This window comes from Urocitellus parryii, chromosome 14, assembly GCF_045843805.1.
Source record: "Urocitellus parryii isolate mUroPar1 chromosome 14, mUroPar1.hap1, whole genome shotgun sequence".
Lineage (NCBI taxonomy): Eukaryota > Metazoa > Chordata > Mammalia > Rodentia > Sciuridae > Urocitellus > Urocitellus parryii.
Window position 1 is genome coordinate 64,331,940 of NC_135544.1, and position 144,179 is coordinate 64,476,118.

Consider the following 144,179-nt stretch of genomic DNA (forward strand, 5'->3'; position numbering starts at 1 on the left):
AGGAAAAGAGTCTCCTGAATATGGGCTCTGGGAAGAGAGTAATGGGAGCAAACCCAAACCCCTTCTAAAGGGTAATAAGGAAAATGATCCTAAAGGAAACAAAAAGGCAAATATGAACAAAGTGGCAGCAGGCTCCATTTGTTGGCCACTTTCTCTGCACCAGCCATCAGGTGAGAACTACACACACTATGTTCTCATTTACTGTTCAACTCATGCTTGTGAGAGAGGTTTCATAAATGCATTCTGTCAGTTTAGCTCCAAAATTGCTTTGGTCCCAACTGGTCTGTCTGTTACAGCCCACGTGCTTCCTCTCTTTGCTTTGTCCCCAACTCTACAAAACTGCCTCCTCATTAACTTGTTGGAATTTAAACACCTTGGAAAGCAGGGCCTTATCTTAACTCCTTCTGATCCTTAGAGGTATGGGAATTACATTTAGGATTGTTACTCCATAGTAGAAAATTTCTCAACTTTCTATTTCGCTCTGTACTCTTGAAACCTGGATTATATTTGGCACTGATAAACAACCATAGGTGAAGTGAACATCAACCTATTGGCTCTAAAACAAATTTTTCTTAAGTGAAATTTAAGCGGAATTTTTGAGCACTTAAATAAACTTCAATCAGAATCAACAAGGACCAAATAATATTAAAATGAACTCGAAAATGTATAGATTAACAGCAAAAGTTTACTTTTGGAAAGGGTAAAGATGGTTCTTTAGTGAAATTTAATCCGTATTATAATTTGAATTCTGAGACTGATTAAGACTCTGTGATGGTTAATTTTATATGTTAACTCGTCTGGGCTACGATGCCCAGATACTTGGCCAACTTTTATTCTGGGTGTGTCTGTGCTGGTGTTATGGGGTGAGATTTACTTTTGAATCGGGGGCTTTTAGTTAAATAGATTCCATTCTCTAATGTGGAGCGAGACCTCACCTCGTCAACTGAATGCAACTGAATGGGACAAAAAGCCCACCTCTCCCAGACAAGAGGGAACTGTCCAGTGAACTACCTTTGGATTTCATCTACAACATTGATTCTTCCTGGCTCCACAGCACACTGCCTTGGGACTCAAACTGGGACACTTTCCTGGATCTCTAGCTCCTCCCAGCCAACCCTGCCCAATCCTGTGAGCCAATAGCTGACAGGCAAGTGCAGGGAAGAAGCAGAGGCCCTGCAGGGGGTGAGTGTGCTACTGGATGCCAGTCCCTGGTCAAAGCGCAGGACAGGCTTCTGAGTTTACAGGCAGGAAGGGATGATTAGTGTTGGTGGAGCCCCAGGAACCCCGCGCTCTGAGGAATTCTGAGCGCTTGGGTCATAATCGACCCCGGCAACGCCGGAGGACGTTCGGGGCAGAGAAGTGGATGGTGATGGACGCGCTTCTCAGAGCTGGTCCGATGGATCACTGAAGTGGCCACGATGTGGTCCTGGTTTGGAGGCCTGGGCTCAGGCTTGGGCCACTTCTTGGGTCAGGTGGGGAGCAGCTTGGCTTTCCTCACCGGCCAGAGCTCCACCTTCAACAGGGAAATGCTTCTGGATGACTTAGGAGACCCAGAAGCAGCTTTACATCATTGTTCGAGAAAGGAAATGGAAACTACTGATTCCACACTAAGATGTGAGAATGAAGGACCGAAAAAGTGCTGTACTGACCTGGAAGAAAAGCATGAAGCATCAGAGCTACAAATAAACCATCAGTCTGTAAGTTCCCAGAATCAACTGCCACAGAAAGAGGTAGAGATCAGCCATCCTAAAGCAGGACAGATTGTACTGCAAGATCAAATGTTCCAACTACAGGCAGCTGCTCAATCAGTACGCTCGGGAGCTTGTGGTGTACCAACAACAACTGCACCGGCTCCGTTCGGTTCCCTGGTCGGTAGTCATTTTTCAGCCTTTCGTGATGATGACACGGACTTTAGTGACATAATTTTATCACAACAAGAAACAAACGGATTACCAACTGAAGTTGCAAAACATGAATCTGAAGTTGGCCACTCGAGGCAGATTGCTGAGGCTCAGGGAACGCACCATTCTGACTCAAGTGAAATCTGCAAAGTACTAAATACTATCAAGACTCTTCAACCAAACCAAAGTCCAGACATATATGATCATCAGCATGAAATTTCAGTTTGGGAGCAGAGTTCTACTGTGGCAGAAAAGGGAAGAACCCTTCCTCAGCATTCAGCAGTGGAAGAAGTGTTCAGGCTTCAACGAGCCCTGGCTGATGCGGAGAAGGAAATCGTGAGACTAAATGGTTTAAACCAGGATAACCGTCTTGCTGAAGACAATCTGAAACTTAAAATGCATGTTGAAGCTCTAGAAAAAGAGAAGTCATCATTGAGTCAAGAAAAAGAGGAACTTCAGATGTCACTGTCAAAACTGAGCCGTGACTATCAAGTCATGAAAAACAGAGCTTCAACGGACATGAATTTGAATGTACAATTACTAGACTTAAAACTTCACTTGAAGGCAAAGGAGGAAGAACTGAATCAGACTATCAATGAAAAGAAAATGCTGATGGCTGAGTTAGAAGAACTGGATCATCGGAATCGGGAAGCTACAGAGCACATGATTTTGATACAAGATGAGCTATCAAAACAACAAAATGAAGGAGACCTTGTCATCAAGAAGTTGGAACAAGATCTAGATGATGAAAAAAAGAGAGTTCATCAACTTGAGGATGAGCAAATGAACATATCCCAAGAGCTGCATGTGCAGAAGGAGAAGTTAACTGAGAATGCACGGAGCCTCAGTGATTTGCATTTAACCAAGCAGAAGCTTGAAGGAAAAGTAGAAGATTTAGTAGATCAGCTAAATCAGTCACAAAAAAATAGTTCAAACATCCAGCAGGAAAACCTTGGGCTTAAGGATCACATTAGACAACTTGAAGAGGAGCTGTCTGGGTTTAAGAGTAAGTATCGAACCTCTCTGAATGAAGACTCTAACAGTCATTGTAAGGATGACATGCCTAAAGAACGAGAAGCTGAAGCTAGCAACCTAAGTCAAAATCTTTCTGAAGAGGAACAGCTCAATGAAAACTTAACGAAAGTTGCTGTTGAACTCAAGACGGAAAATGAAATGTTGATTTTAGCACGTGACGATGTAAGGCGTAAGTTGGAAGAATCTATTGCTGCTTACAATCAAATCTCTCAAGAAAAAGACACTATCACGGAGACTCTCAAAAGAGACAAAGAAGAGACTGAAGCCAAACTGCACCAGGCAGAAAAAAGACTGTTGGAAGAAGCAAATAATCACAGGCAGACTATTCAGGAACTCTCCAATGCACATGATTGGAATACCTCGGCCTTAAAGCTGAAACACGAATGTGCAGTTCAACTCAATCAAGAGAAGGACTTTGAAATAGCAGGACTCAAAAAGAATATTGAGCAAATGACTGCTGATGAAAAAGAAACTGAGGAAATTTTGGCATCTTATATAGAAGAAGAGGAGCGATTGACACAAGTCATAAATGAGAAAGAAGTTTTTATTGAAAAACTCGAAGAAAAAATTTCACAACTACAAAAGGATTTACATAAGTGTTCTCAGGCCTTAAGAGAAAATGAAACTTTAAGGCAATCCGTTGAAAGAAAGGACAAAAGTCTTACCTACATGAGAGCAGAAAACAACTATCTGCGAGTAGAACTGGAAATACTTACGGAACAGCACAATCAAGCTGCACCAGTGGCTGAGCCTGAAGCTCTTGATGCTATCACAGAACTAGAATTGGAGGTATCTCAACTGAACATAGTCAAAAATCATCTGGAAGATGAAATTCAAGACCATCTGAATATAATTGAAAATCAAAACCAGCATAAAATGCAACTACTTCAGTCTTTACAGGAGCAGAAGGAGGAAATGCATGAATTTAAGTACAAGTATGAGCAGATGAATGCTGCGCATAGCCAGTTAATTTTAGAAAGAGAGGAGGAAATTAAGAACTTGCAGAAAACTATTGAAGAACTAAAAGCCCAGTTGCCTGGAGAGAGAGGAGACGCTCAAACACTGAATTCTGATATTTTTCAAGAGACCAAAGTAAAAATCCTAAGAGAAAACGAGGTTCAACACTTCCAAGAAGAAGAGAAAGCTCTGCATTCTGCTGAACTAGCCAAAGAAAAACAGTCAATAGCTGAATGGAAGAACAAGGCCGAAAAGCTAGAAGGAGAAGTAACATCACTGCAGGAACGTTTGGATCAAGCGAATGCTCTGTGGGATTCTGCTTCCAGGCTGAGAGAAGACTTAGATCTCAAGGAAGAGCAGATGGCAGAACTGAAAAAACAAAACGAGCTCCGAAAAGAAATGCTGGACCACGCACAACAGAAATTGTCGACTTTGGTCAACAGCGCAGAAGGAAAAGTGGACAAAGTCCTCATGCGAAACCTTCTAATCGCTCATTTCCAGATAACAAAAGGCAAACGTCGTCGTGAAGTATTGCAGTTGATGGGGAGCATCCTGGACGTTCCAAAGGACGAAATGGAGCACTTGTTGAATAAAGATTATGGTGGTGTCAGAAAGTGGATGAGGAGTTGCCTTGGAGGGGCTTCAACAAGTGTCCCCAGCACACCTCCGAAACCAAATCAACAACCCCAACCCGTGCTTCAGAGTTCTTTTTCAGAACCCCTTTACCAGGAAATGTTAAAGATGGAGCCAAATTAAGAGCTGGCAGAAGCACCAACGGGAATCCACTCTTGGTCCCACGTTCTGCAGCGGTGCCTCTTAGTAACCTCGCTGGAGTTGGACTTGGTGGACCTGGGCGTCCTCTTTTCACACCCATTGCAGATTTCATGCCCACCTTTACACCGTCGCCAGTGTCCCTGCACAACAGGGCCAGAGCTGTACTCCAGGATCTTCTAAATATTTAGCATTATTCTAAAGAAGCCATAACCCTTTTTGATGTTTTACAGCATGGCCTTTTGAAAAAGCACGCATGTGCTTGTAGACAAAAAGAGAAAGCAAAACAGCTGGTATATGTAAGTGTATAGCTACTAGGTATTTTATTTTATTTCTTTAGTTGTTGTTGTTGTTGTGATTTTTTGCTATAGTACTTTTTAAAAAATTTGTTTTGTTTTTTGTAGCACTTTTTGTTTATAGAATTTTGTTCCAATGTAGCAGATAATCATCACCAGTTATCAATTCTGATGTACTTTTGTGAGCCACTGTACAGAGCAGCCTTCTTGAACCACTAGTTCCAACCTCACTTAATGGCATTAAGATAAAAACGATACATGCAATCACAGGAAACGAGAGAAATCCAACCCATAAGAAGGATGTCTCAGATTTAGAGTACATGAAAACCAAATATAATGTTGCAAAACGTTGAGAATATTTAGTTTATCCAAGATAACATTGTACAACTACCAAGCGAAAATTCCAATGGGGAGGACCTAAACAGGAAGCTTAGTGGATAAATTCTAAGATGCTTTGAATCCAAATTCTATGACCCCTATCCATTTTGCTGATTTCCATTTCTCTACGAAAGTCACTTCACATTAATTCAGTTTTCCAGATGATAAATATGTCCAGAAGGAAGAGTATTTTTATGAGGCAACCCCGAAGTGGGATCACATGATCCATTGCCAATGGAAAAGTTAATTAGTAAGAATGTATCATTAAATATCTGGACTGCTTATCTACCTACTATTGGGGGCTCTACAATCGTTCTTATAAACACATTTTATAAAACATTTGATCAAAACAAGTTGGGGAGAGAAATAAGCTGACAACAGTTTTTGGAAGATGAAAAGCTTTACAACAGGAGTAGTTATAACCTTTTGATAAATTAAGGTAAAAGATGAATCAAAAGTTTCTAGCTTAAGTAGGTGAAATCCGAGAAGCGAAAAAGCAGATTGCATAGCACATACTTCTCTGACACCCGTAGTTTCTAAAACCATTCAGAACGTTTTTATTAAAATTAATTTAAACAAAATTTAATATGTTTTTAAATATAAATTATACTATCATTTAATATAAATTAATCTAATTTAAATCAATCTAATTTAAATTAATTTTATTAGTAGTATTATTTAAATTTCTTTTATTAATACGATGGTTTGATTTAAATTTATTTTATTAATTGATATTGTTTATTAACTTATGTTAAATTATAGTATGATTTATATTTAAAAATTCATTAAATTTTATTTAAATTAATACAATTTAACAAAGTAAATTTAACATAATATAGATTGAATTATTTAATATTGACTATATGATTTAATATAAATGTCAATAAAGTTAATTTTAATAAAAATGCTCTTAGTTGTTTTGGAAATTACAGGTGGCAGTGAAGTATTAGCAATGTTATCTTCTTTTTTCTCCTCTTTGATTTTACCTAACTTAAGCTAGAACCTTTTGGTTTATCTTTTGCTTTACTTTACAAAAATAAAAAAAAAGGAAGAAAAACACCTAGTAGCTACACACATATCAGCTTTTCCTTTCTTATTTCTAAATTTCACCTTAACATTTACATTATTTTACCAAAATTAAGATGCCATCAGTTGTTAGGCATGAACAAAATCACTGAAACAACAACTGGAGGACGCATCCCAAAGGCACATTGGCCAAGTATTCAAAACATATAAATGTCTGAGAACCGATGAGCTCTGATAGTAAAGTTTCCCACCTATGAAAAGTTTCCCAATGCTATGGAAAATGATGACATTTCTCTTTTTGTGTTTTTTAAGCTGAGAACCAACCTAAGGTATGTTATCAGAAATTGTATGTAACTCAAGTCTTTAAATTTCTTATTTTTCCTGTACTGCAGACAAAGAGGCTCACAATTCCTTGAGCTCTACTAGCATTTCAGTGACAGGAAAAAATTCAATGATGCATAGTTGTTTATTTGCATTCAATGTCTATCAATCTTACATACTTTGGGAAGGGTCACAAGCCACGGCCCTTATGCCTCCTGCTCTATTTCAAAGCCTCCAGCATCAGTTGCAACAATTCTAGGAAACACTGGGAATACTCTATGGTACAAAATGCACAATTACTTTTATTTGAAAGCATCTCTAAGACATGAGTCATTAGGTGACTTTCTTGTTCTAAGTAAATTTACTGAATTATTATTAAGTGATAACACGGTAAGCCAAAATGAAAAATGAAAGCATATGCTTCAAATCAGAGCAAGGAAGAAATAAGAAGGTATGATGTGTGGTAAAAATACACGAACATGCAAATATTATCCAGCCTTCTTACGTCAAATGTCCTCTCTTTTATTTATTTATTTTTTGGAGGTTACATTCTTGCATGATATGCATGGAACAACTTTTGGGGGGATACGATCAGAAATTCAGCACTAAAATCTGCCTTCCTGTAACATCACACGGCTTACTCCCGAGAAGAATATCAAAGTATATATTTGGCTTCGACTTGCCAAATTACTTGGAATCTTATTCCAGTAGACTTCACACGGTTGGGAAAAGCAGAGTTCAGATTTGTCATGAGAGATTTTTATATATTCTGCTCACTCCATTGTGTCTAGGTGAGCCTTTGGGTTTCAATGCCTGGAAACACACTTCTTATATTTCAGAATTGAAGAGCTCTTGGAAACGGCGACCTCACTGCATTCTTGAGAAAAATATGTTATACAGGTACTCAGAAAATTACAAAGATTAATCTAGATCCAAGGTTTTTTTAAGACAAGGGGTTTAATGGAGAACACAGCAAGATAGCCTTAGAAATTTCATACTCCCTGCATTCTTAGGAAAAGCTGCTATATTGTAAAGAATAACACCAAACAGAAAAGTTCCTAAGAAAATATTGTGCTTTCAGTTTCCTTGTCTCATAAATTTTATTAAAGTTTCATTAAAGACCCTGTATTTGCTAGCCTTTTTATTAAATACTTTTTTGAGATATTCTATTAATGTCTATGACTGGATTTTACTTGGTCTCACATGAATGTCGCTCCCTGTGACAAAGGGTACATGGGAGGCAGGCAGGATCAGCCTGTCCTCTCCGAGGCACCAGCTGTCCGAACCAGGCTCTGACAGAGGTAGTGAAGGGCACTAGCGTCTCCTGGACTGAGCGAGAGGGTAAGTATCTGAGTGATATTAATTGTGTATAAATGCCACATTTTTTTTTTTATGCATTCATCTACTAAGTTGTTTCCACAATTTAGCTAATGTGAATTTTGCTGCTATAAACATTGATGCGGCTGTGTCCCTGTAGTATGCAGTTTTTAAGTCCTTTGGGTATAGACCAAAAAGAGGGATAGCTAGGTCAAATGGTGGTTCTATTCCCAAATTTCCAAGGAATTGCCGCCAAACTGCTTTCCATATTGGCTGCACCAATCTACAGTCCCACCGACAGTGTAGGAGTGTACATTTTTCCTGAAATCCTCACCAACACTTACTGTTGTTGTCTTCATCATAGCTGCCATTTTCAAAAATCGCTGACATTCTAACTGGAGGGAGGTGCAATTAAACCCCTATCTCTCACCATGCACAAAACTCCACTCAAATGAATCAAGGACCTAGGAATAAAACCAGAGACCTTGCATGTAACAGAAGAAAAAGTAGGCCCTAATTCCAATCATATGGGATTAGTCCCAAAATTCCTTAATGAGACTCCTATAGCACAAGAATTAAAACCAAGTATCAATAAATGAGATAGATTCAAACTAAAAAAGTTTCTTCTCCACAAAACAAACAATCTGGGAGGTGAATAGGGATCCTACATCTTGGGAGAAAAGTTTTGCCCCATCACACATCAGATAGAGCACTAATCTCTAGGGTATAGAAAGAACTCACAAATCTAAATACACACACACACACACACACACACACACACACAAATAAATAAATAAATGAATGAATGAATGAACGAACGAATAAATAAATAAATAAAATAAAATAAAATAACCCATTCAATAAATGGGCCTCGGACCTGAACAGACACTTCTCCCAAGATGATATAAAATTAATCAACAAATTTATGCAAATATGCTCATCATCACTAGCACTTAGAGAAGTGAAAATCAAAACTACACTAAGATTTGAGGTTCAATCTTAAAGGCTGAAAATGAGCATGTTTCACCTCTCTTTCTCCTTCTACCACCAAATCCTCATAGAAGTTAGAAAAGGACATTTGAAATGCTCAGTGATCCAAAATAAGAATGAGAATTTCAAGGACTGAACACAAAAATAGATTATGAAAGAGTAGATCAAGTTGAAAAGACAAAAGCAAACATAGAACGTGCAAGGAAACAGTTCACTTGCAGAAGCTGAGAGGTAACAGGCTGCTTCATGCTTTCAGTATTACATACCAGGGATCACAGAGCACAGGACAACAATAAGATAGTTATCTGGGGTACCACACCGTGGGGTACATAGAGCAAAAACATGGGAAACCCTGCAGAATAAAAGGCATCAACTGAACATCCCTCTCTCAGAACCCAAACAAGGAACCGCCAACAAGCAGGGGGGAGGGATAGAGAAGAGCTGTGTAATGCACTTAAGAAGCCTGACTGAGGAGCTATACCAAGAAGTTGTACCATGCACACAAAACTACATATCATGTTCAAACACACAGGCTACAGCCACCAAAATTTACCATGCCCTAGACCACAATGAAAACGCCAGCCAATTCCGTAAAGGTGTTATCACACAGGCTGCAATTCCTTGTGCATCTAAAATTAGAAGAATTTTGACTCCTCAAAAAAAAAAAAAAAAAAATTCCATATACAATGAAATTAGGGCCATAGAAACAATTCCAAATAATTGTTAGATTAAAGCAAAAATCAAGATGGAATTAAATTAAAATACTATAATGGCAGAAGCAACAGGGATTTTAGATATATGTATTTGAAAAGAGATTGAAATCAAACGGCATATGCTTTTAACATAAAAACATAAGAAAATACCTGGATACTGGATAAAATAATGTAAATGTTAAGGCAAAATTTAGAAAAAAACAGGAAAAGCTGATGTGTGTAGCTACTGGGTGTTTTGTCTTCCCATTTTTATCTTGGTAAATTAAGATAAAAGATAAACAAAAGTTTCTAGCTTAAGTTAGGCAAAATGAGAGAGCAGACAAAAGTAGAATATATAGCTAATATTTCTCTGATACCTGTAGTTTCTAAAACCACTAAGTGGATTTTTATTAAAATTAATCTTATTAATATTTTTATTATATAGTTCATATTAAATGATTTAATCTATATTAAATGTTATTTAAATTGACTTTGTTAAATTGTATTAATTTAAATGAAATTTAATGAATTTTTAGTATACCGATTTTAAGTCCTTTAGTTATAAACCAATGAGTGGGACAGCTGGGTCAAATGGTGCTTCCGATCCCAGTTTTCCGAGGAATTTTCATACTGCTTTTCAGACTGGCTGCATCAATTTGCAGTGCCACCAGCAATGTATACGTGTACCTTTTTCCCCCCACATCCTCGCCAACATTTACTGTTGCTTATATTCTTGATGATTGCCATTCTGATTGAAGTGAGATGAAATCTTAGAGTAGTTTTGATTTGCATCTCTCTCATTACTAGTGAAGTTGAACATTTTTTCATATATTTATTGACTGATTGTATTGCTTCTTCTGTGAAGTGTCTGTTCAATACCTTGCCCTTTACATTAAAATATATATATATATATATATATATATATATATATATATATATATATATTGTTTATTGCTGGCAAAAATAGAGTATCATTGAATAGTTCCAAAGTTTAGAGACTTCTAAAAAAGTGGCTTTTATAGACTTTCATGAGTTGAAAACTAGTTGTATTTCTAATAGGGTGGAGCTCAGTAATCACTATGTTGCCATCAAGAAAGCCCGGCAGATGTTTGCCCAGTGGAATGAAAGAAAAAAAAAAAAAAAAAAAAAAACCCAGAATTGAGAACATCATCCAGGCAAATCAGTAGGCAACTGATTCTAGTTCGAGGCAGACAATTAATCTGTTGACGAATCTACTTTCACAGTTTGTACATAACATTTATGGACTATTATTTTAAATTCTATTTTAAAAATATTTATTATTTAGCCTTTAGTGGACACAACATCTTTATTTTATTTTATTTTATTTTTTTTATGTAGTGCTGAGGATCAAACCCCATGCCTCACGCATGCTAGGTGAACGAGCTACTACTTGAGCCATAGACCCAACACTCTCTTAAAGAAATTCTTATTTCCACCTTGCTTCTTTATGATAATGAGAATTCAAATTTATGGGTAATATATCATTCACTGAACAACTTCTCAGTCCAAATCAATCCTTCTACTACTGTATTGTCACTGGAGTGTTATGTTAATGTTCCTACAAACGTGTGCGGAACATTTCATTGATTATGCCAATTCTTAAAGATACAAATGTGCCGAGCCCTAATATCCAGAGTACACAAAGAACTCAAAAAGTAAACATTAAGAAAACAAACAACCCAATCAACAAATGGGCCAAGGACCTGAACAGACACTTCTCAGAGAAGGATACACAATTAATCAAAAAATACACGGAAAAAAATGCTCACCATCTCTAGCAATCAGAGAAATGCAAATTAAAACCACTCTAAGATACCAAATCAGTCCAGTAAGAATGGCAGCCATTAGGAAGTCAAACAACAACAAGTGCTGGCAAGGATGTGGGGGGAAAAGGTACACTTGTACATTGCTGGTGCGACTGCAAATTGGTGCAGCCAATTTGGAAAGCATTATGGAGGTTCCTGGGAAAGCTGGGAATGGAACCACCATTCGACCCAGCTATTCCCCTTCTCGGACTATTCCCAAAGACCTAAAAAGAGCATGCTATAGGGATACAGCTACATCAAGGTTCACAGCAGCACAATTCACAATAGCTAGAATGTGGAACCAACCTAGATGCCAGTCAATAGATGAATGGATAAGAAAATGTGGCATTTGTACACAATGGAATATTACTCAGCACTAAAAAATAACAAAACCATGGCATTTGCAGGGAAATGGATGGCATTAGAGGAGATTATGCTAAGTGAAGTTAGCCAATCCCTAGGAAAGAAATGCTGAATGTCTTCTTTCATATAAGGAGGGGGACTCAAAACAGAGCAGGCTGGAAGAGCATGAAAAGAAGACTACCAATTAGAAGGGACAAGAGGTGGGAGGGAATGGGAGAGAGAAGGGGAATTTCATGGAAATGGAAGGATACCCTCATTGTTACACACAATTACATAGAAGAGGATGTGAGGGGAAAGGGGGGAAAAAAGGAGAGAAATGAATTACAGTAGCTGGGGTAGAGAGAGATTATGGGAGGGGAGGGGACAGAAGGGGGGATAGGGAGGGAATAGGAAAGGCAGCAGAATATAACAGACACTAGTATGGCAGTATGTATAAACCTGCACGTACAGCCAATGTGATCCTGCAAACTGTACACGTGGTAAAAATAAGAATTCATACCCCACTTGAATCAAATGTATGAAATATGATATGTCAAGATCATTGTAATTTTTTCTTAAGCAACCAATAAAAATTTAAAAAAAGAAACGAGACAAGGCCCATATTAAAGAGATTTAAAAATTCTACTGAAATCTATAAGAAAATGTTTGAATGAATCATGAGGTATTAAAAGAAGTACAAACTTAATATCTTGCATAGAATTTATCACCCTATGTTTATAGACTCAAAAAGCTTTCCTTACTTTAACCTTCAACTGTGTTTTAACAAAGCCACATTATTCAGGGCTCTCTACTTCTGGCTTTATTCTTTCTTACTTAGTCTTTTCCCCCCTATGAGATCCTCACCACCACAGTCGTCAATGGCTGACCTTGCATTATATTTCAAGGATCACTCTATGTAACATCTTCTCCATTGACTGACTGTATTCAATTGCACTTCATAGCAGGAAATGTATATAACACAGCTTTATGTTGTTCACAATATCTACCACAATACCTTGTACTTTTTGGGCACTGAATATATGTATAAGGATACACTTATGATTACTGGATCCTTTTTGTCACGTGTGCTCGCGAATGAGCCAGGGTTTTCCCTCCATATCCCCCATAGTTTCCAGGAATATTCCAAACATATTGAGAAGAAGAGAAATGCTTTTATTTGGACGGTCAGTTTCGAATACACTAGGTAGGTATCTCTCTCAGATAGAAATACAAAATGACAAACAGCTGTGGTCAGAGTGAACCATGCTAGAAGACCGAATCTGAGTGATCAGAAATGCCTTTCAGCAGGAGGAGCAACAACCACTGGAACCAGATTCAAGCCAAATGGGATAGGTCTTACACTGAAAAAGGATCATTATTTGTGATTTAAAACAATAAACAAACACAGAACACCTAAAGAGAAGGAGGCACCCTGCTATAATTTGGATCTGGAATGTTGCCCAAAGGTCATGTGTTGAAAGCTTGGACCCCAATCCACCAGCATTCAGAACGGACTCTACAGAAAGGTGAATTGAATCCTGAGCTCTAACCTCGTCTGTGGATCAATCCACTGATGGGTTCATGATTGGACAGGACTATCGGGAGTTGGTCAAAACTGTGGGCGGTAGGGCCTAGTTGGAGGGTAGGCCACTGGAGTTGATTCCCTGGAAGGGTACATCATATTCCTCAGTCCTCTCTTCCCCTCACCATTTCCCTGATCTCCATGAGTTGAGAAGCTCTGTTTTGAAGCCAGGCTCTCTGCCATGGTAATCTGCCTCACTTCAGGCCACAGCAATGGAGCCTGAAATTGAACCAAAATAAATATTTACTCATTTAATTTTCTCAGGTATGTTGTCAAAGTGATGAAAAAGTCTTCTCACACACACACACACACACACACACACACACACACACAGGAGGAATGGTCTAAAGGGAGAAAAGGACACTTGGTATTGTTGATGCCTTCTTCAACAGTAGACACAGCTGGGGTACAGCATGGATTCTCACTTCAGCAGATGCTAAAAGGGGCTTAAATTTTTATTTTAGTCTTTTATGAGGAGACATTGACTAACACAGGCCTGACTTCTCTCTCAGATTTGGAGATGAATAAGAAGGACCAAGAAGATTTCCTTTTCTAGCACAGGACACAAATGCAGTCACTAGTTTCTGATAGCAATCTGAGTAATTATGTCTACTTGCTCTATCTTGAAGGCAAGAGACATTATGAGGTGATTCATATGATCCTCAGAATCTATTTAACCATTAATTTTCCAAAAATTCTTCCTTTTTTTAAATTTTATTTCTGCCACCTTGGGGTTTTGTTTCCTGAACAGACATATAGAAAGAACAGCTCAAGGAAAAGAGTCTCCTGAATATGGGCTCTGGGAAGAGAGTAATGGGAGCAAACCCAAACCCCTTCTAAAGGGTAATAAGGAAAATGATCCTAAAGGAAACAAAAAGGCAAATATGAACAAAGTGGCAGCAGGCTCCATTTGTTGGCCACTTTCTCTGCACCAGCCATCAGGTGAGAACTACACACACTATGTTCTCATTTACTGTTCAACTCATGCTTGTGAGAGAGGTTTCATAAATGCATTCTGTCAGTTTAGCTCCAAAATTGCTTTGGTCCCAACTGGTCTGTCTGTTACAGCCCACGTGCTTCCTCTCTTTGCTTTGTCCCCAACTCTACAAAACTGCCTCCTCATTAACTTGTTGGAATTTAAACACCTTGGAAAGCAGGGCCTTATCTTAACTCCTTCTGATCCTTAGAGGTATGGGAATTACATTTAGGATTGTTACTCCATAGTAGAAAATTTCTCAACTTTCTATTTCGCTCTGTACTCTTGAAACCTGGATTATATTTGGCACTGATAAACAACCATAGGTGAAGTGAACATCAACCTATTGGCTCTAAAACAAATTTTTCTTAAGTGAAATTTAAGCGGAATTTTTGAGCACTTAAATAAACTTCAATCAGAATCAACAAGGACCAAATAATATTAAAATGAACTCGAAAATGTATAGATTAACAGCAAAAGTTTACTTTTGGAAAGGGTAAAGATGGTTCTTTAGTGAAATTTAATCCGTATTATAATTTGAATTCTGAGACTGATTAAGACTCTGTGATGGTTAATTTTATATGTTAACTCGTCTGGGCTACGATGCCCAGATACTTGGCCAACTTTTATTCTGGGTGTGTCTGTGCTGGTGTTATGGGGTGAGATTTACTTTTGAATCGGGGGCTTTTAGTTAAATAGATTCCATTCTCTAATGTGGAGCGAGACCTCACCTCGTCAACTGAATGCAACTGAATGGGACAAAAAGCCCACCTCTCCCAGACAAGAGGGAACTGTCCAGTGAACTACCTTTGGATTTCATCTACAACATTGATTCTTCCTGGCTCCACAGCACACTGCCTTGGGACTCAAACTGGGACACTTTCCTGGATCTCTAGCTCCTCCCAGCCAACCCTGCCCAATCCTGTGAGCCAATAGCTGACAGGCAAGTGCAGGGAAGAAGCAGAGGCCCTGCAGGGGGTGAGTGTGCTACTGGATGCCAGTCCCTGGTCAAAGCGCAGGACAGGCTTCTGAGTTTACAGGCAGGAAGGGATGATTAGTGTTGGTGGAGCCCCAGGAACCCCGCGCTCTGAGGAATTCTGAGCGCTTGGGTCATAATCGACCCCGGCAACGCCGGAGGACGTTCGGGGCAGAGAAGTGGATGGTGATGGACGCGCTTCTCAGAGCTGGTCCGATGGATCACTGAAGTGGCCACGATGTGGTCCTGGTTTGGAGGCCTGGGCTCAGGCTTGGGCCACTTCTTGGGTCAGGTGGGGAGCAGCTTGGCTTTCCTCACCGGCCAGAGCTCCACCTTCAACAGGGAAATGCTTCTGGATGACTTAGGAGACCCAGAAGCAGCTTTACATCATTGTTCGAGAAAGGAAATGGAAACTACTGATTCCACACTAAGATGTGAGAATGAAGGACCGAAAAAGTGCTGTACTGACCTGGAAGAAAAGCATGAAGCATCAGAGCTACAAATAAACCATCAGTCTGTAAGTTCCCAGAATCAACTGCCACAGAAAGAGGTAGAGATCAGCCATCCTAAAGCAGGACAGATTGTACTGCAAGATCAAATGTTCCAACTACAGGCAGCTGCTCAATCAGTACGCTCGGGAGCTTGTGGTGTACCAACAACAACTGCACCGGCTCCGTTCGGTTCCCTGGTCGGTAGTCATTTTTCAGCCTTTCGTGATGATGACACGGACTTTAGTGACATAATTTTATCACAACAAGAAACAAACGGATTACCAACTGAAGTTGCAAAACATGAATCTGAAGTTGGCCACTCGAGGCAGATTGCTGAGGCTCAGGGAACGCACCATTCTGACTCAAGTGAAATCTGCAAAGTACTAAATACTATCAAGACTCTTCAACCAAACCAAAGTCCAGACATATATGATCATCAGCATGAAATTTCAGTTTGGGAGCAGAGTTCTACTGTGGCAGAAAAGGGAAGAACCCTTCCTCAGCATTCAGCAGTGGAAGAAGTGTTCAGGCTTCAACGAGCCCTGGCTGATGCGGAGAAGGAAATCGTGAGACTAAATGGTTTAAACCAGGATAACCGTCTTGCTGAAGACAATCTGAAACTTAAAATGCATGTTGAAGCTCTAGAAAAAGAGAAGTCATCATTGAGTCAAGAAAAAGAGGAACTTCAGATGTCACTGTCAAAACTGAGCCGTGACTATCAAGTCATGAAAAACAGAGCTTCAACGGACATGAATTTGAATGTACAATTACTAGACTTAAAACTTCACTTGAAGGCAAAGGAGGAAGAACTGAATCAGACTATCAATGAAAAGAAAATGCTGATGGCTGAGTTAGAAGAACTGGATCATCGGAATCGGGAAGCTACAGAGCACATGATTTTGATACAAGATGAGCTATCAAAACAACAAAATGAAGGAGACCTTGTCATCAAGAAGTTGGAACAAGATCTAGATGATGAAAAAAAGAGAGTTCATCAACTTGAGGATGAGCAAATGAACATATCCCAAGAGCTGCATGTGCAGAAGGAGAAGTTAACTGAGAATGCACGGAGCCTCAGTGATTTGCATTTAACCAAGCAGAAGCTTGAAGGAAAAGTAGAAGATTTAGTAGATCAGCTAAATCAGTCACAAAAAAATAGTTCAAACATCCAGCAGGAAAACCTTGGGCTTAAGGATCACATTAGACAACTTGAAGAGGAGCTGTCTGGGTTTAAGAGTAAGTATCGAACCTCTCTGAATGAAGACTCTAACAGTCATTGTAAGGATGACATGCCTAAAGAACGAGAAGCTGAAGCTAGCAACCTAAGTCAAAATCTTTCTGAAGAGGAACAGCTCAATGAAAACTTAACGAAAGTTGCTGTTGAACTCAAGACGGAAAATGAAATGTTGATTTTAGCACGTGACGATGTAAGGCGTAAGTTGGAAGAATCTATTGCTGCTTACAATCAAATCTCTCAAGAAAAAGACACTATCACGGAGACTCTCAAAAGAGACAAAGAAGAGACTGAAGCCAAACTGCACCAGGCAGAAAAAAGACTGTTGGAAGAAGCAAATAATCACAGGCAGACTATTCAGGAACTCTCCAATGCACATGATTGGAATACCTCGGCCTTAAAGCTGAAACACGAATGTGCAGTTCAACTCAATCAAGAGAAGGACTTTGAAATAGCAGGACTCAAAAAGAATATTGAGCAAATGACTGCTGATGAAAAAGAAACTGAGGAAATTTTGGCATCTTATATAGAAGAAGAGGAGCGATTGACACAAGTCATAAATGAGAAAGAAGTTTTTATTGAAAAACTCGAAGAAAAAATTTCACAACTACAAAAGGATTTACATAAGTGTTCTCAGGCCTTAAGAGAAAATGAAACTTTAAGGCAATCCGTTGAAAGAAAGGACAAAAGTCTTACCTACATGAGAGCAGAAAACAACTATCTGCGAGTAGAACTGGAAATACTTACGGAACAGCACAATCAAGCTGCACCAGTGGCTGAGCCTGAAGCTCTTGATGCTATCACAGAACTAGAATTGGAGGTATCTCAACTGAACATAGTCAAAAATCATCTGGAAGATGAAATTCAAGACCATCTGAATATAATTGAAAATCAAAACCAGCATAAAATGCAACTACTTCAGTCTTTACAGGAGCAGAAGGAGGAAATGCATGAATTTAAGTACAAGTATGAGCAGATGAATGCTGCGCATAGCCAGTTAATTTTAGAAAGAGAGGAGGAAATTAAGAACTTGCAGAAAACTATTGAAGAACTAAAAGCCCAGTTGCCTGGAGAGAGAGGAGACGCTCAAACACTGAATTCTGATATTTTTCAAGAGACCAAAGTAAAAATCCTAAGAGAAAACGAGGTTCAACACTTCCAAGAAGAAGAGAAAGCTCTGCATTCTGCTGAACTAGCCAAAGAAAAACAGTCAATAGCTGAATGGAAGAACAAGGCCGAAAAGCTAGAAGGAGAAGTAACATCACTGCAGGAACGTTTGGATCAAGCGAATGCTCTGTGGGATTCTGCTTCCAGGCTGAGAGAAGACTTAGATCTCAAGGAAGAGCAGATGGCAGAACTGAAAGAACAAAACGAGCTCCGAAAAGAAATGCTGGACCACGCACAACAGAAATTGTCGACTTTGGTCAACAGCGCAGAAGGAAAAGTGGACAAAGTCCTCATGCGAAACCTTCTAATCGCTCATTTCCAGATAACAAAAGGCAAACGTCGTCGTGAAGTATTGCAGTTGATGGGGAGCATCCTGGACGTTCCAAAGGACGAAATGGAGCACTTGTTGAATAAAGATTATGGTGGTGTCAGAAAGTGGATGAGGAGTTGCCTTGGAGGGGCTTCAACAAGTGTCCCCAGCACACCTCCGAAAAGAAATCAACAACCCCAACCCGTGCTTCATAGTTCTTTTTCAGAACCCCTTTACCAGGAAATGTTAAAGATGGAGCCAAATTAAGAGCTGGCAGAAGCACCAACGGGAATCCACTCTTGGTCCCACGTTCTGCAGCGGTGCCTCTTAGTAACCTCGCTGGAGTTGGACTTGGTGGACCTGGGCGTCCTCTTTTCACACCCATTGCAGATTTCATGCCCACCTTTACACCGTCGCCAGTGTCCCTGCACAACAGGGCCAGAGCTGTACTCCAGGATCTTCTAAATATTTAGCATTATTCTAAAGAAGCCATAACCCTTTTTGATGTTTTACAGCATGGCCTTTTGAAAAAGCACGCATGTGCTTGTAGACAAAAAGAGAAAGCAAAACAGCTGGTATATGTAAGTGTATAGCTACTAGGTATTTTATTTTATTTCTTTAGTTGTTGTTGTTGTTGTGATTTTTTGCTATAGTACTTTTTAAAAAATTTGTTTTGTTTTTTGTAGCACTTTTTGTTTATAGAATTTTGTTCCAATGTAGCAGATAATCATCACCAGTTATCAATTCTGATGTACTTTTGTGAGCCACTGTACAGAGCAGCCTTCTTGAACCACTAGTTCCAACCTCACTTAATGGCATTAAGATAAAAACGATACATGCAATCACAGGAAACGAGAGAAATCCAACCCATAAGAAGGATGTCTCAGATTTAGAGTACATGAAAACCAAATATAATGTTGCAAAACGTTGAGAATATTTAGTTTATCCAAGATAACATTGTACAACTACCAAGCGAAAATTCCAATGGGGAGGACCTAAACAGGAAGCTTAGTGGATAAATTCTAAGATGCTTTGAATCCAAATTCTATGACCCCTATCCATTTTGCTGATTTCCATTTCTCTACGAAAGTCACTTCACATTAATTCAGTTTTCCAGATGATAAATATGTCCAGAAGGAAGAGTATTTTTATGAGGCAACCCCGAAGTGGGATCACATGATCCATTGCCAATGGAAAAGTTAATTAGTAAGAATGTATCATTAAATATCTGGACTGCTTATCTACCTACTATTGGGGGCTCTACAATCGTTCTTATAAACACATTTTATAAAACATTTGATCAAAACAAGTTGGGGAGAGAAATAAGCTGACAACAGTTTTTGGAAGATGAAAAGCTTTACAACAGGAGTAGTTATAACCTTTTGATAAATTAAGGTAAAAGATGAATCAAAAGTTTCTAGCTTAAGTAGGTGAAATCCGAGAAGCGAAAAAGCAGATTGCATAGCACATACTTCTCTGACACCCGTAGTTTCTAAAACCATTCAGAACGTTTTTATTAAAATTAATTTAAACAAAATTTAATATGTTTTTAAATATAAATTATACTATCATTTAATATAAATTAATCTAATTTAAATCAATCTAATTTAAATTAATTTTATTAGTAGTATTATTTAAATTTCTTTTATTAATACGATGGTTTGATTTAAATTTATTTTATTAATTGATATTGTTTATTAACTTATGTTAAATTATAGTATGATTTATATTTAAAAATTCATTAAATTTTATTTAAATTAATACAATTTAACAAAGTAAATTTAACATAATATAGATTGAATTATTTAATATTGACTATATGATTTAATATAAATGTCAATAAAGTTAATTTTAATAAAAATGCTCTTAGTTGTTTTGGAAATTACAGGTGGCAGTGAAGTATTAGCAATGTTATCTTCTTTTTTCTCCTCTTTGATTTTACCTAACTTAAGCTAGAACCTTTTGGTTTATCTTTTGCTTTACTTTACAAAAATAAAAAAAAGGAAGAAAAACACCTAGTAGCTACACACATATCAGCTTTTCCTTTCTTATTTCTAAATTTCACCTTAACATTTACATTATTTTACCAAAATTAAGATGCCATCAGTTGTTAGGCATGAACAAAATCACTGAAACAACAACTGGAGGACGCATCCCAAAGGCACATTGGCCAAGTATTCAAAACATATAAATGTCTGAGAACCGATGAGCTCTGATAGTAAAGTTTCCCACCTATGAAAAGTTTCCCAATGCTATGGAAAATGATGACATTTCTCTTTTTGTGTTTTTTAAGCTGAGAACCAACCTAAGGTATGTTATCAGAAATTGTATGTAACTCAAGTCTTTAAATTTCTTATTTTTCCTGTACTGCAGACAAAGAGGCTCACAATTCCTTGAGCTCTACTAGCATTTCAGTGACAGGAAAAAATTCAATGATGCATAGTTGTTTATTTGCATTCAATGTCTATCAATCTTACATACTTTGGGAAGGGTCACAAGCCACGGCCCTTATGCCTCCTGCTCTATTTCAAAGCCTCCAGCATCAGTTGCAACAATTCTAGGAAACACTGGGAATACTCTATGGTACAAAATGCACAATTACTTTTATTTGAAAGCATCTCTAAGACATGAGTCATTAGGTGACTTTCTTGTTCTAAGTAAATTTACTGAATTATTATTAAGTGATAACACGGTAAGCCAAAATGAAAAATGAAAGCATATGCTTCAAATCAGAGCAAGGAAGAAATAAGAAGGTATGATGTGTGGTAAAAATACATGAACATGCAAATATTATCCAGCCTTCTTACGTCAAATGTCCTCTCTTTTATTTATTTATTTTTTGGAGGTTACATTCTTGCATGATATGCATGGAACAACTTTTGGGGGGATACGATCAGAAATTCAGCACTAAAATCTGCCTTCCTGTAACATCACACGGCTTACTCCCGAGAAGAATATCAAAGTATATATTTGGCTTCGACTTGCCAAATTACTTGGAATCTTATTCCAGTAGACTTCACACGGTTGGGAAAAGCAGAGTTCAGATTTGTCATGAGAGATTTTTATATATTCTGCTCACTCCATTGTGTCTAGGTGAGCCTTTGGGTTTCAATGCCTGGAAACACACTTCTTATATTTCAGAATTGAAGAGCTCTTGGAAACGGCGACCTCACTGCATTCTTGAGAAAAATATGTTATACAGGTACTCAGAAAATTACAAAGATTAATCTAGATCCAAGGTTTTTTTAAGACAAGGGGTTTAATGGAGAACACAGCAAGATAGCCTTAGAAATTTCATACTCCCTGCATTCTTAGGAAAAGCTGCTATATTGTAAAGAATAACACCAAACGGAAAAGTTCCTAAGAAAATATTGTGCTTTCAGTTTCCTTGTCTCATAAATTTTATTAAAGTTTCATTAAAGACCCTGTATTTGCTAGCCTTTTTATTAAATACTTTTTTGAGATATTCTATTAATGTCTATGACTGGATTTTACTTGGTCTCACATGAATGTCGCTCCCTGTGACAAAGGGTACATGGGAGGCAGGCAGGATCAGCCTGTCCTCTCCGAGGCACCAGCTGTCCGAACCAGGCTCTGACAGAGGTAGTGAAGGGCACTAGAGTCTCCTGGACTGAGCGAGAGGGTAAGTATCTGAGTGATATTAATTGTGTATAAATGCCACATTTTTTTTTTATGCATTCATCTACTAAGTTGTTTCCACAATTTAGCTAATGTGAATTTTGCTGCTATAAACATTGATGCGGCTGTGTCCCTGTAGTATGCAGTTTTTAAGTCCTTTGGGTATAGACCAAAAAGAGGGATAGCTAGGTCAAATGGTGGTTCTATTCCCAAATTTCCAAGGAATTGCCGCCAAACTGCTTTCCATATTGGCTGCACCAATCTACAGTCCCACCGACAGTGTAGGAGTGTACATTTTTCCTGAAATCCTCACCAACACTTACTGTTGTTGTCTTCATCATAGCTGCCATTTTCAAAAATCGCTGACATTCTAACTGGAGGGAGGTGCAATTAAACCCCTATCTCTCACCATGCACAAAACTCCACTCAAATGAATCAAGGACCTAGGAATAAAACCAGAGACCTTGCATGTAACAGAAGAAAAAGCAGGCCCTAATTCCAATCATATGGGATTAGTCCCAAAATTCCTTAATGAGACTCCTATAGCACAAGAATTAAAACCAAGTATCAATAAATGAGATAGATTCAAACTAAAAAAGTTTCTTCTCCACAAAACAAACAATCTGGGAGGTGAATAGGGATCCTACATCTTGGGAGAAAAGTTTTGCCCCATCACACATCAGATAGAGCACTAATCTCTAGGGTATAGAAAGAACTCACAAATCTAAATACACACACACACACACACACACACACACACACACACACACACACACAAATAAATAAATAAATGAATGAATGAACGAACGAACGAATAAATAAATAAATAAAATAAAATAAAATAACCCATTCAATAAATGGGCCACGGACCTGAACAGACACTTCTCCCAAGATGATATAAAATTAATCAACAAATTTATGCAAATATGCTCATCATCACTAGCACTTAGAGAAGTGAAAATCAAAACTACACTAAGATTTGAGGTTCAATCTTAAAGGCTGAAAATGAGCATGTTTCACCTCTCTTTCTCCTTCTACCACCAAATCCTCATAGAAGTTAGAAAAGGACATTTGAAATGCTCAGTGATCCAAAATAAGAATGAGAATTTCAAGGACTGAACACAAAAATAGATTATGAAAGAGTAGATCAAGTTGAAAAGACAAAAGCAAACATAGAACGTGCAAGGAAACAGTTCACTTGCAGAAGCTGAGAGGTAACAGGCTGCTTCATGCTTTCAGTATTACATACCAGGGATCACAGAGCACAGGACAACAATAAGATAGTTATCTGGGGTACCACACCGTGGGGTACATAGAGCAAAAACATGGGAAACCCTGCAGAATAAAAGGCATCAACTGAACATCCCTCTCTCAGAACCCAAACAAGGAACCACCAACAAGCAGGGGGGAGGGATAGAGAAGAGCTGTGTAATGCACTTAAGAAGCCTGACTGAGGAGCTATACCAAGAAGTTGTACCATGCACACAAAACTACATATCATGTTCAAACACACAGGCTACAGCCACCAAAATTTACCATGCCCTAGACCACAATGAAAACGCCAGCCAATTCCGTAAAGGTGTTATCACACAGGCTGCAATTCCTTGTGCATCTAAAATTAGAAGAATTTTGACTCCTCAAAAAAAAAAAAAAAAATTCCATATACAATGAAATTAGGGCCATAGAAACAATTCCAAATAATTGTTAGATTAAAGCAAAAATCAAGATGGAATTAAATTAAAATACTATAATGGCAGAAGCAACAGGGATTTTAGATATATGTATTTGAAAAGAGATTGAAATCAAACGGCATATGCTTTTAACATAAAAACATAAGAAAATACCTGGATACTGGATAAAATAATGTAAATGTTAAGGCAAAATTTAGAAAAAAACAAAGGAAAAGCTGATGTGTGTAGCTACTGGGTGTTTTGTCTTCCCATTTTTATCTTGGTAAATTAAGATAAAAGATAAACAAAAGTTTCTAGCTTAAGTTAGGCAAAATGAGAGAGCAGACAAAAGTAGAATATATAGCTAATATTTCTCTGATACCTGTAGTTTCTAAAACCACTAAGTGGATTTTTATTAAAATTAATCTTATTAATATTTTTATTATATAGTTCATATTAAATGATTTAATCTATATTAAATGTTATTTAAATTGACTTTGTTAAATTGTATTAATTTAAATGAAATTTAATGAATTTTTAGTATACCGATTTTAAGTCCTTTAGTTATAAACCAATGAGTGGGACAGCTGGGTCAAATGGTGCTTCCGATCCCAGTTTTCCGAGGAATTTTCATACTGCTTTTCAGACTGGCTGCATCAATTTGCAGTGCCACCAGCAATGTATACGTGTACCTTTTTCCTCCACATCCTCGCCAACATTTATTGTTACTTATATTCTTGATGATTGCCATTCTGATTGAAGTGAGATGAAATCTTAGAGTAGTTTTGATTTGCATCTCTCTCATTACTAGTGAAGTTGAACATTTTTTCATATATGTATTGATTGATTGTATTGCTTCTTCTGTGAAGTGTCTGTTCAATACCTTGCCCTTTACATTAAAATAAATAATATATATATATATATATATATATATATATATATATATATATATATATATATATATTGTTTATTGCTGGCAAAAATAGAGTATCATTGAATAGTTCCAAAGTTTAGAGACTTCTAAAAAAGTGGCTTTTATAGACTTTCATGAGTTGAAAACTAGTTGTATTTCTAATAGGGTGGAGCTCAGTAATCACTATGTTGCCATCAAGAAAGCCCGGCAGATGTTTGCCCAGTGGAATGAAAGAAAAAAAAAAAAAAAAACCAGAATTGAGAACATCATCCAGGCAAATCAGTAGGCAACTGATTCTAGTTCGAGGTAGACAATTAATCTGTTGAAGAATTTTCAACTATTGTGATAAAATAAATAAAAAATAAAACACTCATATTCTCTTATAAAGGCTGAAAAAAATCTTCTGTGGAATTATATTTGGAAGCTCTCCTCCCTGCCCAGCAAAAATCCTCTGTGGTCACATCCTCACAATTCAATAAAAAAGGAAAAAATTCAACAACAAACGAGAGAATAAATGTACTTCTAACAGACAACAAACATTGCTTGATCCAAAGTAGCAAAGGCTTTCTTTAACTATTTAAAAGGCTTTCTAATTCTCCCTTGGAAAGCCAACTCTCCCTGAGCTCTCATTTAACTAGCAGTTCTATTTCAGAAAAAAATACAAGGAACACTCCAAAATAAAATAAATAAGACTTTTTTTTTTTTTGCCTAAAACAATAAAGTCAAGTTTAGTTGGTTTATGTTTACAAACTATGACTATTTTAACTAGCAAAGAATTCAAGACCACATTGTTTTATCTGTCATTATCTTTATAAAAGGTCAACCACAGATTATATCCTAACTTTTACTGGCAGTGATCTCTGAACACTCCATGGTAAGATACACAATGAATCTATGAGAACAAACTCTGTGGAGCAATAAATCACTACAATTACTTTTATGGCTCAACCCTCAGAGGGCTCCCACATTGTTCATTTAATTATGCTGTTGCCCATCATCTTTATCAGGTTTCAAAGTCCTCTGGAATATAATAAAAAGGAATACTAAGGAGAGTGAAAAAAAATGTAGTACTACATGTGGCAAAGCAAAAATGTGAAATATATGCCTTAAAAGTTAAAGTAAATAGTACTTGACAGTAGGTTGAGTCATTTTCAAGGTATAAGATAACTCTAAAATTTTTTTTTGGGGGGGGCATGTACAAAGGATTAAACTCAGGGCACATGACCACTGAGCCACCTCCTCAGCCCTGTTTTGTATTTTATTTAGAGACCGGGTCTCAATGAGATGCTTAGGGCCTCGCTTTTGCTGAAGCTGGATTTGGATTTGCAGTCCTCCTGCCTCAGCTTCCCAACCTGCTGGGATTACGGGCATGCACCACTGCATCTGGCTTGAAATAGTTCTAAATTTTGACAACTGTAAGAACAGAGAGCCTCAGGGGAGTTGTTTCTCTTCTCTAGGATTTTCTTTCCTCACTTGAAAATGGGTTAAATGAGCATTTCAAGAGTAAGAATCAGGGGGCTAGGATTGCAGCTCAGTGGTAGAGCGCTTGCCTAGCATGTGTGAGGCACTGGGTTCAAAGTTCAGCACCACATAACAAAGTAGCAAATATTTACAACTAAGAAGAATATGTGTGTGTATATGTGTGTGTATTCTTCTTTATATGTATATGTGTGTGTGTATATACACACACACACACACATATGAGGAGTAAGCATCAGCGGCCAATCCCCTCTCCTAATCTTTCTTGCCCTGTCCACAGTATTTCACCCAGTGAGCAAATTCCTCCTGGCAAACACTGTTTTTTATTTTGTTTTATTTTTTCACCTGGTTTCCACCACCCACACTCGTTCTTCACTTGTTCGTCTCCTTCACTGGTTGCTCTTCTCTCCAACCTCTACTCTTTTGGTGGTCCCATCCAGTGTTACAACTTTAATATCCACCAGTAATTTCCTGCTCTCAGGGCCTCTGGGCTGGTTAATAGATCCCTTCAATGAAACACATGAAACACACCAACTATCTAGTCTCTATCTCTCACCCCAAACCCTAGATTGTTTTAAAAATAAAAACAAAATGAAACAAACAAACAAAAAGACGAGAGAGTTGGAATATGTGATCATGTTCTGGCCATTCTTTTGATATAATGCTGATTTGATCACATTCAATTCTTTGATTTAAAAGCTGGACATATGGAAAAAATTGCTGCTTTACCAAATCAGATTTCATTTTTCAAATACAGTGTGGAAGCAGTCATAATATTTTCACTCAAATTTTGGATTTAGAAAGCAAAAAAATTATTCAGTAACTTGAGTTGAGCTGTCCAGTTTGGTTCTTTATTGTTGTATTGTTCTCCTTTCAGCTAGGTAATCAGTCAGTAGGACCGAGTTTTATCAATTAACATTGTTAAATTATCTGTTAGATTATCATTAAGTTATTAGTTCCTTTCCAATATGTATACGGTTTCCATATTGTTAAATCCTGCTTCAGATTAAGGCTAGTAATAGTTGCTGTCACTGTTAATACAACATAATATGGGTGATGGTGACTAAAATAAAATTACTGTCACTACTAATCATCACACAAAAACAAACTTAAGTTTAACCTGCCAGCAACCCAGGAGGCTGAGCCAGGAGGATCACAAGTATCTGCCATTTAGTAAGACCCTGCCTCATCATAAATAATAATAACAATAATAAAAGGGCTAGGAGTGTAGTTCAAGGACAAGGTGCTGCTGGATTCAATCTCTAGTATGAAGAAAGAATAAAATTAACCTGGTCAATATGTTGCATATAAATTGTTCAATACTGGATAGATCCCCAAAATAGCAGGTGGCAACATATCATTAAGTCACTTTCCAGAAAGACCTACAGAACAGGTTACCAATGTGCCCAAATCAATGCTTGCATCAATGCTGAGGCCCTGATTAATTCTTGTGACTCAGAGCTTTCCAGATCTCTTTAGGAAAGTGTCCTCTGTTCTCCACAGTTAGCTGTGGCAGTGCTTTCCTTCCTGGGAAGCATGTAGCTTAGAGGCTCTTACAGTCAAATTAGAATCCACTACTGCAGGGGATGAGGGTGCACAGCTGGGGTCCCAGCTATTCCTTGTCCTTTCAGACTTACTGGTAAGGTCTATTTCCTCTTCAAGTCATTGATGCTTCTCTCTTATGACTTCTGTTATTTTGCTAGGAATGAAAGTTTACATTAAAGAGCAGTTCGGATGAACAGTATGCCCAGCAAACTTCTCATTCTTGTGCGTTTCACTGTCAAACATTAAACTATAAGGAGTTAACTCATGATATAAAATAATACATGTGAGTGTAACAATGTTCATTGTACTCAATTTGCAAACTATTAAAGGGTGAGTAACTACATCTCTTACTGGTCCAACAGCTCATCTGTGTTTCTATGACCCAAAGCCTCTGTCTGGACCTGAACAAATAGAAGTTACTCTCTACTCATTGCAATAAAGCAGCCAGAGTTGCTATAGCCACATCCTTTCTCTCTTTAGCAATTGTTTTGAATTCCAAAACTCTTTTGCCTCAAGAAATCAAAAGACACCAGGTGCAGTGGCACACTCTTATAATTCCAGTTACTCTGGAAGCTGAGGCAGGAGGATGGCAAGTTCAAGGTCAGCCTGAGCAATTGTGCAAGACCCTGTCTTAACATAAAATTTTTGAAAAGGGGCTTGGGGTAGCTCAGTGGTAAAGCAGTAGCCTGGCATGCAAGGTTCTGGGTTCAATCTCCAATACCACAAAAATATGGAAAATAAAAAGTCGAAGGTTGAATGTTTAAGAATCTCTCTATAAATCTCCTTTGCCTTTTTTATTTTTTTCAACATGCTAATGACTATGTGACATCTAGATAGCGTGCGCTGTGTGTGTTTGTGTTTTTAAAAGCATTCTTCTATGAGTGTGTATTACTTTGAAAATGAGAAAAAAATACTTTATAAAACTTATACATAAAAATGAGACTTCTTCACCACCATCATAACATCTACCAAGTATTAAATAGTTATCAGGTATCATTCGACTTGCCTCTATCATCAGGAATCTTTCTATTTATATCCATTTATTTGTTTGCAGTGCTGGGGGTGGAATGCAGGGCCTCACACATGCTAGGCAGTTGTTCTACCGCTAAGCTATTGCACCAACCCCACCATGCACCTTAAAACAAACATTGCCAGGGAACCATCCTCTCCACTTTAGAGAAAATAAACTGAGATCCTGAGAGATTAAATAAATTTTCAAAAGAACACAGGAAAAGAAAAAGTGGTAAAAGTGAGATTCAAATACAAATTTCCTTCTCCAAAGATTGTTCTCTTTCTATCAGGCTTCTGAGGGCAGGCTGAGTTTTAGAATATCCACATAGTTTCCACTCCCATGACACATTTTAAAGAAAACTGAGGAAGGAAAATAATAATTAGTCATATGAAGGATGAAAAAAATAGCATGGAACACATCTAAAGGTTCTTGGGACTGACATGTGATGAGAAACTTGACTAGAGAAAACGAAGTCCTATAGGATTTAACTCAGGCAAACCATCGGCTCTATTATTAAATTACTTGGTGTTTCACAGCAAAAGAATGAAGATGAAGCTTATTTTTAAAAATACATTTTCCTACATGAACCAGGCTAGCCTATTACTACAGATGGATGTGGTAATTTCCAAAGAAGATTCCTCTGACAGCTCCAGAATCAGATCATTTCTGGAAAAGTTCAAGTGTATCCCTCCAATTGTAGGGGACTGAGTGGAGAAACTTATTTGTCATTGATTTGTGAAGTACTGAGTAAATTTCAGCTTCAAGCTATTATTCTTTCTAAGGTAGTCTCGTCTACATCAGTGGTTTGAAACTTCCCAGATACAAAGCAGAGTAGTTTTGCAACTGTGCTTTCTTATTCTGTATTATTTTAATATAACTAAGGCACTGTATCTATAACAATAGTTTTTAAAAGATGTAGATTTATATTTCTTTGTATATTAATTTGGGTCTTTCAGGGTTTAAATTCAATGCAGCCAAAGTAATTGGAAGACAGTAGTCAAGCCGGTTGCAATAGTGCACTCCTGTAATTCCAGATACTCCAGAGGCTGAGGAAAGAGCAAGGCCACCCTCAGCAATTTAGCAAGACCCTGTCTCAAAATAAAAACTAAAACGACTGGGGATGTAGCTCAGTTGTAAATTACCCCTGAATTAGAGGAAGAAGGAGGAGGAGGAGAAGGAGGAGGAGGAGAAGGAGGAGGAGGAAGAGGAGGAAGAGAAAAAGGAGGAGGAGGAGGAGGAGAAGGAGGAGGATGTATATTAATCTGGGTCTTTCAAGGTTTAAATTCAATGCAGCCAAAGTAATTGGAAACAGTAGCCAAGCCAGTTGCAAACCATCAGCTCTATTATTAAATATTACTACTAAAGGTAGGAAGATTTGACAGTGGTTATTGAAAAAATATAGTAGTATAGATATGGTAGTATAGCTCTAATATCATCAGTAGTATACAATTTTTAGTCTTCAGAACAAAAGATGTATTCATTCAGAATACAAAGTCACTCAGTGAATAGATTCTTATTGAGTGCTTATTACACACCAGCAGCACCAGAGTCACAGGCATGTACCCTGTTGTCTTGAAATTCTTAGTTATTTTTGAGGAAGGGCACCATATTTTAATTTTGTTGGGAATATAGCACTGAACAATAGCATCATAGTTCCCTCCCTCAGATGATTTATAGAGAGAAAAAAGAATAAAATATTAATTATATGATTAATCAATAAAATGTTATAAACAGTATGATAAGAAAAGTATGGAGTAACTATTGATAGCATTCAGCAGATCTTTTGTGCTGTTCAGAAACGAAGTGAAATAAAATCTACCACTAAAATAATAATGGACATATATTATTTTCCCCCATTCCTTCAAAGTCATGATGAGAGTTGAAACCCAGCAATTTTGTGGTTCCTCTCTTCAATTTTGCTGACCTTTATCTTGCAACAGTTAATATGCTTAAGGGAAATCTAGGACATCACAAGCCAGAACCATATCTGTGGCTTTTTCTGCCCTTGCCTCTGCAGTTCTTATTCATAGTGCTTGAACTTGTGGTAAAATAAGGTTGTAATCTGGGGTTAAAATGTTGGTAATGTTCAAAAGATGAGTCAAGAAAGAGAACTATTATTAGCCCTTGTCATGTGAAGTCAAAAAATACCTTATCCTGCCATAGCTCAGGGGAAATTCTGAGCCTATCTACACTCAGCACTTTAAGCAGTCAGATTTGTGATGGCATGTTCAGTCTTTTCAAGTTGTTAAGAAAAAAGAGAGAGTCTCAACTTGACATAGGCTATGAATGTTTGCTGTAGGAATAAACAAGGAAGGGAGCACTGGAAATCTCAAAACCCTTTGCCTCCTGGGGTGCTGGAGCAGCACCGGTACCCCCATGTACAGGATGATGTTCTCATGATTCAACTTCTCTTTGCCTCCCTTTTTAGAGGAACTTAACATTATGATTGTGATGGCAACTCAAAATAAAAAATAAAAAGGAGCCCGGTGCGTTGGTGCATGCCTATAATCCCAGGGGCTCCAGAGCCTGAGGCAGGAGGATGGTAAGTTCAAAGTCAGCCTCAGCAATGTAGCAAGGTCCTAAGCTACTTAATGAAACCTTTCTCAAAGTAAAATATAAAAATGGCTGGGGATGTGGCTCAGTGGTTAAGCACCCCTGGGTTTTATCCCTTGTACCAAGAACAGGGCAGGGGACTAGGGTTATAAATCAATGGCACAGTGCCCATGTTCAAGCCCCCATACCACAAAAAAGCAAACATGGCAAGCCATTGAGTAAGTAGATACAAAATGTAGGATTTAAACTAAAGGCTTAAATTTAACAGTGACATAATTACTTAGCCCAAGTTTTCTTTTCTTCATCTATAAAATGTTTTAAACTAGGTTTAAAAGTTCCTTTCAGCTCAATGAGTCTTTATCTTATTATATACAGAACATAGCAGCCTTAATTCTAGTACAAGATTTGCTTCCAAACAGAATCCATTGACAAAGTGTCTAGCAGTCAACTTCAGTCCCCTAATTATCTTTGTGAACTTTTGTCATTTCCGGGTGGGATCTCCAAATGTATTCCCAGAAGTAGAATCAGTAAATGCCTCATATTCTAGACAAGAAGATGTCAGAAGGGTACAGAAAACAAATACTGGAAATTGGGCACCTGAACTCCACAAGGCTATCTGCAGACCTAACCACAGATTTGCATGTCCTCTCACACCACACTGACATCACTTCCTCATCTGGTTACCACACTGGGAAGCATGATTAGTGTGGGATTAAGCCAACTCTGTGTTTGATAAGGAACTACTCCATTGTCTCCAGAGGTAGAATTTTCACCAGAGAGAAGACCCCAAAAGGTGAAGTCTTTTGTCCTAATAGCCTTCATAAAATCTGAAGTATGTAAGTAAATGAAGCACATGTTATTTCAGTGGAAATAAAATGAAATATCACTTATATACTTCTGAGCAAAAACTAAAGATATGTTGAGAGTTTTTTCTTTTTAATTTTTTTTTTGGGGGGGGAGCTGTTTTTCCCTCCTCCCAACTTTTGTATCAGGTATTGAACTCAGGGGGCACTTAACTACTGAGCCACAACCACAGCCTCAGCCCTTTTTATTTTTCATTTTGAGACAGAATTTTGCTAAGTTGCTCAGTGCCTAGCTGAGTTGTTGAGGCTGGCTTTGAACTTGCCATCCTCCTGCCTCAGCCTCCAGAGTTGCTGGGATTACAGGTGTGTGCTACCACCCCTGGTGGCTTCTCTCTCATTTTTAAAGGCAATATTATATAAGTAGATCTATACATAATAAGATTGTTGAGGCAATATGAGTCACTGGATTTGCCTAATATTTTTTTTTTAACTCAAAGCACATTGTTTCACCAAAAAAAAAAAGGAGATTTTGTTGTTTTTGGAGTGTCCGGAGCCTGTGTTCCTTCCCCACCTCACTTGGTGTGTGAATCTTCACTCTCCTCTCAGGGCCTGTTTTATTTCTTCCAAACAAGATCATCATCAAAGTTTAGGAGACAAACTTCCTGGGAAACAGCCTGTAGTTTCAACCACACAGATGGCATTTCCACCCTGACCATAACTTTATCAGTTAAACTAAAATATGGTGACACTTCTATTTAGATAAAAGTTCCAGGGTTTTGTCTCAAATGTCAACAAATCCAGCATCAAGTTAGAATGATATCCTGTCCTCAGATTTTTGTCTCTCTTAGATAAACTATGACTCTTTAGCTTGTCTCCGGGGCATCAGATTTAAACAGAGTTGACACACAAAAAAATGTGGAGTAAGTGGAAGAACATACTTTTCATTCATTCAGATCCTCCAGCTTTAAGGAAAACGGTACACCACCCATTCCTTTTCTCTGCTGCCTGCTTCTCTACCACTACCAGATTCGCTCCATGATATTATCTCCTCAGTTTCTCTCCAAATCCTGCATGCAGCCCTGCTATGTGGAGGTGGGGCATGTAGTATTGTGTGAATGTGGAACGTTGGTCTCCTACGTAAGTACAGGGTCATGATAGGAGCAAGTAAAATGTCTGACTCCTGTTGCACATATCCAGACACCTTCTGTGTGTCCTCAGGTAACAGTGTCCTGGGTAGAAATGAATGCACTTGGGAACCATCATGAGCTCCTAATGATGGAGCCTGCTGATTGAGAATCGCATGTTATCCCCTTGAGATGGGTACAATCTTGGCAAGACCCAAAATCTGGAAATGATTTGAAATATAAAGGGGTGTTTTCTACCTTTACAGTTACACAAATTTCATAGTTTTGAATTATTAACTCCTAAAGGAAAATCAGGTGAGACACTCTAAAGTCAAACATACAGGATGAGAAGTTCTCTTCAAGAGCCTTAGGAAATGTCAAAGTCAAGATTTACGTATTAACGGTTCTATCTCATGCTGTAAAATTAAGTTTTAAGGTCTGCGTTTTAGAAGATAATTTGAGTCTTAAGTTTTAAGTACACACTAATGGTTTAATTTATGGCTAATAAAGGTGACTTTATTTCTAATGTTTTGCATGCTTGTTTTTCAAAAGTTAAAACATTCCCATGATTCAAAACTCAACAAAGAAGATAAAAGTGAGATCTTCCCCACAACTTATACCCATCCACCTAATTCTCAGCATCAACCAGTGCTGTCACAGCCCTACCTACTGTCTCCTGGTCTTTAATGCAAATCAATTCATATATTGTTTCCTTCCTCCCATTGGAACAAAGGTATACCTTATCAAAACTGTTCTGTCTCTGGCTTTTTCCCTTAAGAAAACTGAAAGAAGCTGAGTGCAAGGATGCACACTTGTAATTCCAGCTACTCCAGAGGCTAAGGTGAAATAACTGCAAATCAAGCCACTGAGACAACTTAGTGAGACCCTGTCTCAAAATAAAAGTTTTAAAAAACTTGGAATACAGCTCAGAAGAATAACCACTTCTGGGTTCAATACCCAATACCAAAACCAAACAAACAAACAAAAAACACAATGGACCCTAGAGCCAATAATGGACAAAATAAAGCATTCCATATTTACTCCTAATGCTTACTGAACTTATTTCCAAAACATTTCCATGTATGTTAAGTAAGTTATTAGACATGATGTTAACAAAATAAATCACTCTAATGGAAACAGCCTATAAATCATAATCTACTAAATTTAACCATCTTTTGTGTTTTATTTGGTCCTAGCTGATATATTCTCTAGACCTCTATTATATTATATATCTGTAAGAACATAACGAAAAATGTGCTTGAAAATGTTGATAAGAATTCTAACCAGGCCCGATGATGGACATTTCTAATCCCAACAAGTCTGAAGGCTAAGGCAGGAGAATTCAAAGTTTAAGGCCCCCACAGAAACTCAATGAGAAACTATCTTTTTCTCTCTTTTGTTGTTGTTGTTATCTTCCAGGAATTGAATAGAGCACCTCTTAACCACTGACCAACTTCCCCAACCTTTTTTTTTTTTTTTTTTTAAGAAAGGGCCTCCCTAAATTGCTGAAGCTGGCTTTGAACTTTCAATCCTCCTGCCTCAGCCTCCCAAGCCACTGGGATTACAGGCATGCACTAGCTCGCCCAGCCCCTTGAGATGCTATCTTAATGTAAAATTGAAAAAATAGGACTGAGAGCCTATATTCACTGATAGAGTACTTGCCCAGCATGCTCTAAGGCAATGGATATGATCCTCAATTCCCCAGATGGGGTGGGGGTGTGGAGAGGGCTTTGGACTGAAAATAGGCCAAATAATCTGCCAAAACATGCTTCTATTAACTCCAACCGGGGGAACAGGGGGTCAAATTGGACTAATAGGGAAAAATAAACATAAAATACAAACTTCAAAAAGTACAAAAATAAAATTTAAATAATTATGAGGACCGAGAAAAAAAGGGGGGGAAGCTTAGAAAAACCTTCAAGGGCATGGATTTGGCAATGCTTTAATTGTAAAATATGATTAATGAATATGACAGAATTTGGAGAACTTAAAAGTACAAATTGTTTACAGTCTTAGTCCAGGCATAACTGCTGGCTAAATCTGTAACTGTTGAAAATTTCTCCACTGTTTTCTTACTTAATCTTCAGCCAAGTATCCATTTCCTTTTGCTCTTAAAGCCAGATTGATGACATTTTAATTTTTACGTTATCTCTTTTTTCCTCGTACCTACAGTTTTAGGAACAGATGCATTTAGCCAATAAATTTAAATTGAAAGCATTCCAGGGGCAAAAAGCAATAAACCAAGAAGAAAGAGTCTCCATGTTACTTCAATCTGTACAGTTTAAGTATTTGAAATATTGTTGCTCGCCTATACATCTACTTATTTATTCTGCTTCTCTAATACTACAGTGGATGCTCCATGAGAATAGAGTTCTTGTTTACTTTGCCCATCATCTTAGCCCGCTATACCTTTCAGAGCACTGAACATAAAGTAAGTATTCCTTACATATTAATTTGAGGTGGTGCACACCTGTAATTCCAGATACTAAGGCAGGAAGATAGTAAATTCAAGGTCAGCCTTATCAATTTAGCAGTGTTGGGGATGTAGCTCAGTGGTAGAGTGCCTCTAGGTTCAATCCTCAGTACTGAGGGAAAAAATTTGTGTGTATGAATACACATGTAAATATGATAGTGTATATATAAATATGAATACGTATATATTCAATGAACAAATCCAGAAATGAAATATCTCATTGAAGAACCTAAATTCTAACTTAAAATTCTTCTCTGCTGTGGTTTACAATTATTTTCTCTTATCTAACTTCCATTTGAGGAAAAAACATAAGTTATCATTAAAAAAATATCAATAATTTCGTAAAATTTTGATGACTGACTGACAATCTACTTTGAAGAATGGGCCAGGCACAGTAGCACACGCTGAAGGTTGCAATTTATCAAGACTGTACAAATATTTAAAATAAAAAATAAAAGGGGGCCAGGCACAGTGGTTCACACCTGTAATCCCAGTGGCTCTGGAGGCTGAGACAGGAGGTTCCTAAGTTCAAAGCCAGCCTCAGCAACCACAAGGTGCTAAGCAACTCAGTGAGACCTTGTCTCTAAATAAAATACAAAATAGTGCTGGGGATGTGGCTCAGTGGTCAAGTGCCCCTGAGTTTAATCCCCAGTACCATAAATAAATAAATAGGCCTGATGTTGTAGCTCAGTGGTAGAGCAACCCTGGTAGAGTTCCACAGTACTGGGGACAATAAAAAGAAATGGGTAGGTGAATGTTTAGTTTTAGTTTAGTGCTAGTAACTCAACATAGAAATCTTTCATGACCATATCTTTTGGGAAGACAATATAGGTTTCTATGGGTGGGAGTCCTTTGTTTTATATAGGTAAACAGACACACACACACACATACACACTCATTTGTGGCAGCACTTAAGATCAAACCCAAGACCTTGCATTTCTTTTTTTTTTTTAATAATGTTATTTTATTTTTTATACCTTTATTTTATTTGTTTATATTTATGTGGTGCTGGGGTCAAACCTAGTGCCTCATGTATGCTAGGCAAGCACTCTACCACTCAGCTACAGTCCCAACCCAGGACCTTGCATTTCTTGACAAACACTCTACCACTTAGCTACATCCCCAGCCCTTTTCTTTAATTTATTTCCATCCCCATATGTTTAAAAAGGATTTAAGTCAGTATTCACGGTACATTTGTTTTAATTATAGCTATTAAATTCTCACAATACCTAACTGTTTTCTGGGCACTTAACAAATATTTAATACATCAGTGACATCAAAGTGCTTATTTGCTTATTTGAAAAAAATGTGTAACTTATTTAATGAGGCATGGAAAAAATAATGAAATCAGCTTCTAGGTTTTAGCTTTTTCCTCTAGTGCTCATAGAGGCTTTATATTTTTCAAACTTTCATATACATAAGTCACTCATCAATCACCATCAGCTTTTCATGGGGTTCTCTTCTGCCCACTTAGTCCTTCCATCAGGTACTATAAAAGGTAAGATTGTCCTTCCAAAATGTTGCATTATTTCTAAAGTTCTGAAAGAGAGAATGCATTTTGGGAAGCACAGAATGTCCAACTAGGGAGTGACTTGGTCATTTTGGACTAACGAAATATCTCATATCTATGATTTGAGGTTACATTGTTTGTAGAAAGGAAACTTCAAGGACATTTCATGAAACTTCTGTTGTCAATATCGCATTTTTCCTGAGCCTTTATTATGCTTAGAAATTTATGAATATTATATTTATAATTAAGCTAGATGGAAATCAATGCGATCTTTAGATACATAAATCAGTCTTTAGATGAAAGTCTAAAAAAATGATGTTATGGAACATTAGAGAGGAATAATTTTAAAACAGAACACTCATATGGCAGTCATAAAAGAGAACCAGGGAATTTTTCTGTTCAGAACCTGTATTTTAAAGATGTAGACATCCAGGGTATCAAAACAAACCATTTGTGTTATGTCTCCTGTGTCTATTCAAAATGGGAAGTTCAAGGAAATTTGCCAGGTATTTTAAATAAACACTGCTGGTTAATGTCCTCATACCACAACAAGCAAACGCTCAGGAGACTCTATTCCTGGTACGTTAAAAAAAAAAAAAAGAAAAGAAAAGAAAAGAAAAAAAATGCTTTTTATATCCAAAAAGGTAAACTCTCTTACATAAATTATCAATTTTCTCATTAAAATAGCTGAGTTAACAAAAGAACAAGCACTCAAAATTTACAATAACAAAGAAATTATTTCTTTGTGCTAATGCACCATAAAGTTACATAATATTTTAAAAGTAAAATAAGACATAGAAAGTATCAAACAATGGTGCAGCCTGCTCCTACAATTCTGCTGTAGAATGTGAACAGGAAGACACAGTATCTGATCCTCAATGAATGTCAAGCACCAATGTGCTACTGACAACATTATTGTTGTTATTGTTGTCATTATTGTTTTCAGTACTAAGGATTGAATCAGGGCTGCTTTACCACTGAGCTGTATTCCTAAGCCTTTTTATTTTTTTATATCGAGATAGGATCTAAGTTGCTGAGACTGGCCTTGAACTTGTGATCCTCCTGCCTCAGCCTCCTGAGTCTCTGGGATTAAAGACCTGTGCCACTTCAGCTAGTCATGAATATTATTTTATTATACATGATAGCAGCTACACGGAAATCATTCCCACTTTACAAATCAAGAAACTGAGATTGAGGCACTCAATCACAAAGCCAGTAAGATGTGATCTATAAGATTTGAGCCTATTGCTGTCTAAAACCACTATGTTCTTATCTTCTAGGGAGTACGAGGTTAATTACTAGGCTACCAATAGACCTTAAACACAATTTGATTATTGTATCTTTTAGAACTAGTTTTCATAAGTAGTCCCTTTAAATCTCATCTAAAATTCGAGTAGTCTTATTTATTTACCTTTTTTTTTTTTTTTTTTTTTGAAGTGGATGTCTAACCAAGTTGTTCAGGCTGGAACAATTAGAACTTGGGATCCTTCTTTCTCAGCCTGCAGAGTGGCTGGGATTAGAGTAGTGTGCCACTGCCCGGATGCAATTTACAGACTTCATCCTTTTGAAGCAGTACTCTGTGATAACTGAAAGAATCTGTTGACCTAAGGTCCTAAAAGGATTGCTAAATTTAAAAGTGAACCCAAACCGGGTGTGGTGGTGCACGCCAGCGATCCCAACTATTCAACAGGAGTATCACAAATTCAAGGCTGGCCTCAGCAATTTAACAAAACCCTGTCTCAAAATAAAAAGTAAGAAAAAGGACTGAGGATGTAGCTCAGAGCATACTGGGCTCAATCTCCACTACAGCAAAATTAAATAATTAATTATTATTATTTTAAATAGCCAGGAACAGTGGTACATGCCTGTACCATTGTACATGTATAGGTACATGCCTGTACCTGTAATCTCAATGACTCTGCAGGCTGAGGCAGGAGGATTGCAAGTTCAGGCCAGCCTTTGCAACTTAGTGAGATCCTGTCTCAAAATAAAAAAGAAAAAGGGCCAGGGATTTAGCCCAGTGGTAAAATACCCCTGGGTCAAATCCCCAGTATAAATAAATAAATAAATAAATAAATGTGAACTCAGATAATGTTTTTTCTAAATAATTTCATGGAGCTTCCAGAGTTTAGATTTTAACATTGAGCAAATGATTAGCTTTTCAAAAACAACAAAATAATGAAGAAAGGACAGATGAAGAATGTATACACATACACACCCTCACACACACCCTGAAAGGAATCTTTTCCTTTGGACAATAATGGAACGTTCTTTGTTGGTTGCTAATTTCGTAGCATTGTTTTCCTTAAAAGGTACAATTTAAGGCTATTTGGGGCATAATATAACATTTTGATAGATATGTAGTTATATAGCCAAGAGTATAAAGTTGTACATCGTGTCTAACAAGAATGTTGCTTTCAAACATAAATACCCTGAGGGAAAATGGCTATTAATCAGAGATCAATTTTGCCACTTTTGATTGTATAAGTCAGAAAGAAGCCCCTTCACAAGAAGCAATTCTCCAGCCAGAGAACTGTGTCCCCAAATTTAAGCAAGGACTCTCTTAGTGTAGTCCTTCAATTAGTTGATTTGCTTGTTAGATAGACAGCTTGGTTTCTCCAAAGCCCTGTGAATCAGGGGATTGAGCTCAAATATCTGACAAGTTCCTTCAGTCATTCTGATATGCAAGATAATTCCAAACGTATTGTAGTCCAGGCTGACCAAATCCCCTTCTCTTACTAGCTCCTATATTTTCTGGGGTCTGCCTCTCCAACTTGCTGCAGACTGACTCAATGTTAACAACCTAAAAGTGTAGTTTCGAATTACAATGTTAAGTGGAGGCTTTCAAATTACTGTAGGCTGCTGTTATTACCATTGGAATGTTTGAATCCAGGGAACAAGTTAATCCCAACCCCAGACAACTGAGTGAAACTCCTATGATCACCATCCACCAACACTGTTTCTGGGACCTGAAATAAATCCTGCCCTGTTGGGCTCCTGAGACTACCAAGATTCTCAGTCCTGTCTGCCCCAAACTGAAGTTGCTGGGCTCCAACACTCTGCTTCTGCCTGTGACTGTGAATCATCAAAAACTGACCTCATGATACCACTTCTGCCCATTAACCTCACTGCATGGCCCATTCCACTGATCCCTCACTGACAGATTCTTCCGGCCACCTTCCCACCTTCCCTGCCATGTTTCTCCCTTAGTAACCTATTTCACCACAGACAAGCTGGAGCGGAGGCAACTCATCCTATTACACCACATTCTGCAGTCTACAGATCATATCAACCTTCCCTTTCTCAATCCTTGGAGTACTATGGCTTGTTAATATTTTCCTCCTCAAATACGTCTTGACAAGTGAATGCCTTCTTTGGAGGGGTGGATAGGGTCACCGGTTAGGTACTGAGAATTGAATCCATAGGCAATCGACCACTGAGCTACAATCCCAGCCTTTTCATTTTTTATTTTGGGACAGGGTCTCCCTAAATGGCCAGGCTGGCCTTGAACTTCCATTCTCCTGCCTTAGCCTCTTAAATTGCTGGGATGACAAGCATGTGCCACCATACTCAGCTGAATGTCTTCTTTCACATGAATTATGCATTTATTTATTCATTCAATAAAATTTGAATAATTAATATGTGCTACATGAAGGGAATAACAGATAAACGATATACTAGGAAGGGAGACAAATTGTAAGCAAATGACCATGTTGTACTATAAATATTAGCATAAACTGAGCGTGGTGATGCACACTTGTAATTCCAGAAACTGAGGAGGCTGAGGTAGGAGGATGGCAAGTTCAAAGCCAGCCTCAGCAACTCAGTGAAGCCCTAAGCAACTTGTCTCAAAATAAAATATAAAAAGGGCTGGGAAATGTGGTGCAGTGGTTAAGTACCCCTGGTTCAACCCCTGGTACCAAACAACAACAACAAAAACCACCATCTAAAACCAAAGGTTAATGTTTCCCCCATACTGCTTCTCCCATCCTCCATATCCCTCATCATCATCAGCCATGAGGTCCCCAGAAAATTATGGGACAAGAACAGAAAATTCAAAATTTTTATAGATGTTCAAGGACACAATCACAACAATTTACTTAATGATCACTTTTTTGTTGTTGTTTTTAATTTTTTGGTACTAGGGAATGAATTCCTGTCCTTGAACATGTTAGGCAAACACTCTTTATTTTGTTTTGAAGTTGGGATGGGGGGATCCCACTAATTTGCCTGGACTGGCCTTAAATATACAATCTCAGTTTTCTGAGTAGTTGAGTCTGTCTACAGGTGTGTACTCCAGGTGCACCTCAGTTTAATAATTTTAATGTGGTTTATTTTTTATTCTAGAATCAGGAAATAGTTTATTCCATAAGATAGAATAAATGTTCTGATGAATGAAAGAGACTGATTTTCTTGACAGGAAGGACTAAAGAAGCTGGGCACAGTGGTGTATACCTGTAATCTGAGATGGTAGACCTGAGGTGATATACTTGAGGCAGGAACATCTCAAGTTCAAGGCCAGCTTGAATAATTTAGGGAGACACAGTCTTAAAATAAAAATAAAGTAAAAAGACCTGGGACTGAAAAGGTCATCATTACCCCAGGTACATGTATGATTGCACAAATGTTGTGACTATATATGATATACAACCAGAGAAATGAAAAGTTGTGCTCCATTTGTGTACAATGAATGGAAGTGCATTCTACTGTCATGTATAACTAACTATAACAAAAAGAAAAGAAAAAAGAACTGGGCTATAGTTCAGTGATAAAGAATTCCAGGTTCAATCCTCAGTACCCCCACCAAAAAAAAAAAAAAAAAAGAGGGGATACTGAAGAAAACTGAAATACATTTTTTAAAAGCAGATCAGACATTTCAGTTACTTTCTTTTTTTGCGGGGGGAGGGGAGGGGGGATACCGGGGATAGAACTCAGAGACACTTGACCACTGAGTCAAATCCCCAGCCCCATTTTGTATTTTATTTAGAGGTAGGGTCTCACTGAGTTGCTCAGTGCCTCAACATTGCTGAGGCTGGCTTTGAACTCACGATCCTCCCGACTCAGCATCCGGAGCCACTGGGATTATAAGTGTGCTCCACCACACCTAGCAAAGTTACTTTCTTTGTAAAATGAGGACAAGGAGACAGAACAATAAGAAAATAGTTGATTATTAACTTCAGGCTACCTTTTTTGTATAAGGATTACAGCTGAGGGAACTTCATTATGCCAATTGAATACTGAGCTCTTTGGAAAATTTAGTTGTTATCTCTTTAATCCCGATTTCTTGGAAGGTCAGATAAACAGCTTATTCAGTTTAATGACAGGGAACTTTAGTACAAGTAACTCCATTTTTATTTTTAGCTCATTCTGTTGGAGACTAGTGCATAAACTTAGTCCAAAACAATGTCCTTGCTGAACATGGTGGCTTACACCTGTAATCCCAGTAACTCCAAAGGCTGAGGATCCCAAGTTCAAGGACAGCCTCAGCAGCTTAGTGAGTCCCTAAGCAACTTAGTGAGACCCTGTGTCAAAATAAAAAATAAAAAGAGCTGGGAGAGCAGCTGAGGGGTAGAACATTTACTAGCACAGGTGAAGCCCTTGTTTGATCATAAACACTGAAAAAGCAAAACAAAACAATGACCTCCTTGAATTTTTATTTAACAAAAGGGAGAAACAGAATCAAGTAAGAAACAAGTAAGTGAAGAAACAAGTAAGTGAATCAGGGCATCATTCAACCACAGGAAAACAGAGGCAAACTGAAAATCATAGTCTCCCCACAACTGTTTTGAGGGGACTGTCTCTGATCAATTCCTAGCAGTTATTGTAACCCCGGAAAGCAATGTTATCTCATTTTCCAATTTTGTTAACAAGAACCTGAGTATACTAATATTTGTGAGCAATTTCTTAACGTTTAAAACATTGGGTGGCCAGTCAAGGATGACTGATATATATTAAATACATCACTAAGCCACAGGTCATTAGGGAGCAATACAGACATAACAGAGTATCATTGCACAGATTACACATGAAATACAAAAGGAAAAGGCACTGAAATGGAGAAGTCTGGTGTATACCACCTTAATTCCTGGGTCTACCTTCATGCTGAAACTTCTCTGTTTCTTGCTGTCTGCTTCTAGCTTTCTAATCACTGCTTCCCAACCCCAGTTACACCATGATCAGATCTGACTTGCACTATAATCATAACACCCAGCTACATGCCCCACCCTCCACTCCCTGTGTCCTACCTCTTTCTACCCATCCATCCTTTGTGGCCACATCTTTTTCTAAAATACAATCTACCTAATGACCTCTTCATGTAAATCAAATGACCTCCACAGCCTGTCTCCCCTCTGCTTTCTACAATATTCTCTATGCATGGCTCAAAACTGCTTGCTGTTCCCCAGACACACCATATAATTATATTCCCCTGCACAAGTTGTCCCTTCTGCACACGATGACTTTCCTTCCCTTATTAATCTAGCAAAATACTAGTCAGCATTCAAAGCCACAGGAAAAAATCCACTTCCATGGGTATGTAACAGGGTTCACTTGATACTCTGCAACTTACATGTTTTTTTTTTTCTTTTTCCCAACCTTCTCCTCCCTGATCTTCTTTTCTCTGAACTTCTTTCTGATCTTCTTTTCCCTGATATTCTCCTTCCTGATCTTTCCATCCTAATCTCATTTTCTCTGAGTCACCTCTTTAAAAACCCTCTGTTCCTAATGATGGGCAGAATCACAGCCCTTGGGACAGGAGTCCCCTGTGTTTCTCCCTTGCTAGCAAAGCAATAAACCTTCTTTCTCCTTTTTCTCAAAACCGAATCCTCCTCATTGGATTGGCATGGGGACAACTACTGAGCTTTCAGCAACAGGTATTACCTGTCTCTCTCAAGAGAATGTGCTCACACTTATGTGTTTATGGTGCTATGGTTTCTGTTTTGTTTTGTTTTTTTTTTATTTTGTTTTGGTTTTTTTGTTTTGGTTAGGTTTGCTTTGGTTTTTTCCCTTGCTCCCTTCAAATTTTGTATTCTTTGAAAGCAGTGCTTGGGAAGCTAAAAGTAAAGATTCCATGAGTCAACTTTTACTTTTCATTGCTTCATTCCACCTGTTCCTACTTCAATACTTTATTTAAAACAGTTTAACTATTAAAAAAATAAGTTCAAAGAAATGGGTAGGCTGTGACAGGTAACTAAGCACTAGAAGAAAATTAATAGAAAACAAATTGACATAGTGCTGTAGAGAACAACTCACTTCAAAATAAAATTAGAGGAGGAGAAAATCAACCACAGAGCCAAGGCCTTCAAAGCAGGGCAGAGCATTTTGCTTCTGGGACGTGTGAAGAGCTTAGCTTCCCCTTCAAATGTCTGTACTCTCAAGATCCCTTTCTGTTTCTTGAGAAATTCTAAACACATTACCATGGCCTTTTCAATGCAAGGATCTGTTTCCTGTAACTCTGAGCCTCCTTTCAATTAAGATCAAATGGAATTCAACATGAAGCAGAGCCACTGACTCTTTCTCCAGTTCATGTTAATTATAACTCTGGTGCATGCCTTGCAGCTTGTTCTCAGCCTATCTGATTTTGTGAACAGACAGAGCAAAGCTTCAAGGAGGCTGAGCATTCTGCCTCTATTATTATAATGTTTGCCTGGAATAATACATTGGCATTTTTTCTTCCCAGAAAATCTTCTCATATACGTTTATTACATTAAAAACATTAATCTTCACTAGAAGCTAACCATAAAATTATCTCTATTCAATTCCTGCTATATTCTTTAGGGAATTAAAGGAAACTCAGATATTTTGTTCTTACATACTAATGTGAATTTGCTACCTCTAAATATAACATTCAAATAATCTACTGCTTTGTGAAAAGAGGGCAACCGTTTCTGAACTAAAATCTTTAAACAATATGTGGTACCCTATGTGAAGCCTTGGAGGTGGGAACAGTCCACAACAGTCAACATACCAACTATTTCCTTAGAGTTTGCAAAGAGGTGGTCGATTTGTAGTTAGCTTTGCCAAATAAAATAGAGGAAAACAAATTTGTCTTATATTTTTATTCTCTAGGCCTGCTTACAGACTGATTTAATTTAGAACACATACAGCTAAAGAAGAATCCACCTATCAAATTTTTGAAAAATAAAAATGTCTGACAACATTGAGCTCACATTCTTGCATTCTATCAGCTGGAGCTTAGTGTGTATGGCCCTTCTTTATTTTTTATTTATTTTAGGGCAAAGACTTTTTATTTCAATTTGAGTATTTACAGCAATATATAGAACAAGAAAAAAAATAAGACTTCAGAGAAAAACAGATCATCATTATGAGGGTAATACCCATGTTCTGATTTGTTTTAAGAAAAAAAATGCTGTGGCGCTCAGTGGCGCACACCTGTAATCCCAGCAGTTTAGGAGGCTGAGGCAGGAGGATTGAAAGTTCAAAGCCAGTGTCAGCAACTTAGCAAGGCCCTGAGCAACTCAGTGAGACCCTGTCTCTAAATAAAATACACAAGGGCTGGGGATGTGGGATGTGGCTCAGTGGTCAAGTACCCCTAGGTTCAATCCCGAGGGGGGAGTGCCCTTTTTAAATGCCACTGTGTAGACTATGCTATTTCTGTCTTGTATCCAGACCTCACCTATGATACAACAAATTGTAACCCTGTGTAAGAAACCTGAATTTAAGACCTAAATCTTAATTCCAATTCCCAACCAAAATGTTTTTTTCTTTATACAGTTTAAGACAGCATTTTTACACATGAAAAGGAACACCTACTAAATATTAAAAAGTTAATTCAGGAAAACTGAAAATGATTTTACAAAAGACACTGAGGTTGGCAAAGCCACAGCCGTTTTCATTTCGGATCAAACACTGGAATGTCCACAGAACTACTGTGTGGGAACTACTGTCCTGTAGCAAGGCCATTTTGTCTTGTCTCGTGCCCCTTTTTAAAATCACCATTTGTTCCTCAGTTTATCTACTACCTGTCCTCTTGATTCCTGGGTCCTATAGGCCTGAGTGTTCCTCCCTGGCCTAATCCAAACTCTATTTACACACTGTGTGATCACATACACCCACCAACTGTAGCAGTCTCACCTTAACTATGCCCACATTCCAGTTGAAAAGTAGGTAACTTCATTAGAATAATACATTTGTACTGACTATACGTTATCAGACCCCATTATATATGCCTTAAAAATACAACTTACTTTTCAAACATCCTATGATTCTTGGGGACGTTTTATTTTGCTTTGTTTTCAATGGCATAGTATTTGCACAGCTTCCCACATACTTTATTTAACTGATTAATTAATTAATGTTTCGGTGCTAGGGATCCAACCTAGGGCCACGCTCACCAGGTAAGCACTCTACCAATGAGTTACTCTTCCAGCCCACTATCTGATTTAGCTTCAGCCCTCAGCCTATCAGGTTAGAGAACATGCCATAGTGGAAAAAGCATAGTGGATTTTAACTGACAAGGATGAATATTTTAGTCCCTGCTCTATAACTAAGATAACTGCATGACTTTGGAAAGCCATTTAATCTCTCAGCATCTCAGTTTTCCTGTATGAAAAATACAGAGTTTGGACAAAACAGCTTGACTCTCAGTCTCTACTGCTGTTAACAATGGATGATACTATGAAGTTAGCTCATAATCAAGATCTTCTCAAACTTGAGAATCAGAACATCAACTCCTGAGGTAAACAGTTAAGTAAATTTCCTGTATTACTGTAAAGTTTTATGACATTGGAAAACATTCATCTATTGTCAGACTTGCATAGCATCACTGCAGATTGCTAGGAGACAGTAAATGTTTTTACAAGCAGAAAGCCTTCACTTTTTCCTACTGCTATCTATATATTAAAAAAAAAAAAAAAAGAAGAAGAAAAAGGTTTACACAACTACTGGTCTAAAACATCCCTTTTGTTTACTCAGAGCAATTGATAGACTTTTTATTCTAATTTTATTTTGGTACTAGGATTAAACCCAGGGTGCTTTACCACTGGGTTACATCCCCAGCTCTTTCTATTTTTTATTTTGAGACAGTGTATTGATAAGTACCTTAGAACCTTGATAAATTGCTGAGTCTGGCCTCCAACTGGCAATTCTCCTGCCTCAACCTCCCAAGTCCCTGGGATTACAGGTGTGTGCTGCTGCTGCTGCATCGTGTATTTTTATTTTTTTGGTACTGGACATTGAACCCATAGGCACTTTACAATTGAACTACATCCTCAGTTCTTTTTATTTTTAAATTTTGAGCCAGGCTTGATAAATTGCTGGGGCTAGCCTCAAATTTAAGATCCTCCTGCCTCAGCCTCTTATGTCCCCGAAATTACAGGCAAACCTATCACACCTGAGTTCTTAAAGATGTAAACTAAAGAAAAAGAAAGGCTGCTTTGGGGCTGGAGTCATGGCTCAGTGTTAAAGTGCTTGCCTAGCATATGTGAGGCACTGGGTTCGGCCCTCAGCAACACATAAAAATAAATAAATAAAAGTATGTGTCCACCTACAACTAAAAAGATATTTAAAAAAAGAAAAGAAAGGCTGGCTTTTATCCTCTAAACTTCAGCAGCTCCAGGAAGGAGACAGAAGTACTGTGTAGACAAATTTCAAAGTGAAAGAATGTCACTGAAGAACTATTACCAGCAGTGGTCTAGTTGATTCAAATTATCAAAGGGTGGGTTTTAAAAAGCAGGGAAGTGAGCCTGTCGAGGTGGTACATGCCAGTAATCCCAGTGGCTCGGGAGGCTGAGGCAGGAGGATCGTGAGTTCAAAGCCAGTCTCAGCAAAAGCAAGGCCCTAAGCAACTCATTGAGACCCTGTCTGTAAATAAAATACAAAATGGGGCTGGAAATGTGGCTCAGTGGTTGAGTGCCCCTGGTTTCAATCCCCAGTACCAAAAAAAAAAGAATCAAGGAGGTGAAATTTCCAGATTGTGGAGACAAGATCATGCTTGAATACACCCAGTCTCTATCACAAGATTAAGCACCTACCTCATAAAAACTTCCCTTAATGTTAATTAACATAGTAAACACTTTCTCTATACACACACTTATCTCCCCCAACTGCTTTTTTTTTTGGGGGGGGGGGTCCTGTAATCACAGATCATTGATTCTCAGAAAGACCAACATCAATCCTATCTTCATTCCCACAATTAACTTCCAAACCAAAATTGTTTCAGTTTGGAAACTGAAGAATGAGCCAGACAAAATTATCATAGACAGAGAACTTGTTAGTCATAGAAACAGGGAAGTAATTCTGAAGTTTGTTAAATTGCTATGATTAAAAAAGTTATTAGTCCATTGTTATATTTGGTAATTATTTAAAATTAAAATGAAACAAAGCAATCGAAGTGAGAAAGCAGAAGATAAAAATTTACCAAAATATTCAAAAATTTGCAATAACTCTACTTATTCTGTTTTTTTTTTAAAAAAGTAATAAACATAAGCTATCCCAATTATTAGTTTTTTAAAGTGGATCCCATATGCAACCGTATATATATTATCCATATCTTTAGAAAGTTGGGTAGATAAGTAAAATTTTTGTTACAATATTATTTTAAAACTAATAGAGAAAATGCATGAATTATCATATACTACTACCAGCAATATAAAATTATTAAAAAATAAAGGAATGTTTTAAATTTAACTTCCCTCTATCCCACCTCCCTCGATAAGTGTTAAGCACTCCAAGAAGAATTATAGCAAGGAAAATATTTAATTTGTCAATAGATAAAGATGCTGTCAATATACGCATTTCATGACCAACATATAAATCCATCAATAAATGGTAAAATTTTATATATTTTATACACACACATCATATATTTTATTATATATATAATAAAATATAGAGGGTGCATTCTGAAGTGGCATGTTTGGGCTTCATTCTTACCCTATAATTCTTGTTGAATGGTGCAATGGGGTGAAATCATCCTGGAAATTTGCATTGGTGGAGTTAGAAGAATCGACATCTTTCCCAGATGAGTAACAAATACCATGTGTGTAAATATAGTTATTAATTGGTAATATAGAAATATATATATCTCCATCCCAGACACTAAATAATAAAGGCTAGAAATAATGTTGGAGCAGGTTAGGGCAACTCAATTAAAAGGACAATTTATCAAGAATGCTGGAAGTTCTACATACCAGCCTGGCACTTGCAGTTCCACCTACGCAGGAGGCTGAGGTAGAGGATAACTGGAGTCCAGGTGTTAGAGCCCACCCAGGGCAACATGTAATGCCGTGTGACCCCATCTCCAAAAAAATGGCTACAAAGTAGTATGCTTTACAATCAATATCAACTTTTCAATGAACAAATATTAAAACATTTTAACTGAAGAGTTAAGTCAGCATTAGAGTCTATGACAAAGACATTAATTTGTTTATTTAAAAAAAAATGCTAACAGCCAGTGAAAATGCAACATTGAAGGTTAAAGATATCTATGGAACAATTCAACTTCAATTTTTTGAATTCATAAAATAAATATTATCACAGGTTTCTAAAAACATCAGTGACTGAATTTCAGAAAAAACAAATCACTAGCCAGGCATGGTGGTGGCATGCCTATAACCTAGTGTCTCAGGAGGCTGAGGCAGAAGATCCCAAGTTCAAAGCTAGTCTCAGCAACTTAAAGCGACCTGTCTCAAAATTAAAAATAAGAAGGGCTGGTGATATGGCTCAGTGGTGGAGCACCTCTTGGGTTCAATCTCTGGTATCAATAAATAAATAAAAAAAAAAATCACTGCCCAAAATTCTTTCTACACCTCAGTTCCTCAGTTCTCTTGACACTGGCATCATGTTGTATAGTGCTTTTTCTCTGAAGCAGATAGGCACCAGACTTTAAAAAACAAAAAACAAAAAAACAGTACTATTGATTGAGTTATGTTCTCAGCCCTTTATTTTCAATTTTGAGACAGGTCTCCCTAAGTTGCCCAGGTTGGCTGCAAACTTTTTTGCCTCAACCTCCTGAGTAGCTGAATTACAGGCATCCACCACTTTGCCCAGCAACATTTAACATTTTTATCATTTAACTTCTGTACTTGACAACTCCTATAACTGGTACCTCAATATATTTATATATACTAAGTTAATCAAAAGCCAACATTAAATAGCAAACTTACGAGCCAATTCCAGGGGCACATTAAAAATCAGTGTTTGTCATCATGAATTATGCAAATCCACTCACCAATACACATATATGTAAATATAAATTTGATGAAAAAATATTAGTGTTCATGAAAAAATGCAATGTAACTATTATACTAATAATTCTTGTTTAAAAAAAAAACCCTACAGATGAAGGTGTATTTTTAGTTAACATTTAATCAAAATTGTGTTTTCTGAAAAATATTTAAGTACATATTAAAATACATGTCTTCTTTTAAATCAGATATTCTTAACAGGGGTATGCATTAGAGACCCCGATATAAATGTTTAAAACACATATTTAAACTAAACACTTAGATTTGAATTCTCCTATACTCAACCTTAATTTGCACACTGATTAAAAAAAAAAAAAAAAAAAAAAGAATCTATTTTGACTACAGGCCAAAGGCTGCAATTACTATTTATTTCTGCTCTAAGTTTGCTCCACTAGACCCAGATCCTGTCAGTCACAGACCTATTTTTAGTTCAAGGGCCTTCCAAGTAGGAACAAGCTGAAGCTCTCCCCCATCTTCCCATTAAAAAACCTGCAGCTTAGAGTCCATTTACTCATAAGTAAAAAATAGCTACCTTAATTATTTCTATATTTCATCTCTTATTAACAAATGAAAGTTGATATGCAAACATTAAATCAGAAGAACACATTTTAGGTTCAATATAAAATCCAAGATTCATTTTACAGCATTAATGATTTTATTTTATTATGGTAATCATTATATTATGACTTTATGCAGAAACTAATAATGGCATCCACTGAAAAATCCTTTTGAATTCCTAATTGGGTCAAATTATTTAAAAATTAACTATGCCTATTATAGTAAAAAGTAAGGGGAAATCTCCCACAAAACACAGTAAGAGTGTTTTATAATAACAATAATAATAATAATAATAATAATAATAATAATAATAAAAAGTGCTAAGAAATTGGCTAGTGTATTAATTAAGCTCCCAAGAATAAAGTATCTCAAAATTGTTATGCCAGGTAAAAGCTACTGAGATATTATATGAGAGTATAGAACAATCATCATTAGCTATGAGAAATGTTTCTGCTGTTGTTAAAAAGGATATATAACACTTGGCTTAATTTGTCTTCAAAATTTTACTTTTGTGAATTTAATACATAAAAAACTAAGATCAATTACTAACTACTCAACACAGGTTTTTTTGTGTTACACACATAATTCATTAAACAAATGCAAATGATAGTCACAAGGAAAAGAGCTTCTTACCTTTCGAATAACTTGTTGCTGCTGTGCATGCTTTGCTCTTAATTCAGACACCTCCTTCCAAAGGGACTCATTCTCACTATTATAATTAAAAAATAAATAAATAAATAAGATTTAGTCAGAAAACCAAACCCCAGTATCTTAATTAAGAATACTAGAGAATTAAAAAAACACAAACCTAGAGAACTTAACTATGTTTGTTTTCACTATGATATGTATTTTTATGAGACTAGAAAGCTGGTTCAATAATACAGGAATGACAACTATCTCAACACAACTCCAGAATCATTCCTTTTTTTTTTTTTTTTTTTTTTTTTGAATCATTCCTTCTTAAATGTATTATCTGCTATTCATGGCAAAATATACAAAAAAAAAAAAAAAACACTTAAAACACACTTCTATATCCATATAGTAGCAAGCAATTTACTCCTTTTGATAATGTGGTTCACTACTTTTTTTAATGTTCATCACTTAAGTGAGGTTAGACTTTGTGAATCACCTTAGGAAAAAAAAGTGACATTTACTGAACAATTGATGTGCTTCAGGCACTATGCTAAACGTTTCAATTAAGCATTTAAATTTCTCTAAAATCAGCCAAGTAAGGAAGAATTGTCTTGAAAGATTAGGACATTGAGGTACAGAGAATTTGTGGGAACCTGCCCAGTGTCACACAGATAATTCTATAACTGTTAAAGCCAAACTAAAGTGAGACTCTCAAACTACCTTGATAACTGTCTCAAACAAGCATATGCAAGCCACTGTTTTATTTTGTTAAAGATGGAATATTCAACAATGTCAAACCAATAACTTGCCCAATACTAAGATTTTTTTCCTTTGCTGTTTCTTAATTGAAACTGCACTGTCATTAGCAGAGTGAAAATGGTGAGAAGATATAAAAGATAATCTACCAATTAAATAATTTTCAACTTTTGTTAATCTCCACAAAAGCTATTTTTCTCAGTCTGAATTATTACAAAAAGAAATGTGGATTTAAATACAGAGGTATATGAAAAGGAGATTTTCTTTAATACTTACTTACTGAATAACTGCTATATTTTTTCAGACACACCTTTAAAGATGCTATTATCTGCCTACTAAAGGAGATCATTGCCTCTAACACTTAAAGGATGATCTGGGGAGCTAAACTGAGATTCAAAGAATTAGGTCAAAGTATAGCCAACAGACACATCCTCAGTGATTAAATAAAATATGCAAAATGGAGAAATTTATATTTATTCAAAAAAAGAACCAAAGCCCAAGGTTACTTTAAAATATAGTTAGGAATATGCAAATCAGTCCATATCTGAAATGGGTAAAGAATACATCAAGGAACTACTCTCAAGCCCTTGGAAACTATTAAAGGGAAAAATCTCAGCTGCTTCCTAAGAGTAGTAAAATACCTCTCTCTCTCTCTCTCTCTCCCCCCTCTCCCCCCCTCTATTTTTTATATATATATATATATATATATATATATATATATATATATATATATATATAAACTTATTACTTTGGTAAGTTAGGAAAACCTATCAAGTAATGTCATAAAACAAAACAAAGCATCTTTTTGAAGAAAAAGGTTTAAATAACATTCTCCCACACCTATGCAGAACAAATATCAAGTAGGGCAAATCTCTTGGGTTCTTTTATTCCCAACTTTTTGTGTCCTGTTTTTTCCTAATAGAACTCATGGAAGAATTTTAAAGGAGGAGAAGGGGAAAAAAAAAAAAAAAGGATGAGTAATATATAAGATTTTTTGTATGTGCCCTCTTTTGTTTGTGAACACCTAAGTAGAAATGTATTTCCTACACTAAAGACTTATTGTTTCTTCAGTAATATTTGTTTATCAAATTGTTTTGATGTTCTTAGGTTCATACGTGATCCTGACCATCACAATTAAAACATATTATTAAAGTTAAGTCTATGACTACAAATCAAAAGTAATAAGAACCAATGCACCAGACAACTCCAACACCCAACACATTAGTATTATATTTGGAAGAATGGCTTACCTTTTTAATTCTGAAAGTCCGGACTCAATTGTTTCCTGTTTTACTTGAACCTTCTGAGCACTACTTATAATTTTTGTTAAATCTTCCTGGCGAATTTTATTTTCTTCTGAAGACGAAACCTTCCAAAAAGCAAATTTAGAAAATCAAAAATACACGGCACACCCATGATTATAATTCAAAGCTTCCCTATTATAAGAATTTTTTGTGATCTACTCAAAGGGAGATTTTGTTCTAAAAGCCCAGGGTGGAATTCTAGGAAAAGAATACACTTCACAGCTCATCCAGAGAGAAAGCAAGAAATAATCAGAAAACAAAACAAAAAAAAAATTTCTTTAAGTTTCCATGAGCAGTAACATCTTAGGGTTTTTTTCTTTTTCTTCTGCCAAATTCCCTGTAAATTTCTCAAGCCTTTTTATTACCACATTCCACTTTTAATTAAATTTATACAGTAATGGCTACATGGCAGGTCATTTTCTTTCATGGTTTACAGCCCTTTTATGGATTTAGTAAAAATATCTTATTTCAGCAAAAGATATTCATTCAAAAATGTAACAATTAATGCCTATCATGTACAAAGGACTTATTCTGTACAATGGATATATATCAGTAAACAACAAAAAAAGTCCTACAGTGAGGACTTTTTTTCAGTCAACACAGGAATGAACCTTCCTATTATAATAATGACTCTTCATCCTCAATCAGAATGTTGTAAGCATTTTCCTTTCATCAAGAAAATGAAGAATGAGCTCTCACTACAGATGAACACAGGGAAAGGTGGAGGATAGAAAATTTAATTAAAGTTTTATTGGTCTGATTCATTCTAACAAAGAACACCTGTGTATTTTCTGTACATTCTGCATTACAATAGCTAAAACTGCTCATTGGTCAATCATACATGTCAAAATCTTGGCTAAATAATGTTAACAACAACTCACCTTCCTTTTAATGTTCTCCAACAAGTCATCCTGGCCTTGTTTGAAGTAAGGATGCTGAAATTCAACAGGACCATCTCTTTCCTGCTTTACTATTCCAGAGTCAGTATGTACTACTTTACGGAAACCATCTGAAAAAGATTGAAAATTTACTCAGACTGGAATTAGACAACAGTCAAAAAGGCACACTGCTTGTGTGGAATTTTCCTTTATCAGCTTAATGAGAAAAAAATGGTTTAATCAGTAATTGGTTAGCAGAACAAATAAACTGCTGTCCATACTTACACATATTTAGTTGCCTTACAAAGCTTGCCATGTTATTGTGCTTGAAGTATTTTGGAAGAATTTCTTTTGCAAATCTTTGTTCATCCAAGACCAGAAAACTTTGGCCATTCTAAAGAAAACCAGAAAAGGTCAATTAGTTAAGGTTCTCTGGCACACTCATATATATGAATCCCAAACCTGTCCTGACCAGTCCTTCCATGATACCTTCAAATCAAAATTCTATTCCTGATAATGGCAACAACAACAAATTGCAAGTAAGTGCCAAACTGCAATTAAATTTTTTGATATCTACCTGACACCAAATACTGCATTGTATCATTAGCATTTCCTTTAAATAAGAAAAATAGACCATTTCTGCTATCTGTATAACAATAAAATAAATAAGATAAATTAAAAGGAAACACATTTTATCAGTATCTGTAGTAGACACTATACTAAGATGCACTGATTACAAATCAACTGCAAAACTCTAAGCTATATGTTTACTACATTAACACTGAAAGTTAACAGTGGCCAGGTGAGGGGGCCCAAGCCTGTAATCCCAAGATTTTCTCTGTGTAACAAAACAAGCAGCTATAGGCAACATATAAATAGACTGATCACGGCTATGTTCCGATTAAATTCATAAAACAGATGACTGGCATTTGGGCTGTAGTTTATCAATCCTTGCTCAGAGTTCTAAATGTCAGATTTCCAGTAAGTTCCACCAGTCCAACACAAATGACTTCTCTTCCATTCAGTGAAATATGGCCACACTTTCCCCAACAAGGCCAGGATCCTAGCTTTGAGGGAAGTGTCCCTACTATGGCATTATCATAGCTATACCAACACTGCCTGTTCCTACTAACTACTCCTATATTCTTTAGAGTTTTCTTTACTCCAATTCCTATGAAATAGTAATTCTATTAAACTTTCCCTATTGAAAATATTCTGTGGATGTTGTCTTTTGATTGGATCATAACTGACAGACTGTTAACCTGTTTGCTCTCCTTTATGGTACTTATCACTGCTCAGTTATTCATATTGGCTTATTTTATCTATCAGTACCTTCTACTAGAATGTAAACTCCACGAACAAAAGCACTTTGGTTCACTACTGAATAAATTCCTAGTACCTAGCATACTGGGCATTAACAGGTCCACAACAAATATTTATGATTAACTTACTAAATGAATCTTTAGTTCAATAAACTCAATCATATCTGTCGAATCTCAACTCTTGGATAATATCAAATAAAGATGAAAGTTTCTTATTTGAATTTGCATTGTCTTCCTCACACAAAGCCCTCATTCACTCCTATCATTCTGTGTCTCTACTTTGGTATTCCTTCAGTCTCTACTCTAAAATTAATAAATTACATCTTTGAGTACAAAAATTCTACCTTATTGCCATAAACCCATGAGGCTCAAGCAATTCAACAGTGAATTCTCCCTTCTCCCTAAACATTTTACAAGGGTCAGAAAGCCATTACTGAGTGGGACAAGAGATTGGTACCTTCTCCTCCATCCTTACCCATAAATGTTGGCAAACTTTCCAAAAGTAGTCAGTAGCCATTGCTAATGCCTAAATTAAACTTTTGGCACTCTTAGTGTAGAATGCTCAAAATGTTCTTACAAATAATCTAATACTTTAGGATCACTGAAAACAATTTCCAGAATATAAATGTGCAACTTTAACAAGTCTGTAACTTCTCAATGTTCACCAATTATTTCTTAAGTCTTTAACTCCTCTTTTACATATACAAATAAAAATAATTTGCAAATGAGTCTTCCAACTTTTTTGCAGGCCCATCTAACTTGGATTTTACCCTTACTTTGCCATGTTTGTGTTTCACTCTAGAACATCGAAACAATGCAATGGTTGCCAGGATATTCAAATTCCTTCAAAACAGCTAGAAAACACTACAGTTTTCTGGTTTGCTCCCTCCAACTCCTATTTCTTTATTCATCTGTGCTGATTTGAGAATACTAGAGAATTGCCAAAAGGCACAAAAAAGTGGAACAAATGGGTATGAGGCCTCTAGTGAAATCGTGCATCCTTCTCAAGCAATTTGAGAAACAGAGACAAAGGTAAGAACACTGACCTTATAGTAATTTCCTTCTTTTATGGTACTTTATAATAATTATCAACAGTCAATAGCAGTAAAAGCTGTTCTTCACTATCAATGACAAGAACTTTCATTTAACCTCCATAACCTCTTGTCTCTGTATATCAGGTTTCCCCAGTTTCTTCCTAGCTAAACATGTGTCCTTCTCTTTAGGATATATTACATTTAAAAACATGCTTTAGGTTGTCTGAAAATACTATCTCTTTTCTTGACTGTGGAAATAAATTGTTTACCTGAACAAAGAACTATTATATGAAATTTTGAAGTTATGGGAAATGTTTAAAAAAAAAAAGACAACTTTTTGTTTGGGGAGAGAATAAAGGAAAAACTGAAATATGTATAGTGTGTTTTTCTTAAAGACCTTGGATCTAAAGACTTATTAAAAATTTTGAGTCAGTAACAAATTTAGTATAATTTTGATCATTCACAATATTATTTCTGTTTAATGAAGAGAGGATTATTTCACTTAATTTTGTCAAATTTCAAGAAAAACTAAAGTTACGTAAGTCTTTAGAACTGTTAAGCCAAACTTTCCAAACTGCAGCTGGTGAGTTTTCTGTCCTTGCCTTACACTCAAGTTAGAGATTATTTTCCGCCACTGGGGGAAAAAAATGCCTAAAAGATTGCTTGGTTCCCAAAACATCTGCTTCTTCGAAAAGGCCTTAATACGATTTTCAATCAGATACTATAAATGCTAAATTACCTCAACAGAAGTGCAGTACAAGTATGGGAAAATAAATAAATAAAACAAACAACTATAAATAGCAACTTTTGAAAGATGTGGGTAACTTATTTTGGTTTTTCAACTAACATCACTGTTTAAAAGTTTTACCTTTCAGTGTCAGCACTGCTTTTAGAAAATATGTGTGACAGCATGATTGAAGATAGGCAGGTGCACTAAGCTACTAGGTTAGTACTAGATAACATTTATCCAGATTTATCCACTAACTTGTGAAGGATATCATTTTTTTTTAAACAGAGAGAGGGGAGAGAGAGAATTTTAATATTTATTTTTTAGTTATCAGCGGACACAACATCTTTGTTTGTACGTGGTGCTAAGGATCCAACCCGGGCCGCACACATGCCAGGTGAGCGCACTACCACTTGAGCCACATCCCCAGCCCCATGGACATCATTTTCGTACACAATTAAACATGGAACCAGGCATGATGGAGCACACCTGTAATCCCAGCGGCGCAGGAGGCTGAGGCAGGAGGATCTTGAGTTCAAAGCCAGCCTCAGCAACAGTGAGCCACTAGGCAACTCAGTGAGACCTTGTCTTTAAATAAATTACAAAATAGGACTGGGGATGTGCTTCAGCAGTTGAGTGCTTCTGGGTTCAATACTCGGTACCAAAGAAATAAAATAAAAATTAAATATGGTGCTAATCTCTATATTAACTTTAGTACAGTTGGTGGAGCTCAGAAATCTATGTTAGAAGATTGACCTTGGGGATCAGAAATCCATGTTAAGAGGCTGATCTCCAATCTTGACTAGCTGTGTAACTATAGCTGAGTAATTCAACCTGTCTAAGCCTAGAATCCTCAATTATGGTGGGTGAGATGGAGTTAAACTAGATGATCTCTAAAATTCTTTTCAAATGTTCTTTATCATTTCTACCACTAGCACAGGGATTTCACTCATTCATCAAACACTAAACACTTATTGTAACTCTGGCACAGACACAGACCTGAGTTCATTTTCATTTTCCTACTGGTATATTAGAAAAATGAGTAGTTAAAATATACACTAAAAAAAAATAAAATAAAATTTAAAAAAATAAAATAAAATAAAATAAAATATACACTAATCTGGGCACAGTGTCCCACGCCTGTAATCCCAGTGACTCAGGAGGCTGAGGGAGGAGGGCTGCAAATTCAAAGCCAGCTTCAGCAACTTTTGAGACCCAGTCTCAAAATAAAAAATAAAAAGGGCTGGGGATATGGCTTAGCAATTAAATGCCTGTGGGTTCAATCCCCTGCGCAGGAAAAAAAAAAAAGCTGACTTAATAATTTAATAATGGAATAAAAAATTACTGTCTTATTTCTTTGCCTTAAAATTCATGAAATTAAGTATTTGTGGATGAGTATGAAACTCTGCAATTGATACTGCAGGTGTGCGTGTGGTCAGGTCGCTAACCCCGCGCCCAAGAGCCCGGCCTGGGTCTCCGGGTTCCGATCCCTACCCGAGCCGGATGGAGGATGAGTGTGCAATAACGCGGCTCCCGCGCCCGAGGTCCGTCGTCTGCCCAGGCTGCGCGGGGCCGGTTCCGAACGCGACCCGGCCGACCGTTACGGGCCGCCCCGCCCCCACCCCGGCGCAAGGCGAGCGGCGCCGCAGGGCCCCAGCTCCCCTCGTGAGCCATACCAGGGGTCCTCTAGAGGCTGCGCGCAGAGGCCGCGCGCGGTGCCGCACAGCCGCCGCGCGCCTGGCAGGGAGCGTGGAGCCGCCGCGGCGTCCGGAGGCGGCGGTGCTGCCGGAGGCGGCGGTGCTGCCGGAGGCGGCGGTGCTGCCGGAGGCGGCGGTGCTGCCGGAGGCGGCGGTGCTGCCGGAGGCGGCGGTGCTGCCGGAGGCGGCGGTGCTGCCGGAGGCGGCGGTGCTGCCGGAGGCGGCGGTGCTGCCGGAGGCGGCGGTGCTGCCGGAGGCGGCGGTGCTGCCGGAGGCGGCGGTGCTGCCGGAGGCGGCGGTGCTGCCGGAGGCGGCGGTGCTGCCGGAGGCGGCGGTGCTGCCGGAGGCGGCGGTGCTGCCGGAGGCGGCGGTGCTGCCGGAGGCGGCGGTGCTGCCGGAGGCGGCGGTGCTGCCGGAGGCGGCGGTGCTGCCGGAGGCGGCGGTGCTGCCGGAGGCGGCGGTGCTGCCGGAGGCGGCGGTGCTGCCGGAGGCGGCGGTGCTGCCGGAGGCGGCGGCAGCAGCTGCTCCCAGAGAACGCCCACCACGCAGGCGCAGCAGCCCTCGGCCCCGCCCCCCAGCCAGCCCGGCCGGCGCTAGCAGTAACAGGTGTCAGACATTATCAAAAACTCCATACCTGAAAATATTCCCAACTAAGTGATCATCTACCTCAAGAAAAACCCCAAATGCCTCATGAATTGATTCCAATAATCCAAGTGCCTACTAAAGTAAATGTGGTGTCGATGTTCATAATCCTCCTGTCTAGAATCTGTGTGTTTGGAACTAGAAAGGGTCTCGGGCCATGGAGGCGACCCATCCGTCCATGCATCTTATCACAGAGAAACTTAGAGCAGACTGGATAAGAGGCTGGAGTGGGGTCATCCTTGTTTGGAAGCAGAGTCATGATCAAATACTCTAGGCACCCAGACACCATTCTGCGGGCCACTGTTTGGGGAAATTCGGTAACTCACCCTTAGCTCCTCATCAAGTTACTCAACACCGTCTATTAGCACTTCCATCATCATAATTACAAAATACCCGACTACACACATGGCCGTCTCCAAAGAACACTTTGCCATTTTCTATTTAATGTTTGAAAAAGCCACTGATGAGCAACAGCCGGCGTTGGAACCTCTGCCTACTCCCCCGACAGCTCTCCTCAGAAAAGATGCCAGAGGCAAAGCGAGGGCTGTGTGCGTGTGGTCAGGTCGCTAACCCCGCGCCCAAGAGCCCGGCCCGGGTCTCCGGGTCCCGATCCTTACCCGAGCCGGATGGAGGATGAGTGGGCAATAACGCGGCTCCCGCGCCCGAGGTCCGTCGTCTGCCCAGGCTGCGCGGGGCCGGTTCCGAACGCGACCCGGCCGACCGTTACGGGCCGCCCCGCCCCCACCGCGGCGCGCGCCGAGCGGCGCGGCCGGGCCCCAGCTCCCCTCGTGAGCCATACCAGGGGTCCTCTAGAGGCTGCGCGCAGAGGCCGCGCGCGGTGTCGCACAGCCGCCGCGCGCCTGGCAGGGAGCGGCGAGCCGCGGTGGTGCTGGTGCTGCCTGAGGCGGCGGCGGCGGCGGCAGCACCTGCTCCCCGAGAACGCCCACCACGCAGGCGCAGCAGCTCTCGGGCCCCGCCCCCCAGCCAGCCCTGCGGGGCGCTCAGCTAGGCTGGGAGGCCCGGCGACCGCGCGTGATAGACAAATCTCTGTGCTCCGCCCATGCGCGCTGGTCTCGCGCCGGTCCTCCTCGGAGCCAGTCCTAGGCCCCGGCCGCGCCACAGAGAAAAGTGATTGGATGCTGCCGGCGTGATGGGCGGGAGTTAAAGGGGACGCTGCCTTCTCATTTGCCTTTTATACGGGAGGTTTCGCTGTAGCGGACCTCCAGTTAGGAGAAGGCACTTAGTTGCTGATTAGTATCTCTCCAAGTCGCTGAAGCCTTTGGGGGCTCAGTTTCCTCATCTGATACGGGGGATAATACCAGTGGCTATGACACAAAGGTGAGTGCCTTGTGATCATGTGGGCTTAGAAAAAGCATGTAGTCGGTATGAGCTATGGTGGCCAAGGTCAGCCAAGCCAAGCCAAACCTGCAGGACAGGTGATGGGAAGGAGCAGTGAGCCTGGGGCAAAGCCCGGAGGCTACTCATTAAGACATCACTCAGGTGGGCCTTCCCTTCCCCCACCTCAGAGGGCCAGTGCCCCAACCCTGCACAACCACTTTGTGCTTGTCACGGAATGCCACCCCCTCCACCAGCAACAGCACAAGCAACTCCAAAACCAGTCTCTTCCCCTCCGTCTGGTCTCTCCCCTCGCACATCTGAACCCAAAGGGCGCATTCAAACTTCCCCCAGCCTCCAGGCCCAGGTTCTGTCAGACTTTCTATCAGAGGCGAGGGAGGGAGTGAGTGGGGAGGCCTACCTGCCTGCACATGACCTGAACATCAGAGGGGATATTTATCCTCTGGCCTGTGCCTCTGGCTTCCTCTAGTGTTCATTATTTGTTACTTCTGTGATCTGTAATACAAGAAGAAAAAGACCACCGCTAAGAGAAATGTCTACTAGAAACCTGAACCTGATTTTCAAAGATCCCAAATGGCATTTAATGTGATTAATTTCCTAGTTTCCACTTTCTCTAGGCCCCTAGTGTCATTTAATATGATTAATTTCTTAATTTCCATTAGAATTTCTCATTATTAGAAAAACTATGTTATTGAATGTATTTTAAGAGTGTTGCATTTCCTAAGATCAGATTTTCTTCCCTTCCTTAATGTTATTTTTTTAAATAAAAAATAATGAAACTGACTAAATACTGTTCACTTCAGGTACGACTATACACAATGGCCTATTATGTATATTTATAATAAGCTCATAACATTTTTTAAAAGGAAACTGTGATATATACTTACAATGTAATATCATTCTACAATAAAACTGGAATGAAATACTAAAAAAAGATAAAATAGGAACACATAGCAAGTGCTTCTCTTGAAGGTATAATTTTACAAAAAAGTATACAGATGTTAAAGGCATATGATTTCTCCTATTTATTTAAATGATTCACTAGGATATTGGAAGTTCAGAATATTTCTATATTATGGTTGTTATATCATTAAATACATTTAAAAATTATTCTCTTAAATTAAAAACACATGGTCCCTTCTGAGATGTTAGGAAACAAGTACAGCACATTATAATATTTAATGTTTTATTTACATTAATAACTATGTTATAGAAATCAATAAAATGTCTGAAATTCTGTTTTTATAGGCATGGATCCATTGAGTATTAAAAACAGGCAAAATAAACTTCAAAGATGCTTTAGAAATGACAAGACCAGTCCTCCCCAAGCCTGCCAACATCAAGAAAAAATACTAAGGGAAACAGAGAAACTGGCACAAAATGAAGGCGACTCAAGAAACAAAATTACTATAGGTAGTGTGATATTCTGACTTGGATCTTAGAATACAATAAGATATATTGAAGTTAGAAAACATAAAATGTGAATGAAGCTGTAGTTTATTTAATAGTAGTGAACAAATGTTGGTCTTTTGGTATTAACAAATATATCTTGGCACCGTAAAAAATAGCATAAGGGGAAACAGGATGGAGAATATTTAGGAACACTTTGTGTTATCTTTGGAACTTTAACAAATAAAATTTTATTCCAAAATAAATTTATATTAAAAATTTCAAGTTTAATTAAATTGATCAATTTAATTAAAGAGATTTATGGTAAATTAATTTTTTAATTTAATAGCACTCATGTTTAATGCTTTAATTCAATTTTACTTTATGTAGATTTTTAAATTAGTTCTATAGCAGAGCTTAAAAACTCATGGGATGGGGCTGGGGATGTAGCTCAGTAGTAGAATACTTCCCCAGCAGGCATGATGTGTGAAGACCTGGGTGAAGCTGGGAGCACCAAAAAGAAAAAATGTGGGATAAATGTAAATTTGGCATCTCTAGGTTTTGGAATTGACTCTTTTCAATATTATTTAAAAAGTATTTTTTTTTTTTTTGGTAATCAAAGCAACACATATCTTTTGTTAGAACAAAAAATAATAAGAAAGGTGATTAATGAAAATTAAGAGCCCTGTAACTGCTTTCCCCATCTCCACCACATCACTCATCAAAAGACATTGATATATATATATATATATATATATATATATATATATATATATATATATATAAATTATTTGTATGTGGCACTCATAATGCACCAGACCACATTATAAGTGACTTACATATATTGACTTATTTAATGTTCCTAATAAACATGAAGAGGCCACACAAAATGAACATGTACCGCTATTATTCTCATTTTATAGATGAAGTAAATGATGCACAGTGGTTTGTCTTAGCTGTCACACAACCAGCATACTACTAAGGTATCTTCAAAATATTCTTATCTTTTGTATTCCTAGATTTACCAATTGTGAAGGCTCTTTATTGGCTTCTTGCAATGATAGATGAAGATTTAGCTCATTTTTACCAAGCTCTCCTATATCCTGATCTTGCAATTTGTTTTAATAAGAAAATCTGTCTTCTATAGAATCCCTTTAGTTCCTGCCATTTTAAGTTTTATGCTACCTCGACCTCTCGTTTTTCCAACTGTGGAGAGTGCCTTTTCTCTTTCCACTCTGTGCTACAGGAGCAGCCTCCCTGCTTATCTGGTCAGTTCTACTTTCCCTTCTTTCCTTTCTACCTCCAGACAACAAAGCCACATCCCCAGTTCTCTTGACCTTTCACTTTTAATGAGGTTCACATCACTGCATTCTACTCTATAGCCACAAGACTTTCATACTTTCTCTGTAAGTTGATTCTAAAGTACAAAATTCAACAGAGTGTTAACACTATTATGATCCTGTAAGTATTGTTGAAATATAATGTTAGGAATGCATTATATTTGTATTTCCAGGCTAGTCTCAGCAATTTAGCAAGGCCCAAAGCAACATAGCAAGAACTTGTTTCAAAGTTAAAATAATAATATAGGACTGGGAATGCTGTTCAGTGGTAAAAGTGTCCCTGGGTTTAATCCCCAGTGAGGGGCAGGTGTAGGGGGAAGCTATTCATCTAATGGTCAGAAAGTGAAAGAGAAAGGGGAAGAACAATGTCCCACAGTGTCCTTCAAGGTCCTTCAAGGGCAAGTCCCCAAAGGCCAGAAAATCTCACACTAGATCCCACTTCTTAAAGTTTGTACCACCTCCCAATAGTGACAAGTTGCAGATCAAGCCTTTAATGCATGTGCCATTAGGCGACATCCCAGATCCAAATTATAGTTCTATTACAATATTCTGCTGAAGGATGATCCAGATCTGAATATGGGCAGAAGGGAAAGGAGAATGAGGGAGGATTTTTGATTGTCTGAAAAGACGTACGAAAATTGAAGGAAGGAGGCAGCTGGCGCCCCGGGCCTGGGGCCGCCGCAGCGAGCGGGGTTTGCAGCGAGGGCGGGAGCGGGAGAGCCGGCGCGCGAGGGAGGGAGGCCGCCCCCTGCGCCCCTCCTCCTCGCCCTCCTCGGCGGCCGCCGGTCCCTCCTCCCGCCGCCTCCCTCCTCCCTCCTCCCTCCCTCTCTAAGACATCCCCGCACGGCCGGGCCGCCGCGGCCACCTTCCCTGCCCAAGCTGCAGGGCTCCGGGCGGCAGTGCCAGGGGAGCCCGCGCCCCGTCAGCCTCGCGCCCCGGCCCCCGCCCTCCCCGGCCTCTTCCCCGCTCGCCCCCCACCGCCCCCGACCGCCGGAGCCCGCAGCCGGGAGCACTACCGCCCTCGCCGCCGAGGTTCCTGCCTAAAGATCAGCTGGGTGCCCCCTTCTGCCCGCTACCCCCTCCAACGCCACCCCATCACCATGCACTCCTTGGACGAGCCGCTTGACCTGAAGCTGAGCATCACCAAGCTCCGAGCGGCGAGAGAGAAGCGGGAGAGGGTGCTGGGTGTGGTCCGGCACCGCACTCTGCACAGGGAGCTGGGCCTGGTGGATGATAGCCCCACACCTGGCTCCCCAGGCTCCCCACCCTCAGGCTTCCTGCTGAACCCCAAGTTTCCTGAGAAGGTGGATGGACGCTTTTCTGCAGCCCCTCTGGTGGACCTCAGCTTGTCACCACCGTCTGGACTGGACTCCCCCAATGGCAGCAGCTCACTCTACCCCGAGCGCCAGGGCAATGGGGACCTGCCTCCAGTGCCCACTGCCCCGGTACTGAATTTAGGCTACCCTAATCCAGCAGGACCTCATTTTAACTTGATTACATTTGTGAAGATCCCATTTCCAAAGAAGGTCACAAGCACAGGACTTCCAGCCTCTGCGATATTTGGACAGTGTCCCCAGCTCCTTCCAGTTCTTCCTACCCCTGGGCTCTGGGGGGGCCCTGCATCTGCCTGCTTCCTCCTTCCTCACACCCTCCAAGGACAAGTGCCTCTCGCCAGAGCTGCCCCTGCCCAAGCAGCTGGTGTGTCGCTGGGCGAAGTGTAACCAGCTCTTCGAGCTCCTGCAAGACCTGGTGGACCATGTCATGCCTATCACGTCAAGCCTGAGAAGGATGCAGGGTACTGCTGCCACTGGGAGGGCTGTGCCCGCCATGGCCGTGGCTTCAACGCCAGGTACAAGATGCTCATCCACATCCGCACGCACACCAAAGAGAAGCCGCACCGCTGCCCCACCTGCAATAAGAGCTTTTCCCGCCTGGAGAACCTAAAGATCCACAACGGGTCCCACACAGGTGAGAAGCCCTATGTCTGTCCCTATGAGGGCTGCAACAAGCGCTACTCCAACTCGAGTGACCGCTTCAAGCACACTCGCACCCACTACGTGGACAAACCCTACTACTGCAAGATGCTTGGCTGCCACAAGCGCTACACAGACCCCAGCTCTCTGCGCAAGCACATCAAAGCCCATGGCCACTTCGTGTCTCACGAGCAGCAGGAGCTCCTGCAGCTACGCCCACCCCCAAACCACCACTGCCCACCCCTGACAGCAGCCCCTATGTTAGTGGGGCTCAGATCATCATTCCCAACCCTGCTGCCCTCTTCGGAGGCCCCAGCCTGCCTGGCCTGCCCCTGTCCCTGCCCCTGGCCCCTGGCCCCCTCGACCTCAGTGCCCTGGCCTGTGGCAATGGCGGGGGTGGTGGGGGTATTGGCCCTGGGCTGCCAGATCCTGTTCTGCCCCTCAATCTGGCCAAGAACCCACTGCTGCCCTCTCCTTTTGGGGCTGGTGGACTGTGTCTGCCTGTGGTCTCCCTCCTCACTGGCTCCGCTGGCGGCAAGGCAGAGGGGGAGAAAGGGCGTGGGTCAGTGCCCAGTAGGGCCCTGGGCACAGAGGGCTGCAAGACTCCTCTCGAAAGGACGGAGAGCAGCCGCTCCCGGCCAAGCCCCGATGGACTCCCTCTGCTTCCAGGCACTGTGCTGGACCTGTCCACAGGCGTCAACTCAGCAGCCAGCAGCCCAGAGGCACTAACTCCTGGCTGGGTGGTCATCCCACCAGGCTCTATGCTACTCAAACCAGCTGTAGTGAACTGAGCCTGCTTACCTACCTACCAGCTATGACAGCTCAGCCAGCAGCTCTGGGCCCCACCCTGACGAACAGAAACTCTTTTTTTTTTTTTTTTTAAAGAGAGAGGAGAGGGAGAGAGAGAGAGAGAGAGAGAATTTATTTATTTATTTATTTATTTAGTTTAGTTCTCGGCGGACACAACATCTTTGTTGGTATGTGGTGCTGAGGATCGAACCCGGGCCGCACGCATGCCAGGCGAGCGCGCTACCGCTTGTGCCACATCCCCAGCCCCAAACAGAAACTCTTCTGCGAAATAGCAATAATGTCCTACTGCCCTGGGGCCTGGTGGTCTGTGCTCCCTGGGAATCTGCAGTCCCAGATGCAGTCCTTGGGCAGCAAGGATGGTGCTAGAAGGTCATTGTTGCCTTCCTAGGTCCCAAGTGAGGACTTGGCCCTGACCATGCTCTTGGGTGCTGAGGCCTTGCTCACCCTCAGGCCCCTGCCCCACAGCTTCTGAGCCCTCTGCCCATTCTTCACCGGACCCTTAGTCCTTGGTTTCCCACCCTGGTGCCTCCTTCATCCCAGGGCCAACTTGAGCAGGTTGTCTTCCCTCACTTGCCCACTTGCCAGCCACAGAGGCCAGCAGCGACTGCTTCCCGTGTCCCAACACTGGGAGCAGGCAAAGTAGTATCTGCCCTCCTGTTGGTCCAGACCACCCCCAACTTTATGTGATGTGCTGTGAGGAGCCCCCACCGGGCCATAGCACCCATGCAGGCTCACCCTAGACCCCTTTCCCTCTGGCCTACCCCCTGGAGGGAGAGAAGATAAGATGCAGACCCTGGCTAAGCCACAGGAAGAAGCCATGCTGTTCCCCACCCACCCCTATGACAAGGTGCCTTCCTGCTCGCTAGAGAAGGGAGGCCTGCTTGGTCAGCTGCCATCATCCCTCATTCAGCCTGAATCAGACTGCACTGCCAGAGGGCCAGCAACATTTCCAGGTGAAGGGCCAGCTGACCACTCACTTGCCCCTATACCCTGGAAGGATCTGACTCAGGCATCCTGAGCGTATGGGAAACATGGAGCCAGGGAGGGAAGGTGTCAGATGGACAGCCCTGGTGCTAGGACTTAATCCAGGCCCAACAGGCAGGGCCAGGCCAGGCTCCATCTTGGTCATCCCAGCTGGGACTGGCCTCATGGAGAGGCCTACAGGGCACTGGTACTGAGGCAAGAGGCAGCTTCTGGTCTTAAGGCACCAAGACAGCATGCAGGGGGGGAAGTGGAGGGAGCTTTCTGGCCATTGACTGAGGCCTGGGTCTGTGGGAGACTGGGCAGCCAAGCATGGCTACGGGCAGGCCCAGCCCCTCTGCCTGGGAAGAGCTGGCTGGAGGAAGGAGCTGGACTTGGGATGTTGTTGCCTCTGGCTTTTTCTCAGTTGAGCCTGATCCTAAGAGACTCCCACTCAGCCAACTCCCCTAGGGTCTAACTACTATGCAGGGGCCAGAGTATGTCAAGGATATAGGTTATTGATCCCACTGCCCAATCTCCAGAAGTTAGGCTATCCCAGCATGTCCCACTCAACCAACCCTGGGCCTTTTGTTCCCTTCCTGCCAGCAGCTGGGAGCTCTGGCTTCTAGAGCACCTTTGTCACTAGGCTGCAAAATAGCCAACCCCCTCCAATTCCCCACCCACAGAACAAAAGAGCCACCAGATGGCAGTGGGGTCCTCCATAGCCCTGTGGTTCCTCCGAGCAGTTCTGATCCCACTCTTTCCTGGACTGCCCTTCTGTCCTAGAAGGGTCACCCTGACCTGGCAGTCCCTGCTGCTGGTCTTAGAACCCCAGTCCTGACAGGGCCTGGCCAGGCTGGCTCTGCCCCTTGATGGGGCTGTGAGCAAGGTAGAAAGGAGCTGGTCTTTTTTCTTTGGGTCCACCCTGGACCCAAGCACCCCCCTCATCCCTGTTAGGGCCCTAGGCCTTCAGTCCTTAGCTTGGGGGATATATGGTTTGACTCAAGCCCAGGAGCAGAGGAATAGGGCACTGGAAGGTGACATTAGCTCAGCATGTGATTTGGTGATAGACCAGGCTTGGAAGGGCCAGTATACTTTTCGTTGTTGTTGGTTTATTGTTGCACATTCCAGGATATCAGTATTTTAACAGGTTCTAAGTGCCTTTCTATTGTAGCTTATGTTTTTCCTTCTCTTGGCTCCATTGCTGTTAGCATAGAGTTTAAAAAAGAGATAAGCTAATGACTATAACAATATATTCCTCCATGTGAGAGGAAGTTTATAAAGAAACAATAAAAGTGAGTTGCAAAGATGAAAAAAAAAAAAAAAAGAAAATTGAAGGAAGGAAGGTTTTGTTCCCAACCTCGAGTGCGGGACCTTAAATGTCAGGCTGAAAAGGTGTGGACATTACTCTGTAGTCAACAAGGAGCAGCTAAAGCAATGAAAACTATTTTTTTTTCTGATTTATTTAGAAAGGATTATACTTGTAAGAAATTTATTAAAGCTAAATGTACAAACAAACAAAGACATATATATATGTCTTTGTATATATATATATATATATATATATATATATATATATATATATCCCTAGAATGTGTGTGTGTGTGTGTGTGTGTGTGTGTGTGTTTCCATAGAGTAAATAAGAGTAAAATAGCTTGTGGTAATGAAGGCAGTATCTAAGACAATCTCAAAACTGGTATATTCCACAGATACAGCAAAATTATCCAGACCATACTGTCTAAGGGGAAAAAAAAGAGGAATAAAATTAACATTCTTGACTTCTTACCTGGCGTAAATTATTCTGGATACATTTAAAGCTTACCCTAAAGTTGTATTATGTTTCCAAATAGTTTATTGCTTTAATCTTAAAACTTTTGTTTTGTATTTTAATGTCAAACATGATTAGTTACTTTCCTAATTTGTATATAACACAAATTCCTACCAAACCCTGTAACTCAGTATTCACTGATTTGGACTTTTAGTTTACATTAGTCAAACATGTTTTTGGAATGACTGTAAAGATCAGCTTAAAGACCCAGAGTCCAAATAGAGTGGAACAAATGAGAATCATGCAATGGACTGAATGAAATTCAAAATCCTCGTTTCTCTTAGTAGCTCTTTACAGCATCTTTATGTTGTGACTATTTCTTACGTGAACATTTTCTGGTGAGTTGTGAGAAAAAAAGATGCTACTAGTAAAGAAAAGAAGAGAGTTGTAAATTCTGGGACACAAATATAATTTGTCTTCAGTTCTGATGAAATTTAAAGTATTCAGGGTGTTCTAGTGATCATTGGTTCTAACACTAAGTTAGTAACTAAATTTGTGATTGCCAAACAAATGTCAGAAAGAGCTTTTTGTTACTTGCAAGATAGTATCATTAATTTTTTGCTTTTTTTTTTTTTTTGGTACTATGGATTGAACCCAGGAGTGCCTAACCACTTAGCTACATCCCCAGCCCTTTTTTGTATTTAATTTAGAGACAGGTTCTCCCCAAGTTGCTTAGGACCTTGCTAAGTTGCTGAGGCTGGCTTTTGAACTTGCAATCCTCTTGCCTCAGCCTCCCAAGCTACTGGGATTACAGGTGTGGGCCACCACACCTGGTTCAATAATCTTAAGGAGAGGCCATCTGAAAGTTAATTATATCTAAGAAAAAAGTAAAAAAGGACATTAAAACTACAACAATAACAAGGCAACTGATTCTGTTAAAATGAAAGGATACTTACTTTATTACTGTCTCTATTCAGTCCATATAGACCAAATTAACCCTTGATATTTTAAATGATTTCCATAGGTGGATAAGTTAGTCTTAACTGGAATGATCGTTTTATGCAAATTTAGTGCTGGTAGAACTAAATTTTTCTGATAAATCTATAGATAAACAAATGCATGGCATTTTTGATTATACTGTAGAAGTACCTGCACATTTTGCTGAGCTGCATGAGCTGATCCCTTGTTGTACATCACTGTCAATGGAGAGAGGGGAAAGAAAATGTCAAGGAGGCAGAAATTGGTCTTGAAACTTTAAAACTGTAAGTGGAAAAGGGCACTGGATTTTGATACATTATGTGTAGTTTACAGACATAATTTTTTAAAAAGTAGATATTAGCTTTCAAAAATAAATGATGAAACCAAAACACGCAATCTTAAAGTTATATTTTTTTCTCTTAAATCCTGTGTGGAGTATATTTGCTAATGATTGGAGGAAGGCATCTTATGACATTATTAGAACAGTTTATTTTTGTATTTTATTTACGTATTTATTCTTTTATTCCTACTCCTCCCTTCCATTTTCACAAAACCAATAACTAATGTGTTTCATGTATGTCCTATGCTTTATACATTTAAAATATTTTATACATCTTTTACTATTAAAACAGAATTCCAAATCCAAACCAAGCTAAAAATCTACTTACACTTTTCAATGATTTTTTTTTTTTTTTTTGTACCAGGAACTAAATCCAGAGATGCTTAACCACTGATATTATTCTTGATCTTATAAAAAATAAAAACATTTTCCCTTATTTGGTGTGTATCTGCATGTTCTGTTTTTGCTGTTGTTGTTTACAGTTTTTAATGAAAAAAATGTGGAAAGTATTAATTAGGATAATGAGTCAGAGAAAAATAAATGACATATTATCCCACTGCTTAAAGATGGCCAGTTATCATATTGGCTAATACTTTGAAAACTTTTAAAAGTGATTGTTTAAAAATAAAGTTGAGTTCTTATGTACAAACAGTTTGTGGTTTTTCTCCATGAACATTATAAGAGAAGCATTTCATTTAAGCTCTTTTAAATGTAATTTTCCTCATGGTTATATTTTCTTAAAGCAAAAGGATACAGATTAAACTCATAAAAAGAAGAGAATGCAGAGGCCAGAGTCTGGGAGAGACCAGGTGCAAGCATCCAGTTGACCCTACCCAGTGGAGTTGTATCACCAACACTTAATATTCCCAGCAATGTGAAACACTATAAACACAATATTGCCAACCAAGAAAAATCAAACAAGCTTCAGGTGCAGAGTTTCTAATGGGATTCAGCCATGGAGTCACAGAGTGCCTTGTAACTTACTTAGGTATTGAGATCCCAGGGTTCCTTAGAGTCAAACTGGTAACACAAGGCCCAATTCATCTACCTAAATCCCATGTTAGCATTAACCATCTGCGGCTCCAGGTCAACAAAGACACTCGAATCAGTCCAGATAGTGTAAGACATGAAGGATCATTTCCCAGAAAGTCAGTGTCAATCTTTTCTTTGGAATGTATAGATTTAAACCAAGTTAACCCTTTTCTGACATTGGATTCCATACTTTTATTAGTTATTTAATATACCACTATATAAATCTATCACAATTTAACCATCCTCTAAATGTTTGATTTTTGTTGTTCCATTTTTGTTATTATAAGCAATATTGTACAAACTTTTTTGCACACAATATTGATCTTATATTTTATATATTTCTTATAATAAATTTTTGTATGTGAAAATATTTTTTTAAATACTTTGCCAAGTTATTTTCAGAAAATCTCTGCCAATTATCATTTTTGAGAAGTTTAGTTTGAGAGTCCATTTTATTGAGTTCTTGAAAATATTATTTTTATTGCTTATTTGGTGAGTTAAAATAAAGTAGCATCGCATTTTTACTTTAGAAAACTCTGTTTCAAAGTTTAAATGAGTGTGTATTTATTTATTAAGTCTAACCTTTAATCAACACTTAGTAAGTAAATTCAAGTGTGTTGGACGTGCTTTGCCTCAACCTATGATTCATGATTCTTTTTCTTGTTGCTAAGATCCATACCTCAGAACTATACTGATTTAATTAAATTTTGTGCTGTGTCAACTATATCACATATATTTGCTGGAACTCTCCCTGAAATCTTGAAGTTTGAAAAACATTACTCATTCATTTACCCTCAATTTTGGGGTTTTTGACCCCAGAAAACTTCACTACTTCTCAGCAAATGGAATAGTGTTTTGTTTTGTTTTTTTCCCATGGGCAACAGCCATTTACTCTGGTCAAATTACCTTAGGAGATAGAGGATGCTTGGATGTTAAAGTGGAAAATAAGGAAATGTATCAGCAAAGCAGCTGCCAGTGACTGTAGCACAAGAAGAGGGAATCACAGACAGGTCCAAAGGAAGAGGCAAGAATTCCCTGAAGCTTTGGAGCCCTCTGTGAGGAAGTGGTAGGGGAAGGAACATAGAACCACAAATGGTTTATGACCCAGAGAGGAAGGAAAGGGAACCAAGGAGAATTACCCACACAAACCACAAGAGAGTTCTGTAAACGAGAAATTACTATGAAAATTCAAAAGAATGAAATACAATTGTCTCTATTGATTAAGAGGGTTTTAGATAAACTGGGGTAATCTAAACCTTTAATACAGACCAAACTCTATGGCAGTCCTTCAGTGAGTTATATGATTATTGTAGTCAATTAGATGTGAGATGAAAAGTAAGATGATTTCAATTCCTAGTAGAGTCACATTTGGGATAATAGTATGAAATGAGACTTAAAAGTCAATAATGATCATAGTGTATTTTCACGCATTATGCTCCTGAGAAGAAGGTAGAAGGGCTCAAGTTCCCTTGTCCCTGCACAGCACAAGCAAGAAGGCATAGAAACTCAATCAGCACCGCAAAGCATCTAAAGACAAATGCCTTAGAAGGGGTGCTAGCGATAACTCTTGGCTGCCTAACGGAGAAGCTTAATTGCAAGGATCAGATATGTGATTTCCCCTAAGGAGAGGCTGAGGGGACCCCATGTTGTCACTGGGTAATCGGCCTACCCTGGCTGCATCTCACCTAAAGGTCATTTTCCTGCACGAGAAGCTTTCTTCATTATCTTGCATTGTTGTCCTAAATAAGAGAGAAAGGCAATAGAAGGATGTGTGTGTGTAAAATATACATATATATACCTCTCAATTTTTTGTCCCTTACAAAACCTAGCCTGAAAGATACTGTGCAAGTAAGCAGAACTGGAAGAATTTTTCGAGTTCTTAACATGATATTTTTAGCACTTCTAATGATTAAGGAAGAATTTTGCCGTTACCTTGAAAATCAGCTTATTGCTTCCGATTTACAACCAGGCAGAGGGTTAAAGGGAAACAGCTGCATAGTCCTTTGATGCCACAGGGAAAATACTCTCATGTCCTTCTCCCCAATAAGAAAGAAATATTTTTTAATTTTACCTTTTATGGCCATTAGTTCTCCCACTATTTTAGGCCAAAGGCTGTTGTTGGTTAGCTGTGATTTTATTTATGCACATAATTAATCATGTCTCTCTAGCAGATGGTTATTTTGGATAATGATTCATAGCAAACCTTTTTAACAATCATATTATGAGATTGCGGATGGGGTGGTCAGTACTACCACAGAATTCTGGAAGTTAGTTTAAACAACTATTTTCATTAACTAGAACAGGACATCTTGGACAGGAGGTTTTTTTGTTTGTTTGTTTCTTAATCTACATTCTGAGGTTCACATAATTTTTAATCAGAGACAGTCTTAAGACATTCTATTATTAGCCTCCCAACAACTCTTTAGTAAGAATTGTGCAGTGGCCTTACTATAGTGTGTACCAAACAAGGGTGGCTCACTCTAAGTTTGCATAATGCCAGTATTAGGAGCACCCAAATTTGTTGTAAAAATACTAATATCTACTAGTGTTTTAATAGATCCTTTTACTAAAAAGTGGAAGGCACAGTACCAAAAGCAACACATTTTCCTCATGGTAGATTTGATTAATTTCAGATCATCAAATACTTAGTATCACAGAATGTGGGCCTTGCAGTTTAGTGATTTTCAAACTTTAGTATACCTAAGGATTATTTGGGGGCAGGTATTGTTAAAAATGTGTTATTTCTGGTCCTTTCCCTTATAGATAATAATTTATCCAGCCTGGAAAGGGACCAGTAGCCTGCATTTTTACCAAATATTCCAAGCAATTCTGCTGCAGACAGTTCTCAGTCATCATTTAATGAATGTTTAAGGAAGAACACAGACTTTGGGATTATTTTGACTAGCTGCTGTCCCAATTGCCAACTAGGTGATCACATGTAAGTTCCTAGTTCTTACACTCATTAGATCTGTTTCCCTGTTAGTAAAATTTCTACCTCATAGAATTATTGAGAGTTTGGGTAACAAGATATATAAAATTACTTAGCAAAGGGCTTTATCTGAGTGGAAATTCAGTGTCTTTGTTAATATTATTAAACAAATCTGCCAACTTTACTATTTTTGTGTAATTTGATTGGAAAATGTTCAAACTGAGAGTCTGGGGCCAATTGAGGAGTCTAGGAGGAGCTGACTTATGATGAAAAAAGAAATAATTCAGCATTTACAACTGCATGAAGTTAAAAGGATTCAAGTGGTCATGGGAAGAGACATAGCTGAAGGGCATGAGGAAGGCTCAACTGACCAAAGTGTAGTAAGATGATTAGAGTGTTTGATGTGATTTGACAAAGGAAGAGGAAATTGCAACAGCCTTTCTAATAAGCAGCGGGCAGGATTCCAGGTCACCCTAATATGTTGGAAGGAACATTGATTTTAAAAAACTGATAAAATACCGTTTCAATAAGAGCAAAGAATTGTTCTCTTTTCCTGTGTTGATATTTTAAAAAAGAATAAGAAAAACGTACTCAGATACTTTTTCTCCAAAGAGCAAGGAAACAAAAAATTGAGTATTTTGTAAAGAATAGAGACCATCAGATTAATGGTCCAGATCCTGAGGTTACTATTATTTTTTAAATGTTATGCATTTTTACTGAAAATGACAAAATGTATTTTTTGCATTTTAGTGGTCTTATGAAGTCATAGTAAACCAACAATTATTATTTCATTGTACTATTTTAATATTATCTTATACTAAAAATTTCTATTAAGTGTTTAAATGAGAAGTTTCTAAACAATGTAAAGAACTGTTATTTTTATAAAATCTTATGTAATGTTGGGCATAAAAGATGATAAAGATAAATGAAAAATCATTAAAAGTAAATTTACTGGAAAATAAGTTATTTTTATGCATTGCTTATTCAAAACCTGGACTTCAAAGTCAAGAATCAGATTGTACTTTAGTTGAAGAAAGGAAACCCATATGACTTCATCCAGACCAACCTTATATTCATCGTGTGTGTGTGTGTGTGTGTGTGTGTGTGTGTGTGTGTGTATGTGTTGAGGAAGCGGGGAAAGACTGAGAGAAGGAAGAGCAGCAAGTCTTAGTTGTGAGAATGGGAATCATATAGGTAAATACAGAATAAAGATGAAATCAAGTAAGGATTTGAAACAAAGTTAGTTATTTCCCTGGCACATTACAATGCTTTATAAATATTTATGAAATACATATATTGGCTACTAATAAGAAGAATATACATCTTTTGTGTTCATATAAAGCTAATATCTTCTAGTAAATATATAGAAAATAGTTCGGGGCTGGGATGGAGGGTATTTTCAGAGCCAGCTTTACCTGTTTTGGCAAATAAACCAGATATTTCATGCCACATGTTAGAGTCCTGGAAGGCGACTATCTCAGAATTTCTCCCACACTGAATGGTCAGGGTGACTAAAATCTACACCAGTGGAAGGATAAGTTTTTATATAATATTGGCGAATAAACTATATCTATTTTAGAGGGCCATTTAAAAATGTCATTATGTTAGCTGAAAAATATGACACTTTATTATATTAGCACCCATCAGTTCTTAATATTAATTTGTTTGTGATTAAGAATTTCCAGAGGCTGAGGCATGAGGATCACAAGTTCGACAAAGCCAGTTTCAGCAATGGTGAGGTGCTAAGCAGCTCAGTAAGAACTTGTCTCCAAATAAAATACAAAACAGGGCTGGGTATGTCACTCAGTGGCTGAGTGCCCCTGAATTCAATCCCCAGTGCCAAAAAAAAAAAAAAAAGAAAAAAAAAAAGAAAAGAAAAGAATTTCAGACAATCAATGATTCTGGGGTTAAGTGAATAGTTACTCAAATAAAGAAAAGATGTAAGAAATAAAGGTGAGGGTAAAAGGCAAGGAGTTGGGGTTGTGCCTCAGTGGTAGAGTGTATGCCTAGCTTGCGTGAGGCACTAGGTTCAATTCTCAGTACCACATATAAATAAATGAATGAAATAAAAGTATATCAGCATATAAATTTTTTGTAAAATGTTACATTGTTATTTAAAAAAGCAAAACTTGCTTATGTCTAAATTACCAACATTTCTCTATGTTATTAATTATATGAATTTTTCCTAGACAGTCATATCATGCAAAATAAACCAGACTCAGAAAGTCAAGGTTCATATGTTTTCTTTCATATATGGAAGCTAAAGAGGAAAGAAAGGGGGAGGAAGAAAGAAAGAAGGAAAGGAAAGAAAGAAAAAAGAGGGAATTTCTGAAAATAGAAGAGAGACCAGCAGAGGAATGGGATCAGAGGGAGGCAAGAGGGGATGGGGAGACGGTGAGCTCCTCCCATAGGACAAAGCCACACTTGGGCTCACCACATCTCGCCCGAGTTTCACGTCCAAGGCCACGGACTTCTATCGCCTGCTCTTCAAACCCAGCACTGACAGACAAGGGGATGAGAGCGGTACTGAGAAACGGTGGGAAGAGAAGGTGTTTTGTTTTCCCAAAGGAGAAAACAAACCCACATTTTAATCAAAATAACCTATGGAGAAGCCAGCGAAGACTTCTTCGCCCGGCCTGTCTCAGGACTTTTGAATCACTTCCTCCTTTTCTGATGTGTCTGAGTTTGAGATTACAAAGTTGCTGAGAAAGTCTTGCCTCTCCGGCAGCTTCCTGCGAGGGAGAGCGGGCGCTGACCCTACCCGGCGCCGCCACCTCGGGCGGGAACCGGAGGGCGCCGCGGCGCGAGGAGGGACTGGGATGGGTTCCGCGGGGACAGAGCGCGAGCGCTGCCCAGCCGCCTCTCCTGCTTACCCCAGGGTGCTGATGAAGCCGTTGACAGAGCCCTCCGCGTACAGGGACACGATGTCCCCTATGTAGACATGCTGCTTCAAGTTCCAAAGTGAACCTCCCTCCTCTTCCCTGCGCGGCTCTCTTCAAAGGAGCTGCAGCGGCAGAGGCAGAATGGAGCGCAGGACCGCTGCAGCGGCGCAGGGCACAGTCCCGGCGACCGAGAGTAGGGGTTCAGCCTGCTTCCGCACCGCAGGATCCGGGCAGGAGCGAAGGCGCCCAGTGGACACCCCGCGACGTGCGCAGCCCCGACGCCCCGAGAAGCTGCAGCAGCCGCCTCCTCGGCAGGTTTCCCGTTCCTTCAGAAGTTTTCTCTCCAACACCTTTGCTCCTCCTCCTCCCTCCTCCGCTCCCTTCTTCTAGTCCCCTCCCCGCTCGGCGTCCCGCCGCAGCCGTCACCGTCACCGCAGCCCCGCGGGAGCTGGAGGTTGCAGAGCCCCTCGGTCCCCTCAGGGGAATTTTTGGACCAGGTGCCGGTGCCCATCCGGTCAGGCGGAGGAGAGGATCCCAGGGGAGGCGGGGGCATCCAGTCAGGCAACGGCGACCGGGGGCGGAGCTGGACAGGGGCGGGGCGACTCTGAGGAGGCCGGGCCACCGGGGAAGCCGAGGAGGTGGACGCAGCAGCGGGCGCGGGGAGGAGCACTGGGCGGTGCTGGAAGAGCTGCAGGGGGCCGGAGCCTCCGGGGGGACGCTGCCTATTCCAACTGGAGAGGAAGGACCTGGGGCGCTACAGTCCCTGCCTGGGAAAGCGAATGAGCCTGAAAGGGACTAAAAGGGTGCGAATTGGTGAAGGGGAGGGTGCATGCATGACCCATGCTCAGTGGAGTGAACCAGCGAGACTCCTGAACATGAAAACGTGGAGTAGGGGGGTGGATGGGGTGGATGGGATTGAGTAACTCGCTGATCAAGGGAGAGGAAGAAGTTGAAGTGAAGGAAAACATAAAAATAAAAAAATAAATACATAATAAAGAAAAGGAGGGAGGAGGGAGTAAAAATCTAGCTTGGCATATGTAATTTTGTTGTTTTGTTTTTCTCAAGTATATAGCCTTAGTGAAACTTGACCCAGGAGCAGATGTCTAGGTGAGTGGGAGCTTCCCTGGAGCTTTCATCACTTGGCCGAGCCTGCAATTTTTGTAGCCAGCCCCTGACGATGAGGGCACTGTGGACCTGTGCCTTCTCTTAACTTCTGTTAAACCTCCAAGGCTGGGCCTCCTGTGCTTCCTTAACTTCAAGCCAAGGCTAACCATGTACCTCCTGGAGCCCATTGTCACTGTCTCATTGACAGCCCTTACTTGTTTACATTTAAAGTTGATGACTTTTGAAGCTCCAGCTGTTGCACACAAACTGGAGGCAGCACACGTTTGAACTCCTTCTCTGTTGCTTTTGAAGTCTTCACCTTAGAACATCGTTTTAAAAGTCTTTCACCCTACCCTTCTAGAAGACCTGAAGAAGGCAAACTCTAGCAGTAATGACAGTCGACACTCAATTAAAAAAAAAAAATAACTGCTACTTAAGTAATCCCACAGCACAACGTTTGCAGAAAGGCAGAGGAACTCTGGGAATGCAGAGGGATATGTGCCAAATTATGCAACTAGCCAAAAATGTACCTTACAGTTCAATGGTGTCACTCATGTCTTACAGCTCAAAGATGATTTGGGTTGAAATTTATAGTCGTACAATAGACTGTAAGAGAAAAATCAGCTTAATATTCAAATGTTTGTATTTAGAAAGCCTTCAGGAAAGAAAAGAATAGACTCTGGATCCAGGAAATGCCAGTACAAAGTCTGTGTGTGTTGAGATAAACTGGACCTAGTCATTGACTTACCATACAGCTGAGAGATCTCTTTACTTCTGTGTTCTGGAAAAGATAACTTAGCTACTTAGAAATGCCTATTAATGATAGAAGCCCTCTTCTGCCTACACATGTGACATTACTGTTGACATTACTGCAAGAAACTGGCCATAATTATTAAAAAGCTTGAGATGGAACAAGATGATGACTACAGAAATGGAAGTTTCTTTTTTGGGGGTAGGGGGGTACTAGGGATTGAACTCAGAGCACTCCACCACTGAGCCCCCTCCCCAGCCCTATTTTGCATTTTGTTTGGAGACAGGGTCTCAATGAGTTGCTTGGGGCCTCAATTTTGCTGAGGCTGGCTTTGAACTTGTGACCCTCCTGCCTCAGCCTCCTGAGCCACTGGGATTACAGGCGTGAGCCAAGGTGCCCAGAGGAAGTTTCTTTTTATCCAAGTGATCTATGCATTACATTCCATGGTTCTTCGTATTGCACAGTCCTGTGCTATACATCTAATGGATGCTCAACAATTACTGGTCAAAGTCATGAATGTTCTTTGTTACCTCAAGGCACAGAGTTACTGTGGACAACACATAATAATGTTTATGCTCATGAATAATGTTTATGCTCATGAACAGATAAAAGTATCAAGTCATGTACCCAAGTTCTAGCTCTTGGTAAGCATGTCTCCTGGGCCCAAAACAGGGTCCTCTAAAAATTAAAGCCCAGCACTGGTGTCCTGTTGCCTGGCCTAAGAATACATTCATTTTAATGTACCTTTCAACACTTCTCACTTTGCTTTCTGCTTATTTTTGTACATATTGAATCTTACCAAACTAAAAGTATTCTAAGAATGAAATCAGCGTCTAATTCATGTTTTATCCCTTGTGGGACCTGGAAGTGCCCATTGAAAGTTTCAATAAATATTGGATAGGTAAATTAAATAATAACTAATATAGAATGTTTTAATGTTAAAATATTTATATTACCTCTGATAATGACAGTAGTAGATGTTGTGAATATTAGTTTAACCAAATAGAGTCTCATGGGCTGAGAGCAGGTGTCATTTCAGCAAATGCTCTGGTCATCATGCCCTATATGAAGAGACAATAAATAGAGCAGAGTGTAATATTTGAAGTGTTTATTCCCAGAGGATTTACTATATTAAAAGGTTTCCAGTAAAAAAGTTCTTCCATCAGAGATGTTTTCAGGGTAATTTATAATCAGTGTTTACTTGAATGTTCTTAGATCAATACTAGAAGTGAAAGGGTTTGCAAGCTATTATCTGTCAAATGAGTGTTTCATGAATTGCTTTCCTCTCTTCCCTTCCTTGTAATGAATATAATTTTTTAAATGTAGTGGTTTATTAAGCAGTCTCCTTCATGAAATACAAATAAAATACAATTTTTTAAGTCAAAAAAAAAAAGAGGGGATGGGGATAAATTCCTGGGAAATGAAACTGATCAAATTGTTTTATGTGCATGCGGGAATATGTCACAATGAATCTATTATGTTTAATTATAATATACAAACAAAAAAGTAAAAAAGAAGCATTTGGAATCTCTTATGTTTTTTTTTTTTCCTTTTCCTTCCCTCCTATCTTCCTTTCTTTGTTTTCTTTTCCCTTTTGCATTTATTGAGAGTAGAATCTTACAATTAAAAATCTCATTAAGGGGTGAAATTAAAATGCCCACTGGCCCGATTTAGCATCTGTTGATGTGATAGGTCAAAATAATTTTGAGAACTTTGGCAGACCTCACTGGGGATGACTCATGATGGGACAGCTGCCAGTTCACCTTTGGACAAAAGGATTAGCATAAGCATGACCTGAGAGGTTGTGCAAGCCCCACCCAGAATCCAGCAGGCCTGGCTGCCCTTGCATTACATGGCAAGTACACTTGTCTAGGAACTAGGGAACAGCCCATTAAACGAGTTATAGAGAAAAGAGAGCTTTCAAAAGAAAATATCTCTAGCTCTGAGCCTAGTGCAGTAATTCCTGGGAATTAAAATAAAGAAAAGCGAGTCCTAAAAATGGGTTCATTAACAACTGCTAACACATATTACACACTTGCACTATTTCAAGTTCTTCTCTAAAAATTTACATGTCAAGATATATTTATTTCTTACAAAAGCCCTTTGAGGCAGGTGTTGATATTATTTCCATTTTATAAATGAGAGGCTCATCAGTATTAACAGTGGTACACCAATATTAACAACGGTGATCTTTCTTGTTCCTTTCTGGTGGTTCTCTGGGTGTTCTCCAGGGCACATACTTAGGAGTGAAATTGCTGAGACTGGACACAGGGAATCCACATCTTTTTTTTTTTTAAAAAATGTTCTAATTAGTTATACATGACAGTAGAAGCATTTTGACACATCAGATATAAATGGAGTATAACTTCTCATTCTTCTGGTTGTACATGTTGTACAATCACATCAGCCATGTAATCATATATGTACATAGGGTAATAATTCATTCTATTATCTGATTGTCTGATTTGTTCTATTTTTTATCCTTCCTACTACCACAAACCCCTCATCTCCCTTCACTTTCCTTTGTCTAATCCAAAGTACCTCTATTCATCCACCCCACACCCCATACCTTATTGTGAATTAGCATCTGCATGTCAGAGAAAATATTTGGCCTTTGGTTCTTTGGGATTGACTTATTTTGATTAGCATGATATCCTTTAGATCCACCCATTTACCACCAAATGTCATAATTTCATTCTTCTTTAAGGCTGAATAATATTCTATCATTTATATATACCACGTTTTATTTATCCATTCATCTGTTGAAGGGCACCTAAGTTGGTTCCATAGTTTGACTATTGTGAAGTGAGCTGCTATAAACATTGATGTGTCTGTGTCACTGAAGTATGCTGATTTTAAGTCCTTTGATATAAACCAAGGAGTGGTATATAAACCAAGCTGGGTCAAATGGTGGTTCCATTCCAAGTTTTCTGAGGAATCTCCAAACTGCTTTCCATAATGGTTGCACCAATTTGCAGTCCTACCAGAATTGTATGAGTGTACCTTTTCCCCTAAACCTTGGCAACATTTATTGTTGCTTGTATTCTAATAATTGACATTCTGACTGGAGTTAGATGAAATCTTAGAGTAGTTTTGATTTGCATTTCTCTAATTGCTAGATATGCTGAATATTTTTTCATGTATTTGTTGCTCAATTGTATTTCTTGTTCTGTAAAGCGTCTGTTCAGTTCCTTAGCCCATTTATTTATTGGGTTTTTTTTGGGGGGGTTTGGTGTTGATTTTTTTTTTTTTTTTAGTTCTTCATATATCCTGAAGACTAATGCTCTATCTGAAGTGCATGTGGTAAAGATTTTCTCTCATTCTGTAGGTTCTCTCTTCACATTTTTGGTTGTTTCCTTTAATGTAAAGAAGCTTTTTAGTTTGAGTCCATCCCATTTATTCATTCTTGATTTTACTTCTTGCCCTGTAGGAGTCTTGTTAAGGAAGTCAGCTCCTAAGACAACAATGGTGAAGATTTGGGCCTACTTTTTCTTTTATTAGGCACAGGGTCTCTTTTTTAATGTCTACATCTTTGGTCCACTTTGAGTTGAGTTTTGTGCAGGGTGAGAGATAGGGGTTTAATTTCATTTTGTAACACACGAATTTCCAGTTTTCGCAGCACCACTTATTAAAGAGGTTATCTTTTCTCCAATGAATATTTTTGACACCTTTGTCTAATATAAGATAACTGTATTTATGTGGGTTTGTCTCTGTATCTTCTATTCTGTACCATTGGTCTACATCTCTGTTTTGGTGCCAATATCATGTCATTTTTGTTACTGTGGCTCTGAAGTAGGATTTAATGTCTGGTATTGTGATGCCTCCTCCTTCACTATTCTTGCTAAGGATTACTTTGTTTATTCTGGGTCTCTTATTTTTCCAAATGAATTTCATGATTGCTTTTTCTAATTCTATGAAGAATGTCATTGGGATTTAAATAGGAATTGTATTAAATCTGTATAGCACTTTTTTTTTTTTTTTTTTTGGTTTTTAACTTGACTTGTTTTCTCCTCTGATTGACTTTCCTTTAGTGTAGTTCCCTCCTTTGCTGATTTTCATTTCCTCCTTATGGAATATTTTGCTGAGAATGCTCTGTAGTACAGGCTTTCTGTAAAATCTTTTAAACTTTAGTTTATTATGAAAGGCTTTTATTTTGTCATCAAACCTGAAGCTTAATTTTGATGGATATAAGATTCCCGTTTAGCATCCATTTTCTTCCAGTGCTTGGTATATGTTGTTCCAGAATCTCCTAGCCTTGAGGGTCTGGGTTGAAATATCTACTGAGATCTGAATTTCTCTCCCTGATATGTGATCTGACTCTTCTCTCTTGTGACCTTTACAATTCTATTCTTATTCTGTATGCTAGGCATTTTCATTATAATGTGCCTTGGTGTAGATCTGTTGTAATTTTAAACAATTAAGCCTGTAAGCCTCTTGTATTTGATTTTCCAATTCACTCTTCATGTTTGGGAAATTTTCTGATATTATTTCATTGAAGAGATTGTCCATTCATTTCGTTTGAAACTCTGTGCCTTCCTCTATCCCAATAAATCTTAGATTTGGTCTTTTGATGCTATCCCATAATTCTTGGATGTTCTGTTCATGATTTCTTACCATCCTCACTATGTGGTCAACTTTATTTTCAGGATTGTATACTTTGTCCTCATTATCTGACATTCTGTTTTCCAAGTGATCTAGTCTGCTGGTGATGTATAGCACTTTTGATAGTACAGCCATTTTGACAATATTAATTCTGTCTATCCAAGAGTATGGGAGATCTTTCCATTTTCTAAGGTCTTTTTTCTTCTATGTCTTCCTTTATTGTTCTGTAGTTTTCATTGTAGAGGTCTTTCACCTCTTTTGTTGGATTGATTCCCAAATATTTTATTTTACTTTTTGAGGCTATTATGAATGGGGTAGTTTTCTTAATTTCTCTTTCACTGGATTCATCGCTGATGTATAGGAATAAATTTAATTTATGGGTGTTGATTTTGTATCCTGCTACTTTTGTGAATTCATTTATTAATTCTAGAAGTTTTCTGGTGGAATATTTTGGTTTTCTAAATGTAGAATTATATTGTTGGCAAATTGTGATAGTTCGAGTTCTTCTTTTCCTATTTGTATCCCTATAATTTCTTTAGTCTATCTAATTGCTCTGGTTGAGTTTTCAGGACTATGTTGAATAAAAGTGGTGATAGAAGACATCCTTGTTTTGTTCCAGTTTTTAGAGAGAATGCTTTCAGTTTTTCTCCATTTAGAATGATGTTGGACTTGGGTTTAGCATAGATAGCTTTTACAATGTTGAGGTATATTCCTACTATCCCTAGTTTTTCTAGTGTTTTGAACATGAAGGAGTGCTGTATTTTGTCAAATATTTTTTTCTGCATCTATTGAGCTGATTATATGATTCTTGTCTTTAAGGTTATTGATGTGATGAATTATGTTTGTTGATTTCTGTATGTTGAACAAACCTTGCATCCCTGGGATGAACTCCATTGATCATGGTGCACTATGTTTTTAATATGTTTTGTCAGAATCCTATTGAGAATTTTTGTACCTATGTTTATCAGGGATATTGATCTGAAGTTTTCTTTCCTTGATGTGTCTTTTTCTGGTTTTGGTACCAGGGTGATACTAGTCTCATAGAATGAGTTTGGAGGGATTCCCACTTTTTCTATTTCATGGAATAATTTGAAGAGTATTAGTGTAATTTTTTTTTTGAAATTCTAATAGAACTCAGCTGAGAATTCATCTGGTCCTGGGCTTTTCTTGGTTCATAGGCTTTTGATGGCATCTTCCATTTCTTGCTGAAAATTGATTTGTTTAAATTGTGTATGTCCTCCTGATTCAATTTGGGTAGGTCATATATCTCTAGAAATTTGTTGATGTCGTTAAGATTTTCTGTTTTGTTGAAGTATAAATTTTCAAAATAGTTTCTAATTATCTTATGCATTTCAGTAGTGTCTGTTATGATATTTCCTTTTTTCATCATAAATTTTAGTAATTTGAGTTTTCTCCCTCTTTCTTTTTTTTAGCATGGCTAAGGATTTATCAATTTTGTTTATTTTTTAAAGAAACAAAATTTTTAATTGATTTTTAAAATTGTATCTTTTGTTTCAATTTCATTGATTTCAATTATTTCCTGTTTCTACTGCTTTTGATATTGATTTGTTCTTCTTTTTCTAAGGCTTTGAGATGTAATATTAGGTCATTTATTCATTGACTTTCTATTCTTTAATAAATGAGCTCAATGCAATGAACTTTCCTCTTAGCACTGCCTTCCTACACAGAGACTTTGGTATGTTGTATTGGTGTATAACTGAGTTACAGCACCTCGGGTAACACCTGAAAACACGTTGTTACAGTAGGTATTGTATGCTGAGCATTATTCTAATGGGAGAACTTCAGAAGATCTATAAAATGTCAAGAAATCTGGTAAATATTAGTAAAATAATACTTTCATTGCTTGATTTCCCTTGGTCAGACATGCAGAGAACAGATAATAAACAGACACACAAATGCATGTTCTGTGGTGATAATCAAACAGGAAGAAATAAGATTCAGTGCAAGAAAGCATGAAAAAAGCTTCAAACAACTCCAATGAGGTCATGAAATGATGAAAAACAAATGCCATGGAGCCCAAGGACAGCAGCCTAAATACTGCGAATTTGTTTAAGCCTGGTGGCTCAAGACTCACATCACAAAGCAGCTTTTCTTTGTTCAGAAAGAGAAGAAACACTAGTCCCATCATATTCTTTTGCCACATACCTTGGTAAGGCTCTCACCAGCAGTATTTCAACACATTAAAAAATGTTTAGAATGAGGTGCAGGAAGTTCTGTTTTTTTTTTATTTTATTAAATTATTTGTTCATTTTATTTTCACATGAACAAAGTCCCAATTTGAATAATTGTATTTTTGAGATGCAGGCATGATGTTATGACAAAGACACCAAAACATAGTGGCTCAAATGGAATAGATACCCAGTATAACACACCTGGGGGAGATGGCTGAGCCCTTCAAGACCCCAGTTTCTAAATCTATTGTTACTCAGCTATTCCCTAGATGGACTTCAATGGCCAGGAGGACATTGGCTAACAGCCATCTTTCCTTCTAGGCTGTGATATATGGGAAAATGAAGGTATTCTTTTCTTTTCTTTTTCCTTTTAAGTGGGAAGGTTGAACTGACACATGTTGCTCCTACTCAAATATTGTTAGCAAGGAACCCATCACATGACCACACAGCACTGCTAGAAATGATGGGAAATGTGACTCTGGTTGGCTACATCTGGAGGACAAGAATGTTCCTTAAAGAAAGAAAGAAAGAAAGAGAGAAAGGAAAGTAGGGGGCGAAAATCTCTGCTCCAGCACATATACCCATTTCTGAAATGAAGTTTCAATTTTTAATGCAGAATATGCTTTTATGATAGACCGGGCTAAAGGCAAAAGAAAGAGGCCATTTGGGAGAGGAAGTTAGGTAACTTGCCCTGTAGCATGAGCATCACAAGTGGAAGGTAATACAGTTCTGTTGCTGATGTCATCTGGGTTTAGAGTGTTTTTGAGTCCCCTTCAGGATGCAGTATCCATTTCCACTAGAAGAGAAGAGTAGAGCTGGATAAATATCTGCAGAATCTCACAAGGAAATAAGTTTAATTTTATTTTCTTCAGATTTCTGTGACAAGATGATAATTATGCAAACATATGTTATTTTTAACACTCTCTACTGTGTTCAGACTCCCACACATTAAACTGCAGTCCTTTTTGAGAAGATGACAGGGAATAAATCCAATTTATTGGCAGAACTCTGTGTTATCAACATTTGCTTATGGGGATACCCCCAGCACTACTGACTTTGGATCAGAAGGCTAGAAGCTATATACCAAATTTGGCACTAACATGGGTGCTCCCTGAATAACTGGCTCCAAACTTCCCATGTTATTTCTGTCTCGGTTTAGCTAATAATATATAGGAGAAAAATTGGTAAATTAAATAAATTTAGGTTATCAGAAGTCCTGATAAAAGTTAGTAATTTATGAGCATTTTAATCACTTTTTGGTATCAACTCTGCTGTGATAAAAGCTAAAAACTTTTTACTCTCACAGAATCCCTTGCTCAAATTCCTAAGAAGACTCCTACAGAGTCACACTGTTTACCTTTGAAAGATCATAGCCTGACTTTGCCTATGGAGCTTTGTTTAGAGTTCTGAAAATTTTTGCAGCTGGGGTGAACCTATACCTTGCTGGGGAGAATCAACATGAAGCAATTGATCACTCATCCAAAAATAAGAATTCTAACAGAAAGGGTGGTAACTGTTGAAAAAGCATGCTGACATCAAATAAAAAATGTGTAGGAACAATAATTCTGTCGACATGAAATAGTTTTTAAAATAAATTCTTTTGTGTTTGGGAATCATTTTTTCTTTGCTTTTTTTAATCAAGCATATGAATTTTGTTTTCTGAGTAAAGAAGAGCCTTATTTCTAAGGAGCTGTTTTCTTGTTGTTTGTCCCCTATATGAAATCATCTTGTCAAATAACATGGACTGCTACAATAAAATTTACATATGGGGTTTTTCAGTTTAAGATCAAAGTTCCATGACTGAAAGTTAGACATCATAGTTCTTTTTTTTTCCTATTCATATTTTATTGATAAATGCCAATTGTATATATTTATAGTATGCAATGTGATGTTTTAAAAATGTAAATACATGGTGAAATGGTTAAATTCAGCTAATCAATATATGTACCACCTTACATACTTATCAGATATTTTTGTAATGAGCAAACTTAAAATTTCTTTAGTAAATTTCAAGAATACAATACATTATTATTAACTATTGTCATCATGCTCTACAATAGGTCTCTTGCATTTATTTCTTTTATATAAATAAAATTTTGTGTCACTTGATCAGCATCCAGATCCCGCCACCCCCACCAGAGCCCCTAATATCCACCATTCTACTCTCTTCTTGTATGAGTTTAACTTTTTTACATTGTATATACACATAGTGAAATCATGTAATGTTTGTCTCTTTGTACTTGGCTTATTTAATTTAACACACAATGTTCTCTAGGGTTATCAAAAGACAGATTTTTTTTTCTTTTCTAAGGCTAAATAGTATTGTATTTTGTATGTATCCCACATTTTCTTTGTTTATTTACTTAATGATGGCCATGTAGATTGTGAATAATGTTGCAACAAATTTGAGAGTGCAGATTTCTCTTTGATATATTGATTTTATTTTCTTTGGATGCCAAAGAAAGAAAATGGACAACATACACAAAATTTAGTGTGAAGTTGATTTAAGAACTACCTGAGAAAGAAATTAAGAAAACAATCCCATTTATAATAGCTAAGAAAAATAATAAAGTATGTAAGAGTATACTTAACCAAGAAAGTGAAAGAAATATAGTAAAATTGATGGGTCATATGGTACTTCTACTTTCACACTATTGTCTCTATCATGTCTGAATTAATTTACATTCCATCCAACAGTGTGCAAGTGTCCTCTTTTCTCCCCATCCTCACCGACACTTGTTATCTTATTTTTTTTATGCTAACCATTCTTATTGGAGTGAGATGATATCTCATTGTGTTTTTACTTTTCCTTTCCCCAGTGGTTATAAGGTTTTAGAGCAACAGTTCCTAAATAAACTTCACATTAAATTTTGTATATGTTGCCCATTTTCTTTCTTCTGCATGTGGATATCCAAACTCCATAAAAAAACTATTAGAACTAATAAATGAATTCAGTAAAGTTGCAGAATACAAATCCAACATACAAGTATTGGTATTTCTATACTTTAACAATGAACTACCTGAGAAAGAAATCAATAAAATAATCCCATTTACAATAGCTGTGAAAAATAATAAGTACTTAAGAGTATATTTAACTAAGAAAGTGAAAGAAATATATACTGAAAACTATAGAACATAGATGGAAGAAATTTAAGAAGGTACAATATTATCTTGTGTTTTGAATTAGATGAATTTGTATGGTTAAAATGTCCATACTACTCAAAGTGATATACAGACTTCATAACAATCACTGTTAAAAATTCAATGACATCACAGAACAAAATAGCCCAAATTATATATCTATATAGATATCTATCTATATCTATATAGATCTCTCTCTCTCTCTCTCTCTCTCTCTCTATATATATATATATATATATATATATATATATATCCACAAAAGTCATAGAAGAGCCAAAGCGGTTATGAACAAAAAGAATAAAACTAGAGGTATCATGCCATGAGACTTCAAAATGTACTATAAAGCTATAGTAATCAAGACCACATGGTGCTAATATTAAGAAAAAAAAAAGGGCTGTCACAGTGGTGCACATCTGTAATCCCAGCAGCTTGGAAGGCTGAGACAGGAAGATTGAGAGTTCAAAGCCAGCCTCAGCAACCATGAGGTGCTAAGTAACTCAGTGAGACCCAGTCTCCAATAAAATACAAAAATTGGGCTGTAGATGTGGCTCAGTGGTTAAATGCCCCTGAGTTCAAACCTTGGTAACATCCCCCACAAAAAAAGAATACCCAAACTAGTGGAACAGAATAGAGAATTCCAAAATAAAAACATGCATTTATGGTTACCGATTTTTTGACTGAGATGCCAAGAAGAGACACTTCAAGAAATACTAATAATTAGAAATTAAACATCTTATATTAATAAAAATTTTCTAGTGATTAAATAAAAGAATAGTTTAAAAAACAGTGATTTTTCTAAAATTTAATTTTTTAAAAATACACTTTTTTAGAGAGAGGGAGAGAGAGAGAGAGAGAGAGAGAGAGAGAGAGAGAATTTTTTTAAATATTTTTTTTTAGTTTTAAGTGGACACAACATCTTTATTTTATTTTTATGTGGTGCTGAGCATCAAACCCAGCACCCTGTGCATGCCAAGCAAGTGCGCTAACGCTTGAGCCACATCCCCAGCCCCTACACTAGATATTTGATGCTTCAAAATTAACTTTTGAGAAAAATATTTTATTGATTGGTTATGTTAATACCTACTTGAATCTGATATCAAAATTACTATTTTGACTTGTACATTTTCAATCATCAGAAAAAGTTGAAACTTATAACTAAGGAGATAGAACTTTGTCTCTCAACAACCAGAGAGAAAATTCAATAAAATGAAAAGTGAAACTGTTAGTTTCTTGAAGAATGATTCATCTGCTTTGTGTTTGAAGACATTCAAGCTTTTGAAATAGTTAATTAGCTAATTGGTTTTGCTATTTCTTTTGCACTGAAATTTGACATTTTTTTACAGTCAAATCTATTACTTGTTTATGAAATTCAACCAATGTATTTAAAATTAAACGTCCTTCCTTATTAAGAGATAGTAAAAGAAATATATTTTCTTATAGTATTTTATTTTTACATTACTTTTTTATCTCATGAAATATATTTTGATATATGGAATGATAAAATGATATTTCCCCCAAATAACTAAATGTCCCAGAGCTAATTATTGCAAGTTCTCTTTTTTCCTTTTTGATTTTATTCAGGGTAATATGTAAGACATTATTAAAACCAATATATAAAATCAAAATTTTTAGTACATATTGTGCTTTATTGATACATCTATACTTAAACAACATTAAACTCTTTAAATTACAGTATGTTTTACTATAAAGAGCTACTTTCATCTTATAACTCTTTAATGAGGAAATTTATGGAGTAAAACTGCAGGTACATGAACATATACATGCATAGAAACACAGACACATACACACATACACACACAACACAGACACACTCTACTGGAAAATTACATTGCTATTCTAACATATGTACCTACTCAGGCCCACAGGCTGGGGCATACTATCCTCCTTAGTCTCTGCTTTATCCTATCTATTTACTTGGTCCCAGAAAGTTCAGTATCTGAAATACTCAGTCTGTCTTGACCATCCTTTATTACAAACTCCTTTGGGGCCTGAAAAATCATACTACTTTGAACTTATTGAGATTTGCAGTCCACTCCTCATCCTGAGAACACACAGAAGTTCTGCTTATTCTAGGGTCTAAAAGAGTTGTGAGTGTTGGGCAGTCGTGAATACGGACTCATGGTGAAAAGTTCGACTCTATCTAGAACTGATGACACATTCTACTAGCTTTATTGACTACTGCTTGAATTTCCTTGTCCTATGCCCACTGTCACATGTTTCCCCCCTGCTCTCAAATGATTTGTACTACACAAGGTAGACCATGAAGTGGAACCATTCTGATGCCACTCCCTACTATTGATCCTCCAAAAGTTTATCAGCCTGAAATTTGAAATAAACCTCTTTTCAATATTGCCTTCCTGCTAAAATAATATTTAATATTGACTTCTAAACTTTTTTCGGGGAGATAAAATTGATTATGCTGAATTCCTTTTAGATATCAAATACTATTTTACTATATGAAAAAGAAGGATATAATATTTCTTTGAATTAGTATTATATCTATGTGGTCCAAAAAAGAGTGGCAGAAAACAGGCTGTGTAGATATTTTCTGTAATTTACATCAGATAAGACACTTTATACAAGTCTAGTGTGCAAAAGGCAATTAATAACAATTGGACTTTTTAACATGGAAAACTAAAGACAACAAATGAGATAATAAAATATTCATTATCTATTAAACATAACCTTTAATAAAGTCAAAAGCCAAAAGTGTTAAAAAACCAAATTAGTTTTAAAAATTTTATTGCAAAAAAGTTATAGTTGTATGTATTTAGGGGGTACAGCATGAAATAAATGCTTCTAAGAATTAACTATCTTCAACTGAAGAAATACACAAGACCAAATGATCAATAATAACTATGCAGTAGTTTCATTAATCTTATTCAACTCTTCTGAATTCATATAACAGGAACTTTTCAGAATAAAAACAATTTTTTAGTGACTGAACAGCCTAATCAAGCTTTAACAAATGCTCTTGCCATTTGGAGGACAAAATCCAGAAGCCCTTTAGGACCAATTAGGGATGTCAACCCTTGATCCTCTCTAATGAGACATTTGTAAGTCCTATACCCATTTAACTTCCAAAAATTGAAAGCTACAGAGATCTGTTGAAATTCATCCTTACATATGCAATAATATTTTCTATTTCATCTTTAAAACATTAAGAAAAGTACTTGGCATTAATAATTCAGTATCAATGTAAGTTAACAGGAAAATTTGTGAAAGAGCCCAAAACAGCTGTATATCTAGTCATCTCTTGGTCAACATTTTGTTTTGATTTTCTATCTGGGCTACTGAGACTCACTTCTTTAAGCCTAGGCATCAAATTGTTTAATGTCACATAAAACTACTATATGCTTTATTTTTGCAATATCTTCAATCTGAAATGAAAGGGTATATACACCCATTGTATCTAAACCAATTAAAATTTTGACATTTCAAAGTCACTGAGATTAAATTTCAAATATTCTTACCACAAAATGATAAATATTTGAAATTATTAATATGTTAATTAGCTTGATTGAATTATTCTACATTGTATTCATAAATCAAAACTTCATGCTGTATCCCCTTAATACATACAACTATAACTTTTTTGCATTAAAATATTTTAAACTTGAATTATTGTAATTACCTTCTTGGAAATATGTAATACCCTATACATCGACCAGAAGTCTCTCAGAAATATTTGAATTGGTGTAATACTCCAGAATGACCTTTCTTTTCTTAGAAGCTCCTCAACTTTGAGCTTTCTGTCAACCGTGTGTCCCTGAAGCACTGAGTTCGGTAGCCTAATCTCGAATCTTCCTAGGGCTCCCTGAGTTAAGGCCCCAGAATTCCATTACCAGGAAAGATATTAGCTGCAGTGGGTGCACACTCGCAATTGAAAACGACACATGAATATCAGTCTTAGCTGCTGCTTTGAATCTCATGTGAAGGGTGAGAGAATCGCAGCCTGGAAAACACCAACTACCCATTTTGACCTCATCTTGCCTCTTTCCTAAGGATCCAGCTACAATTTTTCTGCTGTGACAGTGTGGCGATTCATTTACACATACTGCAAAATGAAGGAACCGATTCTGGTAGCTTGTGTGCTATAGTTCTTTTGAACTTCTATGCCAATCTTGAATAGCTGCTATTAGTATTTTGAACATCTTTATTGAAACATGAATTTTCAATGTTTCAATAGCTTCTCTGCTGATAATTTGATTTTTTGACTTTTATTTCCTGAGATGACACTTAGATGTTTTGTTGGGTCTTGTGGCTTCATCAATATTCTTCTAGAAGAGCTTTTGCACTGTTTTGGATTTAGAAATATCGTGCATGCTTCTATTTTATTTTATAGGACTTGGTTTAAGATGCTTAAAATAATGCCTTAATGACAAATACTATTTAGTAATTTGGAATGATTACGTCTTCTTCTAGATATAAGGTTGAAAGGCAAAGATAAATGAATGAAAATTTTGCTCATGTTTAAAATTTTTTCTCTGATAAAGAAGAGTGACAGTATGTTGAGTAGGAGGATTATACTGGACTGTTTGTGCAGAACCAATATTTCAGCAAGAAGTAGCACTTTAAGGTAATGACTGCCAGTCTAAAAGAAGGCCCACTGAGAAAATTTGGATTTGATGATATGACATAAATGTGCCAAGTCAGTGGATAACACAACTAACTACACACACAAAGCCAGAATGTTGAAGCAGGCATTATCACAGTTGGTAAAATTGCCATAGACAAAATAATTAGAAGGGATTATGGGCAGTCCAGAGAAATAAAATTAAAATGAAAGGACTATAAACATTAGACTTTAATCTTGTGGTTCTGAGTAGAAGCCAAAACACTAATCAGGCAAAATTGTGGAACTGTTGTGGGCAAAAATAATTTTTCTAAAATGTGTTTTCCTTAGTACAAGTCCTAGAATAATAGATTTTTCTTTCAATTGGAAACAGGCTGACCAATGGGGAACTTGAACTTGAAAAAAAGGATACATACTATATAACACATGAACACTAAACATAATGCATATATGAAATGAAAGTTAACTTTGGGCAACACTGGAATTCTATTGAAGGTAATGGGAGAGATTTTTATAGATTATATTTCAAAAGACTATGGGTGGGAATGGAAGTAGAAGGCTGATCTACCTAGTTTTTAATTTTATTTACCTTTGAAGAAAAGGTCTTTCAAATATTAAGAAATCAGATTTAAGATTTTTTAAAGTACTTTTAACTTAAATCTAGAAATATCTGCGATTGCAGAAAAATTATATTTTCTTTTTGTGGAGTATTTTTATCCTAAGAAATTTCACAAAACCTTTGACCCCAAAAGTGTAATGATTTCATCTGTGGTTGTTTTCTTCATTGTGTCTTTGCATTTTCTTAAGTGTGAAACACATTCTAAGGTCAAGAGACACTGTGTACAATAGGAAACTTGGTGAGAATGAGCAGTTAGGATTTTAGAGACGTTTGTTCAAATCTGGATATCTCCATTAACCATCTGTGTGATCTAAGTCTTTGACTTCTGGCATCTCCACTTGTTTCTTGGAGTGATGGATTGGATCTCTAAGGTGACTTTTGGCTTGGTAGTTTTGTTTAACTCTCTCCTGAGCTAAAATTGCTGACTTTTCAACATAAGTATAAAGTTCTTATTGCATAATAAAAACATTTTCAGTTATTTGGGAACTAATAACAGAAAACCTTTGAATATGTTGTTGCATCTTGCAAATTTGGGAGAACTTTTAATGAAGCTTGATTACCTGCCTTTATCTCTGTTCCCCTTAATTGGTTTTGATAGAAATGAAGAAATGTTTATACATTTGTTCATTTCCATTTTCTTCTTTGGGTCAGGTAAGAAAAACAATAAATTATGCATGATGTAGCAGTTAAAAAACAGATGTCTCTTACTTTCCAAAAGATCAGGATTATTAGGTTTTCTATCATTTGTCATCTCCAGATATGTTATAAGGAAGTCTGGGTAAACAGTGTCTGAAATATTTGGGTTAGATAGAGAATTGAAGAAGATGTGGAGTTCTAATGAATCAGAAACCCAAATTCCAATACAAGACATGGGCCCTTGAATTCCTTTTGGTTGAGGAAAGATTTTCTTACTATTAGTTTCAAGTCAATTGTTAAGTATAGTAAGTTTGCAGAACTTAAAAGTTTACAACTTTGCTTTGAAATAAATCAGAAATGAGGTACAGGAAATTAAAAATTTGATTTTGATGTCTATAGGAAATAGGTCTGATTCTAAGAGCCAAATGGGACTCAACGGGAAAAATTAAAGTATATATCTTTCTCTTGATTTATAGATTACTAACACTTCAATGGTTGGCCATTGCTAGGAAAAGACTAAGCAATGAAAAAATTTTGCCTTCATGAATTTTGCAACTGATATTCTAATTGATCAAATTTCTCATTAATATAAAAAACCTGCTTAGAGAAAATGAAGTCTGAACAAAGTCTTACAAAATAGCCAAGAAAGTGCTATTGAGAATAAAAAACAAGACAAAAGCCCATTAAAATGTGAAACCTCAAAATAAAGCAAGCCACATTGGAAAAGAAAATGTTTCCAAACCACAAATAAGGTGCTCAAGAGAAATGTCACAGAAGTCCAGTGGTAATGATGAAACAAAATATGACTGGTATTTTTTTTCTGCACATTTTGTCAGTTAAATATAAAGATAATGACCCATGTGGCTGTTAGCATATTCTTATACGTAATTTTCAGAGTGTTTTAAAACTGCCAGCTTGCTTTATAGCTATGAAAATTATGATTTAGAGAAAGTCCAGTTTTGAATAGTAAGACAAGATGAATACTTTGAAGTAAAATGTTCTTGGAACCTTTGATTTTGACTATTTTCTTTTTAGTATATCTTGGAGTTATTCCAGGTGTCTTAAAACAAATGACTTTTCAAGAGTCATCTTTTTCTGAGAGGATGAATACAAAGCCACACGTTTTATCTTCTATGTACTATACTATCACCTCAGTGTCTATGAACCAGGACACAAGATTGAGGCATTACAACAAAGGAAAAACAACAGATAAATATTTCTTGTGAATACAGATGCAAAAATTCTCAAAAAAATGATAGCAAACTGGCTCCATCAATCTAAAGTATTTGACTTATACATAATGACCACATAGGAGAATAGGATTTCACCCAGAAATGCAAGTTTGGCTTAACATACAAAAATCAGTCAGCATAATATATATGTCAATATGACACAGGACAAAAAAAAAAAACATGATCATCTCAAAATACAGAGAAAGTATTCAACAATATCCAATACCTTTTATAATAAAAACTCAACAAACTAGAAATTGAAGATGACTTTCTTACACTGATAAAGTACATCTATGCAAACACCACAGTTAATATCATACTTAATTATAAAAGATGGAATGCTTTCTTACAAAGATTGGGAATGAGATAAGAATTTCTACTTTCACCACTTCTATTAAACAGTAAACTAGAGATTACAACAGTTAGGCAAGAAAAAGAAGTTAAAGTTGTCCAAATTGGAAAGGAAGAAATAAGACTATTTCTATTTGCAAACAACATGTGTAATGTGTAAGAGAACCCATAGGAATACACACACATGTTTGTGTTTCATAAATTTTGCAACTGATATTCTAATTGATCAAATTTCTCAATAATTAAAGAGAATGTTTAGAGAAAATGAAAGTAGAACAAAGTCTTACAAAATAGCAAAGAAGGTGCTATTGAGAATAAAAAACAAGACAAAAGCTCATTAAAATGTGAAACCTCAAAAGAAGGTATACACACACACACACACACACACACAGTTATTAGAGGTAATAAATGAGATCAGCAAGTTGCAAAATACAAAAGTAATATATAAAGATAAATTATATTTCTATAAAATATTAATGATGAATCAAAAAATAAAATTTTATAAAAAGAAATTTAATTTATAATAGCATCAAGTAGAATAATGTACCGAGGAACAAGTTTAACAAAAGAAATGTAACACTTGTGAACTAGAAACTACAAAACATCATTGAAGGAAATTAAATAAGACAACTAAATGAAAAGACCTTCCAAGTTTATAGCTCAGAAGACTTTATATTGTTCAAATGTCATTATGCTCAAATTGATCTTTTGAGTCAATGTTATATCCCCATCAAAACCCGGATTATTTTTTTCCAGAAATTGACAGGTTAACCTAAAATTCATATGGAAAGGCAAGGCACCCAGAATAGCCAAAAGAATCTTGAAAAAGAGGAACAAAGTTGGAGGGCTCACACTTTCAATTTCATGACTTACTACAAAAGCTACAGTAGTACAAATGATGTGGTATTGCCATAAGGACAGACATACTGATTAAGAGAATATATTGGAGAGTTTAGAGATAAACTCTTACTTTTATAGTTAGATGCTTTTGGCCAAGGTGCTGAGAACTCAGTGGGAATAACAGTCTTTTAAATGTATTATACAGGTACAATTGAATATCTACATGCCAAAGAGCACATTTTCATTTAAGTCATATATAAAAATTAACCCCAAATACTTCACAAGCCCAAGTGAGAAGCTAAATTACAAAACACTTAGAAAAAAATAGAGGCATAAATATTTGTGACTTTGGATTAGGCAAGGTCACAATGACATCAAAAGTGCGAACAACAACAAAATAGATAAATTGAGCATCATCTATAAATAATATCCAAACTATCTTATGACTCAACAAAACATATTACATAACTCACTTAAAAATGGGAAAATGATGTTCTCTGTAACTATGAAAAACAAATGTCCAATAAGCACATGAGAAAATGCTCAACATCATTAGTCATCAGTTAATTACAAATGAAAACTAGAAGAAGGTATCACTTTGCATTCATAAGGATGGCTATAATTATATAATTATTATGTTTTATGAAACATGGATATGTATTCATATATGTGTGTGTTCACTTAATTTGACTAATTGAATAGCTATAGTACCAATGTATTTTATATTATCTGTTCTCTTTCTTATTTCAATACCATTAGACTTAAATTTCACTTTATCTAATATTAATTAACTATTAATATCTAATATTAAGTGTCTAAACTTGTTTACATTTTTGCACATAACTGTTCTGTCATTTTCAATTTGTTTTGTTACTGTAATAGGTGTAGCTTTTGGAAACAACCAAAAGCTGCTTTAGAAAAACAGTTTAATTATTTGCATTTTGACAAGAGAAAGTAATTTTATATTTATTGAAATAACTGGAAATTTTGCTTATATTTCTTTTGGCTCATTTTATTTTATTTTATTGTTTCTTTTTCCTGATTGAATCAAGTTTTAGTTTATTTCCTTTCTTTCTTGCACATTTAGAAGTTTTTCTGTCATTAATTTTGGTCATGATTTAGTAATGCATTCACTTATTACCAAATTAAAGGCTGATAATTTGCCACCCATTGAGGATACATGCAAAACAAGAGAATTAAGGTGATTCTGTCATAAATCTTATATTGTAGAAGGTGTTGATGAAAATCAACCAACCAACAAATAAGCAATTATTCAGTAAACAAGAAAATATTAGGCAATTACTATGTAGAGAATTCAAATAGAAAGGTATAATAGCAAGTGACTAAGAGGCTTCCTAGAAGTAGCTAAGTTTACACATGCACACACATATACACATACACACATACGTGCACACAGATTCTCTTTTTCTTTCTCCCTTTAACATAATGTATGGGACTTGCACTGGGAAAAAAAAGAACATGTGTGTTTCAGTAAGACTAGATGGTTTTCCTTCAGTAAAACTGAATGTTTTTCCATTGTGACATTTCACTCATTGTGTTGATTGAAAATGGAAAAATATGACAGTAGGAGCATTTTGTGGTAATATATTCATCTCATGTCAAATTAATCAATGAAATATGTGAAGATTATATTGTAATAATTTCATCATTTAGTTGGGGTTGAGAAGTTTTTAAAGAAAACTGTTAACAAGCTGATTTTTGTCATGATTTCAGAAAGTTGATCCTATAGTTTCTATTAAAAACACTGCACTTTTTAAGACAGAATGAAGTACAGTAATATCAAAGTAAATGTATTAATTTATATATTCAAAAGGTATCTATTCAACTCTACAAAACATAACAAACTTAGACAATTAATGAAAACTTTCATTTCATCACATGTAAACCTTAAAGTTTTTCCTATGTGTTTGAAACTATTTATTTCCTAGTTATTAATAATTAATAATTTATTTTTTTGTGGAAAATTTATTTTCTTAATAACTGGGACAATTTGAAGCATGAAATCACTTAAGTAATTAAAGTTGTCTTAAATGTTCACTTGTCCACTGCTATCTTCAACACATTTTTGTGTGTCTGTGTAGCTCTAAGACAGATCCAGATTTGGTTTTACTCATGATACTACATGATAATTGGTTCAATGTTATTTAAAACTGTATGAGATACTAAGCGCTTAGTAGGGTTTTGATTAGTAACTGGCAAATTTCAAAAGCCCTGGATATTTGGTTTGAATAAAAAGTTGATTAGTTTGGATGACTATTTATATTTTTACCAAAACCTCTGAGGGCATTTTTTCAGGCCTACTTTGCCTGAATATTTCATTCTTCATACATCTCTCAAGAAGCCGAGTTTCATGTTTTGGACTGCAGTTTTCAGCCAAATATTCTGGAAGCCTGACTTTCCAAAGACTGATAGATCATATGACCTTATATAAAATCCATCATTTTCACCTATTTTATAAAATCCATCTTTCTTTTTCTATTATTAGACTCATGGGCTTTTAGAACCATATGGAAAATTTCAAAATCATCTAGCCACTCTAGTTACATATGTTAGGAGAACAAGTTCTTTAAGCCCATGGTTATATAAGCTCAGTTGTTAAGTGGCAATACCAGTAGTTCCAAAAAGACTATAGTGAGGAACAAACCTAATAATGTCATAAAAATATCTGTCCACTCATGAAACACACACACTCACACACATGCATACTCTCTCACAATTCTTTTCTTTCTGCCCTATTTTCTTATAGAGTGAGTGAGTGGTTAGCAGATGGACTAAATTCTGTTTCATGAGTCCTCATTTGATCACAACTTCTTAAACCAACTTCCTATTTTCCCTGACTTAAATAATTTCCTTCTTTTCCATATATATATATGTATATATACATTATATTATATACATATGTATATATATGTATGTATGTATACATATATATATACACACACACACACACACACACGTGTGTGTGTGTGTCTGTGTGTGTATCCCTCCTCTTGGCTTGTCAATCTTTACTTTTCCAGTCATGTGGTTTTTTACCATACATTATTTTCTTGGACTAATAACTAGAATTTCAAACATGCTATTAATATGCTATACTACTTTCCTTGATAATCCGGGATTTGGAAATGAGGCATCACTCAAAAAATTCTATGTGTTTGCTATCCTGTTTGAAACTATTTATTTCCTGGTTATTAACAATTAATAATTCATTTTTGTGGAAAATTTATTTTCTTAATCACTGGGACTTTTTGAAATTCTCTTAATGTAAGAATATTCAGAGGTGAAACTATTAATTATGAGAGATGTAACCTAGTCAGTCCATCTATTTTGAATGACTGGGTGGTAAATGTAGGCAGGTGGGGTGCAGCTGGAGAAGGTGTGTCACTGGGAACATGGGAACATGTGTGGGAAGGGGGTTGTTCTTTCTGCATGCCCTTTTACTCTTTGTTTCCTGACCCCACCATGAGCTGAGCAAATTTCCTTTTCTGGGTCCTTCCACCATGTTGATCTGCCTTTTCTTGAGCCCATAGCAATGGAGTCTCCTGTCTATGAAGAATCCTGAAACTGTGAGCCCCAAATAAAATTTCCCTCTTCTAAGTTGTTCTTGTTGGATATTTTAGTCACAGTGATGAAAAGCTGACTAAACAATTCATCACAAATAGAGAGTATTGTAAATATAAAGATATTCCTTTATGTTCAAAGATGTTCTATATAGGAATTATATATAAGAATTTTTTTGGGGGGGATACCAGGGATTGAACTCAGGGGTGCTTCCACTGAGCTACATCCACAGCCCTTTTCATTTTACTTTGAGATAGGGTCTCTCTAAGTTGATTAGGGCCTTGCTAAGTTGCTGAGGCTGGCTTTGGACTCTCAATCCTCTTGCTTCAGTTTCCCAGGTCATTGGGATTACAGGCATGTGCCATTGCATTTGGCTGTTGTAAGGATTTTTGATATGAAAAAAAAATTTTCTTTGAGTAGAGTTCCTGATTGTAGAATATTTTCTATATATCAACCTCTGCAAATAAACCTTCTGTAATATTCTTTCCTTAATCCTAATAAATATCTAATGCTAATACAATATATATTTCCTCTATCTGTAACATCCTGAGTCCCAATTTTCAGTAGGAAGTTTTTCTCTTCTCTTTTAGGTTCATCTCAAATATTTGTTTTTCATAGTGAGACCTTCTATAATATCTCATCTAACAGAATCTCCCAGGGTTTCTATAGAGCATCATTCCCTTTCACTTCCTGCTAGCTAACTTATCAATACATAAGATTACCCTTTTTAATTTTTTTTTTTTTTTACTGTTTTCCTCCCCTGGTAACTTTAACTTAAGCCCCATGTCTGTTTAGTTCATTGCAGAATTTCTAGCACTAGAATGATTCCTAGCACAGATTGATGGGTGTTGCATAGTTATCAAATGATTTAACATTACTTCCAATGAAACAAATCTAATAAGGTTGATGAACTTAACTCAATTTGCAGAACTGGTGAGGGCAAAATTGGAAATCAAACCATGTCTCCTTCATGTTCACATCTATGCTCCTCACCAAGACCTTAGAATACAGATCATTTTCGGATTTTAACTAAAAAAGAGAAAAAAAAAAACAAATCATCCTATTATTTTGGTTTTGGTATCAATTCAGAGCTACATATTTTTAAATGTTTTAGTGGATATTGTTGTAATTATAGTTAAGAATACAATGCACTTTTTCAATATTCACAGATTTATTGTAGGTGTATTTTAACAACTTAATTAGTCATTAATGGGGAGGAAATAGAGAAATTCATTTCTTCCCAGTTATTGAGAAACTTCAGGTTTTTTGCATTCTTTTTCATAAGTTGATTTATAAATATGACCAGTTTTTGACGTCCTCTATTTATTATTTATCCATTAAATCCCTTCTTGCCTACAAAATAAGTTATGATGTTTAATTGGTCTAGTAATCTTTGTACTTATGTGTTTATGGCATGAATGTGATTATAGTATTTGAATAAGTTTTGAGGTGTCCATGCTTCCAGAATACTTAAAATAATTCCTGATATATTATTATGAGAATCTGGTAGCTATAATTTATTGGTATCATGTTTTTTATATCTCTAGTATCACTGTTCTATTACCTAAAGAAATAAAATTTCAGTTCTTGAAAAAGAATGATATTGGCATTTTCCTTCACTACAATTCACCTATGAATGAGGGCATTTATAAAAACTAGAAATAAGGAATGATTATTTTATCATGTACTGAAAAATATGAATGTCTTTTAAAAAGGAATTTTTAAAAAATTATTGTACATCTTGCTAAGTTTTTTTAATTGGCAATTATATCATGGAGGGAATTTTTAAACAAAATTTGTAATCCAGGGAAGTTTATTGATGCTTATATATATAAAGTAATTAGTATATTAATTACAATAGTTGAGTCTATCTTATTCACAGTATGAGGGTGTAAGAAACTCAGAAAAAATATATGTAATTCAGGTACTTAATTATACAAATATTTTCACCTGGATAGATAGAAAAGTTTTAAAATATATCTAAATCTAAACATTATAAACAAATTAATTTTACCTACTTTTTGAAAAGAAACTAGTTTTATATAGGAATTACATAAGAAAAATATTTTGATAGGAGATCTTAAGTCATTGTTCTTATACAATGTAGCGTTATCATAGGTGCATTACTAAGGAAGATGCAAGTTGAAAGCTACCTATACTAAATAAACTGGAACATTGCAAGAAGTTTCTACTTTAATTTATTATGATACTCATAGCCCTGGAAGTGTAAAACAGTCATAAAGATTTGAAGGAAAATTCCACTGCAATTGAAATTTTTATTTATTTCAAAATATTATTTTTAAAAATTTTAACTTTGATGACTGAGAATAATATTTTGTTGAAAATCTATTAAATAGCATTCAAAATTAATTTTTTTATTGATGGAGTCTATTAAAATTTTCTGGTCTTGTGAGGCTTCCTAAAATAATTCAAAATGCATTACTCCAATTTACTGTGAAGATATTTTACCTGAACCTCAATTCTTTGATGTTCTAAAGTTCATTTGAGTGGTCAGATTTACTACTTACTGCCTGTGAATTTTAACATGGGGGCATTTTGCCTCTTTGAGAGGTTAAGTGATAGTTTCTAATTATCCTTTATAAAAATTATATTTGATTAATTTTGTTTGTATTGTAAACTAGCAGATTTTTCTAGTAGCAAGATAGTTTCAATTTATTTAAATACTAGAAGATATGTGTTTGCTAGCATACATGTGAGTAAATAAAAAGCCAGTCATCTGGGGCTTGTTTTATTTTATTTCATTTTTAATTTTTTAAAATTTTTATTATTAGTTGTTCAAAACATTACATAGCTCTTGACATATCATATTTCATACATTTATTCAAGTGGGTTATGAACCCCCATTTTTACCCCATATACAGATGGCAGAATCACATCTGTTACACATCCACGTTTTTACATACTGCCATACTAGTGTCTGTTGTATTCTGCTGCCTTTCCTATCCTCTACTATTTCCCTTCCTCTCCCCTCCCCTCCCATCTTCTCTCTCTACCCCATCTACTGTAATTCATTACTCTCCCTTTTTTCCCTTTTCCCCTCACTTCCTCTTATATGTAATTTTGTATAACAATGAGGGCCTCCTTCCATTTCCATGCAATTTCCCTTCTCTCTGCCTTTCCCTCCCACCTCTCGTCCCTGTGTAATGTTCATCTTCTTCTCATGTCCTTCCTCCCTGCTCTGTTCTTAGTTGCTCTCCTTATATCAAAGAAGACATTTGGCATTTGTTTTTTAGGGATTGGCTAGCTTCACTTAGCATAATCTGCTCTAATGCCATCCATTTCCCTGCAAATGCTTGTTTTAATATCAATGTGCACACAAAGGGCATAGAACAATTAATGCCAGCCAAAATATTTCTTTCCTTAGTTTTCTTGGCTCATCTTTATACCAGTTATATTTAAATGTTAGCTGAATCTTTGGATGTTGCCTTAAATCATAAAAGGGTTTGGGATAACATAACAAATTGATTAAATTTTAAAGCAAAGTTTAAGCACTACAAAGATTTGACTTATTATATTGACATTGAAGGAGAGATCTGTTTACAAAGTAGATTATTTACAACTCTCACTAAAATTAAATAATTTATGATTTTCTCTGTTACCTGGATCTTTCTTAGAATTATAAGACATACCTAAGTAAGGCAGAATAATACTGATATTAACTTATGATTCTCTGCTTTTGTTTTGATTTTAATCTGTGCACAACATACAGGAAAAGTGAATAAAGAAATTAGCTCAAAATGGTTGAGACAAAATATTTGGCATTTCTGGAGAATTGCAACCGTGATTCTTAAAAGACAGGGGGAAAATTAGAATAACTTATAGAAAATTTCAATGTAAATATTCTCTATACACAAAAAGACTTTATCAAGAATTATAAACAAAAACATGGTCTTTGGAGAGAATTACTTCTGACTCTGAATACCAAGCTTAGGTCTTTGTAGTAAAATCCTGGAACATTTATCCTAAGCTGGGGATCAAAAAGTTAAATGTCAATAGTGATTCAGCAAAAGTGAAAGCAATGAAATCAGTCTATATTTGGGGATTTGGCGTGTCTTTATCTCATCCAAATTGGAAGCCGCTGGTTTTCCTATTCCATATTGTTAAGGCTTCAATAGAGGGTGGATGTATACATTTTTATGTTAAATCACCTGGGTTTTAAATGTTGGCAAATAATTAAAATATTTAAAAAATATTTCTTTGCCTAGGTTTCAGCCTTTTGGCATCAGATTGTGATTTCTACTTTAAATTTTTATTTATGCGTAAGAAAGAATATTCAATGAAATAAGGTCAAAGTTCCTGACATGTTGCTGATTATTAATACAAGCTGGTTCTCATTGACCCATCCTGCTCACTTTTCAATTTCTCTTTCCCTTATCTGTAGAAGTAGTTAATAAAAGGAACATCTAATATGTAGCTGTTAGCTTTCTTATTTATTAAAAACTGTGGATTTAGCTTCTGAATATGCTACATTGCCTTTTTGTTGTTTTAATTTTTATTTATATATGACAGCAGAATGCTTTACAATTCTTATTACACATATAGAGCACAATTTTTCATATCTCTGGTTGTGTACACAGTATATTCACACCAATTTGTGTCTTCATACCTGTACTTTGGATAATAATGATCATCACATTCCACCATCATTAATAACCACATACCCCCCTCCCTTCCTCTCCAACCCCTCTGCCCTGTCTAGAGTTCCTCTATTCCTTCCATGCTCCTGCTCCCTACCCAACTATGAATAAGCATCCTTATATCAAAGAAAACATTTGGCATTTGTTTTTTTGGGGATTGTCTAACTTCATTTAGCATTATCTTCTCTAACTCCATCCATTTACCTGCAAATGCTATGATTTTATTCTCTTTTATTGCTGACTAATACTCCATTGTGTATATATGCCACATTTTTTAATCCATTCATCTATTGAAGGGCATCTAGGTTGGTTCCTCAGTTTAGCTATTGTGATTTTTGCTGCTATAAAAATTGATGTGGCCATGTCCTTTGGGTATAGACCCCAACTTCCTTAATAAGACTCCTGTGGCTCAAGAATTAAAATCAAGAATCAATAAATGGGATGGAGTCAAACTAAAAAGTTTCTTCTCAGCAAAAGAAACAATCTGTGAGGTGAATACAGAGCCTACATCTTGGGAGAAAATCTTTACCCCTCACACATCAGATAGAGCACTAATCTCTAGGGTATATAAAGAACTCAAAAAGCTAAATACCAAAAAAAAAAAAAATTGCCTTTTATTATTTAAAATTTTCAAGTAGCAGAATTTTTTCACAGACTTTGAAAAATATTTTTGCAAGGTGCCTACCTGGATGGAAAACATAGTTAATATAATTACTTAAGCTACTTTTAAGATCCATTAAATGTCTCTTGGCTGATAAGTCCAACCCATATGGATGATCAATGAACCAAATTACCTTTCAGATACTTTCATTTGCTGCCTTATCCCTGACTTTAGAACCTTATTAGGCTTCAGAACAAGTGTCTAAGTATCTCTTACATATTTTTTCAGCTGAGAATCTATATGGTTTTGCTTCAGATGGATCTTGGGTTGACTCTGTCATAAATTCTTATAGTTATTATTTTGTTTTCATTTTTGCAAAATTGAGGATACTACTACTTATCTGAAAAGTAACTACCTAATCCAGTACTTACAAATATTTGACTTTATACTAAATTATGATTTGATTTTTTTTTTTTTTTTGGTGATACTGGATATGGAACCCAGGACTTTGGGCATAATAGACAAAATCTGTACCAAGTGAGCTACATGCCCAGCCCTGCACTAGATTATGGATTATCAATTGGTCCTAATTTTTAAGGAAGATAAATCTTTGATTCTGGACACTTCCTCAATGCCTATAGATTTACGAGTTACTTGCTAAAGAAGCAAAGGTTTTTGTTTTGTTTTGATTTTTAAATTAGACATTAAAGATACATTGGTTAAATAAAATATGTTGATAAAATATACTTTAAAAATCTCAAGCATATTAATAACACAAATTTAGGGATCATATGACTTAGGAAATTTCATTCTACACAATGTTTTGTCTTATTCTTCCTCTTAGAGACTCCTTTACCTTTTCCATTCTGCTGTTAGTAACCATTAAATATATAGCACAAACTCACTATCTACACAATATTTAATATCCAGAGAAGAATCATATGACTGATGACACCAAGCCATTATTAAAGGTAAATGAAAATATTTAAAGAAATGAGTAAAATATTAATAGCTGTTTTTCAGGAATGAAACATTTGTGTGACTGTTATTTTCTTCATATTTGTGTGTGTGTGTGTGTGTGTGTGTGTGTGTGTTTTGAGGTTTTTATGCTGGATACATCTTATTTAATTAGATGAAATAATAAAGCTACTTTCATGAAAAGAAATACAAACAAGAATACTTTAGAAAAATGGATCGCAATATATTTTATATTTTTAACATAATAGTTGTTAATTCACTTTCACTTTAAGCTATAAGAAGAAGAACTGAAGTGGAACTTGTAAAAATTGCCAGAGCAGTATAAATATATTTTTATTCTCTATGTGATTTTAATTTTAAAATGATACACCTAAAAATAAAAGATTACAAATCTTTAATGTTAAAAAACAACAACAACAACAACATGGAGAGAGCCAGGCAGGGGTTATACTACAGCAGTGGATCATGGTGTATGATACGTGTAACCAACTGAAAGGCATGGATCACATAAACAACCCTCTTATCAACAGGCCTTCTCATCAGATATTTTACTCTTGAATACTTTTCATAATATAACTTTTAAATCCAGAAGTATCCTTTGTTACCTTATTTTCTTTGGTTTCTTCCTTGCTTTTATCTTTATTGATCACACACCTGACACTCCTTTCCCTTAACTTTCATCACATGATCAATTCTTAATAATTTTTTGTTTGATTTCATCTGTTTTGGTCAGGCTGTCTTGCAAATACCCTCAAGTTAATATTTATGTCTGGTTATACTTCTGTTGTTTTTGACATGGGCTGTGCTAAGATTAACAACACCAAAATTAAAAGTGAGGAAATTAATTTTTGAATTATTTGTAAAAAATTTTAAAAAATTTTGGTCAGAAGATAACCTTTGTTGGTACTTAATAAATTATTAATAGACATTTAATATTTGTTAAATAAATGAAAAGAAGTTACATAAATATCATGATGAAAATCTGTGGGGGTGGGGTTGTGGCTCAGTGGTAGAGCGCTTGCCTTGCATGTGTGAGGCACTGGGTTTGATTCTTAGCACCACATATAAATAAGTAAAATAATGGTCCATTGACAACTAAAAATATATACATATGTATTAAAAAAAAGGAAATCTGTTACCATTTTAAATGTTACTTCTGAGTAAATACTATATAGTGTTTCCATCAAGAGGGCTTTCATATAGTATCCCAAGAATAAGAGGTACTGGTCTATCCAACTTTAGGATTCCCATGGCTTTTGATTTTGAAAAATATTAGTCAACTTCCAAGGCAAATGTCTGTAAGAACTTTTACACGAGGAAAGGTAAAATTGATCATAGATAATATTGGATTTGATAACTTTATTTATTTTTTTTTAGAAGCTGAAAAATTTTCACTTAAAAATTAGTTGAAAAAAAGACACTTAACACTAGAGTACCATTCCAAAGAAAACACTTTGTGACTTCAGTGACATATTATTCTTAAGAAGTCAAACACCTTTATATGCTTCCGAATACTGTGGACAATTTGTTTCTCAATACTGTACCAAGTGCCATTAAAGAGAACCTCATCCTCTGAACTGGCTTCCTAGTTATCGTGGGAAATGCTGTAAGGCAGGAGCTTGAGAATCACGTAGTCATTGCTGAACTCCTGTTGGCTTCTGTAGTTAAGTATCTGCAGGGTCACTCCAGTCAGTCACAGTTACTCAGCTGCTTTTTAATGTGCTCCATTCGTGAAGGGTCACCCCAGTCAGCCATAGTTATGAAGCTGTTTTTCAGTGTGCTCAATTCGTTTTCCTGACGAACTTCTGTTTTGGATCCCCTAGGTTTAGAAGCAACCCAGGCACTTGGCACTTGAGTAGAACTCAATTCATTCTTCAATGGTGGAGGTTCCTTCCATTCTTTCACAGTTTTCTTCCCCAAGGAATTTTCTTCTTCTAAGGATGATATGTCCCAGTCATCATCGTCCACATCTGCACACTTTAGTTCTTCTTGTAATTCTTCTTTTGCAATAAATGCCTCAGCCACATTAATCCCACCAACTGGCTTATTCACATTTTTTTGCTGTGAAACCATCTTTTCAACTTTTTCAGTCAGTGTTTTAATGGCGGTTACTGGGTTTCCTCAAAACCCAGCCCCGAGAGGTGGGTGCACAGAGCCCTGGACAGTATTTCAGAATTACTTCCTCAACACAGTGACCTTCTGCTCTCTAACCAACACAGAGAGAGCATGAGCCCCTCAGTTACCTGGAGCTGCTCCTTAGTACTCAGCACAAAGTCCTGGGACGGGAGAGATGGAGCATGGTGAGGGAGGGAAATACACTTCCCTGGGCATTATTGTCACAGCTCACTTTCTTCCTTCAAGAACAGGCTTTTCTCATAATGGCTCTATACCAGTGATCACAGTGTGTTTGGTAAAAACTGGAGTTTTGTCTATTGTAATGTGGGAAATATGGAAATCAGACTATCTGAACCAGAAATTATTCTTTTTTTTTTTTTTTTTGCTTTTGATGTTTCTAAAATAATTGTAGCTGCCTCTGATCATGCCATTCCCCAAACTATCCTTGCAAAATCTGAGCTTCCATGTGTGCTCCTTAATGTCTCAGGGCCTCTTGCTTCTGTTCCGATGATGTGTTGACTGTCTCCACAATGAAAATTTAAAGACATCTCTGCTGGTAAGTCAACTGGATGAGGGTTAGGGAAAAAGAACAGGGGTGTCACAGGGTAGGTGGAACCCCCACATCCAACTTCAGGGTTCTCCCTGAGCCAGAACTAAGAAGGAGAGGTCTCAGGAACTTAGGCTCAGACCCCAAAGGTCATGAGGATCCATAGGGGATCTTAGCAAGGTGTGGCCTGTGTAATGTCAGGGCCAGGGGAGGGTGGCACATCCCTGCATTATCTGGGAGGAACTGGGAATGGTGAGAACTGACTCACTGGTGAGAGTGGCTTGTCCCTGTATGGGGTGAGGAGGGAGATGGGGAGGATGGAAAGCAAGGAAAAGGGTGGGAGAAGAGAGTTGGAGAGACTCTAACCAAACACAGCCAGGTGCAGATGCCCCCCTAGGGGTGTGTCACCTAGTCTTCCAGGGCACTGACACGTGGGTGGAGACCACGATGTGCACAGGGAGTTCAGGACTGTGGAGCCCACATGTGGAGAACTGGGCGACACAGGCACTTATGAACTAAACTACTGACACTCACTCCAGAAGAGGGAAACCTGCTTCAGGGCCAGCAGGAAACTGGTCTGCAGGGGTGTGGCCAGTATGGGCGGGGCCTTAGGCTCCTCTACAGCACCTTCAGGTCCTTGCTGGCCTGGGGCCCTTCACACCTCCAGACCAAGGCACCTCTGTCTCCATGGAGCTCAGTAGCAGGCTTGGTGTCCAGTAGGCTTGGGCTGCATCTGGCTCTGCAAGGTAAGGTTCGCATTTCCCACTTATGTGAAAATTTAGAGTCCTGAAGATATTTATGCTGAGTGTGCCAGTGTTTTCTTCTCAATGCTGAAAAACACATTATGACAAAATCTGTATATTGAACCAGTCCTGTCGGAAGCGCAAGGTTACATGATCCAGCCTCAAAGTGGGGACTTTGATCAGGGTCCATATAGGGGGTGGATCAATTTAGAAACTTCGGTGGGTCCTGCATTCAGACCAGTTATTCAGGTGAGGAAATTCAGCTGGACCCATCTGGGTTTCTCACCCAAACCTGGTTTCTATTTCCACTCGCCAGGTGAGTCTGGGTGAAAGTGGAGAAGCTCCCAGGGTCAATGTTCAGCCTGAGGAGGGAAGAACACCTGCCGTTCTGGGGCTGAAAACCCATTGGCCACAGAACCCTCAGCTGGATGAACTGCACCTGCCTCAGTTGGCAGCTCTCAGCCTGGGGCCAGTAGTCCTGTCCATGGAGAGGCCTGGCAGGCAGGAGGGAGCCTGTCTCCCAGGACAGCAGGCTGCCTTGGGCTGCAGCACCACGTCACTGCCCAGCACCTCTGAGACGGGTCAGAACATCCAGGGACTGAACCCACAGTCCACACTAGAGGTGGACTCCTTCCTGGAAGACCCCACCAGATTCCCGCAGGTCAGTGAATATTTACATACAGTAGTCCCTATGCAGCAGGGCACGAGAGTAAGGGAGGAAGTCTTCAGACATGACTTGAGTTGCTCTTCGTCACTAAGGTTGGTCAAGTGCACACACACTACAGAGGGTGCAGAGTTGAATGGCAGGTGCTCCTCACCTGAGCACTTCTTTTAGGTCATTGCTCTTCTTCACACACTCTGATGTCTTCTCTTCTGAGGGCAGGTACTGAGGTCTAGGGAGAGTAGTGAGGGCATGAGGGCTAAATAAAGGGAAATGGCAAGCCCCAACACCCAGAACTTCCGAAATCCTCCCCCCAGCCAGCAGGAGTACAAGGAGGCCATTCCCCTCTGCCCATCACACAGACAGACTCCACTCCAGGAAGGTCTCCCTATAGTTCCCCCTGGATGGGAGCATTAGATTCACTGCTGCACCTGGACACAATGCTCCAGCACAGCTTGCCTCTCTGAGGTTCAGCACCTGGCCACAGGGACCTGTGTTCTCAGTGCCTCTAGCTTCTAGACCCCGGTGCCTGTGCATGCAGAGCTCCACAGAAAGCTCCCCTCCTTCCACAGGAATTCTCCCTGACATTTTCCTTCTCATCCTTCCAGCACCTGCACCCTGCTTCCTTTCTTAACGTATTTCACTATCAATCACTCAAACCAAGGGACATGAGAATTAAATCCCACAATGCATTGGGGGTGCAAGCACAGGTGCCTGAGCACAAGGCATCCTGAGCCACATGTGAGAAAAGAGTGGAAATGCAGTAAAAGTCACTTTGGTAGGAGAGGCATATTGTTTTCCAAAGGCTGCCCTGCTCAGACATCTTTTTATATGACTGCATTTACTATTGCTCAGAATTACAGTGATTTTTCAGGGAGGAAATTGATACACTTCATTGATCCCAACCCTAGTTTAGATAAGAAAGGCCACTTTGCACGAAGGGTGTCACTGTGCTGTGCTGTCTCCCATAACAGGGATGTGCCTGCATCCCATGTTATAGGGCATAGTCTGTGAGGGGACTAACATCACCTTGGGCATTGACCTTACTAAAGATATAAGTGTTTACCTCTATCCAGATTTCAGAGTCACAAATTTCTAGAATTTAAGCCCTGCTTCTCAAAGTGAATTCCAGGTCATTGGGGGTATATGAAGCTGTCTTTAGATAAATAGTTCTCCTCCATGATTCTCCATAGAGATCACCTGCCTTTTTTTTTTAAAGTCATTTTAAGAAGTATCATCACATCAAATACTCCCTGTGAATAAGGACAGCAGTGTTAGTGCTCTCAGAGAGGAGGGAAGAGGCATCTGCTTCATGTCCCTAGGAAGCCATAGAGACTTTCTTGATCCTAGTCAGACAGGTTTCCAAAGGGAGAGAATGGTGACTGTATGTCACTGACTTGTGGTCTTTTCCAGCCAACTCCAGTAATTCTCAAATTTTGCTCACACTTTGAATGGCTTAGACATTATTTTAAATTTCCAGTGTCCAGGCCTGAAACAGTAAAACAAACTTTTGTATGTCAGTTATTAGCATTTAATAGGTTTGTTGAGAGATAATGGGAAAATACAGTGATAGAGGATTCAGCATACAGTATCAATCAACTTGATTGTTGTATTCACTATTTTAGAGCCACCCAGGTGTTCCCAGGGTGAGGCAAGTAGAGATTCTGTGTATAGCAAATAAACTTTGTGAAGAAAACCATTTTGAAAGGGATTTGCATAGCCAAGCAGTCAAAATGTGGACATGGCATCCCACACTGGGGAGAATATTATTAACATTGAAATAAATGTTTAAGACTACCGAAGAATGACTTTAAATAGCCACAACATGCAAGGTCAAGAGTACTTTCTCCACCATGGTTTTTACTAACATCTTCCACTGATAGAGGCCCCAGAAATCACTCAAAGTTTTCCAAATTCCAGCCATTTGGACAAAGGAGAGTAATTTTGAGCTTTTACCTACATTATAGCTTATGCATTTGCCTGCATACCAGCTCCATTCTAAATAAATTTGACAATGTAAGATCTTTCATGTGGTCATCTACTAACTTCCAATAGAAAAGCCAATTTGGGCTTACAGAACTGAGAGAGTCTGTGTCTGTGTGTCTGTTCCAGCACTCCAGGAGGTCCCAGATTGGCAAGCCAGGCACAGCTAGGGAGGTTCCTATTCACCAGATGTAGCCTCCTCCCTGCATTTCTGCCTCCATACACCAAAAGTCCTCTCCAAGTCATTAGAGGACGAAGGGCGAGTCTTTTCTTCTACAGATTACCTCACTTCTACAAACTGTCCTCAAAAAGTGGAGACTTGGATGTCCTAATGGAGATTACTGAGTGGCATAAGGGAGCTGAGTCCCTCAGAGTTCTCCAGGATGGGGAGGCTCTTAGCTGGTAGGGTTGTATACTCAGGGGGAGGCTCCTAGCTGGTAGGGTTGTATGCTCAGGGGGATGCTGAGGGGCCTGCCCTTCCAGCATCAACTATGGGGAGCTTGAGGGCACAGAGAAACCACTCCAGAGATCATGTCAGAGAACAGCATCTGCTTTATTGTGCTGAACATTGGGTATGTGCCGATTTATATATAACAGTCCTGATAGGTGAGGGGTGATACAAACATATCATCTTATAGCAGCCAAGACACCAGGAATTCAGAAACTGCAATGTAGGGTGGCCTTGCACCAACAGGGAAATAAATTCTTGTCAAGGTAGCAAGGAAGTGGCACTTGCCAGTGTTCTGATAGCACTTTGCCCCACGACGTGGCCTTCTGCAAAATGAGCAAGATAAGAATTCTTCCATGTAGGTCCAGAATCAGACCCACCAACAGTTGCCTTCTCTAAATCTTAAAGAACTTTAGTGAGTAAGACAATTTTATGTCCAGCTGTATGCATACAGCTAATAAGGTATGTGATAATAAACAAGGCTAACATGAGAATTATACTGAGTATGCCATATATTAACAGATTTCAGGGATTAAATTATGAAATTAACTTTTTCATTGGTTAAGTACATGTGTAGCCCACACTCGGATGAAGATGGGAACTAATTTGAGTAGAACTAAGCTTTATAAATTGAGTAGTCTACTTAAGGAGAGTTTGTCAAAAATGATTGTCCCCAAGATTTATGAATATAATTTGAGAAATTAGTATAATTTTGTAGAGAATCACTCCAAGGAAATTGAGTCACACAAATGTTCATAAAACACATATCACAAAGCAGTCTTTGAGTTTCATGTAGAGCTTTGATTTGTTCTTCTTGAAGATTATTTTTTTTGTTGTTGGAGAACCAAGATGGCAGCATGTAATTGTTGATTGATTCATTTTTGAGTCTCAAAAGTGGTGCTGATTTGTTGTATTTTGTTCTTTACAGTCTGAGCATTCTACAAAGATTGGGAGAAGGATAATACAGCAGAGGCAGTAGAAGAGAAATGATTCCAGCCACAATATGGCCAAGAGTTTCTTCTGTTCTCTTCAGTCCTCCTTGTAACCAAGATATATAGCTTTCTTCCATGGCATGAACCAATCATCTGTCAGATTTCTAGGAATCCAGATAAAAGGCAGCATGTGAACTACATAGAAAAAAACTGGACATATTGGCTGCAAGACGTGAACTTAAGTGGCAGGTATTATTGCTAGAGCATGGTATGTCTGTAGAGTTAAAGGAATCATTAGTGGCAAGGCAAAGGATAGAGAGGTGACACAAGCTTGAGAATATAATTTCATATCATCCTAAGAGTGGATTGAAACATTGGTTTGTCACTCTGCCCAGTGTATAGTGACGTTGATACCTCAAAGCAGAGCCCAAGAGCATGCATCCAAATTAACAGTGGAAGGCCTATGTGCATGATGAGGATTCCAAGGAAAAGTGATGTTATCAAAAGCTTGTGCAGGGGTACACTGGGAACAAATAGGGACAAAGGGTTGTTTGGAGGTTCCACTAAACTTTTGATCGCAATGTGAATGAAGGTCCAAATGGGTCATCATAGAAAACTCCTGCAGAAAACATAGCTCAAGGATGTGTGGAAATTCTTTCAGTGAGGTTACTATGTACAGAAACGAAATAAAAACAAAGGTTTGTCTGGCAAGGCCATGGAGAAGTTCCAGGGTACTGTGGAGAAGGCTCCTGGAGGAGCGATATCTGTAAACAGGTGAGAGTTAATGCTGAAGGAGTGAGGAAAGGTCATGTCTTTTCCCATCCGTTAAGGAAAGGAGGGTGAGAGGTGGAGGTCCACAATGGACAGCCTGTGCACTCTTAATGCTTAAAGTGAAAGGACAAATGAAGGGTTCAGAAGGCTGGGAGACATCTAGATGGGAGTTTCTCCCAACAGTTCAGCCCACATGACCAACCCTTTGATGTCACCCAGGTGATTGGATGTTGTGGTTTCTTTGCCATTTGGTGACGCATTCTCTTTGAGGGTCAGTTGGTGCCTCAGGGAATCAGCTGTCCAGGGTTGCACAAGGCTTGCTGGGACCCAGATTGATTGGTATAGCGTTTTCTGGAAAGACACAAGCAAAACTTCACCCTCAGCTTAATAAAGGGTCTGGTGGTTGCTATTGCTATGTCTGAGGATGCTTCCAGACTCTTGTGGTAACTGTGAGGGATCTATTAATGGCTCCCAATGTCTATATTGAGATATGGTTATCATCATCAATTTTTTTAAAATTAAGGTGTTTAAGGTCATATTGGTTAAAATATGAGGATTTGCTTTAGTTAGCAAGGGATTCCCCCCTTTAAGTTTTGTGATTTGAGCTTAAGATTTTGGCTGGCTCTCTCAAGCATGAGAGAGTTACAAGGAATCACAGTAGAATGTTGAATATTCCATTGTGCAGAGAATCCAGCAAACTTTTTGGAAGAGTAATTGGACCACTGTCCATTTTTACATTAAGTGGAATGCCTGCTGTCACAATGCACTTGAGCATATGTTGAAGGACATGATTAGGCTTTTTTTTCTCACCATAGGAGTAGCCACATGTAGCCCAGAAAAGGTGCCAATTATGACATGTACATATTTAAATTTACCAAACAAGGGTATTCCTGTAACATCTGTCTGCCATAAAGATAATGCCTTTAAACCCTGTGGATAGACTCCTGGAAGTTGTAAGAGTCCCAAAGGCAGAAATGGAGCACAACTTTTACAAGTTGTCACTATCTGTGTAGTTTGTTGGACAGTGAGTGTAGGAGACAACTGTTTGAATGGAAATGAGTGTGTAGCTCTCTTACAGGTTCCAAATTTGTGACTCATGCATTTCATGTGGCTTGATCTGATAAACTATTAAGCTCTGAGAGCAGTCCAGGTAACCAGCATGAGCTCTGGCATGAATGATGAGCAGTAAATTAGTACATTTCTGGAGCATTCTTTGAAGAGAATAAAGGAGTATATCCAAAGCTGATTTTGCTTTGCCTTTAATAAGGAATGAGGCAATCTGGGTACAAGTTAGGCACAATAAACACTATCAGTAAAGATATTTATAGCTTGTGAAGTTAGCTTTGATGGCCAAGTGACTACCTGTAACTCTAATAATTGACATAAGGCAGCAGACTCCTTATAAGTCCAGGTTTTGTATTCATCCATGGTAAGATTATAAATAAAGATTACGAGGGCACCAAAAGAAGTGACATCAGTAAAGATGAGTTCAGCTCCAGGGATTGCTTCCTCTCAAATTGTTTTTAAAAAGTGAACTGTTTTACTAATTAAAGCTTAGACAAGTATCCAGTGAGGGAAATGGTAATCCAATTTTTCTGGAAAAGCCATAATTGCACTCTGAAACAGGATATTATTTTTTAAATGAAGGTTTATCTCCTATTTGGTTAATGGCAAGGCAAGTTGATCAGATTCTAGCCCAAATAATTGAAGAGTTCTAGTGTGCAGATGTGATGTTATCAGACAAAACATATCTAATTCTGTGGTAATTTTGGAAGGAAAGTGATAGAAAGAAGTCTCCATTCAATAGGGTTACCTGGTTCCTGGAAAAGAAGACCAGTGGGAATACGAGAAATACCTAGAACTACAGCAATAATGTCCTTGTCAGGATTCCATCAACTAAGATGCAAGTTAGTAAGCTGATTATTAACCTTCTGCAAGTCTTTGTACATTTTAGGAGTTACTCTTGTTAAAGACAGAGGGGATGGGTCACCCTCCAAACATTGGAACAGGGGAGGTACAGCCTATGAAGAACCTGGAGAAATTACCTAAGCCAATTTATGTCTCCTAAAACCTTTTGTAACTCAATCAAAGTAATGGGAGATGTTATGTAAATGCTTGGAGCCTGTATTTTGCCCTCTGCAGGGGTTAATATGGTTCCCAGAAAGTGAAAAGGAACTAGCTTTTGAGCCTTTTCTGGAGCTGTATTTAAACCAATTTCTTTAAGTGCTAGTTGGACTCATTGGAAGATATAGAGTCTAAGTCTGGTGCAGAGGGATGGGCTAAAACATCATCCAATTGATGAATAATCGTGAGGTCCATACCTTTAAACAAATGCTCCAAGGCCTCAAACATACAATACTGAGGGATGGTAGGCCTGTTTTCATGCCTTGTTGGGAAAGTCCCATTGCCCTCCTTGACAAGGGACAACTTGATCCAACAGATGCAGGAGGAGTTGAGTCCTCTAGATGGCGCTCTTGCAACATCCCTGACAAAGCAGGCTGTAAAGGCCTGTAGTCATCCTAACTCTGACTTATGGCATTCCTGCTTCAGTTCTTTCCCCATTACTGCTTCAGTCTCCATGCCTCCCATTGGATCCCCATTTTCTTTTACATCTGTGTGACCCCCTCTTGCTTGCTACCTACCCCCGACCCCAGCACTTTCTTTTATTCTTGTTTGCTTTCTGGTTTTGCTGCTGTTGTTGTTGTTGTTGTTTTTATCTCTCCTGGTGGCTGCCTCTCCCAAATAACAGTGGGGCACTACTTCCCCACCCAGGAGTGGGTGCAGGGGAGTGCGAGGTATTAGAGTGGGAATTTTCCTGAGCACTTGGGTGACACTTTCCTTCCAAGTCCACTTGTACTTTGAAGATTAGAGAAATTGGAGAACCCCCAAGCCTGGTCTCTGAGTGGTCCCCCCTGGAGTTTAGAAGGAACTGATCCTAGGGAGGCTTCCTTCAGGCTTTCTGGTCAGTCTCTATGGGACCCTGATGGTGAGTTTGGGGTTTGGGGCCTCTCTCTGTGCTTCAGGTTGCAGGCAGGGCTGTTTGGTCAGATCAGGACACCTGGCCAGAGCTGGATAGTTGAGCCTTTGGCTCATGCCTTGCCTTTTGGAGGCAGCCTGGGCCACTGTAAAGGAGACACCCTCTGGCTTTTGGACTGCTGTCTTCACAGGTAGGGCAGGGTTCTGTCCAGAGTGACTTAAAGTTGCCTGGCAGTGAGACAGGTGACAGAAAGCAATTTCAGGGTTTGGATGGGAGACAAGCAGGGCAGAGTGTTCTCATGTTGGTGTTATTGACAGATGGCTGCCTTGAAAACACATGGTCCAGGACATGTCTTCCTGATTACTCAAAGGCACATTGCCCTGCTTGGGTGCTGGGGGCAGAGTCCAGCACAAAGTTCTCACTAATACTACATCAAGTACAATTAAAATCAGCCAATTGACACATGGAGCAAAGAAAAATAAAAGCATAAATATAAAACAAATACAACAAGTTGAAATATGAAGAAGTGCTCAACTTCAGTGGTAATTTGGGAAAAAATGATTTACAGTGTCTACTTAATGCAATTCATGCCATATTAGAAAATTAAATTAAACTTTATATGTTGTTAATTAATTTGTACAATTAACTTAGAGTGTACTGGGTATTGCAATTTTGAGGGCCCCCTTACTGTGGTTATAACCTATGGAGGCCTCCTGTTGGCTTGTCTCTTCGGGTTTTCAAATGCTCTAAGTTGTTGAAGCACATGCTGCAAGGGACTCTGTTGCTTCTCGTCTGTGAGGGTATCCAATGTAATCAGAAAGGGAAGTTCAATCTCCAGACCCTAGTAGAGAGGAGAGAACCTGTCAATTTAATAGTTATCCATATAGTAACATAAATTGAAAAGTTACTATGAATCTCTACGACTGTGTTAACCCATGAGAAAAGTGGGAAACAAGTAAAATAGAGTAGCCAAAGACTTAAGCATTAATCATGGAATGAGCACTACTCAATGTGCTCAAAGAAAAGGATACAAATAAAATACAAAGGAAACAAGTGAGAAAGGAATGGGAGACAGCAGATAAAATGAGAGGAAGAAGAATGAAAGAGTAATGAAGAGATGGAGAAGAAAAGTTTAAAAAGCTACTGAGGAAAATTCCAGGGAATTGAGAAGTAAGTTTTATCAATAGACCTTTGAAAGAACAAATGTGGGAGATTGTAGAGGATACTTGAGAGTAAATAAGTAGTGCAAAAAAATAATTACAAAGGATATGGGTTTTGTCCTTGCTGAGGATCTTTAAATGGAGAGGTTTCCATGGATTTGATTTTAACACCCCCTGGGTATGAAAGTCATTGGGGCAGGAAATCATCCTACTCATTGTTGCATCTCAACTTTGACCCCTGGACAAACTTGTCAGGGGTCTGTCTGCTCAGCTCTGCCTGCTTCTTGCCTGCTGGTTGGTGCTGGAGGAAATTTTTTGTTCAAAGCAGAATAAACCCTCAGTGTGGCTCTGTTACTTTATCTGAGGTTGGGAGTGTGGCTCTGGCTGCAGATGCTGGCCAGTCCCCTCTCCTGGACAGCTTGTGAGGCAAAGCAGACTGCAAGACTCAGATCATTTACATGTACTGGAGGAGGAGTTTGGGAATTGACTCCAGACACTCCTGGGTGCCAGGGAGTTGGGGCATACTGAGCTAGAATGCTGACAGAAGCAGCTTTCTACTCAACCCCAACTAGACCCACTTCTATATCCCAATGGCCTTGTTGGTTATCTCAGAGTTCAGACCACTTTAAAGTGCAAGTGTCCTTTGCTTTTCTCCACTCTGTATTCCCACAGACTAGAAGCCAATGTTCTGTCACTGCCCAAGCTCCTGCTATAACTATGGCACAGTCCCACTTCCATGGACAGGTGAACTCATCACTTGGGCAAGGAAAGTGAGCGAAAATACAGAACACATGGCCAGTGTGTCTTGGGTACTCAAACATAAGCAATCGCTCAACAAAGACAGAATAATAAAGAAAAAAGGAAAAGAAAAGAAATCTGCAGAAATTTCTACTTTCTGGGGAAGAAAGTCGACCTAAACAGTCTGTGCAGTGCCAAGGCCTCCCACATTCTCTCCATCTCCTGGGAAAGGATGATCTGTCTCCAATGCTGCTTCCTTCTCAGTATCTGATTATCTTTCTAGCTCATCCTGGGAAATTGCTGAACACAGCCTGCTTCTCCTTCCCTTCCACAAGGGGCCACCACACATCTCCAGTGCTGCCAGAGTCTATCCCTTCCATTCATTCTGTTTATGTTCTCAAAACTGACTTTGCTGCTCCTCCCTTTTCTGCTGATCCTTGAAGATACCCTCGAGCTCTTCCCCTGGTCTTCCTACCTCATCTCATCCCTGCAGAACTGGGCTTTCCATTCAGCCTTGGGCAGCAGGGGCTGTGCACTAGGTACATCTAGTTGGCCACTTTCAGCACACCCTATCAATAAATTATGATATTGTCTTGAAAATACAACTTAGCCCATGTCATACTATTGTCCTCTCCATCATAGTAATGATTTTTTTTGTTACACCGTTTTATTCTTGAATACTTTCCTGTATACTCATTTTTGATTGCATTTTCAAGTCTACTATTCTGCCAGGAAGTTGTGCCCTTTGCCCATGGGACCCCTGTCTGCCAGATTCCTGGCCAAATTCCTATCACTAGACTGCCTCCCATCCACAGGATGCACACAGGGCTATTTATAAGTGAAGACCTGAGTTATCTTGCAAATCCCCCTTCAGAAGTGGGCTTCACTCATTGATCTCCAACTGTGTGTGGGAAACAGCTTTAGAGTAGTCTGGAAAATCCAATGAGCCTGAGAGGATGTGATCCAAACTGAAACCCTGGTTAGGACCAGTGTCTGTGAAGTTAGGGTGTGTCCCTAGAATGTGGCCCTGATGAGATTTACAAACTGATTGACCCTAAATAAAAGGAAGCTAAGCAGAGGTCCCATGTTCCCAGAGAAGGGGCACTGAAGAGTCCAGAGCCTGGGAGAAGAGCAGGTCCCTGCTCACCAGAGGAACCCTGCTGGCTGTCTTCACCACCTCCTCCAACTCTTATTTCCTGGGGAGTTCTCCAGACAATGGGATGGGAGGCTCCTTGCTTCACAGTGAGATAAATCCTATATGGGCATTTGGGCCATCAGAGCAGCATTTTATGATCTCTAAGTTTTATTGTTTCAGCAGGGACTTCTTTACTCTTCCTGTTTTGGCTCTTAGTGAACCATTTTCCTTTCTATTGAGTCTATTTTGTGATTTAGTTTCCTCTTCCATGATTTTACATCTCTACTACTAAAGTCAGTAACCAGTAGTGATAAATCTAAATGACTCATAATTGAAATGGAAATGGATTAATGTATATTTGTAATCCTTGTCATTTGCAATGCTGAGAAAAGAGGATTGCAAGTTCCAGGCTTTCCTAAGCAACTTACCAGGGTTCCCAACAATTTAAGGTGACCAAGTCTCCAAATCAAAACACAAAAGTGGCTGAGATGTGGCTGCTCAGTTACACTCGACTGGGTTCCAGCCCCAGTACCAAATACAAAACTCAAAATCCACTGTTTGATGAGGCGTCCTGGGGGCCTTTGTGCCCCTGACCTGCAACAGCTACCCTTCTGGATTTCCAGGATGTTTGAACCACTGTTCAGCCCTACAAAAATAAAACTCCTGCCCACATAGTAAGTTATTTTTTTCTTTCTTGGTTCTGGGATTCAACCCAGTGGCTTTAACCACTACACCACATCTCCATCCCTTGACAGATGGTTTGGCTAATTTGTCTACGCTGGCCTGGAATTGCTGCAGTCCTCCTTCAGTCCCACTGAGCCTCTGGGGATTACAGTCTTGAGCCACCATGTCCAGCCTGGCATAAGCTAATCTCTAAGACCTATAGAAGACTAGCATGTTGATTGAGAGGGTCAGGAGTTGGGGACAGAGAAAATAATGGTCTCATGGACCCTACCATACTCTCCCCCAAATAGGACAGGCAGGGTTGAAAAGGGAATCCAGTTTCCCCTAGAGGCATTATTACTGGGTACCCTGCTGTGACACCTAACTCTAGCCAATATTCCAAATGGCTAATTTCTAGTTGTCAATTATTTTGACATTAACGTTCCAATTTGGGACATTTCTAATCCTAACTCTTCACCTACAAGTGGAAATCAGTGTTTTTACAAACTTTTGACATTCTCTGGGTTCCCATGTGGCTTCAATCCCTGTTACCACTAGGCCCCTCATGGGACTGGGCTTGTAGGGACCTACTGGAAGCTTAGCCACTGTTGAGCTCTGCATGGGAAGCTGGCTCTCTTCATGAGTTATCCTCCAACATCAGCCAAGTAGTTGGCATTACAGACATAGGCTACAACCCAGTTGAACATTCTTTTTAATGAACTGTTTTCTTGAAAAAAAGTACAAAATCCAAAAAAGCTCTTCTGATTTAAACCATAGGTTTTTATGTTCAGAATTATGAAATGCTTTCACACTTCATTCTACATTGCATTTTCTACATTATCATTGATGAACTGGATGTTGAAAATCTTGCAAATCTGTATTTTGTTTTGGAATTCAATGTGAGATGATTGGCTTTTCTATTTATACCATTGAGTGGTTTATTGATGTCTCGCTTACTGTGTATTTAAAGTTATAGTCAGGAACTCTAGCTTTGGCCTCTGTTTGCATACCTGCATTGCTAGAATATAAAAGGGATGAGGAAAGAACCACTCCAGCTATGCCCACTGTACATTTCCACCTTTGGGAATAGAACCCATCCCATCCCTGCTGCTGAGAATTTAAAGGTCTGGGTGTCACAGTTTAGATATGCGGTTGCCCCCAAAGACTTCTGTGTGAGACAATGCATGAAAGTTCAGAGGTGAGAGGTTGGATTATGACAGTTTCAACACTATCAGTGCAGTCATCCCCTGATAGGGATTAATTGGGTGTGCTAGAGGAGGGAAACCACTGAGGGCTTGCCTTTGGGTGCATGTTTTATTCCTGTGAACCAATTTCTCTATTTGCTTTCTTGCTGTTATGGCCTGAACTGCTTTCTTTTTCCCTCCACACTTCCATTGGTGCATTCTAGTTGTATATGTTGATAGGTTTTGATGTTACATAGTGGTACATGCACACGACATAACAACATAATCTGGTGAAGATCACTCCCAGCATTTGTCCTGTTCAGCCTCTGCCTCCCACCTTTGGTCCCTTTCCTCTACTGATCCCCGTATGATCTTAGAAGATCCATACCCATCTTTGTGTTCTTTTTCCTCTCTATCTTCTGCATGGGACACTTAACTTTCTGATTTTGACTTATTTCCCTTAATATGATGATCTCAACTTCATTCCATTTTCCTGCAAATGCCATGATTTCATTTTCCTTTGTGACTGAATAAAACTTCTCTTTGTATACATACCATGTTTTCTCTGTTCATGCATCTCTTGATGAACACCAAGGCAGGTTCCATAGTTTAGAAATTGTGAATTGTGCTGCTATAAACATGGGCATGCATGTGTCACTATTGTAAGATTACTTTAATTCTTTAGGGTAAATACTAAAAGGGGTATAGCTGGATCTTATGGTGATTCCACGCTTTTTGAGGAGACTATACAAATTTCCATAGCAGACAGACTAATTTTTAGTCCAACCGTCTGTGTAAAAGTGTATCATTTCATACATATCCTCTCCAGTATTTATTTTCCATTCTGTTATTGATGACTGCCACTCTGATTGATTCGAGATGTAATCCAAGTATAGTTGTGATTGGCATTCGCATTTGGTAATGATGTCAAACATTCTTTATATATATTTTTTGGCCATTTCTATTTCTTCTTTTGAGAAGTTTCTGTTTAGATCATTTGCTCATTTAGAAATTGGGTTTCTTTTTTTTTAGTTTGAAAGATTTTGGAACTCTTTATATATTGTGGACATGATCCTCTGTCACAAGAGTTGCTAGCAAAACTTTTATCACATTCTGTGTGTTCTCTCTTCACATTTCTAATTGATCTCTTTGCTGTGAAAAGCTTCTTCATTTGATTATCTCCCATTGATTAATTCTCGGCATTATTTCCTGTGCTATAGGGGTTCTACTGAGAAAGTCATTGCCTTGCCTGAGAGCTTGAGTGTGGACCATAGATTTCCTTCCCAGAATTGAAAATATTCTGGTGCAACACCAAAGCCTTTTTTTCTATTTTGAGTTGATTTTTTGCACAGGGTGAGATATATGGGTCTATTTCATTCTTCTACAAATGGACAACCAGTTGTCCCAGCACTGGTTGTTAAAGAGGTTTTCCTAATGTGTGCTTATGGCCCATTTGTCAATGATTAGCTGACTTTAGATGTGTGGGGCATGTTCTCTGTATCTTCTATTCTGTACCCTTGGTCTATGTGTCTGCATGCATAAACATACCCTCTGGTTTCTGTTACCATTAAGCTTTTTTCTTTTCCCAAATGTTCTGTCAGATGTTCTGTCTGATTATGGGCCCAGGGCCATGAAGTCAGCTGTGTATGGACAGAGTTCTGCAACAGACAGCCAAGTAAACTTTTTCTGTATGTATGTCTTGTCAGGTCTTTTGTTCAGAGTAATGACAAAGTGACTAAAAAACTACTTATTAGCTTCACTTTTTGGCTGCAGTTCTGAATGTAAAGGAAAGGAACTGCAGAGTGACCTGGACAGAGGAACCCCCAATCAGTCTTTCCTTTATGGTGGCATTCAGTTTTCTGGATCTCAACACAAAATTATGATGAGAGAACTTTCAACTCATAGGTGGAATTTCCACACTTACACATTGTTGTTGGCTCTCTCTAAAGTGTCCCACCAGACTTCATAAAGGATCAATTTGGAATAAGACTTGGGAGGGTAAGGATGAGCAATATAGGTAAATTCTGAAGGTAAAGAGGGGAGGGCATTTGAGAGCTACTAATGTTGATCTATAGGACATAGGAAATTTAAACAATCTTAGTGCATCTGTATCAATCACTAGCAAACCACAGTGCAATGCAGTAAACTAGAGGTATATTCGACAACAGAGTAACATTTCATGTGAAAATATTTTTATTTCTTATGTATGTATTTGTTTATCTAGCTGCTAGGAATTGAACCCAGGGAAGCTTTACCACTGAGCCACATTCCCAGTCCTTTCAGTTTTATTTTGAGAGAGAGTCTTGCTAAGATCTGATGGTCTTGCTAAGTTCCTAGGGCAGGCCTCCAAATTGCAACCCTCCTGCCTCAGCCTCCTGAGTTCCTGAGATTAAAGTGTGTACCACCAGGTCCAGTTAATGTGCAATTATTTCTATATTTAAGAAGCCAAGGTGGAGGATGAAGCAATATAGTGACAATTGTACAAAGTATTGTGTTAACTTTATAAATGTGCATGTATCAAAATATTTAGGTATAAAGAAATGTTAAGTTATCAGTTTCAAAATATCCCAGAGATGATTAGAATAGATGTAATTCGGTCCCACTGATAGGATTAGGAGTGTTATCATGTGGCCTTGAAAGGTGACCTAATCAAATTGCCCCAAAGGAACTTTATGTACATAAGGTGATAGTTTCTCCTTTTATTGCTCTAAATTTTTTTAGTGAACAAATTCCTCTGAAGGCTCTCAATTTTCCCAAATTTAATTTGTCACAGTAAAAATATAAATTATATAATTTATAGATTTAAATAGGGAAATTACAGACACAATGATGATAAAAACTAGGTTATTAAAATGTGCAGATACAACTCTCTTATGTTTCCTTTTTTAATATTTATGGGAAAGAATGATGCACCTATTACATATCCCTGAAAATACCCAAAATTAGTTTTTATTGGATAGAAGCAAATTTCATTTACTTCTCAAGTGCACATTTTACAGTTCATATTATTGAGATAGGACATAAATACTTAGCAATAATGTACAAAATCAGAGATAATATATCAGATTTTAAGATTTACAATGGTATTTCAGAGAATAAAGATAACTATGAGTAGAAAGTGGAAATTAAGGAGTTGATCCAAATATGGAATACCACACCCAGTTGTGCCAAAGGCATTTGAATTTATAAATCGACTGAAATGTGAAATAAAGTAAATTGAAAGTTAATAGAGAGAAGGGGACTTGCATATCATCTCTATCTTTGTTTCTTTTTCCTGTTAATTGATAGAATAATCATGTATATCTGCAGAGTACCACCTGATTATTCCACATCTCTGTTTATTGAGTAAATCTACTTCCTCAATGATACCATGTAATTGTCTGAGAACATCCAAAGCCCCTACTCTATCTGTTTTGACGTATACAAATCATTACTGTTCTAAGGACGGGGGTGGAACCAGAGGAATCTGTTTAGGTGAAATAGTCTGTGCAAAAATGTATTAAAGCAAAGGCTCAGCATTCTATGAGCACTGCCCAGAGGCTGGTTCCATGAAGGGCAAGGAGGTGAGCCCACATATTGGTCTCTGACATCCTTGCCAACACCAAGTCAAAATGGAATCTGCCACATTAGAGTGAAACTGTTCTTGCACAGAGAGGTTGGCATTGCACTTTCTTGTTGCTATTGTAAACAGCAAATGGTATGCAAAATAAAAATTGAGCTTCAAACATTTCTAATCCACACATCAAAGATACTAAATACTATAGACTCCCAAGGTTTGTTTGGCACTCTTCGAGATTTGGCTGCATGCGCACACACATGAGCGTGTGTGCATACAAACACACATGTTTAAATTGAACTGTTTCCAATTCATTAACAAACAGATATGTTGATGATCACGAAGTGACCCCACAACTATATAAGCTTTAACTTCAACAAATAAAGGTTCTACATCCTTGTCAACATATGTTACATTTTATTCATTCTAACTGGTGTGAGCTTGTATCTTGGTCTGGTTATCATTGGCATTTCTTGATAACTAATGATATCAATCACTTTTTTCAAGTGTTTGTTGGCCATTTGTATTTCTTTTGGGGGAAGTGTCTGTTTATTTGTCCATGTTTTTGTGAAGTAACTATATGGGCTCTTTAGATTTTTTGAGGTAGGGCCACTTATGTTGCTTAGGGCCTCACCATATTGCAGAGGCTGGCTTTCACCTTGGGATTTTCCTACCTCGGGCTCTGGAGTCTCTGGAAGTTTAGGCTTCCCTTGGGTGCCTAGCCAGAGGTGGAATTGTTAAGGAAATGAGTTCTTCTGTTTCTGCCTCAATGTCCTGCTCCTCAGTGGGTTTGTTATTCACTGAATAGCTATCAGTGAGCTTTCATTTTATTTTATTTTTGAGGTTCTTGATTCTTTGGTTGTAGGGTGATTGGGGGATGTGACATTTTGGGCAACAAGAGTGTCCTAGCCAGTGGGTAGGATGTGACTTGACAATGAAAGACTAGATTTGCTAAATTACATCCAGAGGCACAATTGCAGCTGAAGAAGGATCTGATATCCAAGGCTTCATTTTTGAGATGCTCTCGTGTCTGATGAGGCTGCCTGTGGCTCTCGGTCACCATCATTGTCCTCACCCTGCTCTCTTTCATGACTATGGCTTGGAAATGAGGTCTCCCTCAAAGTCTCATATTAAAAATCTAGAAATGTTCCAAAATTTTGAAGGTGAGATGATTACATTAAGAGATGGAGGTGACCAAATCAGTAAAGTGATTGACCAATAATTTGAATGGGCTACTGGATGGAAACTGTTGGAAGTTGGGCCAGAGCTTGAGGAAGTAGTCCGCTAATGGCCTTGGGGAATAAGCACCTCATCCCTGGCTCCTCACTCTCTCTGCTCCGGGTTGCCATTAGCAGAGTACCTTTCCTCTTTCATGTCCTTGTGCCAGGATGTTCTGCCTCACCTTAGGCCTAAAGCATTGCAGTCAGGTGGCCATGGACTGAAACTGTAAAACTGAATACAAAACACAATACTTGTTCTATAAGTTGTTTTTGTCGTATATTTTGTTCACACTCACAAAAACTGGCAATGAGGGGGGTAGTTTTCTCATGCAATTACAGAAACTGTGAGCTAATCAAAGGGAAGGCACCTGAGAGAACCTGAAAAGCTGAGTGGTGTAACATGAATCTATTACTTGTGATAGGAGGATTGCAGACAGAATCAAACTCTGAACAGGTCTCCTTCAGGCACAGAAGAAGCAACTGTGGGCCTGGGTACAGTGCAGTGGTATAGTGCTTGTCTAGCCAGCCCAAAGAATCAAACACTGCAACAAACACAAACACACCCCAAGTATGCAAATTTCCACAGAATATAAGGAGACATATGAAAGGAAACAAAAATCAGGGTGTCAAAATTCAGGTCCACAGCCCCACAGCACCAAGGAACTGCACCCTCCCCAAAGACTGAGAGGGGATCAACAGGCCCCACGGAGATCATGATGCAGCCAGCACCTGCATGAGGTCCTGTGACAGGCTTCCAGAGGATCCAACCTGCTCTGACTTGGACTTCTGACCTGTTAATCTGTGACTTAATGAATTTTATTGGTGTTGCCACTAAGTTTCTGGCATATTTCACAAATTCCAGCACAAATTGAAATTTATTTTGTTGTTCAAAGAACATGGGGAAAATATCATTAAAGGAAACAATTTGCCAACCACACTCTCTGTTTCATTATGTCTCTCAGATTAAAACTGTTTCATTCTACTTGTAATCATTGTTGATCTGAGTAACAAGAATACAACTGTAACTTATTAATGTAAATTTAATCATTCATTTCCCCCCCTCTTTGGAATACCAGATTTAATGGAGAGATGAAAGCACATAAAACTTGAAAGTAAAATCCTTGAAAATACTTTTTTTTTGTTTATGGGATTGTCCTCAAAAGTCCCACCAGTGGACACAAGGGAACCAATGTGAATGAAGCTCAAGAAGTTCCTGAGGAATACAAGGGGGTGGGGTTAGGTCTGAAAGTACACAGGATTAAGGAAACCCTATCTAGGACCTGGATCTTGTCAATATGACTTTCCTGTCAAACACTCTGGTATATTAAAAGCTGAGAATTGAGAACGTAGACTACTACAATCTTTTCTTGACAGGGGTTATAATATTCATGCAATTTAAGAAGGATCACTTATTAGGGCTTTTGAAAACAAATTTTATTCACATGGCTTATTTTCCAGGAACTTGTGTTTGTCAAGAGAGGATTAAAATTACTTAAAATTTTTTCAAACAGATTAATGGTGATTCATCAATTTTGGCGTGCTCAAATTTAGATTTCACATGTAGGGTTGAAGGTTCCTTCACATTTTTAAAAATAGCTTTATTGAGGTAAAGTTGAAGAACAATCAAATGCCTATATTGGATGAATGCGATTTTATCAGTTTTCACATGTATGTAATGAGTACAATCTTATCATTCAAATTTTAAGCATTTCCATTACCCATTTAAATAATTAAAAAATTTAAACCAGGAAGACTGTGTTTCCTGCATGGTTTATTATATTAGAAATCAATCCCCTTGAGGTCTATAGAACCCATCACCCATGTCAAGTTCTTCAACATGAAATGGCAAGGAAAAAGGCAAAAGAGAAGTAAATAAAAAGTGCTTTGAAATAAGTGAACTGAGAGATCTTTCAATGTCAGAATCTGTGGGATAAAAGAGTACACAGACAAACATTTATGACTTAAAATACTTTCATCAGTAATAAACTAGGTCATCAATCAGTTTATTTTGAAATTAGGTAAGTAGGAAAGAAAAAATAAGAGTAGGAGCAGAAATATGTGAAATAGAAATCAAAAATTTTAGTTATTATATCTTGCAATACCAGGTTAGAATATGTTACAGGAACTCAAGTTTGTCTCCATCATGGCTTCCTACATGCAGAACATTGGCAAGATATCTCAAACAGCTGACATTCCCACAATTGATTTCATGTGCATTTTCTCATGCAATAAGATTGACTGAAGCCCTTCCCACATAGATGCCACACATGAGGTTTCTCTTTATTGAGCTGGCTCATGTTTTCTAAGATTAGGGTCTTAAAGAGAGGCCTTTCCCCACAGGCTACATTCCAGTGACCACTCTCCAATGTGACTCTTCTTTGATTTTTTAATGGTAGGGTGATGGTCAAGGACTATGCCACACAGGTGGCATGCATGTTATTTTGCTCCAGTGTGTGTTCTCTCATGAACTCTAGGGACAGCTGATCAGCTGAAAGTTTTCCAACACACAGGGCATTTGTATGGTTTCTCTCCAGTATGTATTTTATCATGCCATCTCAGAAGAGATGGTGTACTGAAAGCTTTTCCACACATTTGAATGTTTTTCTTCAATATGTGTTTTCTCAGGGTATCTAAGTCCAGATGATAGACTGAAGACTTTCCCACACACAGGGCATTCATATGGTTTTTCACCAGTGTGGATTTTCTGGTGTGGTTTAAGGTAACACATTTGACTGTAGGATTTCCCACACACGTGGCACTGGTAGGGTTTCTCTCCAGTGTGTGTTCTTTGATGCAGTCTCAGGTGGCTTGCTTGATTGAAGGATTTCCTACACACAGGGCATTCATATGGTTTCTCACCAGTGTGGATACTCTGGTGTGTTTTAAGGAAGCATAAATGACCAAAGGGTTTCCCACAAATTTGTCATTGATATGGTTTCTCTCCAGTGTTGATTCTTTCATGTATTTTAAGGTGGCATGATAGACCAAAGGATTTTCCACAAAATTGACATTGGTATGGTCTCTCTCCTGTGTGGATTATCTGATGATGTCTAAGATGAACTGATTTTCTGAAGGCTTTCCCACACACACATGGCTTTCCTATGTTTCTCTCCTGTGTGAGTTTTCTCATGCATTTGAATGTTGTATAATTTACAAAAGGCTTTCCCTCACCAATGGCATCTGTATGGTTTCTCTCCAGGATGGACTTTCTCATGCATTTTAAGGTTGTAAGACTTCCTGAAGGCTTTCCCACACACATGACATTCATTTTCTTCTCACCAGTTTTGGTTTTCTCATGTTGTCTAAGCTCAGAACAGTTCCTAAGAACTTTCTCACAAAAATTACATTCACACATCATTTCTCCTGTTTTAGTTTCATTGATTCTCCTGAGATCAGAGGTTTGATTTAAGTGTTTGCTACATAGATGACATTCATATTGTATCTCTCCAGGGTCCTTCTTATTGCATTTTCTGGGTCGTAAAAAATCCCTATGTCCTTTCAAACATTCCTGCCCTTCACATGAGATATAATCATTTTGTTGTTGTTTTCACCTGGATGCAAATTGTCAGCAAGGGATCATCCACAGTGTTTCTTGACCCACTGGTTCTTTGCTGGGTGAGTAAACAGAGATTGAATGCATGCAATGTTGTGATGCAAATCTTCCTCCAAGTCTTTCAATTCAAAGGAATCCTATTCAACATGAGATTTCTGCTTTGTAAAGAAGATGAACATTTCTTAACTATGTCTCTATATAAACTTACAAATTTATTCTTCTACATAAGAATCATAGAACAAACAATTGTAAAAAGAAAATAAAAATCTTTTTGCTTTTAACCCCAAAAAACATTGCACATAATTCCCGGGTGAGCCAAGTATTTTCCATTTGCTAATATTTTATTTAAAGGGGCTCAGATTAACTTTATAGTCTTCAATATCTCAACGATTTGCTTCTTGAGGAATGCTTGTTATTTTGGAACTTGTTAATTTCTCACAGAATGAAAACTATACAGATCTTTTGATTTAGAAATTATGTAATGGCAACATAATTACAGCCATGAAATTGTACTCAATTACTTATTTATTCCACTGACAGGTCTTTAATTTACATAATTAGTGTTCCCATCCCTGAAACTCTGTTGAGAGCCACAGCCAAAGGGGCTCCAGCAAACTTCCAGCTGCCGGCTGATGATTGGCTCACAGCGGCCCCAGCAACATCTAGCTGATTGGCTCCTCCATGGAGCTGCTCATTGGGGGACTTCTTTGGCTCTGCCCACGCAACCCAGCCAATCAGCCTCAAGAGCAGGAGGATTGTGGGAGTTTTGTGTGGGTGAGAGGCTTGTGGAAGCCTGTGGTGGCAGTTGGGCTCTGAGGGTTTTTTCCTGAGGAGCTGTTTTGCTTGGCGTTTGTAGTTCTAAAAATAAAGTTAGTTTCTTTTGACAAGTGGCTCCTGAATTGTGCCCAGCCAGACTGTGGCAAAACTCATCATTGACCTGTTTATGGGTGTGTCCTTCCTGTTAAACAGTGCTCTCCATTATCATTTCATGGTTTTGATGTGCAATTTCCTTCCCTAGAATAGTTGGAAATATGAATTTGTAGCATGAAATTCAGAGAGAGAAAATGTTGAATATCAACGATCTCATGAGAATTTTTTTCATAATTGACACTTTCATGGAGGAAATGGCTTAAGTCAAGAAAAACTGTATATCTTAGAAAAAATAGAACACTGGTAATTATAAAAGATATATGGACAGAATTACTTTAAATGTAATGGAGAAAATTTTTTTAAATTTTTTTTTAAAGAGAGAGAGAGAGGGGAGAGAGAGAGAGAGAGAAGTTTTTTAATATTTATTTTTTATTTCTCGGCGGACACAACACCTTTGTTGGTATGTGGTGCTGAGGATCAAACCCGGGCTGCACGCATGCCAGGAGAGTGTGCTACCGCTTGAGCCACATCCCCAGCCAAGGAGAAAAATTTTAAAGGAGAAAATTGCAAAAGAATTCATGGAAATTGACCTGAAAAATACAGTAACATGTTTTACCCTTAATGAATATATAAATATGGAGGAAATATTTTGAAGGTAGAATAAAAGACCTAGGTCAATATGTGAGAAATTGTGTCCCATTATTCCCTACTATGTTTTAGACAACAACATTCATTTCACAGCTATGTCAGTTAATATTTCCAATCTCAATCACTGGCTGGGCACTCATGTCTGTAGAATCACAAAAGTCTCTGTTTCCTATCTGCACTCTGGCTTGGGAGAAACCCTGTCCCTTCTACCATCCACAGAATTTCTTCTTGCTCCAGATGCAAAGTCCCTTCTGATTTACAGAACCAAAACCCTATTTATGGGAAAGAAGGGAATTTGATTTTAGGGTTTCTGCCAAGAAATTTGCATTATCATCAGTACCATGAAGATGACTTAGCAGCAGTTCAGAGAACCAAGGCAGTGTGAGAAACCATTTAGCAGAGAAAATATTGAAGTTCCCTCACTGCAGTAGAATAAAAGATAGAAAGCTCCCATACCAGGGAGGACTGAAGGACACCCATGCTCTCGATGACATTCAAAGAATGCTGAATCAGCAGTCCTTTCAGGCACTTCATCTCTCCACTAAATATTACTTTCAAGTGGAATCCCAATAAGCACACAAAAATATTCAGAATTTTCTAGTTTTGGTATTCAATCCTCAAGCACAATGACCATATAAGAATAATTATTTATAAATATTACATCCATTTATGGTTTTCAAATCATTTATTCAGGAGATTTAGTTGCAATAAATGCATAATATTATGGTGCTGACCACATTGTAGTGTCATGTAAAATGATGTGTAATGCAATTTTTTAAAAAAGCATCTTTCTTGTATGTAATTAAAATGTCTACGAGAGAATCAGAACAGAGACCAGAATTGAATAGAGAAAGTCTATCCGAGATACTGTTGATTGAAGATATATGTATACCCTCACATCTTTCATACATAACATTGATGGACTCACCAACTGATACTAGATGATTAACAATTTCCAGCATCACTGACCAGTGTAGTATTTTCTGAGATGGTTCCAGCATGGCCCACCCTTCTTGGGTGAAACTTATACTTACATCTTCAATGGTCATAAATTCCTAGAAGAGTATAGTGAAGCTAGTTTAGAAAGTCCAATGAGATCAATTTCACAAAAGAAGGGTTGAGAGGACAGAATGAGGCAGAGGGGAATCTAGGTGTGCAGGGAGATCAAACTGTTAAAGCACCAGCCTATTTATTCCCAACACCCAAAATTCTTACTATCAGAAACCCAGAACATCAATACATTGAATTCATAGAATTTATAGTACAGGAATATGGAATGATATGTGCAAAACATGTTTAAAATATAACTCTATAACCAGAACAATGCAGACATTCTTGAGCCAATCTCTAGAATTTTTGAGAACTGAACAAACTGCATGTATTTTGGTATCAGCTGGAATATTCGCTCTTCTCAGGATGTGACCATGGAGGTGAGAATAAGGTCAAGGACAGATATTTCAGCAGCACAAGATAGTCTCTGAGACTTGTATTCTGAAGCAGGGTCCCAGCAAACATCCCTATACTTCCCCATACTACAACTCTCATTTTCACTTCTCTCTTGAGCTCCAAAGAATACTTTCAAATAGCTCTCCGGTATCTTGATCTTGTTTTTCTGGTTTTTTTTAATTAGATTTAATGTATCGAGTTCTTTAAAAAATTTGCTCTATCTACTACTATGTTATTTACTAGTATGTTTTAATGACACAACATCAATGAAGTTAGTATAAGTTGGTGTAAATAATTTCCATTATGAAATATGAAGAAATGGTTTACTAGTAAGTTGTAGCAACACTGGGAATAAAAATGATCATGATAATTTTAGGCATTTTGGGGGACTTCTCAAAAGGTTGAGCCTTATTCCATAATATTTTAAGTTTAAAATTGGAAAAAATAAATAAATTTGTTCTCTTGCCTTCTCTAGCCCACATTTTTTATTTTTCTCAGTATCACTCCAATATCTGTGGAACTGGGTCAACAGAATCCAACTGCTGGAAAATCTGCCTCCATGTTGGGCTGTGATGTTCTACTCCTCACTTAGTTATCTGGAATACATTCACCAGAATCCAAACATCATTGCAATAAATAGCATCATTCATCATCAATTATTTCAAACGGAGTCACAGGCAGAAAGTGAGATTCAATATGTCCCATTCCTTCTGGAAGTACACAGCCAGGAATGGTACCATGGTATAGTGGTGTCACAAGAGGGAAAAGATCAGCTGCCTGCTGATGAGTTCCTGACCCAGGTGGCAACTGCAGAGTTGTGGGGTATAGGACTAACTCCTGCTTGCACTGAAGACTTGGAATCTCAGTCAATAGGGGGGGGATTTTAATAGAAAAGCCATTCACTGCTTACCTGGAAATTCATAGCCATTGATCTTGCATTTTGCTCTCTTCTTCGCTCAAAGTTCAAACTGTATTCAGGAAAAGTCTGTGGATGAAGAAAGGAATCATGAGATAGCAAGGATCTAAGCTTCTAAGTGAGATTTTGTCTCAAAATACAAAAATACAAAATGGGCTGGGGCTGGGGGAGGGACTCAGTGGTTTAATCCTGTGTTCAATCCCTGCTATTAGGGGCTGGGGTTGTGGCTCAGAGGTAGAGCACTCGCCTTGCATGTAGGAGACCCTGGGTTCGATCCTAAGCACCACATAAAAATAAATAAGTGAAATACAGATATTGTGTCCAACTACAATCCCTGCTATCAAAAAATAATAAATAAATAAATAAATAAATAAATAAATAAATAAATAATAGAGTGCTGGGTATGTAGCTTTGTGGTCTGATATCCCTGAGTTCAATCACAACAGAAAACAAAACATAATAAAAATAACCAATAATTCATTAAGTGTGACTATGCTTACAAATTTTCACTTATTCGGTTATTATCATAACCCAGTTGACTGTAGGATAATTCACAATTTAAAAAATGACAAGCAAAGATTTGCAAGGTGTTCTCATTATGATAAATTTATCTCAGTAGAAAATACATAGCAATGTTTTTCCTTTTTTTGTTGTTTTTGTTTGTTTGTTTGTTTTGATTTTTTCTATGACCTGAGCTCAATGTCTTTGAAGACACCAACACAACCTCTAAGTTGATCTGGAATAGTACCTCTGATGTTAAAGAGCACAGCCCTACCATGTGATTGCATGGTCTTCTTTCTCATTTCTCAAAGACCACTCTCCTTTCACAGATTCTACCATTCATGATCCTCTAGTGCATTGACCACACCTCCCAAACACAATCTTATTTTTCTTATCATTGCTTATTTTATTACATTCTTACTCATTTTGAGACACACTCATCAACCTAATCTGGTCATCTGTACACCATTTTCCATATCTTTTCATCAAGCCCCTGTAGCAGCAAAATGCTTGTATGTCTTTTCCTCAATTGCACCAGAGAACACTTAAGTATAGTGTCCATCCATGTCTAATCTCAAAAGTACTGCTCCCATTGGCTTCCAAAGTATGTAGAAATTTATGGGTGTTTGTAAGTAATCTATAATTTCAGGATCCATAGTAATTTTTCTTCTCCAAAATTGTTGACAAATCACCTTCTAATTTCATCCTGATTTTCAAAAGATTAGTACACCTTGGACTAAAAATATTGTATTATTTCACCAATTTTGAATGGTTGTACGGCTTTCGTAACAATAATACAGAGACAGGGTGGCTTTTAAAACAAAATGACTTGTGGAGTGTGGGACAGTGATTGGGAGAGCAGTGTCTGAGATTGGGGTCCCTGATGACTTCATGGCTGTGGCAAATTTGGTGATTGGGGAAACCTCTGTGCAAAGGCATAGCATGCCTTGTTGCTGTGGAGATGTCCTCCATGCTAGAGTCTTATCAGCCTCCACCTTAATCTCAGGACCAGCAGCTCCTGGGAATGAAGGCACTTCCTTGCTAAAATAACAACAATAATTCACCATTTCTGCTGCTCCTGAATCTGCCCACAAATTAGTAACTTTAAACAATGGGCTTTCTTGAGCTGCACAATGCTCCTAACTTTGCACATTGCAACCATAGATTGTAACTGAGGAAACAGCTGCATACTGTTGCATAGTCCTTAATCTGATTCAGAAACATATATAATAAAGATTGCTGGTGTAATTCTCCATCAGAGAGCAGCGCTCCATCCGACCACAGTTGTTTTATCTTCAAGATCTGCAAGTGTTGCTCTTGATTTCTTCCAATCTCCCATCACCCCTCACTGAATCCTAGTATTCGGCAGTGCTGGTCAAGATGCTAGAGTCTAGGGTTGTGATATCAACTTGTCTGCAGGGTCTGTTTCTTCTGAGACCTGCTTTCCTCCCTTGTATATGCCTGTCTCCCTGTGTCTCTACATGGTCTTCCCGGCTCACATCTCTTTATAAACTCTTTCTACTGTAAAGCTACTGATCATATTGCAATAGGGTCCACCCAATTACCTCTATTGAATTTTTCTCTTTAAACACCATAGAGTTAGCTTTCAGAAAACAACAACCTAGCTGCAGAGCAGTTTCGAAGAAACTAGCAATTGGCCTAGTGATTCCCAATTAGTCACTCATGTAGGCAAAGTTACACTGATCCATGTGCCATAGCAGGAGTAGTGACACATCACTGTGATGTCAGCAAGGGTATTGGTACAACTTGTCCTCTCCTTCCAGGTCCCTTAGGAAGACACTAGGGAAGAGCCATTCTGTATCCTCACTATCAAGGTAGTGTTTGAGGGCATTCCTCACCACTAGGTGGCAGCCTTGGGAATTCCCAGTCCTCCCAGGATATTTCAACATGGATTTAGTTCCTGGTTGCAGTGTTAGGGACCTTTTTTTTTTTTTTTTCCTGCACTCAAAACTACATTCTGCAAAGATTGTCTTCAAATATAACTGATCTCCATGAGAAATCCACTATTCTTTTCCTTTCCATTCAAACCTACAACCTAAATAGTAAGCTACTTAAATAGGGTTTTCATGACCTTTTTCATCACTCTGACCAATAGGGATGGCAAGAACAATATAGAGGAGGAAAAGTTTACTTGACTGGAAGTTGCAGAGAACTCGGTCCATAGACAGCTGACTCCACAGCCCTGGTCTAGAGTCAGGTGGAATATCATGGGGGAACAATAAGGCAAAAGAAATCAGTTGAATAAAAACAACAACCACATGGTACTGGTTTGAATACAGACAGAGACCAAGAGTACACAATGGAAGAAACACAGACAAAACCATATATCTACAGTCACCTGATCCTTGACAATGTTGTTAAGCACACATTGGATAAAACACCCCTATTTAAAAAGTGGTGCTAGTTCAACTGGTTATTCCACATGAGGAGAATGAAGCTAGACACTTATCTCTCACCCTACAAAAAATTAAACCACAATGGACCAACACCTTGGACATAGATTTAAAATAATGTAATTTCTAAAAGAAAATTTATGGTCAACCCACCACTTTTTAGGCACACGAATGACTTTCTCAATAGCAGCCCTAAAACTCTGGAACTAATGCCAAGAGTTAATAAATGGGATGACATTAAATTAAAATGCTTCTGCACAGCAAAGATCACAATTGGGAAGGTGAAGAGAGAACCTACAGAAAGGAAAACAGCTTGGCTAGCTATTATTCTGACTGAGGATTTATATCTACAATGTATAAAGATCTCAGAAAATGCTAAAACATAAAACAATCAGAAACCCACCTTCTAAATGGCCAATTAAACTGAACAGACACTTCTCAAAAAGAGAAATAGAAATGGCCATCTAATACATAAAAAAGGTTCAACATCCTTAGCAATTAGGAAAAAGCAAATCAAAAGTAAACAGGGATCTCATCTCATACCAGTCAGAATGGTAGTATTCAAAAACAGAAATAAAAATTAATTCCAGAGAGGACGTGGATAAAATGGAAAACTTGTACACTGATCATGAGACTGTCAATGAGTCTATCCACAATGGAAATCAGTAGGGAGGAGTCTCAAGACTAGGCATAGAACCACCATATGACCCAGCTATAAAACTTTTCAGGATGTGCCCTGAAGAATTAAAGTAATTGTACTGTGGTGATAAATGCATGCCCATGTTTATGGCAGCACAATTCACACGAGCTAGACTATGGAACCAGCCTCAGTGTCCATCAACAGATGACTCACACAGAAAATGTGGTATGTGTACACAGTGGAGTTTTATTCAGTCAGAAACAATAATGAAACTCTATTATTTGCAGGGAAATGGATGGAACAAGAGACCCTCCTGTCAAGGGAAATAAGTCAAACTCAGAGAGATAGGAGTAGTATATTTTCTTTAATATGTGGAAGCTAGAGAGGAAAAAGGAAAGTAAGGGTGGGTGTGGGTCTCCTAAAAATTAAATAAAGATCAGTAAAGGAAAGGAGCAAAGGATGGGAGGAGCCAGCAAAGTACAAAAATGCTGGGGAGTGATGTTGGCCACTTTATGTTGTCTTACTGTGTGCAGACACAGGTGTGGAGCAACAAATCCCATCCACATGCACAAATATAATACAACAATTAAAAAATGTAGAGAAAACTAAAAAGAAAACTGTACAGGTTCATAAAGGCAAGAAACCAAATGGAAAACGTCAATCACCAGAGACAAAACATAAACCCAAAGGCCCACCATCAGTGGGATACCACACTCAGCCACACCCCACCTGCCTTCAGTCACCACCCAGTTAATCCCTTTAAGGCTTTCAGGCACTGATTAGATGAAAGTTATCACAAGCCAATCTCTCACCAATAAACTTTCATGCATTCTTTCACATAATCCATTGGGAACCTCATATCTAAACCATGAAACAGACATTTTAATTCTCAGCCTCAGGGATGGGATAAGGCTTCTTCCCAATGCTGGGGATATGCAATGGACATAGACTGAGGGGGTTCTTCCCCATTGCCTTTTATATTCTAGCAAAGCAGGCAAAAATGCAAAGACCAAATCTAGAGTACATGGCAATAGCTTTAAACCCACAGTAAGTGAGAAAGCAATATAAACTTATGTCAGTGATATACAGGGAGAATACAATATTCTCCAAATATATTACAACACAAAACCCAGCGTTGCAAGATATTCATCATCCATTTCATTCATAATAATGCAGTGTATGGAAAAAGGAGAACTTTGTGAAATTGTTTTATGATTCTGAACATAAAAATCTACTACTTGAATCAGAAGAGTCTTTTGTATTTGGCATTTGGTACTGGGGATTGAACACAACAGAGTTTTACTATAGAACCACAACCCAACTAAGTTTTTGTACTTTTCTTTTGAGACAGGATCTCCCTAAGTTGCTGAAGATCCTGGTAAATTGCTCAGGAGGGCCTAGAACTTGCAATCTTCCCATCTCACCCTTGCAAATAAAAAGGATTAGAGATATAAATGAATTCACTTCCATTTCAATGATGAGTCATTTAAATTTATAACCACTAGATATTGGTTGTTGGTAATAGCAAGATACAAAATCATGGAAGAGGAAACTAACATCATAACCTAGATTCAAGACAAAGGAACTGGTTCCCTAATAGCAAAACAGGAAGAGTGGAGAAGTCCCTGTTGAAACAACACAAGTTAGAGACCATAGATGCTGCTGTGATGGCACAAATTCCAAGAGAGAGAGGGTTGATCTCCCTGTGAGACAAGGCGCTCCCATCCCCATTGTCTGGAGAACTCACCAGGAAATAAGAGTTGGGGGAGAAGACAGCCAGCAGGGTTCCTCGGGTGAGCAGGGACTTGCTCTTCTCCCAGGCCCTGGACTCTTCAGTGCCCCTTCTCTGGGAACCTGTGACCTCTGCTTAGCTTCCTTTTATATATGGATAATCAGTTATGAAATCTAATCAGGGACACACCCTGCCTTCATGGACAGGGACCCTAATCAGGGCTTCAGTGGGAACACTCCCTTTCAGTTGATGGATTTTCCAGACTAATCTGAAGCTCTTTCCCACACAGTTGGAGATCAGTGAGGGAAGGCCTCTTCTGAAGGGGACTGGGCAAGATGACTCAGCTCTTCACTCACTTACAGACAGCCCTGTGTGCATCCTGTGGCCTGGAAACATTCTAATGATAGGAAATTGGCCAGGAATCTGGCAGACTGGGCAAAAGGCAGAACTCACTGGCAGAATAGTGGACTTGAAAATACAATGAAGGATGAATACACAGGAAAGATTTCAAGAAGAAAACGGAGTAAGAAATTGTCACTGAGATCAGGAGAGAAATGCTAGGGCACTGGTTACATCATTCTTTAAATAAAATATGAAGGGTGTTCAGAAAATGGCCAAGTAGAGGAACCCAGTGCAGAGCTGCTGCTCTCCAGGGCTGAGTGGAAAACACAGTTCTGCAGTGATGAGTTGAGGGAGGAAGACCAGGGGAGAGATGGTGTAGTCTCCCAGGGCTAGCAGAAAAGACAGTTTTCAGAAGACAAAGAGAATTAATGGGGAATGGACTGTGCCAACACTGGGGATGTGTGGTGGCAGGTGGGGAAGAAAAAGGAGAAGCAGGCTGTGCTGTCCAGTAATTTCACAGTCTGAGCCTGAAAGATGTTCACATACTGAGAAGAATCATTTTGGGAGAGCCATCAGCATTTCCCAGGAAATTGAGAAAATGGGGAAAGCCTTGTCAGTCTACAGACTCTTCATGTTGACTTACTGCTCAATATAGTAGAAATTCCTGCAGTTTTATTATTATTATTATTATTCTGGCTCTGTTAATGGATTGCTTTTGTTTGTACCCAAGACACAGAGGCCATGTGTCCTGGATTTTCACTGTGCACAAATGATGAATCCATCTGGACATGGAGTGAGACTCTGCCATAGTTTTACTGAAGATTTGGGCAGTGATAGGAACTTTGGCCTCCAGGATTTAGGTCTGCAGAGTGGAGAGAAACAATGGGCACTTCCATTTCAAAGTGGTGGTCAAACTGCTTGATAAGGAACAAGGCTGTTGGCATTTAGAACTGGGTCTAGTTGGGGTTGTTTGCAAAGGTGCTACCTTCAGATTCTAGCTCAGGGTGCCCCAGCTCCCACACACCCAGAAGTATCTGGAAGCAATCCCCAGACTCCTTCCCAGCCCATGGAAATCACCTGAGTCTTGCAATCTGCCTTGGCCCACAGGCTGCCCATTACAGAAGACTGGTCAGTATCTGCTGCCAGAGCCACACTCCCTTCCACAGATGGAAAAACAGAGCCACACTGTGGGTGAGTTATGCTCTGAACAGGAAATTCTCCTTCATACTCACTCTCAGGTAAAAGCAGGCAGAGCTTAGCAGAGAGACCCCTGAAAATTGTGTCCAGTTTGGATCAAAGTGAATTAGCAACAATGGATAGGATGATTGATTTCCTGTTACAATCACCCTCATTTCCAGGGGACTTTACAGTGAAAACCATGGAAACATCTTCATTTCCAAATACTCAGCAAAGAGAAAACAGAGATCTCTTGGTGATTCTTGTTATGCTGCTTCTTTTCTCTCCAATGTCTTAGAAATGCTCTATTGTTTTTTTGCTCAAAGGTTGTGTTGAGTACAACTTGTCCATCACCTGAACTTTCACTCAGCCACTCCTTTGCTTCTCTGCTCCCTCAACTGCCCTTCTGCTTCACTCTCCCTTCTGCTGTCTTCTTCCCTTTCTCACGTGGTTCCTTTGCAATTGTGTTTTTAACCCTCTTCTTCCAATCAGTTGAGTAGTGCTCACAGTATGACTCATGCTTCAGGCTTCAGCCAGTCTGTTTTATTTATTTACCACTTTCATTGGTTAACCCAGTTGTAGAGATCAGCAGTAAATATTAAATGCATGTCACTATAGAGATGGCAATGACATTGACAGGTTCTCTCCTCTCTACTAGGGGCTGGAGATTGAATTTCCCTTTCTGATTACATTGGATACCCTCACACATCAGAAGCAACAGAGTCCCTCGCAGCATGTGCTCCAACAACTTAGAGCATTTGAAAACCTGAAGAGACCAGACAACAGAGGCCTCCATAGGTTACAACCACAGTAAGAGTGCCCTCAAAATCACAATAGCCAATGACACTTCATACAATGTAGGAAACAATTTAACAGATTACTAACAACACATAACACATGATTTTATTTTCTAATATCGCATGAATTGGGTAATGTAGACACCATAAATTATTTTTTTAATCAACACTGAGGTTGAGCAATCTATTGAATACGACTCTAGTTGTTTTACATTTAAACTTCTTTTCTTTCTTTCACATCTTACTTGCTAATCACTCGCACCTTTGCACTACATGACTCTCAGAATACGTTTTTTCGAATCATTGTATTCTTGATACCGTGCTGTTTCCCTGACTTCAGTGTCAATCTCTCTCAGCCAATATTTTTTAGAAACAGGTTTAAAATCAGTAGTTAGAATGATTTTGAGACCCTGGGTAGATTGCACATGCCAGTTGACCTGAATGACTGAGTTTTTACAAATTTTGCTCTCTGGGATCTCAAAGATTTCTTTCCTACCATTTCATTTAATGATGCCTTAATTAAAAGACATGAACTACAGTGCTTTAATGCTTTGAATATTATGAGAACTATTTTTATCATGAAGAGAATATGAATCCTGTTTATATTG

At 38.1% G+C, this 144,179-nt stretch overlaps 1 protein-coding gene, 1 long non-coding RNA gene and 1 pseudogene across 5 annotated transcripts; 2 read left to right on the plus strand and 1 right to left on the minus strand.

Annotated features, from left to right (window-relative positions):
• Window positions 1-22,563: 22,563 nt before the first annotated feature.
• Window positions 22,564-60,895, minus strand: LOC144250113 (heat shock factor protein 2-like). 2 transcript variants are annotated; one of them, XM_077792560.1, is made up of 6 exons: window positions 60,683-60,895; window positions 54,929-55,037; window positions 54,647-54,774; window positions 53,712-53,830; window positions 51,706-51,781; window positions 22,564-22,670 (listed from the first exon to the last, which is right to left on the minus strand). In XM_077792560.1, the coding sequence occupies exons 1-6, from the start codon at window positions 60,860-60,862 to the stop codon at window positions 22,626-22,628; spliced, it is 657 nt and encodes a 218-aa protein (XP_077648686.1). In that variant the 5' UTR covers window positions 60,863-60,895; the 3' UTR covers window positions 22,564-22,625. The 2 variants fall into 2 exon arrangements, with proteins under 2 accessions (XP_077648686.1, XP_077648687.1); XM_077792561.1 differs by lacking the exon at window positions 22,564-22,670 and adding an exon at window positions 27,931-27,988.
• Window positions 60,896-61,268: 373 nt separating this feature from the next.
• Window positions 61,269-71,414, plus strand: LOC144250162 (uncharacterized). 3 transcript variants are annotated; one of them, XR_013342417.1, is made up of 5 exons: window positions 61,269-61,403; window positions 62,670-62,834; window positions 63,734-63,793; window positions 70,805-70,923; window positions 71,344-71,414. It is a non-coding gene; the product is annotated as an uncharacterized LOC144250162 (long non-coding RNA). The 3 variants fall into 3 exon arrangements; XR_013342416.1 differs by lacking the exon at window positions 63,734-63,793; XR_013342415.1 differs by lacking the exons at window positions 63,734-63,793; window positions 70,805-70,923; window positions 71,344-71,414 and having other exon boundaries at window positions 62,670-63,128.
• Window positions 65,251-66,914, plus strand: LOC144250229 (zinc finger protein GLIS2-like; annotated as a pseudogene).
• Window positions 71,415-144,179: the final 72,765 nt, after the last annotated feature.

Bases quoted from the DNA above. Each gene is read 5' to 3' on its own strand.
- LOC144250113 (XM_077792560.1), bottom strand. From the start codon at position 60,862: ATGGCTCACGAGGGGAGCTGGGGCCCGGCCGCGCCGCTCGGCGCGCGC. The intron at 53,831-54,646 runs GTGAGTTGTTGT...GCTTTTTGGAAG, and splicing joins TGGAGAACATTAAAAGGAAG to GTTTCGTCTTCAGAAGAAAA. The intron at 22,671-51,705 runs GTAAGAAGCTCT...TTTTATTCCTAG, and splicing joins AGCAACAAGTTATTCGAAAG to GTCCTTGATTCATTTGAGTG.